At 39.7% G+C, this 144179-nt stretch overlaps 1 protein-coding gene and 1 long non-coding RNA gene across 8 annotated transcripts; one reads left to right on the top strand and one right to left on the bottom strand.

Moving 5' to 3' along the window:
• Window positions 1-5782: 5782 nt before the first annotated feature.
• Window positions 5783-11544, bottom strand: LOC117025743 (uncharacterized). Of its 2 annotated transcripts, none has more exons than XR_004423651.1 (3): window positions 11520-11544; window positions 10371-10926; window positions 5783-6141 (listed from the first exon to the last, which is right to left on the bottom strand). It is a non-coding gene; the product is annotated as an uncharacterized LOC117025743 (long non-coding RNA). The 2 variants fall into 2 exon arrangements; XR_004423650.1 differs by lacking the exon at window positions 11520-11544 and adding an exon at window positions 11172-11223.
• On the top strand, window positions 10864-70899 carry INO80D (INO80 complex subunit D). Of its 6 annotated transcripts, none has more exons than XM_033111872.1 (11): window positions 10864-10984; window positions 25485-25577; window positions 25693-25939; window positions 30612-31360; window positions 38005-38113; window positions 44785-45009; window positions 49887-49996; window positions 51738-51871; window positions 57783-58000; window positions 58707-58864; window positions 60018-70899. In XM_033111872.1, exons 3-11 carry the CDS (start codon window positions 25722-25724, stop codon window positions 61475-61477), a joined length of 3381 nt encoding a protein of 1126 aa, XP_032967763.1. In that variant the 5' UTR covers window positions 10864-10984; window positions 25485-25577; window positions 25693-25721; the 3' UTR covers window positions 61478-70899. The 6 variants fall into 6 exon arrangements, with proteins under 6 accessions (XP_032967763.1, XP_032967762.1, XP_032967766.1 ...); XM_033111871.1 differs by lacking the exon at window positions 10864-10984 and adding an exon at window positions 11025-11132; XM_033111875.1 differs by lacking the exon at window positions 10864-10984 and adding an exon at window positions 11025-11132 and having other exon boundaries at window positions 25784-25939.
• The last annotated feature ends 73280 nt before the right edge of the window (window positions 70900-144179 follow it).

Below are 144179 nucleotides of genomic sequence, written 5' to 3' on the forward strand. Positions count from 1 at the left end.
ATAAAAATAAATACTATTAATGGATGCAATCCAAAAACAAAAATTTGGACAACTTAGTACATTGGGGAGGCTTTTTGTGGTTGTTGCTTTGATGTTTGCTCTTTACTTTTATTTCGAATTAAGAAGTTAGCATGTAAAACCATAAATACACAAAATCTTTCAACAGCTTGAAAGAATGAACATTTCAGAAGTTTTCTGAACTGAAGTCAAGATAAAGAGAGGGAAGCGAAAAAGAACTCAGTATACACTATTTGAACAGTTTGATACAGACAAGATAGAAACTCCCCTCTTCTAGTAGAAAAAAAAAAGATAAATGGCATACATGGAGTATTTAGAACAGCTTTCTAAGAATGGTATCATGAGTCTCCTTCCCTATAATTTTTTTTCTTAGCTTCATTCCAGAGAGATGGATATATACCATAGGGACTAAAGAATAATTTATCACATCATCAGCAATTAGTGTATGGAGTACTCTGACTCTGCTGCTTATACATTTTAGGGAAGATCATTCTTCCCTCCTTCCTCCATGGAGAGAAACATAGTACTTACCATCCAGCCCAAGGATGGCTTAACGGCCACCTCTGAGGTTAATGTTAACATCGTTCTGGACAGAGCAACAGGAAGCATCTGTGTGTTTTACCACAAGCTAAAATGATCCATTCGTTCCCCATTTGAAGTATAAATTTTGTTGGGATTAAACACTTAAACATTTAGATAATATGAAATATCATGGTGGTAACCTCTGAGAAAACTGAAATGATTTATGACTATATAAATATTTATTTAGTTCTTTCCAATAAGTCAATATTCTTTTCCCCCCCTCTATAATTTAGAGGAAACATTTTATTATGAAAGCTATTCTTACAAATCTTTTGTTCTTATGTTCTAGAACCATCTATAGTGACAACAAAACTCGGAACCATGTTAGTCAATTACCAGCTGCCAAATTACCCAGGGAGCAGATGGTATAATCGATCATGTCTTACAAAATGGGGGGAGGGAACCCTCAAAGATATTTGCTCAAATTTTCTAGAGTTTCCACACAAAAGGCTATAATGAAAACCATATTTTTTCCTTTTGTTGTTTGCTTTTTACTTCAGGTGATTCTCTTATGTCTTTTTTTTAATTTTTTAACCTACAGAGTTTTCAATATTAAGTGACAGTCATTTTAAAATAGAGTATGCATACACTTAAGTGTTTTTAGCAATAAAGAATGTATAACAGAAACATGGTAATAGAAAAAAGCAGGATACTTAGCACTACTTCAAGACTTTTTTTAAGCTAGACTATAATATGGTTAATTGGAATAGAATGCTCCAGAGTTATTGACATAATTAGAATGGTGCAGATATTTTACTAACCATCTTAGACTATTAGTGAAATTGACAGAAAGTCCATACTTGCTTCCTCAGAACCCTTCTCATTTAACCTATTTAAAAGCCATATCTTAATTATCTAGTAGTCTCAAAGAGATTGCATTCTTCGGAATTCAAAATCTCAAATATTAATCCAACCAATATTTATGGTGCATATTTTGTGCCAGGCACACTGTTCTAGATGCTAAGTGAACAAAACAGATTAAGAAAAAAAAAGGGAAAAAACCCTACCTAGCCTTTATGGGGCTTATATTTGTAAAGGTAGGATTTGTATAAAAATAAAACATCCCCCAAACAATAATTCTTTTCTCTCTTGCCAGACGTAAGCCACTTGAGGGCAGGGTCTACTATTTCCTTGACATCCTAACCATAGTACGTACCTAGCACACTGTAAACGATTCATAGGTACTCCTTGAATCATTAAATAGCAGATCCTTTTTGCTTAAGCACAAATAATGGTTCTTTATTGCCTGTTATAGCTGTTTGAACTTTTCGGCTTAGCTTTCAAAATCCTCTTAATTGGGCCCTACCCTGTTTCCTCATTTTCCACCATTTCTCAGCACGTAACTCCTGTTGTATTGTAGAGAAGGCAGTCACTCCTGCTTTACCTTATGTTATTTTCTCTGCCCCAGAGAAATAAAAATTCTCTCCATTTAGATTCGACAAACAGTGACAAAGTATCTTTTATGTGCCAGAACTGTGCTAGAGATTTTCATGCCTTTTGGTTTTTAGGAGTGAAAGAGGCTCCAAGTTCAGAGAGCGGCCCAGGGTCACTCAGCTACTGAGTTGGGTTCCTGCATTTCCTCCTGCGACAACCCTGAACAGCCTTCTCTCCTCACTCTGCCCGGAGCTGAGCCCCTGCTTGTTCTCCAAGGACTTCCGGGATGTTATCTTTGCAACTAGATGGTAAGCTCTCTGTGTCACTGGGTATTATATTTTATTTCACTTCCTTACCCCACAGCCTAACTCAGTACTGTGCGCAGCGAGCACTCACTGAGAGAAGGCTAACCACATTGGGCTGAATTTCCTCCTATTTTCAACTGTTACAAAGTTAACTTTTGCAACATGTTCTGTCTTTTGAATTAAGTTCTATATGGTCAGAACTTGCTATGTGAAAAAATGATTCCTATTAGTCTTAAATATGTCATTTGAGATTCAAGTTATCTTTGATTTACAGGTAAACAATGTAATGTTCAGCCAGTCTACTATCTTCACTGACTATAATCACAACTCTGTTAATTTTATTTTTCCAAGCACAGAAGTCCTAGCATTGCTGGGTTTTCTTTTCTTTTTTTTGATCACACAATGAATGGCTCCTTCCTGTCTTTGAGGTGAATTGCATGGACAAGTTGCATTTTGATGAGATAACCTATCTAATTTGCCACAGACAGGTTTAGCTTGGCCAGCAGTTGGAAAAAAACGAAACAAAACATTTTTAAGCCCAGTGGCTCAAGTTCCTCTCAGTCCCCACCTCTGAGCAGGCCAGGTTAGACCTTTATCCTATGCCTGGACTGTAAAGCCAGTGAGCACAAGGATTGTCTTGTTCACTACGTACCCACTGCAGGACGCTACAGATTTCAGCCTTCTAATGTATAGCAGTAGCTCTTCAACTTTTTGTCCCAACCCACCATAAAAAATATACTACATACATGCGTAACTGAAGAGAACAATTTATGAAATAATACTTTGACCAAAATGACTGGATATTTTCTACTTTCTATCATTCTATTCTTTTTAGTAGGTCAGAATCTGCTAAATGGATTTAAGTTCTGTTTCAAATACACTATGCCAGAGTTGTGGTGAGGTTTCTTGCCACGGTATCAGTATCACGAGTGCTAATAAGAAGACCCCTGTAATCATTTCCTGTTAAGAGCCAAGTGCTAGGGAAATGCCTAGCAGTCTGGCACATGGATGAGGGAATAAATGCTTGTGGTTTTGTGTTGGCTGATCCTGTTTTTACTGTCAAAATACATAGTTCAATCATGCTTTTTAAAATTAAATTTAACGGTACTCAAGAATACTAACAACTTTAATCAAAAAAAGGAATCTCACATAAATTATGCAAGAAAACATAGTAAATATGTAAATAGGGTTCTAATTAATTTGATATTCTTTAATACTTTAGAAATTGATTCTAGAGCAAGACCTCTTTTCAGTTTTCTAATTAAAGTCTAACTTTCTATGAATTCACTGAAGAGGAAAGAAATAGAAATTAATAGTTATGGAGTAGCTGTTATGTGTCAGATATTGTACTACATATGGTCCTATAAATCATCTTATTCAAGCAATTGTGTTAAGAATGAGGACACTGAAGTTTGACAAGCTAGAGAACTTGCCCCAGTTTGTACAGATAGTAAATAAATATTAGCTCTGGGAGATACATGTGGTTTCCTGATCTAAACCCCACACTTTGCCTACTACCTAACACTGTATGTGCATTTTAAAACAAAAAACTAGTACCTGTGTTACAATGTTTTATATAACGCTAGTTGGAAATATTACATGTGTCAAACATCTACTACTCCCTTTGTGTGATGACTCTTTTTGGAGATACTTAATAATCTTTTTTATGTCTCATTGTCAGAAAAGTCTTTTTCATCAATACCTCATATTGAATTTAAATGCATTTCTCTTTCTTTAGAATGGCTAATGAAAGAGGCATGAACTGGTCACAATATTTTCCTGTTGTGTATTCTATATGTACTCTTCCTGTGCCTCCATTTAAAAATTTTTAAGACCTTGATTCAGTGTGAAGTACACCAAAAGCTCAATTCAACTTACAATTCTTTGTTGCAGACTATCAGCTATCTGGATATTGAAAAATATATGGGGGGAAAAAATCAATGGACTGTTTCTGTTTTAATGTAGATATTTGGTGTGCTGTAATCATAGTCTTCTTTCATCTTTTTTCTGTGTTGAATTCAACTTGTGACTAGTGCTAAATCCACTGACTTGGTAGTGTTTAAAAACAAAACAAAATACTCCCTGACCTTGAGCCGTACTGCCTGTAAGGTGTTTATTGGCAAGGAACCAAAAGAGCAGCTGACCTTTATGTAGCACATACTATGTGCTGGAGACCCTGCCTTGTGCCTTACATGCACTATGCCATTTAAATGTCACAACAACACAGTGATGTAGATACCATTATTATCCCTATTTTCACAAATGAGGAAACTGAGAGGGTAAGTAGCTTTCCCAGAGTCGCGTTACCAAGGAAAATGGTGGAGCCAAGTTTCTAAGCCAGATGACCTTGACTGGAGATTGAGTTCTTAACCACGATGGCCCCTCATGCACAAGAGGTACACATGTGGAAAAACGAAACCAGACCAAACCAAACCTAGAAAACAACTCAAGGCATTCAAATAAGGTCACTGTAGAATCAGGTTGGCACCAGAAGGCTTCAGAGACAAGACTTTGAATAAGGCATCAAAGCATTGAGATTTATCTGGTAGATCTGAGAAAAATGGAGGCATCAAGACAAGAATGGCCATGGCTTGCTGTGGGGGGAAAAAACAGAATCAGCCTAAAAGAAGGATGAGGTTGGGTAACTTTTAGTAGAATCTTATCTACTCCAATCCCCTCAGTTCTTTTTTTCTGGTTTTCCTTAAGAATAAAACAAAATGCAAATACCTACTGTAAGAGCATATAGCACCCAGATATGCATAAAACAGAAATACCAATGTATACAGTTAAGGTAAATAGTACAACATTTAGTTACTGAGGTCTTTTTTCCCTTCCTCGTGTACAACTGGCCTCATCATATTATATCTGATAACCTTCTCTACCTGAATTTAAATCAAGCTGTTTGAATTGTGTTAATAGTTACTCCTTATTTTAATGACAGGATTTTCTTCCTATTTCCCAATCTTACTACTGAATCCTGAAAATCTAGAACAGATATATGGCAAAGATGGTATAGTACAGAAGTCCAAACTTATCAATGGGCTGTGTTCCAGAACTGCAAATAAGTTGTTTGGAACCTGGAATTTGTTTTCCCGTGGAAATAGTGGTGAAGTTACCTGCGGGTCCACAGAAGCTTGCTTAACCAGGAATGTGTACAGAAATGAATCGTAGCCACCTTTGTGCGGATCTCTTCCTATTACTCTGAGGACTCTATGGATTTCTCTTACTACAATGTTTTAGCTAACCACCACTTTTGGTACATAGTTTTTTTTCATTATAAATTATAGAAAAGGCTATCACTTATAATTCTACCCAAGTCCAATCTTTTCTTTTTTTTTTTCCCAACAGTGTGTACTTCCAGGACTGTTTTCCAAGTCAAGTTGTTGTCCTTTCAGTCTTAGTTGTGGAGGGCGCAGCTCAGCTCCAGGTCCAGTCGCCCTTGCCAGTTGCAGGGGGTGCAGCCCACCCTCCCTTGTGGGACTCGAGGAATTGAACTGGCAACCTTGTGGTTGAGAGCCCACTGGCCCATGTGGGAATCGAACCGGCAGCCTTCGGAGTTAGGAGCATGGAGCTCTAACTGCCTGAGCCACCGGGCCGGCCCCCAAGTCCAGTTTTTAATACTGTTCTAGGCTGTTTCTTTCTACTAATCATTACTTACACTATGACTTCAGTTGCAGAGTTGTTTTCCTTAGCCTAAGGTAAGGGAGTCTGTGGAATGGCCCAAGAATGCTTCTAGCCTAGGCTGTGACATCACAATTCTCTGCCCGCAGCATGATGAGAAGGCAGTGAAATGGCACCAGGGACACGTCTTGCTCCTGCTGCTGCCAGTGACCATCTGGTTCCCAGAGGATAGCTTTTGGCCCTTGTGGGGATTAAACAAAAAACAAAAAACAAACAAACAAAAAAAAAGACTTTCTTGGTTTCTGGCTTGACATCAGGGAGAAGTTCCCAGATCTCAATGCCCCTCTGTTAGGTGTTAGAAATTGGGAGATTTACCTGATCATGTGTTTTGACTACCGTTGAATCTATATTACAGAAATTTCATACTTAAATAATCTAAAGCTATGATGTGGATGTCTGCCAAAGACAACACTTGTCTCAGTAACATTTCCTTGCAGGGCCCAGTAACCACAATAAAACCAAAATCTTTGCTTTAGATAGAAACATTACCAATAAATGTTTCCAAAACAGAAATGCTTAAAGTGAAAAAAATTTGTGTCTAGGGCCATCATAATAGCATGGTTTTAAAAACTTTTAGGCTGTGTACACACCTCACTTTTTTTTAAATAAACTTTATTGGGGAATATTGGGGAACAGTGTGTTTCTCCAGGGCCCATCAGCTCCAAGTCGTTGTCTTTCAATCTAGTTGTGGAGGGCACAACTCGCTGGCCCATGTGGGAATCGAACTGGCAATCCTGCTGCCCAGAGCTCACGTTCTAACCAACTGAGCCATCCGGCCGCCCCTACACACCTCACTTCTACCTTTTCACCTCCTCGGGAGTTTTTACACCAGCTAAGGATTCTTGGTATGACTTTAGAAATGTTAGAAAAAAACATCTGTAAGATTAGAGAAGGTTTATATTCACACTCCTATCCCTCCAAACAAACAAACAAACAAAAAAACACACAAAAAAACAACCCACTAAATTTGTATAACCATGTCTGCTGTCAGTGTCTTTTTAAACACTTGGTGATTCTGTCAGCACACATTTGCTAATAAAGGCATGGCTTTATTGCTTAAAGACATGCATAATCTTTCACTTTAAAACCACACAATCTAGAATGAGGCCTTTTAAGGATATAGGTTGTATTTTCTTAATAACTTCACTATAGTACTCACAATAAAGTAGTTAATTTTTACAAAATTAAAAGCATTAATACCAAAAGGCAGATCAATTAAATATTCTAATAGTAAAAATATTGAGGCAAGAGTTTCCTATTTCAACTAAAGGCCAAACAAGCTACTTGTGAAAGTAAGGCATAGTAACAATAGAGAAAAGACACTGCTGCTTCAAGTATCACCTAGGTAAAACTTTGGCATTCATGGCTGTTGGTCACTGTCATCTACTGACTAGATATTTTAAAACACAGCGTAAGTTTATAATTGTAGGTAACATTTCTAATTATTCTAGTGCTTACCAACATACACTGTTCCTTTTCAGGATCAGGAAGTCTCTCTTAATCTCAGTGCATTTCAGTTGACAAATAACTTATATTTTTGTATTCCTCAAAACAATGGATAGACTTAGGCACTAGACTTTACAAAGGTGAAATAAGCCACTACTGAATGAAGAGGGCTCCAAACTGCTGGCTACTCAGTTTGTTTTTGGCAAAGAGCATATGGCAGGAACTTAGCATTTCCAGATACAGAGAATCGAGCTGTGGTAGGTACCTCAGAAAATCTACAGCAGGAAAATTTGGAATCTTATTGGGAAGCTGTAGGGCCAAGTAGATCTACACTCCTGGAAAGTGAAGACAGTTATCCCAACTGTTTAAAAGAAGGAGAAAGAAAAAGAAAGGAGGAGTAGGAGAAAAGAAAGGAATAAACAATAATACTTTTTAGAGCTCTTGGGGGAATTAAATGAAAGCACATACTTAAGTGTCCAGTTTGGTTACCAAGATGCGTTAGGTACTCAATAATGTTAAACAGATTTGAGTGCTGGCAATTTTAATGGGAACATGTAGGATTATTTGAGGTTATGCCAGTAGTTTTGTTAGCACCTGCAGCTTCAAGGAATTACAGAGACATAGCAGCTGAAATAAATTCAACTATCAACTGAAATAAACACTGACCAATCAAATTCACCAACATTGCAAATACAGTGGAATTTCCTTCTTGGTTAGGCTATAACTCACTGAGTTTGGGCTATTTAGCTCAACTGGTGGATAAACATCATAGGTTATAGCCATGTACAAGTCAAGCTTTATAAAGAGAAAGACATTCAAATGCTACGATTATGCACTATATCCTCACGCCCAGATACACATCATGCAAACAAGTTTGTTGGTTACAAAAGAGGGACTGCATAAAAGAGTTCCATCAGGAAGCACATCTTAATTTCTTGAAAAATTTAAAGCATATCTATAAAGTAATGTCATATATAAAGAGCAAGTTGTTCAAAGACACGTTTTTCAAGTCCACTACTTTGAGGGAAGTAATTTCCTTGGTATGACTAATGTGTTTGACCTCCAAATGTTTTTTAAAAAATTGTAAATATAACACAAATTCACAAGTAAAATTTCCAAGATGGTAAGAATCAATTAATTTTACTTTAGTTGCTTTAGATTTTTCTACCAAAGAGAAAAAAAAAGAGAGAACCTAGATTATTCAGGTACTGTAGTCAAATTTAGATGATAAAAAAATGGGGTCAGACTATACTATACATTTAAAACTAATATAAAATAATATTGAATGTCAACTCTAATTGAAAAATTTAAAAAGGAGGGAAAAATAATATTGTGATAGCATGTGTCAGTATTGTATCAGATGGTAGTGTCAGATGATTGCTGGACTTAAGGTGATCACTTCTTTAGCATAAGGGAATAAAATCAATAATGTGGTAAAAACATTGTATAGTGCTAGGTAGGTACTGATGAATAAATATGATGTACACCTGAAACTAATATAATATTGTATGTGAGCTGTATTTTAATTAAAAATCTTAAAAAAAACACAACTTCAAATAAAAACATAAGTCTTGGGGATATAATGTACAACATTTGGAATATACTCAATAATATTGTGATAGCATGGTATAGTGTCAGATGGTTGCTGGACTTAGGGTAATTACTTCTCTAGATATATAGATTTTGAACAGCCATGTTGTACCCTGAAACTGATATGTTGTCTGTAAGCTCTATTTTTTAATAAAAATCTAAAAGAAAAAAAATGGGGGTCAGCATGAAAATAATATCTGAACTCACTTTAAATTAATGGTAATTTCTAAATTTGGAAGTTCAAAAATAAACATTTTGAAGTAGAGTCATCAGCTATTTTCAAAATGCTTTGTAATAAATTTTAAATGAAAGAAATGAAATATTCTATTGATTCAAGGCACCAATATTACAAATTAATTCCCACTTGGTTAGCCAACATGTGTTAGAAAAATAATTTTGTAAGATTCAACTCATCATTCCCTGGAGAACACACAAAAAGATCCCCTGGTCATGTTCTAGTGTTCTCTTTATCACAAAAATAGGAAAATATCTCTGCAATTTATTCCCCTTCAGTAAGAGTTCCATGGGAATTGTTGCAAATGGGCAGCACCTTCCTCGCTCTCAGCTCTGTCCTACCTCTCAGCACTGTGTAACTTTGATTCCATTTATCTAAGCTTTCCTCATTAAAAAAAAGACTGATGACATCCACTGCAATATATTAAAAGTTATTTATACAGGCTGGCAGCACACTGGAAGTTTGGAACCAACAACATTTCAACTCTAACAAAAAGCCACATTTCTCAATTCTGTGACACAGCAGAAAGTGGGCAGCAACAAGGGTAATGCACCAAAGATCTAAACCTTAAAAAATCTAAAAAAAAAAAAAAAATTAAATTCCTGGGTGTAATGAATTCTTAATAAGCCATTCTACTTAAAATCTAATTCCAGTTCTACAGTAACCTTTCTTCATGGGCCGACCATAACAGAATTTAGGATTATTTCCAGAAACATGGTTAGTTATACTTAAATTGTATTTAACCCCCACTGATCTCTGTCTTTATTTGCACTGTGAAAAATACTCAGCTCTATCATGCCTTTCTGGACAGTCAATAGGTTTTATTTACATTGTATTGAGAAAAGGAGACAAAAGACATCCCTTTACAATTGTCTTTCAGCAATCTCAGCTCTGAGGAGAACATGTAACAAAATTTTATATATAAGGAAACATAAATATCTATATATACAAAAACAGACATAAATACACAAAGATAAAGTGGTTATAAAGTCTCTTGAAGTACAAATTTATGAACTGACCACTAGACACAGAACTTAGATCTATAATGGAAAAAAATCACTATGAGCTTGAAAAAAAATTAAAATACCACTGTCACTAACATGGAAAAAATTAAATAGAAAATAGAAAACAATAATCACCGGAAAACCTGGGTCTTGTAAAGATTTCTTTCCATCAGAAGATGCAGAAACATTTTTCTCCCTGGTGCAAATGAAAACGTTTCTCAAGCATCCCCAGTTTCTTCCCTGCTTTTTCCCCCAGACGCCGGTGTAGACGGCCGGTGTGGACTTTTTTCCAAAGATGAGAAGTAGAAATTTGTACTTTATCGAGAGCGGGTGCACTTTTCCCCCTAGCCCCCCTTTCCTCTGCCTCCAAGATGGTAGGAAAGTTGTCGTTTCGGAGGGCAGAGGAGCGGCTCTCTGGTGTTATGTCCTCGCAGTGCCTGTAGTGGTGCTGTAGGAGGCTGCTGCCTCTTCTTGTGCAGCCCCGGCAGCCCTGCCTTCTTGGCTGGAGAGTATATTCAGGGATTTCCCCTTAATAATCACAGACCCTGGGAGCACTTTTTAGTTTCCAAAATAAAAATATGATCCTCACCCCTCTTGCTTGACAGGGAAAGGCTCTCTCCGGAGCCCAGGGGGGAGCAGTAGCAGCGGCAGCCGAGCTTCCTAGTCCATTGCCAGCGCCTCTCACTCTGATCTGTCAGCCCAGCCGAGGGAAAAGGGGGGAAGGAAAAAAAAAAAAAAGCAGCTGAAAGGTAAGCAGAGGCGGCCCCAGGCCCGGCCCACATCCCCGGGCTCCCGTAGGGCGGCGGGCTGGGCCGCGTAGGCAGGGCGGGCGGCGAGCCCGCTTACGTGAGGCCGGGGATTCGCCGGCCCGCGCCAGGCCCCGGACAGAATGAAAGGGTGAGAGGGGCCGGCGCTGGGGTGGCGGGGCCTTGGGACCTGGGGGCCTCGGGGGCGCCCGCGGGCGGCGACGGCGGGCGGGCGGACGCGGGTCCAGCCGGGGCCGGAGCAGGGCGAGCGGCGCGGCCTGCGGGCCGGGGTGGGGGTGTGGGGCGGGGTGGGGGTGCCGGCTAGGCCTTGGGCCGGCGGGCCCCGCGGCGACCGCGCCCTGCCCCCGTACTCGGGCCTCCCCGCGCCCCTTCGGGTCCCCCGGGGCCTCCGGGTCAGACGGCGTCGTTGCGGGGTTGAATGCTGCGCGGGCCGGGAGGCTCCCCGGTGGGGCGGCAGGCCCGGGTTGCCCGGACAGGGGCGTGAGGGCCTAGGAGTGGGGAACGGGCGCCCACCCACCCCTTCTCCCTGGTCTCTCGCAAACGCCCCCCTCCCCCATTCCGGTAATAAATTTATTTATCCCCCCTCCTCTGCGCTCCGGGCGGCCTGGCTGGGGCGGGGCAGGCGGCCTGGCGGGCGTGGGGTGGGGTGGTGGGGCGGTGAGGAGTCAGGTGCAGCCGCGGCCCGGAAAGTTTCCTTTTAGGCCCGAATGGGGGGCTGCCCTCCTTTTGGGGAGCCCCGGTGCTAGCGCTCGCGACCCCCGAGGGCGTTGGGGAGAGCACTCGGCTATTTTGAAACTCTTTGGCAGTTCCTGTCCATTGAAGGTACTCCGCTCCTGCACCCCTCGCCCGCGCCCCACCCCACTCCCCGGCGAGCCCTTCCTGGGCTGCAAACTCCAGCCCATTCCCCAGGAGCCCCCAGGCTGGGGAGAGGGCCTTCTCTGCCCGTTTGGAAAACTTTCCCAGGGATTTTTCTTAGCTTATTAGTTAGTGACTGGGCTTTTTGCGGTGGGAAGGGAGGAGGTACATTCAGGTGGTATTTCTACTGGGCAAGCTTTCCTAATCGCCTTTTTTAGTCCTTACCCCAGAAACCGGGAGTGTTATTTTCAAATCTAGCATCTCCCCCCGCCCCCACCCACCCCACCCCACCCCACCCCCACCCGTCCTTCCGTCCGGGACTGCTTTGGGTCTCCAGCCCCCTTTTCTGGACTGCCCCCGCAGGGAGAGAGCTGTGGGCAGCGGTGAGGACACTGTCAGTGAGAGGGGGCTGGGCTTCTGGAGCAGCCCCCAGATGGAGGAGTTTCCTGTCCTGTTTGGTCACTGTCCGATGACACAAACGCATGAACCGAACCCAAGAGGGAGACTGGTTGTCAGAACGCTCGGAAGCATTAAAAATTGGGAGAGAGGAGGTGGGCAGGGCAAGCTCCTGAAACGAGGTCTACGCTTTAAGGATTAGTAGTTGATTTATTCCGATAATAGCTATTTGGATTGATGTGATAGCTTGTATTCCACCCTAGAAATAGAAAAATGGGGATTTTAAGGAAATTGGTTATTGCTGCCAACTCCGAAGGGTCTGTGGAAGAGCCCTCGGGGAACTGAACATAGCTGACACAGGGTGGTTTGGGTTTTTTTTTTTTTTTTTCTTTTTCCTTTTTTCTAGGTTTAAACGGATTCAATTTTAGCTATATTTTGGTGCCATGAGCTTTGGAAGTTTTTTTTAAAAGTTGAAAAGTTAAATTTCCAAATCTAGACATCCCGGTTTTCAGGGATGGGATGTTTCCTGTGGCTCCACTTAATCTCCTTCTGGTCGTTCTTTAGTATGGAAGTGGAATGTTAATGTACTCTGACCCCACTACCAGCCTCTGGTGTGGGCACGCTTGGAGAGGTTCTTTTTCCTCGTTCATTTGCCCTCCCCGCCTTCTCTTTTTAGTGGACCTAGGGCTGTATGTTGTGTGTATATGTATGTGTGTCCTGCCTGGTGGCAGGCTGGAGTTCTCTGGCAGAGGTGTTCCACATTCTGAACAGTGAACCCCCAGAGCACTGTCATAACCCAGTGAAACGCTGGCACTTTGCAGAGCAATTGATAACCCATGTGCAGACTTCTGTCAGGCCTGGAAGTGAGACTTCTTCTGTGATTCTTACTTAGTGTGTCTTTTTGTCTGCCTAAAATAAAACTTCTGTTTCTCCACCGTGATAGCCAGCCAGTTAGCATTATACTTAAGAAAAGCTTGATATTTGAGGTTGTATAGATTTCATAGAAAAATGCAAATTACATTTAATGGTTGTTTAACTTTATTGATTAATTGAAATTGCTTATTGACTTGGGAGTTCATTTGCTTATATACTTGTGTACTCAAAATTGTTACTTCTATTATAGCTTGTCCTTATTTTTTAGAGCATATTGGTTGGAAGAAATTCCATGAGTCTCTCTCTCTCTTTTTAAGAACATTTTAAGTTTTTTTTTTTTTTTAAATCTCTTTGCCTCATAATTTGATATTTTTAAGGTATAGTGTCGACTTCACATTCCTAAGTTTTCAAACACTGTATATGTACAAATACCAAAACTTTTGTACTTTTTCCACCCTGTCCCAAACATGTATTAAATTTCCTAATCCAGTCGCCTCAAGGGCTACTTTATTTCTGAAGGAATGGCGGGTTTGATATTTTTAAAAGTTACATTTTATTTGAAACTAATAAAAGACAAATATGAAGGGTAACTATTGAATTAATTTAAAATTGCTACGGTAGTATACTTTTTCACTCTTAAATATTTAATTTCAAAAATAGATGTTTATTTTCATTTATAAGTCTGAAATAATGAAGTTTTTTTCTTTCCTCTGAAAGATTGTACAATGAAATTTGTACCCCACCCTAGCTATTTTTCTCAGCATATCACGTCACTACTATTTTTAGAGAAATGAAATTTTAGTTTAGATGGATTTTAAAATTTCTAAGTCAGAGCATCCAAAATTAAACAAGTCATTTCAAAAAAAAAAAAAAGAATGCTGATCCATTCATTCTTAATCTAAGCTGTTCCCCCAGGGTTAGCAGCTCACACTATCCAGGTTTGGAAAATTGTATGTATAATGAAAGGCCATTTATATCTGAATGCAATTAGTATTCTCAGACATGAAACACCCTGTCTCCACACACACTTGGTAACTTGTAAGCAATAGGTAGGTAGGTGAGACTGGGTTGGAGGCAGCAAATTGTCCCCAAAGTAGATACTCCACTGCATATACAATGGAGTCACATCCAAATCCATTTAATTTATGCTAATGTAACTCTGTTTGTCCTACAGCCCTGACTGTAATGCTGATTTTAGACAGTACTTCTGGCTATTTTGAGACACTTGCAAAGAGACTCTCACTAAAGTTTAAGTTAAAACCTTAGGCCTCTTTTTTTTCTCTCCTTGCACTTAAGATGTTAGGCTACTTGGTTCTGATTCTTTCCCAGAATGTGATTTAAAACAGCTTTTCAGTTAAATTTTATTTGTAGCATGATACCCTACACACATTTGGACTGGACTTGGGTTCTCATCCCAGCTCTTCTGCTGGATGGGTTATTCCACCTTTGGTTTCTGTATCTGTATCTGTAAAATGGAAATAACATTTTTTTGATGTAAGCATTAGATGAGATGGCCCATGTGCTTGGCTCTTAGTAGGTGTTCCTCAAATATTAATTCCCCTAGCACACCTTACCTTTCTGTTAGAGCCACCTAAATACCATGTCTCCTATTTGCTTGTTTGCGTTTTGTTTTTGTTTTCCCTAAAAGTAATACATGCTCATATTCATCCCATTCAGAACTACTTATCCCACTTAGGAGGCAACCATGGTTAATCTTTTTCTTTCTCTGTTCTTATGTTCTACAACGTAAACATAATCTTAGGATTTTCCATTTAACAATGTTGTGTAGTTTTTTGTTGGTTAAAAGCTTGGGCTCAGAAGTCAAACTGGCCTTTGAATCCTACCTATGTGACTTGGACAAATTACTTAATCTCATTCTCAGTTTCTTCATCTGTGAAAGAGGGTGATAATAATACCTTCTTCATAGAGTTGCTGTGATGATTAAATGAGGAATTGCACATAAAGCCTTTAGAATGGTTCCTGTATATGACCTTTAGGTAATACTTTCCTCTAAAGATTTTCAATACTTCTCGATGTGAATTTTTTCAATGTGAATGAGTTCTTGACTCAGTATAAACTAATAACACTAGTATTTGAGTATAGATAGAATGTTATAATTACCTTCATGGGGCAAATAAATATTTTTGTGCTGGTAAAAAAATGAGAAGATATTCATAGAAACTTTCAGCAGCTTGATGTTAGCCTAGTATTTGCTGTTGAATTCTGAGTTGGCAAATGTAAAGGAGTGCTAAGTATACCAGTGGGCAAAGAAGGTGGGTACTTTCCTTCTAGCTCCTTTTAAATTCCTGAAGTTCTCTCTCTGTCTCTGTCTCTCTGTCTCTCTCTGTCTCTCTCTGTCCCTCTCTCTCTCTCTCTCTCTCTCTCTCTCTATCTCGGACTTGAAGGCACTGAATACTTCACCTTGGAAGGGCGGGGGATGTTTACCTGTGATGGTAGGAGTTGCTGAAGCCGGTGCTGTTTCTCATTCATTTAACAGTAGCTGTGGGCTTTGTAATACAAAGACACATTCTCTCCCCTTTGAGAAGTTTTTGGTATAGTGAGGAAGAAAAGAAACCTGACATTTACAATTCTGAATGATAAGGGATATATTTGCCTGGAGGAAGGAAACCTATTTATTCTGGCCTAGGAGCAAGCCTTTAAAGTGAGCATTTTCCAGGGATGTTTCTGCCCTGGGCAGATGGGAGGAGTTAGGCATTCCAGGAGGTAAGACCTGCAAGCATGAATAAATGCCTAAGGACACAGGAGTATTCTGTGTTGCAAATTGTCGGAATTGTAGCAATAGGAATAGCGGGGAAAGGGGCAAGTCAGCCTGTCCTGGCCCAAAGACTTTATGGGTTAGGCAAAGGAGTTTGGATTCCTGTTACATTTGTAGGCAGACCCTGAAGGCCTTGGCCAAATAAAGTATTTGCGTTGTAGAGGACTGAGGATTTGAGTTGTACGAAGAATGGAAGAAAGGAGGGCAACACTGGGATTAGGCCAGTGACATGGCTGCTGAGAAGAGATTGAAGGTTTGAACTAAGGTGGTGGCAAATGGCAGTGGAGATTCAATTGGAAGAAGTGGAGAGGCTGCTAACTGAGGTAAGGGGGTGTGAGTGAGTGAGTGTGTGTGTGTGTGTGTGTGTGTGTGTGTGTGTGTAGGTTGACCAGATGTAGATTTTGGAATCAACCTCTTGTCGATGACAGCGGAAGTTGTAGAACAATTTGGCTTAGTCAGTAGTTCTTAGTCTTTTTTGAGAATATGATGAACTTTATGGACCCTTCTCCAGAAAAATGCATTTATTCACATTCAACAATTTTGTACATTTGGTTTGAAACCTGGGATAATAACCAAGTGTTGGGGTAGATGTAGAGTAGAAATTAATATGAGAGCCTGTGGAAATGTTTTGTTTGACTCACATTTGTGTGTGTGTGACTTTATCACTGCCATTTCGTAGATGACGAATCATATTTATAAAATAATCTTGTATTTTAACAATTTAAGTGAGCTGCTGACAGGAAAAAATCGTATATTTTGTGGGAAGATTTGGATTTTTACCTTCTTTTGAAAACATTGGAAGATCTGGAGACCCTGGTCTGCATTTTTTTTCCATTTAAATCGCACCAGTTTACTGGAACTGATTTGAGTCAGCCGCCTTTAGAGGACCAGTTTGCCAAACTGTGCCCCTGGCCCACCCCGCTGGCCCCTGTCAGCATTTCATCTTGCATCTCTATAAAACAAAATTAAGAGAATCTTGGGGAACATGGACGTTTAAGTGTCGGGGCAAGAGAAAGTAAGCCATTGAGTAGTCAGAAAGGAGAGATTTTCAAGAAGGAGAAAGTGGTCAACAGAGTTAAATGGCTACAGAGAGGTCACGTAAGATAAGGATGGAACAATGTATGTGGAATTTAGCAACAAAAGAGTCATTAGTTTCAGATTCTTATAACAAAAGAATGGTCTTTGAGGACTAGAGCTACAATTTTTCCCCTTATTCTACAACATAGGGTTTCTGTAATAATTGAGAGGGACTGTGGCATGGATAGAAGCTCAGAAAGCATTTGTTGTAAAGGATGATTAACTGGAGCTAATAAATGCTGTAACCAAATAAAGCACTGCTAGTATTTTCCATTACAAGAACATCAGTATATAGAAGCTAAATAGAATGTAGAAAATATTTTTAACGTTAGGTTTTTAATATGGACTATAAGGAACAATCCTCAGTGGATTGTTACCATAGCCCCAAGAAGGTAGGAGGGCCTGACTTAATGGAGAATTACACTGTACATTCAGAAAATCACTAGCAGCTGGAGAGTACATTTTAGCTCTGCAGATTCTAGATTAAAATGGTAATACCAATAAACTACCACTTACAGCTTCTAATAGTAGTTAACGTTAAGTGATTACTATGTGCTGGGTGCCATGCTAAGCACGGTTCATGAAATACCTAATTCTAAACCACTCACTGAGATACATACTATTATAATTCTCTCTTTACATATGAGAAAACTAAAACCTAAATAACTTTCCCAAGGTCACAGACCTAGTAATTAGCGGAACCACATTTGAGCACATCTCTGATACCCACTAGAACCAATGAGAGCGCTTAACGGCTGCCTGAGCGCTCCTTTATTTTTCGGATAAATCAGGTAAGGAATTCAAATAGCTTAAAGGCTATTTTAGTTTAAATTCATATTGCAAACTTATTTGCACATTGCTGTTTGAGCACAGTATTGGGCACATAATAGATATTCAATAAGGATTTATTTGATTTAAAATATTCTTGTTTGAACTTTATATTGAATATTGTTTATATTTTGGGGTGATAGGCAATATTTCTCACTGATCTTTCTCTGAATCACATCAGTTGATAGACTTGCATCATTTCTAATTTTACGACTTTTCACATTGGTATGTGGGCTGTTAGTTTTTTTGTTTTTCAAATCAGTATACTCATCTGTGTAGTATTTTATTACATTTTTTTGTGCTCCATGAAGTTGAATTAAAACTCATTTCAAAAAAAGTTTAAAATTGGGGGGGAACTTTTTTTTAAGACTTTAAAGTATGTGACTTCGTAATAAGTAAATATTCTTTTCATTTGTATTTGATATACTATAAAACTAACATTCTGAGAATTTAGGTTCATGCTGGATTTAAAAAAATGTGAGGTATGTTGTAGGTCTAGGCTCTTGAAAGGGAGTCGAATATAAAATTACAGATGGCAATTAGGGAAAAATGCTGGGGCCGTGAAATGAACATGCTTTTGAAACATGAGACTCAAAAGAACAGTAATGACATACAGAGATTCCACATGGAGGTGATACAGCAGCAGTCCCAAAGAGAATAATGTTCATATTTTTCTCAAATTGGTTTATGGTTGCTGTTGGAAGACTGAAAGGGCTGTAGATTGCTTTAGTTAAAAGCTGATCTTCCTTACTTTTTTACTGTAAGGTCTTACTCCTCTATTTTTGCCCACTATTCCTATAGAAAGGAATTGTTTTATTTTCCAATTGAATTTAGCATATAATATCAAGGGGGATTTTTTTTTTTAAGAGATTTTATACCTAACCATATTTCCTACTCTTGAATTCCAGTATGTGGATGTGTTTACTGTGGAAATATTCTTTCTGTGAGACTATTCTCAGTAATTGTTATTTTTGCTTTTTGGTAATAATTAAATAAGCGTATATTCTGCTGCTACTCTAAAGTGCTAATTACTTGCATTCTCTTCTTTAAGGGAGCGTGGATCCGTTTATATTCTCAGCAAGTGATTTCCATAGCTGAAGATAATATCTGCTATAGCAGTTAACAAATGTAATCTGGTTAGAATTTTTTTTGTTGTTTTCTTTTTTAGTCGTCATGTGTTAACAGGTAGAGCTGAGGTATAGCTTTTCTTCATGAATTAGACATGCAGTAGTGTTTAAATATTAGGGTCTGTAAGACGTTGATTAAGATCCTGTGGACTTTGTATATTCTGTGTTTCCTCTCTTCTTTGTATATGACAATGAATGTCAAAGAGTGAACCTCACCTTTGGTGGAGTAGAGGAAAAGAACTTCAGTTGTGGGAGGCTACGTGTAAAGAATGAAAAAAATGGACATTTTCCCCCTGAGATCTGCCCTAGTGCTTTTGACTTGATTTCTTCCCATTAAAATAGAGAAGACCAGATGAATAGTTGTTTCTAGTTTATAGACAGAGTGATGTTGATATGAAATACCTAGTATTCTTAGAAGGAGGTGAGATTTCAAAGCAGAGGGCCATTCCTCCCAACATTCTTAACTTTTATGGTATATAAAGTGAGTCAGATCAGGGAATTGAAAATGTAAGTATAAAGATAAGTTGAACTTTTTTTTTTTTTTTGAAGTGTGTTTTTCTAAGAGGGAAGACAACAGAAGGATAGGCAATTAAAGTAGAATGTAATGAGTGCCCAACGAGGGAAATGCACATACCTTCATGGAGCCTGTAACTAACTCAATCTTAGGGAATCTGTCTGTGGTGCCGGCTAAGCTGTGTTCTGAAGAAGTAGACTAGGGCTGGCCAGAAGAGGGGTTACAGAGAGAGGAGATGTCCATTACTCTGGACAGAGAGAGCAGCCTCTTCTTAGGTGTGGTGACACTAGAGGAACCCGGGGTGCTCAGAGCTGTGGGTGAGGTCCTCCAATTACTCACTTCCTTGTTTTTCAGTGCATCTCATCTCAGAGATTATAAGGGCAAAAATTGCGTCCCTTACTATTATATCCTCTACAGCTTCTGGGAAAATGATAGCCTTTCATAAGTGTTTAAACTAAGTAAATACTTGCCATTAAAGCTAGAATCGTGAATTTGACATAGTGAAAATGAACTGAATCAAGTTTAGTAACTTCTTTAATTGCATGTCGATTCTTTAAAAAAAAAATAGAAAGTTACTGCAAAAGAAATGTAAAAAATATATAATAAATTTGTTTTATGATTTTGATTTTATTTTGATATATTTTAATATACAGAATTTTAAAAGGTATTTCTGGTTAATGATGGCAGAATACTGGCATCGCTGTTCTCTCTTCTCTAAACCAACTAAAAATAATGAAAGTGAGAAACAGAAAAGACAATCTTGGATAACTATCAAAACCTTGTAATGAGAATATGTGAATTACTGATATTAAGTGCAGTGAAAATTGAACAAGGGCAAGAGAAGATGCCAGGAGAGGATGATTTCCTTTATAGAACTCAGGCAAAGTGAGGGCAGCAGCTTTCTTCCAAGTAGGTGATTTACCATGGGGACAAAACGAATAACTCCATATGGGAATGGTAACGTTGCTATGTACATTGGGCTCCCTGCGTGGCAAGAGAGGTGGGGTTGAATTACAGACTGTACAGTTATACTATTTTTGCAAGAAGTTTAGAGTGGAGGAGAAACTGGCAGCAGGCAGCCGTACAGCTGCTGGTCTTGGTCTCCTGAAGATAAGTAAAGTCTAAATCACCAGCCCCTAAAAATCTGTCATGGGCCCCTGTGAGTTGGAGAGACTAGTCCAGCATTGAGTCACGCCTCAAGGGAGGAATGGATAAATGATAAGACACAGAAAGAGATAAGAGTGAATTGATGGAACCAGGGTACAAAATGAAAGAGAAAAATACAGTCATTATAGAAATGAAGGTCACTTTCAAAGCAGCAAATATACACGGCTAGTTGGTGATACTGGAGGTAAGCTTGAGAAATTTGAGCAATCCAAAATGTAAAAAGTAAAAATTTATGAGGGTGGGAGGTAGGGAGGGAGGGAGAGAGAGAGAGAGAGAGAGAGAGAGAGAGAGACAGACATGAATACAGTAAATCTAGCTTACCAGTAATTGATATCCCTGAAGAAAACAATAGAATAAATGAAGCAGAAAAAAATTTTCAGGACATTAAGGAAGAGTTTCCCACAATAAAAGAAGACTTGAAATTCTAGCATGGTTTTTAGTCTTTAAATATAAAAACTTTTATTGCTACATCAAAATAGAAAAAAATAATCAAGCCTCTTATAAAATAAAGAGGCTGGCCTCAGGCGTTTCCATTCTAGAAGACATGGAAAAAATATATACAAGGTCGGTTGACCTCCTTATAAATAAGTAAATAACAAGACCCAAGGACTTTATGATCAGGCAAGCTGTAGTTTAAGCATAATACCAGTTTTCATATATTTCCCAACAGAAAAACCATGGCTTAGTTCCCATGAGTCAGCCTTGGGGGATAGGGGGTGGGTGGGTGGTGGGGTGGGGTGGGAGTTAGAGAAGGGAGGTGACTATATTATAAACTGTTGAATCAAGAGATGAGTTGAAAACGAAATTAAAAGGATTAGTGATTAGCATTGAATAAATTTAAGTGTAGAACTAACATTAAAATGTTACAAACTATGTCAGTGTGGAAATAATAACATGAGGAAAAAATACTGAGTTGAGGTTGGGTAGGTACAAAAAGGAAATTTTCTCATTGATCCTAACATGAGATCAATCGTGATAATGCTAAGTATAGTAATTTTCTTAGTATGCAGTAAAGCAATGTTATCTAAAGGACACAGACTATACATCTTCCACGAAAACAGGCTATATGATGAAATATTTAATGAAAAGATAGACTTGAAAGCTAAATAAGTAATGCAAAAAAATAAGATGATAAAGTTAAGATGAAATATTTGCCATATAAATAAATATAAAATTATAAATTAGATAAACTCATTTATTGAAAGAAAATGATACTCAGATTTGAGCAAAATGTCAAACCCATTAAGAGATGCTATCTAAAAAGGGATCAACAAATATTTGAGGCTTTGCAGTCATAAAATCTCTGTTGCAACTACTCAGCTCTACTATTAAAGCATGAAATCAGCCATAGCCATGTCCTGTAAGCCAGAGTTTTCTGACCCATGATTTGAAACAGTGACTCAAAACTTGAGTAAAAGGATGGGCAAAGACTTAATAAGCAACTTCAAACCAAAAAAATGTCAATCCAGATATTTATGTCAGACGCGGTTGACTTCCAGACAAAAACCGTCAATTTAGTTTCATTTTCTAATCATAAAGGGTAATAGTCTAGTGGTTATTGAATCTCATATGTCAAATAATACAACTTTAAAATTTATAAAACAAAAAATGTAAGGAGAAACAGACAAATCAGATTATACTAGGGGATTTTGATTCATTTCTTTCAGTTCTTGATAGAGCAACCAGACAAAATAAGTAATAACATAGAGGAAGTTAATAGCTTGATATATGATATAGCGAACAACATACCCTGGATACAATGAATACTCTTTTTCAAGAACAACGATTAGGCTCCAAGAACTCAGTCAAATCCAAAAAGCAGAGATACATGCAGATTATGCTCCTTATTAACTAGAACTAAAAGGAAAGCATAAAACTCCACAATCTGAAAAAATTAAATAACCCTTGGGTCAAAGGAGAAATTTAAAAATCAATTCCAATTCAACTAGAAAGTACTGATAATCAAATGTCTGTGTATTAGTACCTCTGGGATGTTGCTAAAGCATCACTCAGAGGAAAATTCATAGATGTAACTAAATCACTAAGCAAAAAGAAAGTGAAAAATAAAAGAATTCAGCTGAAGAAGTTACAAAAATAAAATCAATGGGAAGAAGGCAGAAAGAATTATCAAGGGTAAAAGCACAAATTGATGAATTAGAAAACGTACATGGTGGCCCTAATAAATCCAAGAGATTTTGGTTTTTTTTTTTTAGAGGATTTTGGTAAAAATATGAAACAGATAAACCTCTATTGAACCTATCATGAACAAAGGGAAAAAGCACAAATATCACATATGTGTGTGAATACACACAATATGAGAGTGAATCATATATATTTAGGAAATTAAATATAAGAAGTCACATTGCTAAATTTTAAGTACATAAATTGGAAAACTTGATCCACTGCACAAAAGGCACTAAGCCTGCAGTCTTCTGAGGAATGTTATGACTGCAGTGCTTTTTGTCTTGTTCAAGAACATAGAAAAAGAGAAAGATTTTCTAAATTATTTTTTGAAGTATATTGGTACCAAATTCTGACAAAGCACACACACAAAATAATAGACCATCCTCAAAATACAAACATCTTAAATATTACCAAGTATAACTCAGCAACACATTAAAAGAATGTGTTAAAAGAATAATGACCAAGTTGCTTTCATCCCAGTACTGTAAGAAGAGTTCAATTAAAAGGATTAGTGATTAAGGCTGAATAAATTTAAATGTAGAACTAACATTAAGATGATACAAACTACTCGTATGTCAATACTAAACACCGTATTTTAAAAAGTACAAAAGAGAAAAATGATCATCTTCCCAGAAGCTGAAAAAGAATTTTATACAATTAACCATCAATTCTGAGTTGTTTCTTTTTAAAAGAAACAACTCTTAATGAATTAGGAATTACTTGATACTTCCTTAACATAACAGAAAGTGTATCATGATAAAAATCGGCATTATTCCTCCCATTAACTTAAAGCAGTCTCAGTCATTTAAAGTTAGGAATAATAGTGGTCATCATTATTATTAACATTGTTCCAACAGTTTTGGCCAATTCGAATAGGAAAAAAAGTTGTGTAAGGTTGGAAAAAAGGGGAAATCAATCTTGACAGATATGATTACATACCTAGAATATGTCAGAGTAGAAAGTAAACATTGCCCTTCATATCCTTCCATCCCTGCCCTCAGACTTCTTTTTATGATTTATAAAATGTTATAGGTATTTACATAGGCTGATTTTTTTTTCATAATGACAATCAAATTGATTCTGTAAATTACTTTTTTCACTTATAGAAATCCAGTATATTTTTTCCCCCTATTTCTAAGTTCATTAGATTTACTTGAACTAATTCATACAAGATTTATGTTTGCCAGATGGATGAGCAGGCCAAAGAAAATGTAAAAATGAAACAGCACAGGTTTGCTTTGAAGTATTTCCTGTCCTGAATGTTCAGACCTTCAGGGCAGCTACATTTAGATCTTTAGTTCAATTTTTCTTCCTTGTACCTTAATAAAGTGAAAAGGAAACTGTCTTATTTTTGTTTTACATTTGTGTATGATTAGGTTTACTCAGTAATGACTGATTTTATTAACTAAGCTAATATTTAAGGTTTTTGTTTTTTTTCCTACCTGAAATGATTCTCAAGGTTACTACAAATTCTTTATCATCGGTAGGTAGAATGTAGTAATAATAAGAATTAACATTTATAATAATAACTCCCATTTGTTCAGTGCTTAACATATACAAGGCAGGGTACTTAATATGTTGTATACTTTGTATCATATGATCCTTACAGCAACCTGTTGATAATATAGCTACTGTTATTATCCCTATTTTACAGATGAGAAAACTGAGGTTAAATGATTTGTTCAAGGTAACACACACTGTAAGTGGCAGATTTTGGACTTGAGCAAACATGTCTTCTGACTCCTCAAGCATTTATGTATCTTGTCATTCACTGGCATAAAGAATTTCATAATGAGTTTTGTAAAGGAGAGAGTATTTCTTGAGTTTTTCTGTAGCTGGTATCTCAGCTGTTCCATTAGCTCTGTGGGTGACTTTCGGAGTGTGGAGAAAAAAGTGGGTTAGACCATATCAGCCCACTACGATGCTGACTTGACAAATTAGTCAATTTAGTTTCATTGTAGACTATGTGATTTTATGATATATAAATGCTATTGCGGGGCCTTTTGTGTTTGTAGAGGTAGTGAGTATTGTGTGATTTCTTCCTCCCATTTGCTTATTATACCTTCAAAGATTCATAAGTCATGATTAGTATTCTCTTCAGTGTAATTGAAAGTGCCATGACTGAATGGTGGAAGTATGGTCAGGTGACTAGTCTTTGGGCTCAAAATGTTTATAGTTTGGATGGGATAAGTGTGGGGAAAGATTAGAAGGGAAAATGACTTTTTTTAAAAAAACAGGAATTTGTTCTTTTTTGTATTTCATAGAAATATTTGTTACAAATTGCCAAATATTTGCCAACATGTCAAAAAATGTTGACTTTCTGAGGGAAGTTTTAGGTCTTTAGAATTCATTCCATTGGCATTGTAAAGAGGTTTGGGTTCTGAAAATAGGCATAGCCTGCAACCACCAGTAATGAAATAAAAAGGCCTGCTTACCCTATGACATTTGTTTGGTTGGAAGACCCCTAACGGCTTTGAGGTATTTCCAGAACTTAACCAGAGTAAAAGTTATGTAGTTCAATTTGGAGGGTTAAGATAACTTAGTATTTTATGATGCCTCTTATTATTTGAATTCAGTATTAGGATGTTGGATTACAAGAAGGGTGATATCCCAATATTTGACTTCCCAAGTGAGCAATCTTTGCTTATTTCTGTTTGTTAACTAGGCCTTTTGATATTTTTGTAGATAATCTGCTTCGTCTTGATTCTGCAGCATTCCACACTCTGGTATCCTTGGGGGTCTCTTAACAGTGCTATGGTGCAGAAGATTTAAAATCAGGTATGGCTGTGGGGCCAGAAGTCCCTCAGTGAAATTCTCAACTTCAATCTGCCTTACCACTCTCTGATTTATCATTTGGGTTTCTTTTTTTATGTGTGTGTGGTGGTCTTTTTAGCTGATGTTCACAAGGAATAGAGTCACGTGATGTATGAAGGGAAACATATACACTTCTCTGAGGTTGACAATAAGCCCTTGTGCTCATATAGCCCCAAACTGTGCAAGCAGCGGCGACTCAACGGCTACGCTTTCTGTATCAGACACGTTCTGGAGGACAAGACTGCCCCCTTCAAGCAATGTGAATATGTGGCCAAGTATAACAGCCAACGCTGCACCAACCCCATCCCCAAGTCAGAGGATCGTAGGTAAGAGCTAAGAATGGAACTCCATCTTTGATTTAAGTAGTAGGCCTGGATTTTTTCTTCTTTTCATACGGTGAATTTAAATGTCGCATTCTGGGAGCAATCCTAAGTAAACTCTGGAATGCTTCTAAAGATGAAAGATGGCAATTTTATTAAAACGGAGTAGTAAATTTGGGGAAGTATTTGAAAAGTATGTTAGAGTGTTTCCTTTTTTTTATTGATTTAATGGACTTTCTAGGATTATGAAAAAATTTCTTTTTCCCTTGAAATTGTTGCTAGAAGTCTTGGTACTGACATGTTCGGTTTGCAGCCTTATAAGGTGTTTCTGACTTCTCTACTTAGTTTTGTCATTTGCCTAAATGAGAAAAATTGTAGGAACTACTTAGGTGTTATAATTAATGATAATAAGTTTGGAATTTTTAAATCTGTGCTTGAAAAGTAGCAAAGGGTATGTACTTATTGAAAAAGAATTATTCAAAATTACTTGAATCATTCAGAAGATTTACTTCCTATCAGACTTGTAAGCAGTGTTTGGCATTGTTTTTAAAACCTTGCCTCTTTTGGTTAAAAAGAGTCCATGTAGAGTATGTTTACTATAAATTAAAAACTGTAATTTCATAGTAAGGGTAGGCTTTATCACTAGAATTGTGAATTTTTGCTGAATTAAATAAAACAGGGAGGTGTTTTTAAAGAAGTCTTATGCATGTTATTCATCTTTCATATTCTTAGGAAAAGTCACATTATGTTTCACATATAATCTCTTTCCCATGTCTCTTTTTCTTCAGTTCTCCAGAACCCATGTTGAACATTATAGGATATTACAGAGAGACACATGCTTATTTTACAAAAAATTTCAAATATTTTTTATCTTTAGGTAGAAAATTTGAATTTTTTTTACTTCTACCTTTAAAAAATATATGCCGCCTTCAATTCATCCTTGTTCCTATGCATAAGCAAATGTCACCTCCATAAATTGGTTGAGAAGGAATCATGTATTTTATCTGTCATGGTGAGCAATTTTTACACTTTTAGGGTGAAATAAATAATTTGCGTTGATAGAGGTCTCACCAAAATGACTGTAGTATAATGTGGTGATTTGGGAATACTCTTAGAATTTCTAATAAGCCCTTAAGGCTTCAAATTACAATACCTGAAGGTTAGAAACAGCTGCTTAGTGAGGCAAGGAATAAAATTTTAATCTCAGGTGAGAAAGGGACCACTGTATTAGGCTAAGCTTATCTGTCCAGTTGGCTTTAGCAGACTGAAAATGATAATTTCTTATCCCTACCCTTTTTAAACTTGAAGAATGGATGAACTTGGATTAATTTTTTTTACATTAAGCTCCACTGTAAACACATCTCTAATATTGTTTTAAATTCATTTTATCACAGTTGCAATTGTCAACCTTGGATATTTTTCATTTCAGATAAAGCAAGTATTATATTGTGAACAGCAAGAAGTAAAGTGAGAATCATTCTGAATTTGTCTGAAATATTAATTCTGTGAAGCATGTCTTCACTTTTATATTCTAAGCAATTTTCTTTTTAAAACAAGAAAAAAAGGAAAGGACGTTTGTATTGCTGTGTCAAGAGAAGCTATATATAATAAGTACTAGGTTACATATATTTTTCAAAATTGGTCCGAGACTGAATGCAAATGATATTAATACTTTTATTGTTGTAGAGTTGTTTGAAAATAGATTAAAATAGGCATTAGCAGAAGGTAATATATTACCTGAAGAAATCCAGATTGAATTCATGTAATAATATGTCTAAACCTATGTATAAATATTGAGTTTTAACTATAGTACATGACATACTGTAGAAAAGATTAACATTCTTTTGAAAATATGCTTTCATTGTTATTAATGCAGCTACTCTTTGGACACTTAAGGCTTTGAGATGGCTTATGTGTTGTTTTAGGAAAAAAAATTTCCAAGGACCTTTAATTGGCAAAATTATCTGGTTGGTGGTCAGCTAGAGGAAGCTTCTTAATATCTGGTGTCTAGCTTGTCTGGTTTGTATTATAAATGCTAACTTATGGTCTACCGTTCTGAAATAGCATGGTGCTGTGTTCAGTAGAAGTACTGGTAAACTTAAAAAGTGAAGTTCATTTGCTGATACATAGTGGGAAGCTAAGGCTCATTACTGTGGCCTTGGTTCTCAGAGATAAGTGGTTATATCAAGTTGCTTATTTTATGTAATATTTTAAATTTAAGTTTGCTGTAATTTTATGTATATTTTTAGTAGTACATATGTCTTTAACAAGAAATTTTCTTGTTATCTGTATGTTTATTTTTTAAAGTCGTTTAAGATGTAATTCACATTCCATACAATTCACCCATTTGAAGTGTACAAGTCGGTTTTTTTTTTTAGTATATTCACAGGCTTGTGCAATTATCACAGCCTAATTTTACAACATTTTCATCCCCACCAAAAGAGCCCTATAGCAGTTACTGCCCTGGATAGTCCTTCTTTTAGACTGGAAATTCCTGTTTGCATACTTATTTTAAATGCTATTCATAACTAAGGAAGCTTTTTAAACTCCAGCTGTGAAGAACTGTCCCTTTTAGCAGAGGCAAGGTTTTTAAGAGTTCAGACTCTGTGTTGTGACAGCGCTGCCGGAGTGGCTGGCGAGAGTTGAGGGTGAGGCTGCAGGAGGACTGTACGTGCGTTCAGTCAGCCTCTGCCCTCTTACGTCAGGGGGCACACAGTAGCCTCACTTACCGCTTCAGGCTGCCCACCTGTACACCAGCAGAAAAGTCTGCTTTCTAATTTAAAGAAAATACCCCATCTCATTTCCCCCCACTAAAAAAACTAATCCTTTTATTAATTTGAGAATGAGTTGAAAACAACAAAAACCATTTACTCGTTTTTTGGGAAGCTTCTTGGTCAGTAGTAGTTATCCCTGAAGCCCTTTCTCTTGTTCGCCACAGCTTTATGACTCTACTCTGTTTAAGGTATATGTGGGACTTGGCTCAAACCTGTTAGGTGTGTACACACACACAACACACACAAACGTGTGCGCGCATGCATGGAATAGGTTCTCTTTACTGTCCAGAAAGCTTTTTTCTTAATAGTCATATTGAAAATTAAAGAGTGCCTCTGATAGATTTACCGTCTTCCTGAAAATAAGACCCAGCTGGACAATCAGCTCTAATACATCTTTTGGAGCAAAAATTAATATAAGACCAAGTCTTATGTTATATTATATTGTATTATTATATTCTATAAGACCCAGTCTTACTGTAAAATAAGACCGGGTCTTATATTAATTTTTGCTCCAAAAGACGCATTAGAGCTGATTGTCTGGCTAGGTCTTATTTTCGGGGAAACATGGTATTTCTACGACAAACCAATAAAACAATGTCTCCCGATTATTTGGTGTATCTGTATTTTAACAATTAGTGAAAAAAAATTTTTCTGCAGCTCAGTTAGGTTGATGATTAGCATTAATTATTTAGTTTATTGCCTTTTTCCTAAACTGTGTTCTGTGGCGCTATCACAGTTGTGCTGCAAGAAAAATAGGTGCCATTTTCAAATAAGTTTGGGAAATACCGCCGCATGGGTACATTTCCACCTGGAAGCATAATGCACTTTATCATACAAAAATGCTCTGAGTAGTTGTTCAGCAGAAACAAACAACGAAATCATTATTCTGTTTAAACCATCATTTCCCAAATTTAATTAAGCATGGAACACTGTTTTCAGGGCATACTGGTTAACATACAGTGGGACTGCATGAGGAATACCAGTTTGAAAAACCACTACTTTTCTACTGGTAAAAACTTCCATAGGTTTTAAGTGTGGTTATATAACATGCATTCTACTTTCCTATTATGTAGAAGGGTTCTATCCTTTCATAGCAGTTTTGAAATAGCATTTACATTACAAAAGTAACCTGCTCATTATTGAAAGCTTTGTGAGCTTTGATTTTTAGAACAGGTCTTAGCTCTGTCATTTTCCAGATGGATGATTTTAGGCAAGTTATTTAACTTGTATAAAGTTTAGTTTCCTTATCTGTATAAAGGGCATCATTTTAGTGCCTACTGTAGGTAGAAACTAGAGGAGATGGTCCATGACGTCCTTATATCTGGCTATTGAGGAACCCATTTCATCTATAATCCTACTAACTAGTTTTATTACTTTCTCCTTCCTTTCTATTCTTATTCCCTTCTTCCTTTCCTCCCTGCATTCCTCCCTCCCTGTAGAACATACAGTGGGCACTTGATATTCTTAAGGGTTATGTCATAAGATCTTTGTGAATCTCCAAATACTTGAATGGCATTGGAACATATATTTTTTTTCAATAAGAGAATTTTAAGTGACTCTTGATGAGTTAGTTACCTTGTTTGCTATGAATAGAAAATAACAAAGCAGTATGAGAAGCAATAGCTGGGCAGTTATCCAGGGCCACTCACTATTTCAATGACTTGGTTCTGTCTGACAACCTCTGCACGTGTGTAGTTCACATATTCGCTTTAGCAAAGTTGCATGGACTTCGAGGATTGCTTGAGAGTAGTGCAGGTTGCATATATTAAATCCATGCATACCAAGACTTACGATAGTCATGCCTTTCTAACACAGGAGGATTCCTGTTTTATAATATGTCGTTTTATATCCTGCTTTTCTTAATCTGTATCATGAACATTTCCCATGTATATGTGTTTTTAAAGGTACTGCAACAGCCACTTGCAGGTACTTGGCTTTATCCCGAAAAAAGAGAGGAAGAAAAAGAATGATCCTATAGATGAGGTGAAGGTCAGGCACCAGATGGATGCCATGGCCTTCGGCCTGACGGTGCCCACTTTGGCCTTGAAGATGCCCAACGGACTGGATGGAATGTCCCTCTCTCCACCGGGGGCCAGAGTCCCTCTCCACTACCTGGAAACTGAGTTGGAAGACCCCTTTGCTTTCAACGAGGAAGATGATGACCTGAAGAAAGGGGCCACTGTGAGAAAGAAGTTGCAGAGCAAGTTGGCCCAGAATCGGCAGCGCCAGAGAGAGACCGAGATTTTAAAAGTTCGGCAAGAGCACTTTAGTCCCCCTCCTGCACCTTCACAGCAGCCGCCCCCGCAGCAGCACTCCCACCTGTCACCTTTGTCCACTTCTTTAAAACCTTCCGCGCCACCACCGCAGGGTTTAGTCTGCAAGTCACCTCCACCTCAGAACACCAGCCTACCAATGCAGGGAGTGGCCCCCACCACACACACTATAGCACAAGCCAGGCAGCTGTCTCACAAGAGGCCTCTGCCCCTCCTGCCATCCAGTAGGGCTCCTGTCGTGGACCCGCCCAGGACTGACCGGGTCCTTATGAAAGCCACAGCCTTCTCTCCACACTTCTCTTGTATAAGTCGGCTGCAGAGACTGGTGAAACTGTGCACCCAGAAACATCAGTTGGACACTGATCTGTTTCCCCATTTAGGTGAGTTAATATCTATTTTGCCTTATCATGTGTGCAGAATACAACAAAATGTGCCCTTTTGCACGAGGCTTTCTTTTAATAGCTTCCACATAGGAGGTGGGGAAGAAGAGCACTGCACAGTGTTCCAGTGAAAGAGCCTGTGTGTAGGTAGAGCACCTTAGAGTAAATTGCTGCTGGAGAGGATAATAATCGGTGAACACAATGCAGAATTTAGAATTCAAATCATAGCCTCGAGTAGTAGTAGGAGGGGAGGAGGAGGAAGAGTTGTAATAGCAGCAGCCGCAGTATTAAAAGGTAGTTGTGTTTGGTTGTACGCCTCTGAGCTCAGTTGCCTGTCGGTCTTAAGTTCTCTACATGTCTTATCGTAGGACTTTGGAATAATGATAGCATTGTTAACATCTGCCAACAGTTGTGTTTTTTTTTTTTTTTTAAAAACAGCTTTTTGAAAAAAAATTCCCAAAGCAATACCTGTTCATGACTTAAAAGTGAAACAATACAGATAAGACCTGAATATATAGTTCATGTCTTTCCTTTGTTGCTTCTGAGTTTTCTTTCTTGCTCAAGAAAATCTCTCGGATCCCAAGTGTATACAGATACTCTACATTTTATATTAAGAATTTGATTGTTTTGTTTTTGATCATTTAAAGTTTTCACTCATTTGGAATTTATTCTTGAATATGGTATGAGCTGTGATTCTGACTTTAGGAACAATTATTTATATGACATGACAGCAATAGAAAAATGAGAAAGGGATGGGAATAGAGGAAGGAGAAGACTAGTCAATAAACAAATGAAACCCTCAATCCTCAGGCAGGGAAATGCAAATTAAAATAACAATGAATTATCATCAGGTTAGCAAAAATTACATCCAGTGTTGATGCAGCTATGGGATACATTGCTGGCAAGTAATATGATAGTATCTGTTAATTAAAAGTGTATGTATAGCTAGCATACTCACCTTTGGGACTCTCCTGTGGATAAAAATAATCAGAGTGTAAGGATATGTGTTCAAGGATGTTTATTACAGCATTGCTTGTAATATTACAAATCTGTAAACAATTTTTACAACCAATAGGAAACCACGAGTAAATTATTGTACATATATGTTTTATGAAGTATTATGCAGCTACTAAAAAGAATGAATGAAATCTGTCTTTTACCTGGTTGTACCCATGATATGTTAACTAGTAGAAAATGATCAAGAGGTATTATATGATCTTATTTTTGTAAAAATAAACTCAATAAACAAGGGATATCGGTATATCTATTGATCAAGTATATGATAGATGTTGGCCCGTTAGGTCTGAGCGTAGGTAAAGCGCGAGTGGATATGCATGACTAGGCCGTTAACGTTGGCTGTCACACAGGGATGGACTTGGACAGGATGTATTTTTAAGGAGATGGGAGTGGTAACTCTTCTTATATAGCTTTATATTGTTTCACCTTTTATTAAACCATATATGACTTTGGTAATTTAAAAAATTAATAAAACTTTAAAAATATAGATAAATAAAAATAATAGATTAAAACACCTCAAACCTTATCAATACATATTTGTTAATACCTTGGTATATTCTTACAGATATATAAAAGTGGGTTCTTTCCATACATACAGTTGTGTAGCCTGTTTTAAAATTTTTCCTAATGTATTATCAATTAGTAATTTTTCATACACAGCACAATTTGTTGTGTATGAAAACATAACACCTGAATACTTTCTCTAATTTAAGTCTTTTCCAGTTTATATCATCGTAAAGTGTTGTAGCTGTATAGCCTTGTAGTAAAATAATTACTGTCATATCTTTAATTTTTCCTTCAAATAGGTTCCTAGGAGCAGAATTTCTGATTCCAAGCTTACCATTTTTTAAAATGGTTTTTGATATGTGTTGCGAAATTTTCCTTCAGAATTATTTTGTGAGTTTACCCTTTTTTCAGCAGTGTTTGAGAATGACAGGTTTTCTACATCTTTAGATATTTGCATACCTTAGATCTGAGTGTTTCTTATATTTATATTTTTGGCCTTAGAATCCCTTTACAGTCTTAAAAAGTATTGAGGACACCATAGTGTGTATGTAAATTATATCTATTGACTACTGAATTAGGAATTAAAACTGAGAAATTTTTAAAATGCTAACTCATTTAAAAATGAAAACAAACTCACTACATGTTAACACGTTCTTTTTATGAAAAATAACTTTTCCAGAATAAAAATAAATATAATGTAATATTACGAATGCATTCTTTTACTTTGTTTTATAAATCTTAATGTCTGATTTACTAGAAGACTGCTAGATTCTCCTATTTGCTTCTGTAGTCAATCTGTTGTGATACATGGTTTGTGTTAGTAGATGAAAATATGGTCTTACACATTTGTAGCTGGAGAAGGGAGGAATATTTTAATATTTTTTTTTCAAATAATTGTCGACATTCTTATTTGATTCTACACCAAACCTTGACAAGTGGTAGTTTCTTGAAGATTAGTTACAATGTGGATTCTGAAACCGAATCAGGGAATCTTGCATACTGGTACATTAAAATCCGTTGATCCACCTTGTACTTTGAATGGATCTTTTACCCATGCAAGGTTTTGTAACACCATGTGTTGATCATTTGGAGAAAATACTGATTTACAGTTATACAGATGTTCCAAATGTTGACATATTTCATTATATAAATTTCATTATATAAAATATGTCAACATTTAGAACATCTGTACATATTTCATTATATAAAATTTTTAAATTACATTCGTTAGTATTACCACCAATCTCATCAGAAATGTCTGTTAGGAAGTTGTCATACTTTTAGTGATGAATTCAAGTTTTCAAAAAAATTGAGCTTTCAAGTAAAACTTTGAATTTTATTATTGGTAACAAGCACTATCCATTGTTTACCTTGAAGAGATGGTTTTACTGTGGTCATTTTAGAAAAAAATGACTGCCAAATATCTGAGTCTTAATAACCATAGATTGTCAGTAATTCTTTCAGATAAAAATGGTATTGAATGAAAAAAAAAAAGCAGCTAGGTTAGGTCACAATTAAAAGTCACGCAAGTACTTTTCCCCAAAACAACCATCATACTTTATATGCAGCAGAGGTGCTTTTATCTATATACTTCACATTTAGTCACACAAAATACTATAAAGACATACTCAAGAACAATCTTTAATAAACAAGTGCTTTATCAAGGACCTTCTGGACACTGTTTTGTTTTTATTTCACTGCAAGTCATGGTGTGGAACATAGAATGACTACTAGTACAGTTGGGTGTCACTGCCTTGCTTCATGCTGAGGTGCCAGCAGTTTTACCCATCATGGTTTTTTTTTTAACCATCAGTACAAATCTCAGCACAGTGAAAAAGGCAAATAATGCCTTCTTAGTGTTGTTTTGAAGGTAGTGTTGACCTAAGGAACTCCCTGAGAGGGTTTCTGGGACCTCTGGGGATCTGTGGCCCATACTTTGAATAAGAACTGCTATTTTGGATTAATAATGTAGTTTTGAATATTTGTTCATAGGCTATTTTGGACATTTGTATTTTCTATTTATTTTGCCTTTTCAATTTTTCACCCATTTTTAATGAAGTGTTTCTCTTTTATAGAGATTGGTAAGAGCTTTTTATACATATTTCGTGTTTGTGGCAAAGCTTCTCCTTCCTCCCATTAGTTATTTGTTTTTAAATATCTGTTCTAATGATTTTGGAATTTAGAAGTTAAAATTTTTTATGTATTCTCTTTTTTAAGGATTTCTTCCTTTTGAATCAGGTGGGGTTTTTTTTGTTTTGTTTTGTTTTTTTAGATTTTATTGGGGAAGAGGAACAGGACTTTGTTGGGGAACAGTATGTACTTCCAGACCTTTTTTCTAAGTCAAGTTGTTGTCCTTCCAATCTTAGTTGTGGAGGGTGCCGTTCAGCTTCAAGTTGTTTTCCTTTCAGTCTTAGTTGTGGAGGGCGCAGCTCAGCTCCAGGTCCAGTTGCCGTTTTCTAGTTGCAGGGTGCTCAGCCCACCATTCCCTTGCGGGAGTTGAACCTGCAATGTTGTGGTTGAGAGGATGCGCTCCAACCAACTGAGCCATCCGGAAGGCAGCTCAGCTCAAGGTGCGGTGTTCAATCTTAGTTGCAGAGGGCGGAGCCCACCATCCCTTGCGGGACTTGAGGAATTGAACTGGCAACCTTGTGGTTGAGAGCCCACTGGTCCATGTGGGAATCGAACCGGCAGCCTTCGGAGTTAGGAGCATGGAGCGCTAACCACCTGAGCCACCGGGCTGGCCCTGTTTTTGTTTTTTTAACCCATGTTTGGACTCTCTTCATTCCAAGAGTATATAATTATATTCATTTTCCTTTAGTCCTTTTATTATTTACATTTTAGTCATCTATTTGGAACTCATTAGGTGTTAGTTTTGAGACAGAGATCTTTTTACTCCCAAATATTTGCCTCGTATTCTACCATTTACCTCTATCATCTATGAGATTTTTATTTTTACTTCTGGAGGCTGATTTTTTTTTTTTTTTTTAGCTTTTGAATGTTGTGTTGAGGGCTGATTTTCCATCATTTGGAACAGAATGAAAACTTAGAGAAAAACTATTGTCTTTTTGTTTATTTTTTAACTCAAGCATATTAGGGGCCCAAGTTTTCAAAACAAATGTTCTTTGGAGAAATCAGAAATTGTAATGCACCATTATGACCAAGCATAGTCTGCATTCATATTTGCAGAGAGTACTTCAAGACAAAAGCAGTTCTCGTAATTAGCTTTTGTACTCCTGTTTGGGCTGGTTATCTCAGTTCGTTACATTAAAACTAGTGATAATGAAGCCAAGATCAAAGGTTTACTTTATTGGACAGATAATTTCACAACAGGAGAAACACTTCCATTTTAGTTCTTATGACTTAGATCTTGACTTTTTCAGCGAAAGCTTAGTTGTCTTAGAAATTATTGTAACTTCTACAGATAACTCATGTTCTAATTTTTAAAAGTGCCTTAAGTGTCACTTTGTGTTTGAAAGACCTCACCTTTCAACATTTTGAAGCTGATGCTGTTGTGATCACTTAATTGTTTTTTACTTAAAACAAAAAAAAACAACAAATTACTATTTCAGTTGAGAGAAAGTAACTTACTTTTTAAGGTGACCTCACATTTTCGATAGTCATCTTGTAACTAGATTTGAGGTTTCTTTATGCCAGTTGCAATGTGTTATTTAATTTTAAGTATTTATAATTTACATTTCAGTTAACTTTTTCTTAATTTCCCTATTTGGCACATGTAAACTCATTTAAAATATGGAAAAAATCTCTGAGGTCCTTTTTTTCTTTTTTAATTGGGGAATATTGGGGAACAGTGTGTTTCTCCAGGGCCCATCAGCTCCAAGTCATTGTCCTTCAGTCTGGTTGTGGAGGGCGCAGCTCAGTTCCAAGTCCAGTCGCCGTTTTCAATCTTTAGTTGCAGGGGGTGCAGCCCACCATCCCATGTGGTAATTGAACCAGCAACCTTGTTGTTAAGAGCTTGTGCTCTAACCAACTGAGCTATTTGGCCGCTCCTCCGGCAGCTCAGCAGCACCTCGTTGTCTTCAATCTAGTTGTGGAGAGCGCAGCTCACTGGCCCATGTGGGAATCGAACCGGCAACCCTGTTGTTCAGAGCTCACGCTCTAACCAACTGAGCCATCCAGCCACCCTGTGAGGTCCTTCCTAATATAACTGCATCTAAGTTATGTGTCAAGAAGGAAGACGTAGAATACTAGTTATCAAAGTCTCTAAGTTTCATAGTGGTATGAGTATATGAAAGTTATGTAGTCCCCACACACTGTCATATTTTAGGCTATGCAACGTCAGTGTTTATCAAGACTGCTTCAAGATGTAAAACTTTTGAAAAGGTAAAACCCTTCTGTTGGAAGCTAGCAATTATCCGATTAAAACTAATAGCATTTAACAAAATCAAGTATTGTTCATACTATATTTCTCTACTTCTCCGTTGAAACTTGTTTTTCAAAATTGAACACAAAATGTGGCAGCTATTATTTAAAAGAATTAAATGAAACTCCAAGCCGCATTAGAAATAGAATTGCCATCCTACTCTTCTCTCTTCTTGTGGAGGGAATGGCCCTGTCTAGTGGATGGAGTCCTTTCCTGTAGAGGTGTTGGGAAAGGGGAATGGAGTGTTTGCCTTTGGCAGTTAACTCTAGGACCCTTCTTTGTTGAAGTATATGATTCCACGGACCCCTTTTGATTTTTTTCTTGCCCGAACTGCTTTTCTCACTGTCTTGAATATATTTTATGTTTTTCTGATATTGTAGTGATGTTTTGATACTTAAGGAATTCTACCTTTTTTGGACTTGAATTTGCTTGTGTTGTTTCTATTCCGTTAGTGAAGTGTCTGACAAAAGAAGTTCATCCTTGGAATATAGATAGCCCTTTCTGTTATAATGTCATCGTTTCGGACCTGACTGTATGTTATTAATACCTTTGTTAGACATTCATTATTCATTATTACTATTAATGACTTTGTTAGGGATGAAACTCATCAGGAGGCATTTGTTCACACTATGATTGTACTTGCTGTAGGTGTTGGGTTACGTATTTTAGGTGGCTTTTTATTTAAATTTTAAATAGAAGTAAAATTTTCTAACTTGCAATATCCTCTTATCTGTCCCAGGGTTGGACTGGTCTGAAGAAAGCGGAGAGGAACTGGAGGACTCAGAGCAGGCCTCGCCATACCAGGTTGCATGGTCCATCCGAGAAACCCTCAGATATGAAAGACACACGTAAGTCTTCCTTTTCGTTTTTATTCTAAATTACTGTAGTAGATTGATTCTTTCCTATATATGCAAAAGTTTTTTTTTTCCATTATTGGATCTAGTTTTATTATAAGGAGGTAAAATAGATTTCACTTGGGAAGAAATGTGCTATATTTTTTGAGGAAAGTTATTCTTAAGTTGTCTTGGTAAATTTATTTCTGTGTCTTTCCCCTTTATCACTGTAGGAAACAATTGAAATAGAATTTAGATTTGAAATGGATCTTAGAGATGATTTGATCTCATTTCCTCACTTTACTGAAGAGGAAATCAAGGCCCAGAGAGGTTGAGGAACCTGCCCGTGGTCCCAGGGCTACATGGAGTCTCTCTGCCTGACTTCTCCGTATCTTCTTTGGCCTAGCCCCACAGTAGCTGGAAATAGTGCTTTTTACTTCACCTCTGACTTCGGCAAGATTGATTTATTCTGTAATACGTTAATGTGCTGCATAGTTCACATACGCTAAAATGTTTTTCAAGATCATCTCATTAAAGGTTCTTAGTATCTACCTTATCAGAAAGCTGTAGATTAATGAACAGCCCCTGCAGTGAGAGTGAGAAAGCTAGTTTTCTTTCAGGAGACTGACTGCCTTGGCCTCACAGGAATTCACCTGGTACAAGTTTGACAGTACTGAGGGGGATCTTTATCTGTGGGGGCAGAAGATAACTCACAGACTCAGCTAATTAGTTTTTTATTTTTTGAATGGATGCTCAGTGAGGTAGAGGGGAGACCAGATAGCTGCCCCAGGCCGATACGGTACCATTGTATGGACATACATTATAGGGTCTGGTTTTTAATTTATAGGCTTAAAAATGTGATTTGTGAGCACACCCAGAGGTGATTAGGCTGAGGGAACTGATTCATAAGAGACTACTTAGGTATTTCATATAAGTAGAATTATACAATGATTGTCCTTTTATGCCTGGCTTATTTCACTTAGTATAACATTTTCAAGAGTCATTCATAGCACGTGTCTTATGATGTGGTTTTTTTGGTCTTTGTGGGGTCTATTACATTGATTTTCATATGTTGAATCCAGCTTGCATTCCTCGGATCAATCCTGTTGGTCATGGTATATAGTCCTTTTTTACATGCTTCTGGATTTGGTTTGTGTGTATTTTGTTGAAAAGTTTGAATCTACATTCATAAGGGATATCAGTCTGTAGTTTTCTTTCTTTGTGATGTCTTTGTTTAATGTTGGTATTGGGGTTATACTGGCCTGATAGAATGAATTGTTCCCTCTTCATTTTTTCGACGAATTTGTGATTGATTGGTGGTAATTCTTCTTTAAACATTTGTTGGGAAGTGTTCCCTCTTCATTTTTTCGACGAATTTGTGATTGATTGGTGGTAATTCTTCTTTAAACATTTGGTGTAATTCACCAGTGAAGCCATCAGGTCAGGGGGCTTTTCTTTGTGGTAAGTTTTTGATTACTAATTCAATCTCTTTACTAGTTATAGGTTGATTGAGATTTTTCTATTTTTTTCTTGAGTGAGATTCAGAAGCTTGTGTCTCTAAGGAACTTGTTCATTTCATCTTTATTATTTAATTTATTGGCATACAATTTTTATAATAGTTCCTTATAATCTTTTTTCCCCTATAAGGTAGGTTAGTAATGTCCCCTCTTTCATTTCTAATTTTGGTAATACGAGTCGTCTCTTTCTTTTTGGTTAGTTGAGCTTTAAGGGTTGTCAATTTTGTTGATCATTTCAAAGAACCAGTTTTTGGTTTCATTGATTTTTCTCTATTATACTTTTTCTATTCTTTTTTCATTTATTTTTTCCCTAGACTATTTCATTCCTTCTGCTTGTTTTGGGTTTAGTTTTCTCTTCCTTTAGTTTCTTAAGGTTGAATGTAGGTTATTGATTTGGTATCTTTATTTAAAAAAAAAGAAAGGGGATTTAGCTATACATCTCTCTCTAGTCTTCACTGTGAGATAATAGAAAAAATATATTGGTCTCTGACCTGAGTTCCTGACACAGAGCTCCAGGAACTCTGTTCTGTCCCATTAATTAATTTTTAGGCTACTTCTGACTCTCTGACTAGTTTTATAGTAAGTCTAGAAATTCAGTTGTTTGTATCCTACAACTTAGTTCTTTTTCATGATTATTTTGACTATTCTAGGTACTTCTCATTTCCACAAAAATCTTATAATCAAATTGTCGTTTTCTGCAAACTAGCCTATTGTAATTTGTTTTTTATTATAAATTAATTCGTGGAGAATTTATATTTTAGCAATAGTAAGTCATTCAATCCATGATTATGGGATACTGCTCTAGTTAAGGTCTTCAAAATTTTTTCTCAGTAAGGTTAGTTTTTGGTACGTATGTCATGTACATATTTTATTAAATTTGTCCTGAAGTATTTTGTTTTTGATACTGTTGTAAACTGAATTGTTTTTGTAATTTTATCTTTCATTTGTTTGCTGCTTATGTAAAAATAAAATTTGTTAGACTGATCTGCACTCATTAATATATACTTCAATTTTGATAAATTTACTTATTAGTTCTAGACTTTTTTTGTAAATTATGATTTTTTTTTTTTGCAAATAATTATATCATCCATGAATATAGACTGTTTTACTTCTTCCCATCTTATGACTTTTATTGCTTTTTCTGGCCTTACTGCATTGGCTAAGACCTTCAGTAAAATATTAAATAGAAATAGTGGAGATTGGCATAATTGCCTTGTTTCCTTTCTTTTGGGTAAAATGTCCACGGAATTTGGATTAAAATAATTTTTGTATGTAGCTATTGCATTTATTTCCTTTTCAGATCTACTGATCATTTCTGTTTGTCTTTTCTTGCTTTCTTACCTTTGTAAATCCATCCTTTAACATTTCATACATAACTATTTTATATTCAGTATCTCGTAATTGCAACCTTTGTAGTCCTTGTAAGTCCTTATTTTCTTCTTGTCATGTAAAGTGGTTTGCCTTCTCGTGTGCATGGCAATTTTGATTTTTTTTGGGTCCTAGACTTATCCTAGAACTTCCGGTTGGGCTACTTCATCTTGTTGGAATGAGGTTTTATATCCGCTGTTAGTGCTTCTATCATCATGTGCCCTGAGTGCAGTCCATTCCGCCCCCCACTTTGTTCCCTGCTTCCGACTTTAGCTTCAATTCTGATTTTTAAAAAAAGTTTGTTTGTTTGTTTGTTTGTTGACCAAGTGGTTTGGGGAAGAGATTTCCTCTACTTTTTTTGAGACCAAAAATGTGTCCATAAGTATGTCTTATCCTGTATGTAGTTGCTTTAGGTCCGGTGGAATAAGTCTTTTATCCTGTTTTGTTTGTTTGTTTCAACTGTTATCTCTGTGAATAACTCCCAAATCTTTTTCTCATGTCCCACCTTTCTTTTGAGTTTGAACTACGTATCAGATAATTTCTCATGGAATATTCTGCCAATACCACAAATTTAGCATTTGTAAAATTAAACTAATTATTTTCCTCAATATGTGTATTTCTTCCTGACTCCCCTATTTTATCGGAGATGTTGCCTCTTTGCCCTTTCATTGTTTTTTAAATAAATTAAAATGAATTTCATTTGGGGAATTTCACGTCATGCCTTGAGATGACAGACAAATCTGAAGTCTTAGGAAATCAGGTTTGGAATTTACTGCTCATATTTGGAGTTATTAGTAGCATTTTAATAATAATACCTGTACTTATATTGCGATTTCACATATATCATTTCTTTTCATTCTCTTAACCTCGGGATAAGCAAGCCCACTGGTTATAGCTCTCATTTCACAGGTGAGGAAAGTTAAAGAAGGAGGGAAACTAACACATAATTGAGGATGCAGGAGGTGCCAGGCCTTCTCCCTGCTGGTAAATGATGGGAACTGGCCTTCGTCTTCCCAGTTGCTACTCTTCCTCAGCAACCTGGTTTGAAACAGTATTGTCATAGCATCTTAGAGGCATCTTAGGAAGCATCTTGGAGATCTTAGTTTCGGACCATGCCAGGGATGGTCTATGGACCTGTGCCAGCCTACAAACCGTTTATTACTTACTGCTCCACATCAAGATAAGTATGGAAACCATGAATAAGCTTTGAAAACTTTTGTAATGATGTAGCATCCAGGTGCACCTTTCTGTAGTTCACTCGAGAACCATTGCTCTAGGCCATTCTTCCCTGCAGTAATAGTCTTTCCAAATAACAATTTTGGCAAGTGATTACCGTCTTCTCCCACCCCCCAGGAGCTTTACTTTCCATTAAAGACTTGCTGTTTGTCCTTTCTCTTTCCTTTTTTTTAATAGAATGACACTTCCATTCTCCTAGTTATGCAGATTAAAAATCATTGAGTCATTATTGACTTTCTTATCCTTCATATCCAGTCACCAAATTGAGTTAATTCTTTTGTAATAGCTCTTCTGTCTTGTTCTTCCTAGTATCTCTGTGGCCTTTTATTTTTAGTCACTCCCCTGTCTTTCATTTGTTAGTTGTTGACTCTGAAATCTGTATCTCTTCCCAAAATGCGCTCCAGTTTATCATTTCCAGTGGTTTTTCCACAGCTCCCTTTGAGATCTCATCTGTACTTTATATTCCGTAGGTCTGAAATTTACTTTCTGCCCCAGATCTGGACTTGCTCCTGTTCCCTGGTCTTTGCTGATGGAAACTGAGTGATAATTGTCCCTTCCATTTTCCTTGCCCAGTTGACAGAGTCTGTTTTTTATAAGTGCAGATTACCGCTCATCTTCTCCAGGCCTGCTGCTGTCACCCTGATGTGGCTCCTTGTTATCTATTATCTGGAGTTTTATAATAATTTCCCCACTGTTCTCTGCTTCTGTCTTTCCCTCCACTTATATTCTCTGGCAGTGTAATCTTTCTCATGCACAGCTCTATTACTGTTACCTATTTTCTTAAAAATCTCCAAGGTTCTTCATTGCCTGTGGAATAAAGGTTAAACTCTTTAATTTGGCATTCAGGTTTAGAAAGTTTACCTTACCACGGTCATTCCCCTCCCTACTCCACACCTTAGCAAAGCCAAGCTACTTAGCACATGCTGTTCCCCATCCTGTTCATCTCTGTATCTTGGCTTACATTGTTTTATCTTTGTGATGTACCCTTTGCTTCTCATCTTCAAATTCTACCCCTTCTTCAAGATTCAGTTGTATTGTCATCTTCTCTACAAAGCTTCCATCCAATAATCTTTCTAGTGAACTTTAATAGCTCTTTAGCTGTACTTCTCTGATGTTAATCGTTGTTGTCTACATCATGTTAAAGATGTTTATAGCATGGACGGCTCTACTAGAACTCAGAACTCCCAAAATGAAGATCTGCTGAGGGACTTGGTGGGAACAATTCAAAAATAAAGATTCATGGGCCCCATCCCATGGAAACACTGGTTCAGTAGATCTTGGAAACCTGAAATTTTAAAAAGCTCCCAGATATTTCTAATTCTAGGTCAGATATTTGAATCATTTGTCTGTCTGCCCCACAGTTTTAGTTATTGATTTTATCCTCTTTGCTTAACATTGGGATGCATTTATCTTGTCTAAATTGCATTGCAGACTTCATGAAATGTTTTGTTTCTCCTCTGTAGTATTATACTTAGCATAATAGACATGCAGTAAGTGTTGAATGTTGAATAAATGAAAAGATTGAAGTAAGATCCTTCAATTGGTATATCTGTGGTAGAATGTACTCGTATACTGAAGAGAACATATTTCTTAGGACATATACTTAACGGAAGTTTACAGAGTAGCCTGTTAAGGAGCTATTCTGAAGGAAAAAGGAGGGATACCACTTAAGAGAAAGAAACCAAGCAATGATTTACGGAAGATCAGTAGGGTAACATGTAGTTTGTAGTGTCACTGGAGTGCTATTTATTTATGTTACAGTAGAAGGGAAAGAAGGTAAAGTAACATGGGTCAGTTTTCAAGTCTAGGGTGCATTATTCCTAACCCTAAAAAGTGAGATCACATTGTTCCACAGAAAGGGACCTTTCTAACCTCACTGATGGGACATTGCTAACTAACTCTAACTACAGCACTCTTTCTTGTTGAACCTAAATGTGCCTTCAGCATCCTTTTCCATGGAGCACTTCCACCAATCAGTGACATGAGCATAATGACAGAAAAAACCCTGGTATATGAAATGTTGTTTAGGATATCTCCTATAGTTAGAAAAAAACAAAAAACAAAACTGTAGAATGTTTGTGATCCCTACAATCAAAATTCTTCAAGAAAAAGGTAGTTGAAAACCAGTACATCTAAAAGGGCAGTTCTTTGATAATGCACTGCTGGAATTTGCTGCTCTATTTCTGGTATGACCTATCGTTTATGAAATTTTGCTGTATTTCCTCATAACTGCCATGCCATTCACTCAGACCTTTTTGTAAGTAAAGGTAAAGAAAATATATTTTTCCCAAGAATTCCTAGTCATTTAAAATTTGGAAGACATTGATTGTGACATGCTAAGAAGGTTAAGCGTCTTAAAGCATTGGGTTGTCTCTATCCCCCTATTTATTGTTGAAACATAGTACTTTTATTTTCAGCTGTCCTGGAATTCTCTTCCTCTAACTTTGTTAAAGTATGTGCTCAAATGCCTGCCGCCAAGCTTTAACCTGTGCATCTGGCTGCCCTTCTTCCCCCGTTTTTCTCCACGTATAATCAGTTTTTCATTTCTCTCCCTGCTCCTTTCAGGTCTGATGACGATGATATGGAGAGTAGGAGCTCCAGGGTGACCCAACTTTGCACTTACTTTCAGCAGAAATATAAGCACCTCTGCCGCCTGGAGCGGGCAGAGTCTCGTCAAAAGAAATGCCGGCATACGTTAAGGAAAGCCTTGCTGCAGGCGGCTAGTAGAGAACCAGAGTGTACTGGTCAGTTAATGCAAGAACTGCAGAGAGCTGCAAGCAGTCGAACCAGGTGAGAGCCCGATGCAGTCACTTGTTTCTAAGGAATTGTCTCTGTCTGTTTCTGTGTGTTTTGAGAGGATAGTTAAGGCACAATAGGTGGTAGGCTTTTAAGCCTGAAATATTTATGCATTGTGTTTTGGTTTTGTTGCTCAGACAAAGTTCTATTCTACAACAGGTGGAAAAATAATACTGCCATGAGCTGACAGTAAAATTAAAGCATTACTGTAATTTTGCTAGAGTTTGATTAGAATTTATTCAATAAAGGATTTGAGAATGTTACCTGTCTTTAAAAAAATACAATGCTTAGAAATTTCTTACGTTATTTAAAAGTAATATTTAGAGTTTTTTTTATTACAAAAGTACCGTATTATGTTTTCTATTTACGTTATTTAAAAATACTTTCAAATGTATTTTCTGTTAATATTTACATTATCCCCCATATTACTTGTTTAAAATATTTCATTACATTGGATTTCTTTTGAGGAAAATCCCTCTGTTTATAGTGTAGATACTTGCTTATTTAAAAAAATTTGAAAAATATCAATAAAAAGGGAAAAACCTTTGTAATATCACCATTCACAAAGCAGAAAGAGCACAATTTGGTTCTGTTTCATTCTAGTCTTTTTCTGTGTTTGTGTGTGTGTGTGTGTGTGTGTGTGTGTGTGTGTGTATATGTGTGTGTGTGAGAGAGAGAGAGAGAGAGAGAGAGAGAGATCTCCCAGGAGCTGTGTGTTCGTATTAAAAAGAAAAATTGAGATCATGCTGTATGTATTTTTTTTAAAACTTTTATTTATTTAAGTATGTTTTTCCAGGACTCATCAGCTCCAAGTCAAGTAGTTATTTCAATCTAGTTGTGGAGGGCGCAGCTCACAGTGGCCCATGTGGGGATCAAACCGGCAACCTTGTTGTTAAGAGTACCGCACGTGCTCTAACCCACTGAGCTAACCAGCCTTCCCATACTATGTGTGTTTTTTATTTCTTGCTTTTTTCCCATCCATTTAACACTGAATTACGATAATTTTTTTTGATGATATTAATTCTTTAAAACATGACTTTCAAGGGTTTCATAATACAGATGTCAGTCCTTAGACCTTTTCTATTTTAGATATGTAATTAAGCATAATTCGATATAGACTATTTGAGCTATGTGTCCAGTTTTTTTTCCATAAAAATATGTCATAGCCATTCCCCTGTTTTCTTAAAGATTGTTTTGAAAACAGGATTTATAATGTTTACATAATATTTTATTGAATGAAAATCCATATATTGGAAATGTAGAGTTAGCTGGTATTTCAGTGAAGAAATTGTGATATATTACCATTTTGGAAGTTTGTTCATTTAGGTGGTAAAAACTTAAGTCAAATCATAATTGCTTATATTAGATTATATACCTTTTGAAAATACTAGTTTAATTGAATTTCCAAAATATCTCCGTATTTAACTAAGGAAATAATTTTCAAATTTAAAAGGCTTAGTTCTATATTGAGTTTATTATTTCACACTTTTTACTTATATTTTAAAACAACCTTGAATATGTACTGTATATAACATTTTATGAGTTTATGTATCTAAATATCAGCAGTGGTTATCTCTAGATGATGGGATTATTGATGAAGTTAAAAACATTTGTAGTCTTATATTCTGCTTTTTCTATATTGATCATGAGTTGCTTGAGGGAAAAAAGGGTTTAAAACAAACAGAAAACTAAAGAAACTCCTCTGCTTTGTAGCTATATTTTGTTATATACCTGTATTTTGAAATTTCATTTTAGTTTTGTATATTTTGGTTTTCACTATATTTGTTGTAAAAAAAAGTAACCTGTTTTTGAATTGTGTATCTCAAAAAGATACTGTGCCCTGAGGAGTTTTGTGCCTCTTGGCATATTTAGAATTGTTTGAAACTATGTATGTGTATCTGACTGCAGCCTATAGTATTTTCCCTCACTCTTAGAACTCCCAGTCCTCTGTAGGGGATGTAGTGTCCGTTCTAAAACATCCTTTAGGTCTTAGCTTACTTATTCAGGGACTTACCTTTCTCAGAGAAGCACTTCTGTATTCCTTTGACTATGTTAAGTCCCCCTATTATATGTGCTTATTGTGCTCTGTACTCTGCTTCACTGTAGAATTTTATACTCGCATCAATGTCTGTCTGTCAGGCTTGACAGTAATTTCTATGAGGGCAGGAACAATGTACACTTTGTTCGTAAATCACCAGTGTTGATGAACAAATGAATAGAATTGAACCAGTGAAGAGATGTCTGTTCGCTACTTGTTGAAAGAATTCACTCAGTTTGACACAAGTTTTAAAATAATATCTAAAATTTATATTGTATACTGCATTCAAGTGTATCATTTCAGTAGAAACCTTAAACTGTCCATCATGAAGCAAAGTATGTGTAGAACATTGAGTCTTAAGTGCATTGTTATGACCTTGTCAGGATGTAAGGGACTATTGTATGAGTTTGGGACAGTTTAGTATTTATGTAGAACGCGTGTTTATCTATGATTTTTAACTGCAGAAGCAACTCCTTCCTTTTCAGAGCATCTCCCAAATCTTCAGTGATTTTTTAAAAAAATTTTATGATAACTCAGTTTTGCAAAACAAATACCAAGGTGAACTCTATTATAATTCTCACATGTATTTGATGTCATTTAGTTATGTCACCTGTGATTAGTAAAAGATTTATTGCCCAGTGCATTACTGATAATCATCTATGAGATGATCGTCACTCCTTGGTGGTTGGCAGCTTACTACTTCACATTATATTTTAGGCTCACCAGAATCAGCTGTCAGTTGGATAATGCCCTGTATTTGATATTTTTGCTATTGAAGACTAGTTCCACAAAAGTTGCTGTTAAATATTTTAGAAATTCGAACTTTAATGGCTACCTCCTAATAGGTATTTTTAAAAATATAACTCAGGTATTAACTGAATAACATTCGAGTATTCTTACTAATAACTTCATCATATTTATTGGTGAATATGTGGAATAAACCATTGCAATAGCTTAAAGTATGTAAATCCAAATCTAAGTATCTTGTAGCCCACAAGCCTGAAGAGACTTGTGTTGTTTGTGTGTCATGTATTTGTGTGTTGTTTGTGTGGAAACTTCAATAGAGCATACAAAAGGGAAGCCTGTTATATTTTCATAGTAAAAACATCAAAATGTTTTGGTAATTCTCCCTTTGTTTTGATAATAAAACATACCCAATTTATCAGACATTTTTATTGTAATTATCCATGGGGATATCAAAATTCTGACTTTTGGTTTATTTGTAGAGATAGATTGGTGATTTGGAACATATTTGTGGTTTAAAAAAATGGAAAACATGGTTTCCTTTGAAGTCTAGGATAAAGAAAACGAGGGCATGCGTTGTGTGCTGGGCTTGGTAGGTGGCTGAGCGTAATTATTCAAGTGTTCAATGAAAATTATCCATTCAATATAGAGAGCTACCTTCTTTTGAAATCTAGACCAAGAGAATGTGGGCTTAGCTGCCACAATACTGAGGAAAACTTCATTTATTTGAAATTGTGTATCCTTTTTAGAGGGCTGAAATTAATGACCCACTTCCCCACACTCCCGTTCCTGACAAATCTTGCAGAACTCTTAATTAAAGCAACTTCTGTGGCAGCCCGGCACCTGGTTTTCTATTTTCATTTACTGTTTATATGTTATAATAGAAATATACTTTATTTAGATTTTATGTAAAGTCATATGTAATTTAGATTCTGTATGACTGTCTCTAGTTAGTGTAAATCATTCCTTTGAAATCCTTAGACAGATACTAGAAACAAAGGATTCAAAAGATTTCTTGTTTCTGATGCCTGACTTGTAACTCAGTGCATTAAGGTCATTTTTTACACATGTGTATACTCAGACATGTGCAAAGGCTTACTAGTTTGTGATGCTTTATAGAGTCACATAGGATAGTTTTTGTACTAGTAAGAATTTAAGTATTGTTTATTTTATTTTTTTATGTGTGTATAAAACTGGAAGGATCTACAAATTACTAAAATGAGTACTTACTATAGAGGAATTGGAAACTGGCAAATCAGGGCAAGAATAGAACAGAGATTCTTCACTGGCTCCTTTCCTACTCTTTGATTTTTGGAACCATGTGAATGTATTGCCTATTCATAAACATTTTAAATACTATTAAAATATTTAAATATTAAATGTGTAAAGTGGAGATAGCAGTTAATGAAAGATGGAGTTGCACATATAATACAAGGTTAAAAAATATGTCCAAAGTGAGTGCATTTTGGAAGATGGGAGCAAATCAGCCATTTCTGCATATCAGTATCCCCTTCCTTATGTTTCAGATCAAGGTTTTGCAGAATTAACTGTTTAGCAGCTTGACATGACCAAAATCTAATTAGGATCATAATAACAGCAGTTAACCATTGACTGCTTACTATGTACTGCGCTATATATTATATATGTTAAGTGTTTTCGATACGTTATCTTATCTCTTATCTCCACTTTACAGGTAAGGAAGTTGAGGCTCAAGCAAGGCTAAGTAACTTGCTCAAGGTCACACAGCTAGTAGGACGTAGAGCTGATTTTCAGAATTAAGTCTGACAGATCTAGTCTCATGTTCTTCATCACTTCACTATCCCTTTGTGAAGCAAAAGGAAACAAAATATCACCTAAAAACAAACAAACAAAAAAACAGCTAGGCATAGTTGAAACTGATTATAATGTAATTATTTGTTTTTCAGATTGGGGAAATATAGGAACTGGTCACTGTAACCCATACTTATATTTTATTTAATGAATGTAGAGAGGTAAAATGTTGGTGTTGCATTGTGGTAACACAATGTAGAAAAATTGCCCTGGATTCTTAAAGCATTTTTTAAAAATTAATTTTTCTTTCCTTTTTTAGCATAAGGCGGACCAAGTTGAGGGAGGTGGAACCAGCAGCATGCAGTGGAACAGTGAAGGGTGAACAGTGCACGAACAAAGCCCTTCCATTCACCAGACATTGTTTCCAACGTATCCTCGTCACTAAATGAATGTGCATTGAAAAGTACTGACCCAGTCAAGGCTAGTTATTTCATTCTTTTTTTTTTTTTTTCCATTCTTAAGCCAAGTGAATGCTTGAAATCATAACCATTTAATGTTTAAAATAATTTTTATATAACTTTCAATTTTCATGCTGTCCGCTAATTTTTTCTGTTTGTGTCCTTGTGTTTCTTTCTTTAAGAATCACATCAAAATAAACAAAATTGACAGCACATAGCAGGTTCTTCCAGTGGCTGTCACTTAATTAAATTTTGTCAACAGAATTGCAATCCTTCTGGGGTTCTAGGTGATTTGTAAGAAGCAGCTGTAGCACTCATTGATGGAAAAATCAAGTCGTATTATTGAAAAACTGTTCTTAGTCTTCCAAGAAGGCTATACAATTTTACAGTGTGCTTTTTTGCTGTGGGAATAATTAGCTATTTGTATCAAGTACAGCACTGATTTGAGATGAATGAAAGATAGACATCACTGACTAGGAAAGAAAATACCTTAAGAAAGAAAATACTTGGTTATGAAATCTTACTATTCTTACTTTTATTAAACATTTAAAATAGAATAGCACTTAAAACATTTGTATAGTAACAATTACTCTTCTTTACTACCTGTTTGACTTTTGCCCCCCCTTCTGTTCTTGGAGTTACAGTTTCACAACTTTGTTAGCAGCAGTAAAGGCTTTTAGAGTCTTCACTATAAAAGCATAAAAAAAAGCAGAAAGATACTTCCTTAACAGATATAAAGTAAACCTGGGGGAAATGTAGTTAGTGGCTAAAAGTACGGATGCTTAAAAATGTTGATGCTGTAAAGCTGCTATTCCAATTTTAATAGTACTGTTTTGATTTAAAAGTAATTTTTCATAAGTTGTAAGTTTGAGTGTGGTGTTGGAAATGTGAAATGAAAAATCCAAATTTGGGTAGGTGAGGTTGTTGTTTTTTTTTAGAATTCTATCTTTAAATTTTTATTCTTAATGAGGATGATATGCAGAAGTTTTCCTTAAAAGAAAGTTTTGTTTTTTGTTTTTTTTAAACCATTATGGTGGAACTTTTAGGAGTTAGTATGTGAAGAAGGAAATGGCCCTGCTTCTCCAAATAATGGAAGTCAGAATGACCATAAAGGAGACTCATGTTTAGGACCCCATTAGCAAAATAGACTCCTTCAGACATACTGTGTTTCCCTGAAAATAAGACCTAGCCGGACAATCAGCTCTAATGCGTCTTTTGGAGCAAAAATTAATATAAGACCCATTGTTATTTTAATATAAGACCCCGTCTTATATAAAATAATATAAGACGGGGTCTTATATTTTTTTTTTTTAGAGAAGTTTAATTAGTTTATTTGAGCCAAACTGACAACAGTTGCCAGGAAGCAAAATCTCATTGGATTAAGAAATAGCTCAGGAGAATGGCAGTTTTGCAGCTTATTTTATACATTAGAATAAAAAAAAAAAGTTACACTAATTTTTGCTGCAAAAGACACATTAGAGCTGATGTCCATCTAGGTCTTATTTTTGGGGAAACACAGTATCATCTGATAAATAATGATGAAACCGTTATCATTTTCCGGTATCAGTAATTGGGTTGGTTCTTTAACTTTTATAGATAGTAAAATTTATACTTACTAACACAAGGAAGGGAAGAGGAAAATTTTTTATAAAAATTGAGCAATTAAATAGAGTTCCAGTGTATTTTATTCCTAACTTAAAAAAAAAAACCAGATATCCTCTTGAACCGCTCTCAGCAGCTCTTCTCAAGCTGCACGGCCAAGTTTGCAGATGGACAGCAGTGCTCTGTGCCCGTATTTGACATCACACACCAGACACCTCTGTGCGAAGAACATGCCAAAAAAATGGTAAGTTCAGATTTTATTTCTGCAACAGAGGCTTTCAAGCTTTTGATAGCTATCCATAGTAGGAAGCATTTTGTGACTTAGTACAAACCATGTGTATACAAAGTCAATGAAACAGGTTTTGCGAAACAATACTTTTGGTACCTGATATTTTCTAGTCTATTCTGTTTTACCCAAAAAAATGCTGGTTATGACCCACTGAGTTAATTTCCTATCCTCATTTAAAAAACAACAACATTGTTTTAGTAGTTACTTAAATATGGTTATTTTGTTTATTATCTATACTGTATCTCTCCTTTTCTTAAAATACGTTTTCTTATACATAGATTTCCTAAGCTCTTTTTTGCCCCATTTCCCTAGGTTTTTTTGTTTGTTTGTTTTTAATATACCGTGTTTCCCCAAAAATAAGACCTAGCCAGACCATCAGCTCTACTGCATCTTTTGGAGCAAAAATTAATGTAAGACCCGGTCTTATTTTAATATAACATAAGACTGGGTCTTTAATATAATATTATAATATGATATATTATAATATAATATAATATTGGGTCTTATATTAATTTTTGCTCCAAAAGACACATTAGAGCTGATGGTCCAACTAGGTCTTATTTTCAGGGAAACAAGAAACATAATATACAATTCTATGGATGTCTTGGATATTTTGTAAAATTTCTGTAATTCTGCTGAACTTAATTATTGCTTTTCTTAATGCTATTATCATAAGCCCTAATTAATTCAAAATAATTTGGAGGAGAGACAAGTCTGAATTTAATGAGCTATCTGAATTATATAGTCATTAAATGCATTTGTATTATTTTCACCCATCAGACACTTACTGAGTTCTACTATTTGCAAGGTATTGTACAAGGTATATGTACTAAAAATTTGAGTGAGACAAAATTTTTTTGGGGGAAACAGGGTATATGGGCCATATATTTTGAATATTTGTATACTAAACTGCATATACAAATGAATAATTATTTTACCATTTTAACTTTAAAACATTTCAAATATAAAAAATTTTGTAAGCTTATTCAGGCTCTATCATGATTAAGAAATGATTTCTATGTTTTTGAACCACTTTTGTGGACCTACACTGATGATTTCACAGACCCTTGGTAATATAGGCACTGCAGTAAACCACTGAAGTAAGTCATCTTGGTTGTATATTTTGATTTTAAAGTTTCACTGTTCAGCATAGTTCTAATCAGACTAGGAAAATATTATTAAATAGGGAGGCTATACTTCAGGATCTGCTTTATTTATTTATTTATTTATTTATTTTTTAAAGATTTTATTGGGGAAGGGGAACAGGACTTTATTGGGGAACAGTGTGTACTTCCAGGCCTTGTTTTTCCAAGTCAAGTTGTTGTCCTTTCAATCTTAGTTGTGGAGGGTGCCGTTTAGCTTCAAGTTGTCCTTTCAGTCTTAGTTGTGGAGGACGCAGCTCAGCTCCAGGTCCAGTTGCCGTTTTTAGTTGCAGGGGACACAGCCCACCATCCCTTGCAGGAGTCGAACCGGCAACCTTGTGGTTGAGAGGACGAGCTCCAACCAACTGAGCCATCCGAGAACTCAGCGGCAGCTCAGCTCAAGGTGCCGTGTTCAATCTTAGTTGCAGGGGGTGCTGCCCACCATCCCTTGCGGGACTCAAGGAATTGAACTGGCAAACTTGTGGTTGAGAGCCCACTGGCCCATGTGGGAATCGAACCGGCAGCCTTCGGAGTTAGGAGCATGGAGCGCTAACCGCCTGAGCCACTGGGCTGGCCCCTAGGATCTGCTTTGTTGATTTCATAAGCTTTTGATTAGTATAACAATTATTACATGAATGCTTTTAAAGAAATTAAAAGCAGTTTATTCTTTTCATCTGATTAAATATACCTGCTTAGGCAAATTCAGCTAGGGAAACAAGTTTAAACTAGTGTAATAAAAATAGTCTTAAAGTAATAAACATTTTATTTTTAATTTTTAAATTTATTTTTAATTTATAAATAATATTAATCAGGGTTTTAGAAGGTATTTACAATACAAAGTTTTGAAAATGGTTTTTCCTCTGAATATAGTTAGAGAATCAGACACCAGTTTGACCTATTTTTAAGTTAAAAATTACATAAGTATATAGCAAACACGTGTACCCCACCAGCCCCCCACTGGGAGAGACTTACACTGGGAGACAAACACTGTGCGAATCTCTTAGCTCTGCTTTCAGACCATATCTTGAATGCAAACACATTTTACCACCTTTGCTGCTACCACCCTAGCCTTAGCTACCATCTTCTTTGCCTGGATTATTGTCATAGTCTCGTAATTGGTGTCTCTTCTTCTTGCTGTGCCCCACCAGCCACACTCAGATGTGTTTTTCACATAGCAGCCAGTAGATTCTGTGTGTGTCTCACTTTCTTTGCATTTACTCACAGTAAAGTTCACTCTTTTTGGTGGACCGTCCTGAGTTTTGACAATGCATACAGTCATGTAATCACCACCATAATTAAGGTGTAGGCCAGTTCCATCACCCACCAAAATTCTCTTGTTCTGCCCCTTTGTAGTCAACCCTTTCCTTTGTCTCTGCTGATGTGTTTCTGTTCCTATAATTTTACATTTTCCAGAATGTCTTATAAATGGAATCATACAGTATGTACCTTGAGAGCAGACGTTTTAGAATATACATCTGATCGTTTTAGTCCTCTGATCAAAACCTTCCAAGGCTTTCCATTACATTGAGAACCGAATCCAAAATTCTTACTGTGGCTATGAGCCACTTCCTCATCTGGCCCTTACAACCTTTGTAGCTTTATCTTATACCCTCTCCTCATTTCCGGAGTTCCAGCAACGTTGGCTTTCTGGCTATTTCTTGAACACTCTAAGTATATTTCCACCTCAGGGGCTTTGTACTTGTTTTTCTCCTTTCCTTAAATGTTTTCTACATGCATCACTTCATTTATTCAAGTTTCTGATCAAATGTCACTTCATCAAAGAAGCCTTCCACTTCCCCTCTGTCCTGTCAGTTTTTTATTCTCATATTCCACCTTATTTTTCTTCCTTATATTTTCATATACCTACCATTATATTATTTATTAATTAGTTTATGTGTTTATTGTCTGTATCCCTTTACTAGAATGTAAACACTTCAAAGGCAGGAGCAGTTTTTGTTCATTGCTGTATCAGATGCTCAATAAGTAATTGTTGAATAAAGTAAAAGTTAGCACATAGCTGACAGGGGTTGAGATTCAGAACTAGAGGCTCGCACTGCAGAAAATCCAGGCTGGCAGACAGAACATGGTATTCAATAGGTATGAGACCATACAACAGATGGTAAGTTAGTATATGCGTTATTGTCCCAGCATATAAGTAGAATGAGACAGTCGGGAGTGTATAGTGTTTGTAGTAATAGTGTAGGTAAACGAACAGTCAGCATTAGGAAAGCCTCTAGGCTAGAGGGGCTCTAGCTCTCTGGAAAAACAGAGTGAGGGACTGCCAACGGCAAGGCAGGGCCTCGGTCATGGACAATTCTGTGTGGGGTACTTGGCACATTACCAAAAATGTTGCTGGGCTGTGAGGCATAAGCTTAAGAGAATAAGACACAAGCTTAGAACCAGAAGCAGGTGATGTTGGCGGTCTTACAAGTAGGATCTGTGTGTCTTGGCCTAGAGCTGACTAACTTTCTCTTGCCTACAATCCACTCCGGTCCCAGAGAGAAAGCCTGGAGTGGATGCTTACCACCTGGTGGGTTCTGCTAGTTGCTCAGTCACTATTTGTTGAATTGAATAATGGACATACATGTAGACCTCAGGTATTGGGCCAAAAGAAGTAGCCTCTTTTTTTTGTAGTTTTAAAAATTTGTGCATTTTGACTTGAGCCTGTAATTGTGTTTGGATTCAAGTATTTGGCTGGGACTAAACTTCTTTTAGATTTCCTAAATTTATGTTTTAATTTTATTCTTTCTTGTTTTGAATTTGTTTGATGCTAGTGTTAGTTATTAGTCTTTAAATACTATTTCCTATACTCTTTATTTAGTTATGAGTTATTACTGAATTCATCAAATCAAGTGACATCAATTGTAGAAAAACACTATTGTTTTATATACCAGGCAAGAAAGAAAAAATGCTGCACAGTGCATTTCTTGTCACGTGCAATTTTTTGTTTTATACTTGCTAAAATAGCTTCTTTAGACTTAGTTAGATGTAGATTTTATCTTCTGTATTGCTCCTGGTTGTAGCTGAATTACTTGACCTGTGAAAAGGCAGTATTTTCTTACATCAACTATAACACAGCTTCGTCTTCTTTGTGGTTATTTTCTTTTCTCATTTGGTTTTTGCTTTAAAAAACATAGAAAGAAATTGTGGTCAGTTCTTCAATAATGAATGTTTGTTTCACTAATAATAATTTTATACCCTGATGTTCTTTGTGCCTTTCTGCATACACAACAGTTTTTCCTCTACATGTAAAACCAACACTGCACATATCTTAATTCAAACGATATCAGTACAAAGAGCTGTGACCAGCTTTGAGCATGTGTGGGCTCAATGCCAACGACTGTCATCTGGCCTACATTACAAGGTGCCATTATTGTAAAAGATCCCCAGTTGCAGAAATATTAACATGTGCATGTTGGCATTGGTGAAGTACAGCATTCAGCTATAAGGGTGCTAGCTGGAAAAAGCTAGCTCTGTGGTCAGTTTCTTCTTCCTTTGCCTACTCACTTCATTGCAGCAGTGTTATAAAGCTGTGCTCCTTGTCTTCTCCCTGTACCTTTTCTGCCTGAACCATGTCAGTTACCTGAAGGACTTCTACTCTGTCATGATTTCCAAGTCTACACTTCCGTCCCTTTCTTGAGTCCTGTGCACCAGATACAGTTTTCTCTTACCTCTTGGACATCTACATACCTCAAACTGTATGTGAGCCGAACTGAATTCTTTAACTTTTCGTAGGAATCTGTTTATTCTGCTGTGTTCTCCATCCCAACTAATGGTGTCATCATTTAACAATTACCCAAACTTGAAACCCTAGAGACATTTTAGAGTTTTATATTCCCTTTGACCTTACCACATCCTAGGAGCTGTCAGATCATGAGATTCGACCTCGACAGTGCCTTGCTTTCCCATTCCCCCTCACTCTGCCCTTCACCGTGTATTTCGTATCCACTGTGGAAAGAGCTCTCATATTGGAATTGTTGCCTCCATTCATTTCGAGCTGTCTCTTTACATTGCTACCAGGGCAGTTAATCCTTTTAACACATTTGTCAAGTCATGCTGCTCCTCTCATCAAAAATCATTCCCCATTGCCTACAAAAGAAGTTTAAAATCCTTAAACTTAAGGTATTCAAAGTCATACATGATCAGGTCCCAAACTTCTTTAAAGCGTACATTTATATTTCATCCCCTATTATGCTCCAAGCACCAGTCAAACCCTGTTGTTTGCTGTTCTTTTTCTCTGGTTTGTGCCATTTTTTTGTAGCAGAGAATAGTCTTCCACTTGCCCCCAACGACTTAAAATCCTACTTTTTCTCTAATCCCACAAAATTAAAAATACTCAATTATCCTTTTGTGTACCTGTGGAAGGTATGTATATCACTATTGCCCAATTTTCTCTGTACTGTGGTTATGTATACTTGTATTCACATTTTTCTCATGGGAGAGTAAGTTATTTGAGAGTGCAAATTTTCTTTTTTTTTTATACTATAGCACCTATCTCAATGTCTTTAAATGTAGGATGAACTATATGTATACGTTGCATTAATTTGAGTTAAATAAAAATGAGTGTTTTATTCATTTACTTATTGTTATACCTAGTTTTAGGTAGACAGTGTATTTTAGGCATGATATAGAATATTAAGAGATAACAAGTATTTTTTTAGGTAGCTGTTAGGTTTTTTCCCACATAATCTCAGTTTGAAAATATCCATTTATTCATTCCAAAGGATAATTTCTTAAGAGGAGATAGCTCCCGTAAAGTTCAGCACCAGCAGCAGAGGAAACCCAGGAAAAAAACCAAGCCTCCTGCACTTACCAAAAAACACAAGAAGAAGAGAAGGCGTGGACCTCGTCGACCCCAAAAACCCATTCCCCCTGCAGTCCCCCAAGGGAACCTCAGCATGCCCACCAGCGTCTCACTGCCAGTGGGGGCCTCTCAGATCCGGTCAGTGACGGCGCCAGAGTCTGCATTTCCTTTCCACGTTCTGATTGCTCTCTCATTGCCTTTTCTGGTGTTGGAACTAGGCTACAGAACCCGTTCGGTCTTATCAACCTAAACTGTTTAGTTTTCAGCACAATTTTTATAAAATATCTGAGTGGGTCAGATCTGAAGTAAAGCTTTTGATTAAAACAGAGAGAGCAGATGTTGAAATTGAGCATTTAATGGCCTGCCCTCAGATTTTCCTATTTTAACAGAAATTCCATATATATTCCAACAGAAACGTTCCATCAGAAATCTGATGCCTTATTAATTTTGGCAGGGGTAAGCATTTTGACCATATGAATGAGGCCTCTGTTTCAGTTAAACATTTTAGTTTTATCTGTTTATTTCATTGTTTTAAATTATTATGTTGACCAGGTTTGAAATGCTCTAAAAAGTATTAAGACATACCACTTGATACACCGAACCGTATTCGTCCTACTAATTTGAAGTAAAAATCCCATCTTGAAATGATTGTCTTAATGCATAGGCAGAGGTTGTAGAAATATGTGACTGCATATGGTGGGGTCTGTTTGCTTTCAAATTTCCTTAAAGTAAGAAACGTTGAGTTAGGATTTCCCGTTTTCATGTTTGACGCACTTGTCTCGGTGCCGTTGGTTTCGTGAAACTAAAAGGGGCGTGGTGGGGCCAACCATGTCGTCTTCCCCAGGAGCCCGTCCACGCCTGAGCTGAGTGCTGACGAGTTACCGGACGACATTGCCAATGAGATCACTGACATTCCACATGACTTGGAATTGAACCAGGAGGACTTTTCCGATGTCCTGCCACGGCTCCCTGACGACTTACAGGATTTTGATTTCTTTGAAGGTATGGTCAATACTGGGATTCAAGAAAACTGGGTTTTAAAATGAGTTCTTAACAAGGGAAACAGTTTTTGGAGGTGTGTTTGAGGTATTCCTCCTCACATATAATATCTTTCACTGTAGCTAGAAAATATAACGCTGCTAAAGCTAATTTACCCTTTTCAGAAGGTAAGGCATGTGCAATTTGTTTAACCATATTATAGACTTGGTTGATGGATAGTTTGATAACTAGGTTTATAACTTCGTTCCTTTAAAATGAGTAATTTTATTCGAATGTATTTTTGAGCGAAGACATTTCAAACCTGAGTTTATTGAAGCCTTTTAGAACTTGTCCTGATTTTAATACCCCACCTTGTACTTCCATTGAAGTGCACTTTTCCAAAACAAACTTTATCCCACCAATTCTCTGGTGATTTCAGAAAACATCTTTTATATTCTTAGAGTGTTCCTTTCACTGTTAAAAACTGGATATTTTTGTGTTGATTAATCAAGTTCCTAACAATAGATTTTTTTATATTGGAAATGAAGTCAATGTAGACCCAAAGGTTTCCATATTATGAAAAGTAGTTAGAAATGGGAGAAGAATGAGAGGGAAGGATTAGAAAGTAAAGCAACAGCATTTTAAAAGATAATCTATGAAATGAGCTGAGTGGGTGCTTAGTGTTGTGTTAAGATCCATGTATGAATTCTAGTCTTCCACAGCTGCCCCTCCGGCTGGAAGAGTCTAAGAGAAGAACAACTTGGTGGACTCCTCCTGCACAGCCTTTTATCTCAAATCTGAACTGATAGGATATATTTTCTATTTTAATGACTTTAATATAACTTCAAGTAAAAACATCTGTGTATTCAGACAGTCACAATGAGTTTTGAATTGGTAGTGTTTAGAATCCCTAAGAACTTAATACTTTGGTGAGATAATTTTTGAGAGTACTATACATAAGCTGAAGATGTGATACAAGTTCTAGGACAGTTTGACATTTCAGACCTGTCCTACACATGAATATTTCACTTTTTCCTTCCGGTCCAGTCCTTGGAAACTTCTCTTTCAATAGGGCCTCTTTAAATAGAATATTGTTAGAAATAACTCACATGCACAGCTTTTGTGGTCTGGGACAGGTGAAAGCTCTGCTGATTCTCGATGGCTTTTCCTTACTCAGGAAAGAATGGAGACCTCCTCCCAACCACCGAAGAGGCTGAGGAACTTGAACGGGCTTTGCAGGCTGTAACTTCTCTCGAGTGCCTGAGTACCATTGGCGTACTTACCCAGTCAGATGGTGTGCCAGTCCAGGAATTGTCAGACAGAGGAATAGGGGTGTTCTCCACAAGTACTGGAGCTTCAGGAATTCAGTCCTTGAGCCGAGAAGTAAACACGGACCTCGGGGAGCTGTTGAACGGGCGCATAGTACACGATAATTTTTCTAGTCTAGAGCTGGATGAGAACCTGCTCCGTTCTGCTACCTTGTCTAACCCACCTACACCCCTGGCAGGGCAGATCCAAGGGCAGTTCTCTGCCCCAGCCAACGTTGGCCTTACTTCTGCCACTCTGATCAGCCAGAGTGCACTTGGGGAGAGAGCCTTCCCAGGACAGTTTCATGGACTTCATGATGGCAGCCATGCCTCCCAGAGGCCACACCCTGCCCAGCTGCTGAGCAAGGCAGATGACCTAATCACCTCACGACAGCAATACAGCAGTGATCAGTCACACTCCTCGCCCCATGGAAGCCATTATGATAGCGAGCACGTGCCGTCTCCCTACAGTGACCATATCACCTCTCCCCACACATCTTACTCTGGTGATACTATGGCAGCTACCTTTTCAGCAGAGATGCCCATCATGACGCAGCACTTGCTCCCAACCCAACTCGAGGTGCCACTTGGAGGAGTCGTAAACCCCAGGACTCACTGGGGCAATCTCCCTGTCAACCTTGGAGATCCCTCTCCATTTAGCAACCTTCTCGACGCAGATGGACATCTTCTTTCCACGTCCCTATCCACGCCACCCACCACTTCGAACTCAGAGACCACACAGCCTGCCTTCGCCACCGTAACCCCCAGCAGCTCCAGTGTGCTCCCGGGGTTACCGCAGACCAGCTTCAGTGGCATGGGGCCTTCTGCTGAACTAATGGCCTCCACCTCTCCCAAGCAGCAGCTCCCTCAGTTCAGCGCAGCCTTCGGCCACCAGCTGAGTTCTCACAGTGGCATTCCTAAGGACCTGCAGCCCAGCCACAGCTCTATAGCGCCTCCTACAGGCTTCACAGTAACAGGTGCCACAGCTACAAGTACCAATAATGCATCCTCTCCCTTTACCTCCCTAACTGAGTGGTGTCTGTGTGTTTGCAGGCAGGTGGGGAACCTGGTGTTTTCTATCTTTGTTTCCTCTTTATCACTCCTTTCCCCTTTTCCTAAAGAAGATTTTAAAAATAACAGATGGGGACTAGAGGGGAACTCCCTTTTCCAGTTAAACAAGTTACCCTGCAGTGGACCTTGCTTCAGTGTTCACATGTGCTCCTTTGCACTGGTGCTCATTCCCTTCTGGCAGGGTCACTCTACCCCAGTGGTTTCCTTAGTGGCTCAGCACAGTGACTGGACAGAAGCGACTTTTAGCAGCGAGTCCTAGAAGTGGAAGATACCTCAGATTACCAGTGCCCTGTTTCCTAGGATTCAGATCAATGCTTTCCATTCGATTACCAGGTATTTACATAGGTGGTTCTTGCTAGAATGATGCTCTTCATTGCGTCTCTGTGTGTAAGACGTAGCAAATGGTGTGCAGCGGCAGATCAAGACAAGGCTCTGACTTAGCACCAACTGCTCACTACCACATGAGGCCAGGAGTCCATTCCTAATTGTGATCATGTTTAATTAAAAAGAAAAACACGAGTCTTTTGACTGCCTGTGTGTATGTGTGCTCCCTCCTGTGTGTGTTTTGTGTAGGGCAGGAAGCAGCTGTCCCATTGTTGTTTTTTTTCCTAATGAGTATAAGGCTCTTCTCCTTTCCCAAATCTCACAACCCTAATAAGGTTGGTCATTCTTTCCCACTGAGTTAACTAAGTTTCTTTACTAAAGAGGGTGGTGGTCTGGTCGCGTGAATAGCACAACCCTTTTCTGCTAAGTTATGCCGGAACACAAAAAGCTGGATTCACATTAGTGCCGTGGGGATGTCCTGAAAAGCTCGCCTGGAGTGACTGCAGGGTGGCTGAAATTCTGAGGTCTGGTGGTTATATTGCCTTTTAGACACGCATTTGTTCCTAAATCCCTCTGTCATGGAATACATTCGCAAGATGTAATTAAAGAAAATACTTCGATGTGAAACACAGGATAGGTCAGATAGATTTGGAAAGATGGGATCTGTGAACTTCTTGATCCATCTTTTGCTTTTAAATTTTTCATGTTTACAGTAGTGATTCTTTGGTGAGATTTGTAAAATGTTGAAGACGCTTGTGGAATCAATGTGCCAGTTGTGAAGTGATATGTAATATCTGAAGGATACACATTTTAAAGTTTCTTTCAAAGCAGAATATGGAAATGAGACATAAATTTTACCTACCCTTTGGTACTTTTAAAATAACTTAAGTACTTAGGTTTAATTTTGGGGAAATTGTTTTAAAGTACCAGGATTTTAGGCTTAAAAATCATGGTGGGTAGTTTAGTAAGTTGGTGACTATGAAATGAACATGTGAGTTTTCTTTTTACCTGCCTTCTCCTTGCCCTCCCATGTCCTCCCAGAAGAAGGTGGGACTAGATTTAAAGGCATCTGTGCTCTGCTTTTGCCGAGATGGTTCACTGCCCCTTGAGATACCATTGGCTATTTATACCTGAGTCTAGTCTAACTTACATATATATATTTTAAAAGATGATTAGAGAGAGCATATCTATTAATGATGTGATATAATGATTCATTTGTCAGGGAATATTTGATCTTAATTCCTTTTCAATAGGTAAAGATTTGGATGTATTTTCCTACTTCCTATAAGTATTCTCTTTATGCCATGCTAATTCTAACCAATCCCTTCTTTTGAAAGCTTTTCTTTCTCTGCTTTTTAAAGGAATGATGGTGATCAGCAGGCATTATGCAGATACCACGTGCCTGAGATTATGGAGGGGAAATGTCACATGACTGTATGAAACCATTATATGCCCTATTTTGTATTTATTGAAGTTTCTTTTTGTGGGCCAAAAATAAGTTTGTAATATATTTAGTTTTTTTTAATCATGATAATTGGAAGATTTATTTTTTAATAGCTTCGTCTTTTTTGCAGATTGAGAAATTTCTAAATTATAAATTATGTCACAAAGCAAAATTATATTTGGTATCACCATAAATTTCTATTGTGAACGGTGAGAACAGATAATTTGACTATTTCTCACCTGTGAACCTGTTAGTAAGCTTTTTTATTTTAATGTACTATGAGGAAATGACTATGAGTAGTTATCTCTGCTCAAAGTGTCATTTAGTCCGCTAAACTCTTCACACCCCATTGTAATCACCACTAGATAGCTGTCCATCCCCAGCTATTTGGTTTGTCCTCCATCGTGTACTAATGAAACGTTGTAGCGGAGCAGGGCATTGACTTTCTTCTGATCAGCCCTTCTTTGACAGCAAAGGGAAAGTCACGGGTAGTCAATCTGAACTTTCATGGCTATTTGTCCCCTCATGGTAGCTGCTTAAAATTCTTCAGTTATCAAAACTGAGTTTGCAGTAAGTTGCACATTTTATTGTTTGCAATTTTCTGTTTTATGTGCATTTAAAAGCCCTTTTCTGCTTTCTAGTAAGGAAGCAAGAAATGATCAGGAATGTTGCCAGTTACAGCTTCACACCAAAAACTTTGAGTAAATTCATTTTGTTTAGATGCCCACAATGATAGCTTGAAGAAAGGGCACCCAGTAGAAAGTCCCAGTGTAGACTTGAGGAATTAGTAAGAAAGGAAATTTTCCTCTCATTTCATCTACTTCAAAGCAAACATCTGAGCTTACAATTTGCTTTGCTCTTGCTGTTTCTTGTTTGAGTCCCTATTTGGAAGAGAGAAGAACATCTGTGAACCCAGAGATATCTGTTGTTTTTCTTTTAGCTAACGGAGCAATTCTCATCTATTAGTAGTAGGTTTGCTATTAATGTGTAAAGGAAGGCATGAAGTGTCTTTTACTCCAGAAATAGGAAAATTAGTGTCTTTTAATGCTATAATAAGGCAATACTGGAATCAAAAACAATTTTATATAAGGTCCTAATTAGGTGGAAACTAGCTTTTATTCTAATGTTCAACTCATGAGAAGTAGTAGCAAAGAAGGTTCACTCTGTTTCTGCAGTTTTTGGGGACCATTTATAAAGGCCAGTTAGACTGTGTTAATGTGATTTAATTTACAGAGTTGCTGCAGTTAGTGGATACGTTCTGTGTTCTGAGAATCTGAATTCCATTCTAATGTATGATGTTCATTGGCTGTGATCTGTAGCATCCGAAGAAAAGACATGTTTTCTCTCCTTCACTCTCTCTACATAATTGTTAATATTATTTTAATTAAAGTACTTATGACATTGTTTTTTCCTCTGTTAAAAATGGCTTAGCAATTTGCACATCTGGGTAGATTATGTAGCTAGTAAACAATTCACAATAGTTAATAGCAATTACACTTAACCCACCAAGTGACAGACTATGCAATGAAAAAATTTTCTAAGTATCGTCGCGTAGCTTATACGGCGAAGGATTATTTTCTCTAGTAACCTACCATGTGAGATATGACTGCTTTATAAATGACTTCCTGAGCAATTTCACGTTGGCAGGCAGCATGTTGTGTCTAGTGTCCCTCCATGAAAAGATTATAATTTAATGAGAAGCAAATAGTAGGTATGAAAATAAAGTTGGAAAAATATTTGTTTTTCTTTTCCTTTCCTTAAAATTGTAGTTACATGTTGAGTGGCTCAAGGCTAAAGAAAGCTAACCCTTTATCTTTGCCAAATAATTATTTATAAGAATTATTTCTTAAATAAGCCCAATCTCTCCACACCAAGTTAGGAATCACCATTTTCTGTGACTAACACTAAAACTTTTCCTCATCAGAGCTTGTTCTCAATCCATGATCACAATCCAGAGAAGCAAAGACAGTTCTTTGATTTGGAAAGGACGGTGTCTGGAAGACACACAGGTGCCCTCTCGGTACAGTTTTCTTATGTGTAAGAATTTCTGTGTCTGTGGACCTGTACCATTCAGTTCTTATCAGTTGGCACTAGAATTCGAGCCTGTAGGGAACTCCCGTACTGTCGGTTAATTGACACTTGCTCCCTCCTTCCTGCGCCCTTGTACCTGTGGCGGTGGGGGTTGGTGATGATGGGTCACAGCCTTCATCAGCAGTGTCGTGGGAGACAATTACCTTTTCTCCAAGTTAGTTCAGTAGGTTGTCGTGGATTGGTATTGTAAAAAGGTGGAGATATTAATAACACTAAATGAATTAATAGGTTTGAAATTCAAATGTTTTTAGATATCGTTTCCATTTTCTTCATCCTCTTTTTAGCCTTTTAAAATTCTTTTACATTCTGTTTTTAATCTAGTATACATAGAATAATATAATGGTCTTCTAAATGGTCAACAGAATTCTACAGTTTATTGAGGCAATTTGAAGGATTCCTAGAAAAAGAAAATGTAGTCCTACTGAATAGTCTTCATTTGTATCTCTTTCATCACTAACACCTACATCGCTCAAAGGATTTTTTTTTCCTGACAAGAAATATATTTCTTGGGGGTAGAGGAAGGGGATGGGAATATATATAAAAAATAGAACATAGGTTTCCCCCCACCTCAATACTTTGAAAATAATTGAATCGTCACTGGCATTCTACAGAAAGGTAAAACATTTAATGACTTCTTAATATCTTGGACTTTATAAGCTTTCCAATATTCTGGAGGGAACCAAAATCCATGATTAGTAGATTAAAGTAATATTGTAAATGCTATCTTTCAAGAGATTTGTTATAAAATACCAGTGAAGATCATATTCGTTTTCCCCTGACCAGTGAGTTAGGAAGGAAAACATAAAACATAAATTAATAATTATGTCTCTCCTAAGAACCAGTGTCATCAATGTGGCAATTGTGGGTCAAATTTAGAGAGCCTTATTTCTAAATAGCAAGAATTTTCTTTGCACTCCAGCTTCTTTTCACTTTATTTTTTTTTGTTAGTTTTCCTCTCTCTGCACTGTGATACAGAGCTAACGAAAGGAAATGGGGCATTTCAGAGAGAGAGCAAATTTGGTTTGACTTTCCTTACCCTAGATTCCCAGATCTTGGGAATGTTAGGCTACTTTCAATGGCAGAGTTTTTGGTGATCCAAAGTTTAGTGTGAAAAACAGTCTCAAAAGAGAAAACCTGTCAAACTCTTAGGAAGCCAGGTAGGCAGCACAGCTTCCTTTCGTCTTCCCTTCTGCCGGCTTGCTCAGCCCACGTCCAGTCCTGAAGTATGCACACGTACACACGTCTGGCCTGATCCTGGCCTAAGAGTAGTAGAACCCTCTTCTTTCGCTTTTTGTTTGTTTATTTGTTTGTTTGTTGTTTGTTTTTAAGCTGGGGACCACTGAAGTAAGCTCTATATGCACCCAAAGTTCCCCTTGGAAAAATTTTCAACATGCAACGCAGCGGGCTCCCATGCAGCTGAATGCCACACCATTGCTTTCACTTGGGGAATAGACTGATTTGCCCTGACATGACTCCACCCTGCGTGGTTAGGGTACAGTGGGTTCCAGCAGATCAGTGTGGAAGTGATGGGAAGTCTAGTCGGGACGTTGTCTTCATCTGCTTGAAAGGGTTGAATCAGTTCCTCTCAACAGTGATCGTTCTTTTCACTGTATAGTGTTGAGTATGTCTCAGGGATTCCTGTGGAAATGAGGGCAGTTTTTAAAAATAAAATAGTTTTCAAGAACTAAGGTGACTCATCATTGAAGAGAGCGCAAGAAAGAGAAAACATTTGGTTCGTAGCCCACAGTGTCTTGCATAGGACTTTCTTCCTTCTTCTTCAGCCTCTCATCTCAGCTTCAGCATACAGAATCCTTTCCCATCACGCACAGCTTTAAAACTTTTATTTAAAAATCTCCTTCCCCAATGAGCTTTCAGAATACTTATTGTAGATTTTAAGAGAAAAGGTATATTAATTTATGCTATTAACATCACCTCATAAATTATAAGTTTTATACTAAAGCTGTATTGAGTGTAATGAATTATGTTGCCTATGTGTTTAATAGCTAAAAAATTATATATGAGCTTTTTTTTTTTTTTTTTTTTTAAACAAAACAAACTAGTGAAGCACCTTTTTACACTGGATCTCTGCCGTGTCAAGGTGTATAGCTATCCTTTGCTACCTTGCAGATATATAAAATAAAAGGATATTCTGGGGCCTCAAAATGTAGAACACCATTAGACCATTTATTACTACTCATAGAACTGTTGAGAATCATGTTTCTTTAGTAAATGATCTGTGGTTTACACTTAAGATGGCTTAGAAGCTTAGTTACAGGGTAAATAGAATACATAGATCAAGTAAAATTCCCAACTACTGTAGCTGGAATTTGTAAACTAATTTAAGACCTCTTTTATTTCCTATGGATTTATTCTTTAATTTACAGTTTATTCTGTAAGTTGGGAAGTAAAATAGAGAAAAAATAATAAATCTAGATGTTCTCAGTGTCTTATTCAGGAACCTTTTTCTCCCTCCTCACTAAGGAATTCCCACTGTGACTGAAAAATAGAATTAAATTACTTGTGTGTATGTACATGTCTGTGTTTTTACACACATGCAAAAATATACATTGGGGGCACAAGTGTGAGAGAGATGAATGTGTGCTTCGGTAAAAATAGAGAAAGGTAACAGAATGTATTGTAGAAATATGATTTATTTAGTTGAGGGTATTTTATTTAGTTGAGGGAGTTCCTTTCTCATTGTCTCTTGTATAAATACACCAAATTCTTCATCATGTTATCTTATGTTAAAAGGCTGGCTCTGATATCATGTGCATTTTAACATTTTGATTAACTTACATTATGCTATGTTTTTAAAATGACATGAGAAACAGTAGGTTTTAAGACCAGCCTCTTGCTTTTGAGCATAAAAATGAGAGAGAGAGAGAGAGAGAAAGACCAAGACATGAGCTGTGTTTATCTATTGGGGTGATGGGACCAGAGATCATCAGTTGAACTTTTTTTTTACATTAATAGATTTTGTTATATTCTGAGTTAGAAAATACTATTGACCATCTTTTCTTGGTGAAGTTAACAATATTATAGGCCTTTTATAAAGAATGCCACTTTTTGAAGCAACTGCTTTGTTTAAAGTGATGGTGGGATCATTTCACCATGCATATTTCAAAGCTGGGATGATTGCCGGTATTTCCAAAAATTGAAAAAACAATTACTCAGTTGCGCTATTATTTATGAAGTTAGCATGTCCCCCCACCCCATATTTTGGCTCTAGGAAGAATTATGCTACCTTTGACTTGATTCATATGTAATTAAAAAAATACATTCCTATATTTTGAGATTTATCATTTTGCTATACATTCATTTCTGAAGTATCTGGTGGTCTAAAATAGTCAAAACTAGAGTTGTTATTAAATGCTCCAATCACATTTATTTTTAATATTAAAAAATCATGTACTTTGAAATATGTCAAAACAACTTTGGATGATACACCTGAATTTGTAGGTATCTTTGAAGCCTCATTCATCTTATATATAGTCAAGACCTTGGAAAGCTTTATATGTTGTTCTTTTTACAATTGTATTTTTGTAGCATCTCCCAGTTCCATTCACTCTTGCTTTATGGATTTAAGAAAATCTGCATATTTCTTGTACATATGCATGCAAATGAAGGAGGGAGATTGTATTGGTGCCATTTCTCCCTTCAGTTACTAATTCATGGGATTTGCTAGAATAAAACTCCCCCTGATTGAAGGGTGAAAATAGACCCTTGTGTATATCTGTACAGAGATGTGTATATGGGATGTGGTGGCACTTTGCTGAATGTGAACTTGCCTTGTCAATGGAAAGATTGAGAAGTATTATGTTTATTTATACATTTGTATAATCTATATATACACGTATGTATATGTGTGTGTATAGATAAAGCTATATACATATATTTCCCTAAAAAAATGTGTGTGTATAATAGATAAACAGCCTTTGTTAAGCAAGATTATACATCTCTGGAAAATTCTGGATTACTCTGTAAGCAGGAGGAAGTGACAGTCTAGAGTACATCATCAGAGCGTACTAAAATGGAAATCCTTTCTGTTGTAGGCTTGTTTATGGTCATTATAAATTAATTTCTCTTAGAACTATTCTCACTTGCCAATTCCATTCATCTTCACTAACTCCTAAGTCAATCTTTCAACATTTAAAAAAAAAATCACACTTCATTGTGTTTTTTTTCTCCTTTATGATGTCCTTTCTAGCCAGAAGCATTTGTCTTAAGTGTATTTCATTAACTTCTCAATTGTTTCTTTTAAAGATCTTTATCTCTGAAATTTCCCAGAACATACAAGTTTTGGTAATATTTTCTATAGTAATTTTGAGAATCAGGCATTCGTCTTTGTCTCAAAAAACAAACAAAAATCAACGTTCGGTCAAAACTGATTTAAAAATTTTACCTAGACAATTTTGGGATATTTTACTTAAAAAAGAACATTATTATGATTTTATTATTGATATTAGTGTTAGGTTTATTTCCTCATTTATTCTCATTAATTTGTCATTTAAAATTTAGTTTACTTTGTAATTTTATCATAAGTTTACCATTTTCATTTTAATGGAAAGCATACAAAGTTACATGTAAACCTCTTGAATTTTATAACTAATTTTACTCATGACGAAACTGCTTTAATGAATTCTTGTGTAATGAATTCTGCTCTATTTCCTTTTGACTCTTCTCATATTTTGTGACATTCTGTTTAACTCTGCTGCAGCTCTTTAGCAAACTTGCATCTCTCTATATATTGTGCCTTTAAAGCTCTTATGCACACACAGACAAAAGTGTATATATACATGTCAGAGCATGTGTACATATACTTTCGTATATACTCACACAGTATGTCTCTAGTATATATTGTGGGAGTGGATATATAGATACTCAAAGCAATGAAATGTTGCTCTCTAGGTATATATGTATATAAATAATGTTGATATACTGTATATACACATGTACATGTATGAGTTTTAAATGGCAATCTTTTACATTTAGCAAAATGCTGCCCTACTGGAATATTGTCGCTGCAATGGCAGTTGTATGTAATGATTTAAAATACATTATCAAAAATTATTTAAAGAACATTTAGAAGTCTCATCTAAAGACATCCACACATTATTTATTTATCTTCCTTTCCCTTGTTATGTGTTTTTTTTTTTAACCGAAAGGGAGACTGTCATTTTTTAAATGCCATGTGTCTCATGGGAGAAGGCGAGAGCTGGAGACTCACTTGAGGCACCTTGTGCGTTTTTCCTGTCTCTGAAATGGAGACGTCCCGCAAACCAGCCTGTTTATTTCAGTTATAAAGCAATCCTAGTGTTTCCATTAGTATATGTCATCTACCATCTCCCAGATCCACTTAATTCACCAATCTGCCTCTTCCTTTCATTAGTAAACAATGGTCGTCCAGATCATTTCGCCTGGGGGAAGTTAACTACTCTCTCGCTGCAGGGAAATATGTTATTCTGCCTTCTTCAAAAGTCAACTCTGAGAGAAGGCAGCACTCTCATGAAGCTGTCTTAAGCATGTTTTGCTATTTATTAAAGGTCTTCCCAGACATTTTTTTAAAAAGAACTCCAAGTCTGCATGCACTTGACATAGATTTAATTCTTATTCCCCACAGCTTCAAGTATTTTTCATTAGTATATCAAATTGATAATTGATATTTGACACCAAATGCGAGAATATTAAGAAAATACTGTTAAATATTTTATCTTGTGATGAGTTGGCAGCAGATTACGTTTCACGACCTTACAGAGAGAGGATTGTAGATGGATAATCCTAAATTATAAGATGTTACCAAAAAAACGGTGGATTAAGAGTATCCCCAAAGACTAAAATAGAGAGGTTGGGGTTTGAGTGATTTCAGAGTAGCTTAGCTGGAACTTGATATCAGAAGCAGCCTTTAACAAAAAGCCTCTTGGCGACTGTGTGGTACTAACTAGAGTCCTGAAGTGGACGTTAAAACCAAGTTGCAGTGGGAAATCAAAGGTGAGGTAGCTTATTTGAAACCAGTAAAGGACAGACAGGTTGCACAGTTTTAAAATCTCTTTTAACAAAGTAACTGCACGGTAGCAAGGACTAGCAGTTCTCAAAACCCTTCTTTTTCAGTGTTCTCATTCACCTTGGCACACAAGTATGTTTACAGCGGCATACATTAAAAATATTTACAAAAAGTTGCTTAAAGGGAATTTACAAACTGAGAAGCTTCTATGTATTTGTGTTAATAGTGGCTGGAAGCTTAGTTATATGCACAAAAGCAAGGAGCCACTCGTTTCTGCACAGACCATAGGAGCAAGGTGAGTGGCAGGTTTTGGTAAGAGCCCCCCCATTTTGAAGGAAAGGCATATCTATGGCATTGGGTATGATATTGTGGGGGGAGACCACATTTTGGGAGGTACTGGGCTTTTGGTTTGTAATTTCCCTTTAAACAAGAAGAGATGGCTCACATTTTCCATATATATCTCAATGAATGTACTGTATTACTGTTTTAAAAATTTGATGAAATAATAATGATTGGTCTCCTTTTGTTATCTGGTCCTTGTTTAATTTGTTTAAGGGTTTTTGTATACAAAAGTTTACATTTTTATGTATATTTTTCTTGTGTAAAAACTGATGTAATATGTGTATAAAACACTGTATGTATTATCTGTATATAGTGTGACAAAATGATTTTTCTTTCTTTCTTTTGGATGTATTAATAAATCTTGCTGTGAAGTAGCCTTGTTTTGGGTATAATTTCCTTTACTTGGATATTGATGGAGGCTACTAATCCAAGGGAGGTATTTTTTCCCCTCACTTTGTTATTTAAACAGAGTAAATTTTTTTTTTATATATCCTATATGTTATCAAGAACTCTAGAGAAATGCATTCATGGTTCTTTATGGCTAGACTGCCAATGACTAATATTTGTAACAGCATCAATTAAATGCTAGCCAAGGTGACTTTAATGTGGTAGCCAACCTTGAAATCCAACCAGAAGTTGGATTTGAAATTGTCACTATATATGCTGTAATGGAGGTCTTACAAGCCAATTTCTTTTTCATTTAATCAGACGCCCCTTCTCTCTTCATTTTCATAGCTTCACAAGTATAAGAGCAATTTCATGCTGTATAACCAAAGTTTAAAAAAAAAAATCTTGAAGCAACTCTCTTTTCCTTTAAGGTATTGCCAAGTGCCTGCCTGTATCCTTGAAATTGAATTGTTCCTTTTTTTTTTTAATATGTCAGTTGGAACTTTGCATTTTCTGTGCTGTCTTGTTGCTGGGGGATTTTGTGGAACATAGATGCTAGGACAGAATTTGCAAAGAAAATTTTGTAATCTTCTAAAATTACACATTCCATTGTAGAGATTCACTATTTTTTATTTTTGTGGGTCATTTGGACTTGTTTTCTTTGGTCTTTAATCCAGGCATGTTTAAGATATATTCTACAACTGTATTTTGCTTCTCTAAAAGAAATGAACATTTTGACGCTAGAGGCAGATGTCATCAGTACTGTGTAGTAAGCTGACCAGCACGGACAGAATGTCATCCATCAATTCCTCTGCTTTTGAAACTGACCAGGTATGAAGAAGAATGCTTGAAATTATAATGTCCTTTTCTTTAGTTACGTGGTAACTAGTTGCTTTAAAACTCTTTTACTTTTTTCTAATTAAGGATGCTTCTTTTATAAATCTCTGCACAAATGCACAAACTTAATATTATGCTAAGTTCTTTATTTGATTTTTAAAAAATAGTAGCCTTAAGGGGACAAGCTTATTTATTAGTGAAATATTTGAGTTGAGGCAATATCTTTAAAGGGGTGGTGCTGAGAGCCTGTGGGTGGCCATGTGACAACAAAGATTAGAGTTTAGAAGAGCATATATTTTAATTCCTTCATTAGCATATCTCCACCTCCTTGCTCTTTCCTCGGCTTCATTAACAATAATTCTTTTTAAAAACGGTATTGTTTATAAACCTGCTTATTTGAATTAATTTATTTCTTTCAGCAATATGTGGATCTGAACATTAAGATGGTATTATTTTTCTCCTTTCACATAACTAGCTCCTGGAAAATTCTTCAACTAACATGTGACTGTAGTCAGTTATTTTTCCTGCTTCAAATCCCTGTAATGGAGATACGCCTATTCCTTAGCACTCTGAAATTTGTTGTTTCTATTCTTCCATCTTTGCAATCTTCTGTCTTTCCATCTTCCATTCATTTTTTAAAAGTCATTTATATTTTTGAGCACTTTGTGTTAGTGATAGCGGATGAATCGCAACTGGATTCTATACTCAAAGACTTTGCCGTGTAGTAGGAGAGAGAAGATGGATAGCTATACAAACAACGTAAAAACCATCAAGTGCTTAGAAGAGTGATAAAATGCTATGTATGTTCATGTTGGAAAGAGATCACTTCCAACCAAAGGACATGAAGTTTTGTAGAGGAAAGTGCATCTGAACAGAGCACTTTCAAGGATGGGCAGTATTTGGACATTCAAAAGTGGAGAAAATTCCAGATGAAGGGAGCAGCATAAGCAAGATAACTCATGGTTGGTGTGAGAACGGAGCATTTCAACTTCAGTATAAAATGTATGGAGACTGGTGACGAATAGAGTGGAGAAGCTAATAGGGGTGTGAGCAGAATGAACATGGATGGCTAGGCAGTGGACGAGAGAGTGATGGGTAGCTGTGATTCAGGAAAGCTAATCTGGCGTCACAATTTAAGAGACAGGTTTGTAGCAGAGAGGTAAGTGAGGAGGAGAGTATGCAACAGACTACTTAAGGAAGTCGGAACTAGTGGCAATAAAAATGTAAAGGAGGGAGGAATTCAACAAGACAGGGAAACAGACGAAGTAGCTGTCAGGCAAGGGAGGAGGAGGAATCAAAACAGTCTTCACCCTTGAATTTCTGGAAGAATAGGGGTGCCAGTGGCAGAAGTGGGCTGCACTCCTCCACACTCAGTGATTTGGAGAGAGCCAAGGAGTTTTAAATATGTAAAGTATGAGTTGGAAACGGGCTCTACGTGGAGATTACCAGTCAGTAGTTGTAGTTAGGGCTCAGCAAGGAGGCTCAGGCTTAAGTTCATTTAGGAAGTTACAGATATAGACTTGTGTGTTGAAGCCTTCTATAAGTGATAAAGGAAGAAAGATAAGGATAGATTTTGGAGAACCGCTGTATGTAACCTGTTATGTTTTATTTACAAGCCCAGAAAGAGCTTACATAATTTCCCCTGGTGTCTCCCACCTAGTAAATAGGGATCTGGAATTCGAAGGCTGGCAGGCTAACTCACCTCCTTCACACTCCACTGGGTTTGATGCTATTGAGGAAAGTCAGCCCCTCCCCCGACCCTGACCTAGTGAGGGCCGGTGGCTGTGCCCTCAGCCCTCACACACCCTGCTAATGATCTGTTTACCTCACGTGGACAGTATGTTCCAGTGCCCGTCTATATCGGTAGGCCCCGAGACCCCAGCCCCTAGCACAGCGTGCTTGCCTGTAATCACACAATAAACAGTGCTGAATGAAGTTAGTACTCTGAAGTTCCTGAGTAGAAAGAATGCAAATTTGAAGAGACTTAGAGGATCTGGTGAAAGGCAGTGTGGTAATTGGTTAAGGCTGTGGTCTTTGGGGCAAGACTTCCTTGGTTGGAATCTTGACTCCATTATTTGCGAACTGTGTGAGCTCGCCTCAGTCCTTTAACCTCATGTATAAAATGCACTAGGAAGAATATGTGACACAATCCACAGAACACTTAGACTAGGCTCCAGCACATATTAAGCGCTTGGTCAATTTTAGTTACGCTCATTTTATGACTAGAGGGAAAGATTGAAGCAGGATGGGAATAGACAAGAGCTTGGGCAAGAAGTTTCTGATGATAAAGGGAGTCTGATAAGGGAATGCTGATCTTTGTGATATGAGGATGTAGGTAACCAACAGAGAGGGTTTCTTTCACCCAATCAAGTTCCAAAATATTCTAGGATGTGTTCAGTTCCCGGAGCCCTATTAACTGAAATATGTTTGCCTTTTGCTTTATAATACTTTAAAATTCTCCTACATTTCATCTTATGTAGTTAGTACAAAGCACCATTTAATGGAACAAATGATATCATTGTATCCCGGAGAATATACTTTGGGTTAAAAACTATTTAAGAAAATACAAGTGTAAAGAATTAGAGGGTCCTTTATCAAAAGATGTGCTTGTCACCTTCTAAACGAGAGAAGTAGAAATGAAATTAAAAGAGCCATTACTTCCACAGTCCACAACAGCCAAACAGGGTGCCCTGCCATACTTACCCTCTGTACTGTGGATGGTTAAGACTAAAATCTTCCCTCTACTTTATTTTCCCTCCAATCGCCGTCGTTTCTTTTTATTGCTAAACACTATACTTGCTCTTTCCACTATTACGCTTTAACCTGTTGCCATTTTACTCTCCTGACGCTACTCATCCCAAGGCCATCAGTGACCCTGCTGTCCTTTAAACTCTCGGAATCAGTCAGCATCGAGGACATTCCGTTGTCCTGTTTGTCCACTTACATCTCAGATTATGTCTTTTCTCGGTTCTTTGTTAGCTCCAACTCCTTTTTTTTCTCTCTAAATTTGAGCATGCCTCAAACTAATTCTTCCGCCTTCTCTGTTCTTATTCTGTGTAGGAGCTCCCAGTGGGGGACTGCTGTCAGACTTGGGTCTCACCTCTCCGTCTGCTTCCCGAGGACCTCCACCTCCCTATTCGATCAGGACTAAAAATTTAGTTTATCTAAATCCACACTTCACCTCTTTCCCTTTTAAACCCTTCTCGCTCTGAATTTTTGCCCTTGTTCATTTGTTTACTTCTTCATTCAGCAATGATAAAGACTCCCAGTCACACCAGAATCTCCAGTCATCTTGACTTCTCCCAGTCTCCCTGCTTTTCATGACTTTGTGACAGAAGAGTGCCGTAGTTTCCTAACTGATGTCCCTGCTTCTAATCTCTCCTCCCTCAGATCAATCCTTTACATACTCTCCTGCCAGACAGAGCTCCCCAAGACATTCCAAAATTGGCCAAGAGTAATTTATGATTTTTGATCTGAGCCTCCTTCATTTCATCTCCTTCCATTCCCCCATTGGAAGGTCCTAACATAGTTTGGTTTCCAAGGCACCTCATAATGTCTCTTATAACCTTTTTGAACCAGATTTTATTGTGTGATCACGATTAACAACACATGTTCTTCCCTTCACAGCCCATGTCTTCCCGCCAAATTTACCTGCACTACACACACCTCTGTGCATGCGCCCCTAGTCCCGTCTGGACCTACGACAGTGCATACTGGAGGACCCTCCCTTTGCTTATCTAAGAATGACCTTCTTTCAAGCTTACTTTCAAGCCATCCTACCCTGGAGAAGACTTCCCTCTCCCGAGAAATCCTTAGTCACCTTTCCTTGGCAGCACTCTGCATGTAGCACTACGTAATTTGATGCAGCTTATGCTTCCCCAACTTTTATTTATCTTTCTATGTCTTGTGCTTCCTCAAGAAGACCAAGCCACGTTAGGATAAGGACCTGTCTTTTTAAGATTCTTATTGATTAAGATGGTGGCCCAATGCATGTAGCAGAACCTCAATAGATTGTTGCTCCTTATGATGCTCGGAGAAGCCAAAGAATACATCTGGTTTCTTTGGGTAGGGGGAAGACAAAGAACCTTCAAATATATCTTGATATTCAGAATTAGCGATCTTCCCTATAACACTCATTGGTCACAGCATATGGTAGGTTATCAGCATTTCATTTCTCTGTACTGTCTCCCCCAAAACATGTACAGAACATTAATCATTAAGAACGTGTATCCAGTGTCTTTTTGTTTTACTTAATTTTTATGTATCGATGGAATAGCAGTGCCCAAATTGTGTTTGAATTTTGGTATTGAAAGTATAGCATGTTTTTCTGTTCATAGCTACAACATTTCTCTCTGAAAATAATAAGAAACTTGGGGATCTAATTTACTTGTATTATTATTTGTTTCCCATCATGCTCCTGTTTAATTAACAGGCTACTTGACAAAATAAATTTATTCCTGAAAAGTTGGCAGTAAATCTGATTTATATTAATTAGTCATATTTTCTTGTTGACATAAATTACCAAATTGGAGATGCTCTCCTATGGGAAGTGTTTTGGGTCTAAGACTAAAAAGCCTTGCTGGAAAATGCAGTTAAATATTAAAATCACATATTCTTAAGTTTCTGATAAAATAATGCTTACATTAACTAAGAATGGAAGCTATCCTTGATGCCATGAAATTAATCCAGTAGAAAAAAATAAGTGATTTTTTTAAAAGCATAATTTCAGTCTCAGAACAAGTAGAATTCTAAAAGTTTCATTTTTGCATTGGAATAATTTCTTACTGGTGTGAATTTGTATTGGCAAACCAAAACACGGGCAGCCATTTATTATAGAAATGAGTAGTTCACTAGAAATAGCACTGGACTAGGAAGAAATGCTCAAGAAAAAAAAGCAAGCTGTTTCTTTAAACTAGATGTTTAACCTTGGGAGAAGAACCTCCTTCTTCTGGACCTTCGTTTCCTCATCTGCACACTAAGTGAATTAGGCTAGATTAGAGGTTTGCTCCGTGAGAGTCCTCAAAGGCCCCTCACAGTATGGGCCGGATGGACTCTCTGACTCCGCGTCCCCCCTTCCCTTTTCACGGGTTTTTGTTTGAACAGTGAGTTCCCGAGCTTAAAATTAAAAATGTTTGAAAAAAAAAAAATCTTTGAATTATATAATCTCCAAGTTTCCTTCCACATCTAAAGCAACAACTTTTATTTTTGTTTTGAAAATAGTATCTTTGCTATGAAATACAGATCGCTAAGCAAACAGCGGTTTTGGACCCCCTTTTTTAAAAAAAAGAAAAATCACGTTTTCCCCTCCTTGTCTCACCATGTTCTAGCTTTGTAGGGTCGGGAGGATCAGGAAGGTCCATGAACAAAATCTGCTGGGCACAGTCAGGAAGCACCGAACTATGACGCTCTTCAAATGTATAGTCACGTAGCAACAATAGTTTTCTCAACGTATTTTGTTCTTTTCTTGGTTAGCCTTTAAACGTTCTTTGTTCCGAAAAGCTGAAATCTTTCTGCTTTTGGTTTTGCGGATCTAACTGTTGTGTTTCCAGATCTGTGCCTGGGGGATACCTGGGACTGCTTTCCGCTGGTAACTAATCCGTGACTCCACTTCCTAATCAGAGCCCTTCGGGCTATTTTTACTGACATCTGCGTGTCCTTCCTCCATCTCTTTCATAACCTTTCCCAAGAGACTCCGTCCACCCTGGTGTGGGGGAGGGGCTCCACCCTGGCCCCCTGGCCATCGGCATGTCTCCACATTGGTCCTGTAGCTGCCTCAGAACGTGAGGGGCTCGTGGGGAGATGCTGTGGGGCCATTTCCCACTCACTCCTGTACCCCAGCACCTAGAACTGTGCCTGGCATATAGTAGGTGTTCATTCATTGAAGGAAGAAAGCAATGAATGAAGGACACATGATTTGTCATGGGTCCTTATGTGCTATGAAGGCTGCTTATAATTTGTTTATATAAACCATTATTTAACTGTATTATACAAGTACAACATGTTCTTATAAAAGAATTAGAAAATGCAATTAAGCAAAAAGACTAAAATATCGAATGCTTTCACCCATAAATAACCTCTGTAACATATTAGTGAGTATTCTAGACTTTTCTCACTATATATCTACTTGTATACTTACATTTTTTAAAAAATGGGATTCTACTATACATATGGTTTTCTAGCCTGCCTTTTAATGATTTAACAGATGGTGAAAATTTTTCAATGTCAATAAATCTACATCTCTATCATCATTTTTCAAATGGCTGGATAATAATCCATTGTATGGATGTACTACAATTTGTTTAACTAATAGTCTTTCTGGGCAATTATAATATATATATATATATATATATATATATATATATATATATATATATATATATATAGTCTCAAATTGATGTAAAGGTGTTGGCAGATTTAAATGGGAAGAGATCTAGGGCAAGCATGCCAGAACAGCTGTCTTCAATTATTTAAAGAATAGGAGTGACATGTATTTCACATAGTTCCAGAAATCAGACTTGGATTAGTGGGTGAACATTAAATGGAGGGCAATTTCAACTGGACAGAAATAGCTTTGTAATATTTCTTAACAATGGAAAAGGCTGTCTTACTGAAGTAGTGGACTAACTCTGAAAGATCTCAAGGAAAGCTTGGCTGTCCTTGTTTCTGAAAGAATTCCTGCCTTGAAGGAAGTTTGAAGTTACAGTCCTACAGTTCTGTGACTTCTGTAAGCAAATTCCGTAAAAGAGTCAGGAGTGAGCCCCTCATGCTGGTTTTATGTGGTTAAATGCTATGGTTTCAAGCTCTTCCTGTTTCTAGGCTAAGGCAGGAAAACTAAGTCTCCAAAATTTATTTTCTTGTGTATAGCCTGGGAACCAAGAATGAGGAAGTAAGAAAGAAAATAGAGGTTAAGTGTTTAGAAGAGTTTTTCTTTTTCTTGGGACTCTTTTATCTCCCACTTGTCTCACTTTCCTTTTTTCTCTTTATTTTATCCTTTCTTTAATTTCTTTCTTTCCCTCTTTGAGTTCATTTTTGACTTGAAATTCAAGCCCCAGGATTGGTGGATTTGGCTGTGACATGAGGGTGTGGGGCATGGAGCCTGGCAGCTCTGGCTCAGGGATGGCTGGTGAGGGATGGGTGCGCAGCTCTGGGGCCTGTTTCTTGCCCTGCCTCTCACCCACTGGACTTGGCCATTGCCCCAAGCTTCTAGTGTGCTTGCCAGATTCCCTGTTAGAAGGCTCCCAATTGCAAATGCCCTTCGTCTCTTGGAATCATGCCCTTCCTTCTTTCTGATACGCAGGCCTCAAAGGACGTTTCTCGTCTCCATTTCTGAGTCTCCATGACCTCTTAGCAGACCTCTCACTAGGAAAGAACAGAGTAGAATGAGGAGAATAACTCTCCTTAGTGTTGGGTGCTTGTGGTGTGCCTGGGTAGGCATTACAGAGCACTTGAGACCCCTAAGCTCTACTGTCCTGGACAGCAGCCACTGGTCTCACGGGGCAACTGAGCCCTTGAGACATGGCTAGTTGGAATTGAGCTGTACGGTCAGTGTAACACGCATAGCAGATTTCAAATACTTCATATGAAAAAAAGGAATGTAAAACACCTCGTAAATAAGTTATTATATTAGTTACATATTGAAATGATGATACTTTGAATTCCTGGGTTAAATGAAAGTGTATTATTAACATTAATTTTATCTGTTTTTTTAATTTATTTTTTATGTAGCTACTAGAAAATTATGTATGGATCTCGCTTTTTTGCCTTGCCTTTCATGTTGAACAGCACTGTTCTAGAACCTTCCAACGTCACGCGCTCCCTGCACTGGCAGCATCAGCATTTCCTGAGAGCTTGTTAGAAATGCAGACTCTCAGAGCCCACCCCAGACCAAACGAATCAGAATCTGCATTTTCATCAGATCTGCATGGATTCGGGTGAGAGTTTGAGTAGTGTCTCTTAGACGGCGTCCTGTAGATTTAGTGGTCCATCTGCTACCAGGAATGCATTCAGCATGGCCATTGCCCTGTGGCATGGTGGACAACACGTGAAAGGCTTTCAGAATGTTGCTGCCAATACTGTTTGTTTTCTGTCTGCCCCCACGGGCTGTTTGGGTTGAGCTGGATTTCCACAGGGACGCTGTTGTCTGATCACACTTAACATAGTGGACTGAGAGGTCGGGTGGCAGATACAGCTGTGTCATAGTAAAAGGGGGGAAGCATCAGAGAAAAAGACAAAGTCCTTGTTTGGCCTCATGTTAATGGTTAACTTACCTGGAGAAGGAAGCAGTTGAGACCGTGGACTTTAGCTTCTGGCTTTTTTTTTTTTTTTTTGACAAACTTCTGTGGCCTTGGTTTAATTATCCTCCCATCTTGGAGAACTGCAAACACTGGGAATGGATTGGGCTCTTTTCTATCAAGTTTTGTGAGCTAGGGGATTGAGCAAGAAGAGCAAGTCTGGGCTTTTCACTGTGGCCTGCTTTTTGCCCCTTGTCCGTGTAAGTCAGATACGTCATTTAGCTTTGTGGATCCCCAGTAAGATCTCCCACCTATAAATTATGGATTAGTGTTTTGAAAATAGTCATGAGTAAATGACTCAAGTAGAATTTATAACAGCTGTATTGAATGTCTTCGTCCATTTGTGTTGCAATAGCAAAGCACCATAGACTGGATAGCTTATAAACAACAGAATTTCTGGAGGCTGCAAGCCCAAGGTCATGGTGCTAGCATGGTGGAGTTCTGGTGAAGGCCCTCTCGCAGATGACCACCTCTTTGTGTCTTCACATGGCAGACAGCAGAGAGGGAAGCAAGCTCTTTCTTCACTCTCATCAGGGCACTAATCTCGTTCGTGAGGACTCCATCCTCATGACTTCATCTAATCCTCATTACCAACCAAAGGGGTAGTAAATTTTGGGAGGACACAAACATTGAGACACAATTTACATACCATAAAATTCACCCATTTTAAGTGTAAAATTCGAGTAGACGAGTAGACTTTTTATTAATAGCTAAGTAGGAAAGAAATGACACTTTCCTCAATCCTCTTGTACTAGATTCAATCGCATGAAATTGTGGATGTTTAACTGCTTTGAACCTATGATGTTATTTAACCTTACCTCTGAAATGCTGTTTGTCAAAATTTTTTTCAGAAGAGGAAAATATTTTCCGTGAGCATGATGTCATTCCATATTTTATCTCTCTCTTCAAAGTGCACTGCAGTAGGAGATATGTTACACAGATCTAGATGTGATAATTCTATTTTTTCCAAATAACTCTTCATACTATACTTCATTTTATACTTGGAAAATAGATTTCTTTCTTTTTTTAAATTTTATTTTATTAGTTTCAGGTGTACAAAACAACATAATGATTAGACATTTACATCCCTCACAAAGTGATAACCCCACCGTCTGTTGCCCATCTGACATTGTACACAGCTAATACAAAACCATTGACTATATTCCCTATGCTGTACTGTACATCCCGTGAATATATATGCGTGTATATATATATATATATATATGATACATACAGATAAATAGATATATAGATATAGATATTTATATTATGTAAATATAGATAAATATATAGATATTTATAACTGATATTCAATATTATTTTATATTAGTTTCAGGTGTAGCACAGTGGTTAGGCATTTATGCAATCTATGAAGTGATCCCCCGATAAGTCCAGTACCCATCTGATACCCTACATGTCTTTGCAACATTATCGATTATATTCCCAATACTGTATTTCACATCCCCATGACTATTTTGTGACTACTAATTTGTACTTTCTAATCCCTTCATCTTATCCCCATCCCCCAACCCCCTCCCACTTAGCAGCCATCAGTTTTTTCTCTGTATCTATGAGTCTATTTCTGTTTTGTTTGCTTGTTTATTCTGTTCTTTAGGTTCCACATATAGGTGAGATCATATGGTATTTGTCTTTCTCGGTCTGACTTATTTCACTTAGCATAATATCCTCTAGGTCCATCCATGTTGTCGCAAATGGGAAGATTTCATTCTTTTTAATGGCAGAGTAATACTCCATTGTATATACATGTACCACAAGAAAATAGATTCTTTCATTCAATAAACAAATCTAATAACTTCCGATAAAAATATTTTTCAATATTTAGGAAAAAGAATTAAAAGAGTTTTGAGAGAGAACTAAGCATGGATAGTTGGCTGTTTATAGAAATTATGATTTTCGTGAAAAAATACATCTAATAAAAAGCAGAGATGTACTGGAGGAATGAGTAGCAAGTACAAAGCAAGTAGCAGAGCCAGGCTTGCTCAGGCCCAGTGAGCTCCTCTGGCTGAACATGAAGTGGGAATATTAACACTCTATCTCTTCCCCTCAGTTTCTTCATAACATGATGGAGAAACACATGTTTGAAGGATACAAATATCCATTTCATTTGTATATATCTGCGTGTGTTCTCTTCTTGGTTACAAAGAAATGACTTGTTCTGCCCTTCAGCTGTTTCTTGGCATGACTTTATGGGGTCTCTGTCTCTCTCTCTCTCTCTCACACACACACACACACACACACACACACAAGCCATTAGGCAGAAAGAAAAGAAAACTGCAAGGTGAGTAGTATCGAGCCTCCCGGACTCCAGGTGGATCAAGTCTGTCCACACACCCAGGCTCCCTCATGGGTTGTTGATGCTACAAGTGTTGTAAGGAGCCCGTTCTCTGCCCTTGGATGCCCTGTCTCTCTCTACCGGAAGTCAGTGATTTTCCCTCTCCTGCCCCATCCATCGCTCAGGACTTTCTTACTCCTTAGTAAATTTGGGCAGGTCCACAGCCCCGTGCCTGGCACCTGTGACAGGTGCTCAAACAGGTGCACATGTATTTTGAAAGTAGACTGAGTGAACTTTTTGACCTGAGCATGCACTGGATAGGGGGCAAAAAAGCTTCAAAAGTCGATGTCAGGGAGAAAAAAAATCCACACAAAAGGGGGCGGGAAGAACACTCCCTTGAAATCTTGTGGGGAACTTGACACGGTGACCCTGGCCTCGGGGAGGACAGCTCAGGAGCAGTGGCAGCCAACTGTCTTTGCTTTTGTTTCTCATCTGGGTCAAATGCTCCATTGCTTCACACCCCGCCTACCTCTTCCCTCTGGAGAATGGCTTTGAATGAAGGGTTGTTGTTTTTGATTTCATACAGCTCTGCCTTTGGCACTGATCGTTTGTAGAAAGGAGGAAACCTGTAAAGGGACGTTAGATTGTTGCCTGTGGAGACGTCAGATTTTTAGGCCTCGCCTTTCAGAAATACTGAAGATTCATTTATTTTCCCTTTTATTGCCACGAATCAAGCCGAGGAAGCCCCTTACTACTTGGTGTTTACCAGTCTGAATCAAAGACATTTGCTTTGTGGCTTTTGTGATCTTCCTCCAAGAACCCCTCAGAGCTTCATTTCCATTGAAATCACTAGGGGTGCACAGTGTGTAATTGTCGTAAAGGTTTGACAAGGACAAGCTTTCATTGGCACATCCATACCCAGTAAGGCATCTGTCACTGTGCCTTCAGCCTTAGTGGCTTCATGCCATGCATCTAAATAGGTGGCCTCTCCCTCATTCTTAAAAAGCATACACATTATCAATCAAACACTTCTCCTAAGGTATAACCTAGGAAGAGCTGCGTCATTCAGTCGTTGAATGGGAATGGCTTTAGCAAAAAGAAAAGTAACTGAAAGATAACATTTAGATCGAAGCATCTCTCTTTTTTACTTTCTCTCAATACCTTTCTTTCTCACCTCCCCACGTTTCCCCTACTTTGCTTCACTGCCAGCACCATAAACCCAACAGATCACAGAAACCTACACGCACACACACGCATACACACACACACACTGAAAGTGTGCATGTGTTTGCCACCTTCTGCCAGAGACTTGCAAGGCCCTGGTGTTCTCTCTGGAGAATGGGGGAAGCTGGTGGAATGTTCTTTACTCTGACATATGCAAATGCTCACCTGTGGTACCCTGCAGAGCAGAGCCAGACTTCTAGGTTTTTTTAATATGCCTGGAGGATGTTGTTTCAATTATTGATGGAAAGAAATTGTGGCTTAAAGGAAGGGCTGGGGTGGAGAGTCCAGGATTCCATTTCTCTTTTTAGGTTTATTTTGGGCAGGTTGGTGTTTTTCTTTAATTGGTAATAAATTTTCATTTTAGTACTTGAAGCTACTATTGAGAACTGACCCTGTAGAATTTAATATCTGCAGTTGTGGTCATTCCAAATATTTTCTTTCTTTTTCTGGTTCTTGGTCTCTTTCAGTCCCAAAAATGCAGTATTTTCAACTTTGCCAATTCCTCTGTCCTCTCTTCACATGGGAGTACACGTGTGCGTTTTGACTTACTCAATCATCTAAAAAATATTCTTCTGCTAGAACATCTTATCCCAAGATGGCCACCTCTTTTCCTTGTCGTGCCTTTACAGCTTCTTTTCTTTTCCCTCCACAACTTCCCTTTTCATAATTGGAGTCATTTCCCTTTCTCCACCCAGCCCTTCCACTAGCTCAACTTTGGGGTCCAACAGCCCAGGATTTGAACCCCAGCCTCCACACTTACGAGTTGTGGCCTATGTAACTTACTTATCCTCTTGGAACCTCAGTTTCCTCTTGACTTATAATGAGGTGGACTGTGGGTCTGAATTTGGCCCACAGACACAGATGTGTTTTACTTGCTCTGCAGATGTGTTAAGGATATTTAACATTAAGGAAAAAAATGTATATATGTATATTTATACACACACACACACAGAGTGCAAAAAAATGTATACACATCTTAAGAAAAGAAAAAACTGTATTAAAATTGTAATACTCAATATATACCGATAACAAAAGATGAATACAAGTCACGTTTGACTTCTGCAATGACAAGAGGTGCTCAAAGTGGTTACCATCAGCATCCAGACACTTCTGATTACGGTGAACTACTGCTTGAGCAACGCTGACCAAAGTGTCCACTTGTATACATTTTTTCAGTACCCTCGGGTGTGTGTGTGTGTGTGTGTGTGTGTGCATAGCATTTTAAAATATATTTTTATAAAAGTTTTACTTCTTCCCTTCTAGTTTCTTTGGCTGGCCTAATAATTAAATTGATATAAGAAAGATTAACAGAAGAAAAACAAATTTGATTTTGTACATACAGGAACCCCAGAAATATGATACTCAAGGGCAACTGGGCAATTAGGTTTCTCTGCCGTCCTGAGCTAAGGACTGAGATAGGAGTCTAGGGCTTCAGAGTGGGAAGAGTAATTCACAGGACGATAAGAAGAGCAGATGTTTGGTAATCAGATGTTTGCCCTGTCATGCAGGCAAGTTTTTCAGATAAAAAGTTATCTCTGGAAATAGCTCTGTTTCTGGGTCATCCCCAACCCCCTTCTAAATTCTTTCAGGCAGTTAAGGGAGTGGTAAAAGTTTTCTTGAGTCTGTTGGATCTTGCTTTCCTTCAGCTCGAAATAATCCACGTGCAAAAGTGGCACATTTTGGGGTGACCTATTCAGCTCCCCTTCAATATGTGTGTGTGTGTGTGTATTTATATGTGTGTGAATATATATATGTATATATACATATATATATGTATATGTATATATGTAGCTTTGAAAAAAAATCCCCAAATCTGGCTGCTGTAACTTTCCTGTGTGGCAACAATTGGGGCGAGCTGAGCAGTGGCTGTCCTCTTTAGATGACATGCTCTTTGTCACCAGCCCTGCCCCATGTCAATATTTTAATTTCCAGTTACTGATTTATCTGAGTTGCTCTGGTGGCTCTTGGAGCCCTCTTGACTCCCTTCTGAACATTCCTGAGGACAGGATGAAAGAGCCAGGAGATAGGAGTCATTAGTGAGGAGCACCGCGTTTGTCGTGGGCCTTTCTCACCAGCTTGGTGTAGGACTGTCCATCCTCGGTGCTTTACCAGAGAAGGCACCAGAGTAAAGGGTGTACAGCATTTCCTTGGGGGCTTTTCCTGCTGTCTGTCAGCATTCAGAATAAGTCCTTCCTTTCCTTGGTGTCCCTGCCTCTGCTGAGAACTGGTCTTGGTCATTTACAAGTGTGTTTTCCACGCTCTACCCCAAGGCAGGGGTGCCATCTCGCTCACCGTAGACCCCCTCTCCCTTTCTTGCTCTCTAGACTTCTGGCCCTGAACACACTGTCCCACCCCAAGCTAAGGGCTGGGTAGATGTTTATTGAATTGTATTAAATTCCTTAGGAAAATTCAATTTTCTATTTTCATATTACCAATAGAGAAACTAATGCATGAAGAAAGGTACTTGTTCAGGTCGTGGAGCTCCATGAGAGGAGGAACTGGTTAAATCTGACTCTCACTCATTGCTTTCACAATGCCTGGCACATCGTAAGAGTCCAATACACAATGAATAAAAGAAAGAATGAATGAGGTATTGACAGCAAAGGCCAGAACCCAAGTCTCTTTTTCTTCTCCTCTCTAAACAAGGATGATATGCATTAAACCAATTTAAATTCTGCACTGGATATGAATTGGCATTCTCAAGAATGTCCTCGCTTTTGTCTCTCCAATTAATTAAGAGACTGCATTCTGTACCCAAAGAAATGTTGTTCTTACCATCTCTAGTCATAGGGACTTCTCGTAGAATTCAGATATTGCATTTTTCTACAGTTGGCCTATGCCCCACTGAGTGGTGGAAGAAAGTGAGAAAATCTTTAATAATGAAACTGGTAGATTACTATGTCTTTGTCAGTTTGATACAGAACATCAATTCTTTCTGTTTAACTTCTTAGACCTTTGTTCAGAGAAATCTTCACATCCACCTTCTCTAATTCAAACTTGCTCTCCAAAAATGAGTACAGCTATTATTCGAATGCTGTTCAAAGATGAGAGGTTCACACACTGGCTAGTGGCAGGTACCAAAAGACTATTTTCACCTGACTTGCTGCATTTCTATTTTATAACTGGATGGCAGATACATCTGAAAAAGCAACATTAAAGTTGAAGTTAACTGTTAGGAAAAAAGAATTCTCAGTATAAAATTCCCTTAACATACTCCTACGTTTTCCTAGTTGATTCTACATCATACGTGACAATTTCTAAAATCCTGAATGAAAGTGGAACTTCTTTTTTAGTGTATACAGTATGGCAGTGTGGCCCTGCCCAGGACATGTTTTTGACATCTTTAAGATCTAGGCATTTGGAGTTAGTTCCAAGATTTTTGCTTCCTGTTATAGGCTGGATTGGGTGTCCCCTCAATTTCAAATGTTGAAGTCCTAAGCCTTAGTACGTTGCCATGTGGCCTTACTTGGAGTAAGGTTCATTGCCAATGTAATTTTCCTGCTGTCCCTCAGACAGCAGGCCCTCAATCCAATATGACTGGAGTAAGGTGGGTCCCTAGCATAAGGTGGGCCCCTAATTCAATATGGCTCTATCCTTGTAAGGGGGAAAATTTGGAGACAGACAGGCACACCATGTGAACATGAAGGCAGAGATCGGTGTGATGTGTCTATCCACCAAATGAATGCCAAAGATTGTCATTAAACCACCAGAAAGTAGGCAAGAGGCTTGTAGCAGATTCTCTCTCACAGCTAACAGAAGCAACAAACCCTGTCAACACCTTGATCTTGGACTTCCAGCCTCCAGAACTGGGAAGCCATACATCTCTGTTGCTTAAGCCATCCACTTTGTGGGTCTCTGTTTTGGCAGCTTTAGCAAACTGATATACAGGCAACCCCCGTATAACACGGCACTTCTATAACACGGTTTCGCTCTAACAGGGTTCGAGGAGTAAATCCCTGAACAACACGGAACGTAATAAAAGTTGTTAAGAGTAAAAGTTACCTCATTTGAAATTTTTCATTCGAGCGTGAATGTCATATCAGATTTGACTGCAGAATTTTAAAATTTATTAGAATTTTAAATCCATTTTGTTAGTGGAGTATTAAGTTCAGAGGATGAAGATATCTTGTCAAAAAGAAAACACTCTCGGTTAATGGTGCTTGGTAGTGATGATGAAGAAAACATTATTTAATACATATTAATATGTTATACTTTTGGTGAAAGTTGCTTTAATAAAGATATTTCTTTTAATTATAAAAATATAATAGCATGTTTTTTTAATTTTTGGAACCTAACCCCCTTTTTTGTAGTAGTTTTTTGTTTCGTTTAACATGGATTCTCATAACACGGATTCTCATAACATGGCATTGTTTAGGAACCTAACAACTGTGTCATATGGGGGTTAAACCTGTACTTTCCTTTTCATGTACTTCTCTCCCCAAAAGACTAACTTGCAAAGGTGAGGTGCTTACCTGAAGGCCTGGAGGGGGACTCACGAGGATAAGAAAATTCTAGCTTTTCTATTCCTGGTGTCGCTTTGGCTTCCTTTGCCAGCAACAGTACACAATGGTTAAAGGTGTGAGCACTTGAGCTGAACTTGAATTTTGACACCACCTAGATACTTATCCTCCTTATCTATATAAGTAGGGAATAAGAATAGCGCCACCTCCACAGGGTTGTTGTGTGGTATAAATGAGATAAATCATGAAGTGCTTAGAGTGTGCTCAGCACGCCCTAAGTGCCCAACAGATCAACGTTTGCTGCTATTATTATTCTACTACTTGGCATTTTCCAATGGGCTCTCTCCCCACGTTCCTCCCCATCCAGGCTGTTTGATCCTGGGCCCTTCCTTTTAGCCCTGTATGTATCTTCATGTCACCCATCTGCTCAGGGGAGCTGGGAAAAGAGGTGAGATGGTTTACCTAGGGCGGTGGCTCTTAAAACCTGGCTGTGAAATTGACATCATCTGCATCAGTATCCCTGGGGACTTGTAAATGGTGGGTGATACGTAGGCTACCGCAGACTTCCTTAGGGAGAATTGCTGGGGAGAGGCCCCAGCAATCTGTTCTAGGTGATTCCGTGCTCGCTGAAGGTTGACAGCCACAGACGTCTACAAACAGCAGCTTCTCCAGATGTGCCTTCCTTCTTCCCCCCTGCACGCTGTTTCTCCAGGCCTGTTGGATAACATCTGCTCACAAAATAAGAGGTGGTGACACTGTTTATGCCCTAGTCCCCAACCTGGTTCTCTGAATTAATGATGCTTCACGGAGTCTAAGAGGAGAATGTCTTTCTCTGGCAGACAACACAGGGGGAGCTTCTTCTGCTTTCTTTCCAACTATGGATGTAACTATCTCCCCTACTCTGTTCAGGGGCCACGTCTCAATCTCGCCATGTGCTCAGTGCCTGCAGCAAGCAGGCCCTGAAGAGGACCAGAATTTGCCATGCAGAATTTGGCATAAGGATGATTTTAGGCTGATTATTTTAAAGAAATAGCAGACATAGTAAAAGCTCTGAAAACCGAGTGGAAGTTACCCTTGTGTAAGAGCAATTTACATTTGTAAGGGAAATCTCCATTAGCAGGGAAGGGTATCTCACCCTCTCTACCTGGAAGAGGAGGATGACCAAATTTGTAGAAACTCTTATCAATGGAGAATGCTCTGACCTAAATCTGCATAACAACCATACCCCTGTTCACCATGCTTTTCCTGCTAACCTCCCATAACTGGCTTCCCCCACCCCCACTCCAACGTCTTCTTTTGTCTTTAGCTGAAGATGGTAGCTAAGGCGGTGGCTTGTGCCCTCTGGGGATTTACTCAGTTTTCCTGAGTCTCTCCCACGTATACAGGAGGTCTACATGTGATTAAACTTCTGTTTGTTTTTATCCTGTTAATATGTCTTTTATGACAGGGGGTGTCAGCCAAGAACCTATAAGGGCGGAGGGAGAATTATTTTTCCTCCCTACAACCCCCAGTAACGTTTACTGACATGGGGACAGAACGGTAATCCATTGATCACCTACATATTCCTTAGTGCAAGTCCTTCTATTGAGACAGGCGAGGACTAGCTGCAGAACTTCCGTCATTTGTGTTCCATTTGTGCAGAACCAAACCACAGCCAGCTACCTAAGGGGGGGAGACACGAGTTCACCATTCTCGCCTTGCTGTTCACGGCCCATCCCTGGATCTCAGCGTCTTCTTCTTCCTGGTGTGAGGCTGCTTGGGCCCTGGCATACTTCTTAGCCTATGATGCTGTGCCTGCCAGTGACTTTCACATCCTGTCCTGATCTGTTGTTAATCTATTTGAGGTCTTTCCTGATCTGTACCGTAGGCCTATTCTGATGTGGGTGTTCCCACTGTCACCTCAGGGCGTGCAGTGTGGTGAAAAGAAGCTTGGGATCTCAGCGTGGGGTGTGTAGGCTTGTCTTTGCCACTCTACCTTCACCTCCAGTACCTCCCTGAAAAGCCCCAGATGTTCCCATACTCCATGTCCTCTCTGTCTGTTCCAGATTGGGACACCCTCCATCCTTCACGTGATCTCACCTGTGGTCAGACTCTTTGGAGTCAGGCACATCCCCCTCCCTCCCTCTCTTCCTCTTACCACCTGCACGTGTCCACCTGCACGTGCACACATATACGCATGAGTCCAGCTGAGTCTCACAGGGGTTTTTGCAATAACACATTTGAAACAGATGGCCAGCAGCTTCTTCTGCAAGTTTTTCTTTCACCTTCGGGAAAGATTGCTATTTTATTTTATTTTTTAAAGTTTTTTATTAAAATACAGCTAACATACAATATTATATTAGTTCCAGGTGTACATAAGAGTTATTCAACAGTACTCACCTGGCACTATACAGTTATTACCATTTTATTGATTATATTTCCTATGCTAAAGAGGTGATCACTATGAGAAGCCCAGCAACCATCTGACACTGTACCATGCTATCACTATATTATTGACTATATTTGCTATGGTGTGTGTTACAGCCCCAAGACTTATTTGTTTTATATCTGGAACTTTGAACCTCTCATTCCCCTTCACCTTTTCCCCACTTTTTAAAAATTTCAATTACAGTTGACATTCAATATTATTTTATATTAATTTAAGATGTATAGCATAGTGGTTAGATATAATTTATGAAGGGATCCCCCTGACTAGTACCCACCTGGCACTATACATAGTTATTACCATATTATTGATTAAATTCCCTGTGCTTTGCTTTATATCCCCATGACTATTTTATAACTACAAATTTGTATTTCTTAATCCCTTCATCTTTTTCACCCTGTCCCCAACCTTCTATCACCCCAACAAATCTAGAACCCATCTGACACCACACATAGTTATTACAATACTATTGACTATATTCCTTATGCTGTATCCTACATCCCCATGACTGCTGCGTAACAACCAATTTGTACTTTTTAATTCCTTCCCCTTTTTCACTCACCCTGGAACCCATCTGGCAACCATCAAAATGTCCTCTGTATCTATGAATTTGTTTGTTTATTTTGTTCTTTAGATTCCACTTATAAGTGAAATCATATGACATTTGTCTTTTGTTGTCTGACTTACTACACTCAGTACAGTACCCTGTAGTTCCACCCATGTTGTCCCAGACGGCAAGATTTCATTCTTTTTTACGGCCGAGTAATATTCCATTGTATATATGTATCACCTCTTCTTTATCCATTCATCTATTCAGGGATACCCAGGTTGCCTCCACATCTCAGCTATTGTAAATAATGCTGCAATGAACATGTGGATAAACACATCCCCTTGAAGTAGTGTTTTGGGTTTCTTGGGATAAATACCCAGAAGTGGGATTACTGTGTCCTTCTTTGTCTCTTGTGATAGTCTTTTTTTAAAAGTCAATTTTGTCTGATATTAGTATTGCTACTCCAGCCTTTTTGTTGTTTCCATTTTCATGAAATACCTTTTTCCACCCCTTTACTTTCAGTCTGTGTTTGTCTTTCAATCTGAAGTGAGTCTCTTGTAGGCAGCTTATGTAAGGGTCTTGCTTTCTTATCCATTCAGCACCCCTATCTTTTGATTAGAGCATTTAATTCATTTACAGTGAAAGTAATTATTGATAGGTATGTAGTTATTGCCATTTTATTATATTTTTAAATTTTTTTTATGTTAAAGAAGTGCCACTAAGATTCTTTGTTAATACTGGTTTGGTGGTGATCAAGTCCTTTAGCTTTTTCTTGTCTGGGAAGTTCTTTATCTGTTCTTAGATTCTAAACGATAGCTTTGCTGGGTAGAGTCATCTTGGTTGTAGGTCCTTGCTTTTCGTCACTTTGAATATTTTCTGCCAATCTTTTCTGGCCTGCAAAACTTTTGTTGAAAAATCAGCTGATGGTCTGATGGGAGCTCCTTTGTAGGTAACTAATTGCTTTTCTCTTGCTGCTTTTAAGATTCTCTCTTTGTCTTCAACCTTTGGCATTTTAATTATGATGTGTCTTGGTTTTGGCCTGTTTGGGTTTATCTTGTTTGGGACTCTCTGTGCTTTCTGGGCTTGTATGTCTATTTCCTTTGCCAGGTTAGGGAAGTTTTCTGTCATTATTTCTTCAAAGAGGTTTTCAATTCCTTGCTCTCTCTCTTCTCCTTCTGGTACCCCTATAATGGGAATGTTGGTACACTTGATGTTGTCCCAGAGGCCCCTTACAGTCTCCTCATTTTTTTGGATTATTTTTTTATTTTGCTGTTCTGAGTAGGTGTTTTCTGCTACCTTATCTTCTAAATCTCTAATTCGATCCTCTGCTTCATCTACTCTACTGTTCATTCCCTTTAATGTATTCTTCATTTCCAATATTGTATTCTTTATTTCTGACTGGTTCTTTTTTCACGTTTTTAATTTCCATTTTTATGTTTTCTATCTCTTTGTTGAAGTTCTCCCTGAGATCATTGAACATCCTTATAACCAGTGTTTGGAACTCTGAATCTGGTAGATTGCTTGTCTCCATTTTGCTTAGTTCTCTTTCTGGAGCTTTGTTCTTCTTTTATTTGGGAAATGTTTCTTTGTCTCCCCATTTTGGCTGTCACCTGTTTCTTTTTTTTATGTGTTAGGTAGGGCTGCTATGTCTCTTGATCTTATGTAGTAGGTATCCTATATAGTAGGTATCCTATGGGGCCCTGTGGCACAGTCTCCCTTGTGTGTCCCTTGTGTGGGTTGTGTATGCCCTTCTCTTGTAGTTGAGCCTTGGTTACTGTTTGCACATCAATGGGAGAGATTGACCCTTGGGCTCACTGGTTGTAAGTACTGGCTGTGACTACAGTGGAAGAGTTGTGGTGCAGGGGCTGACCCTACAGAGCAGGATCTGCCTCAGTAGGGCTCTAGTGCCTGCCCAATCCACCCCTTGAGTGTGTCGTCCTTGGATGTGGCTGGGTGATGCTCCAGCTCATTTACAAGCTGGCCACTGGCTGTGCCAGCTCCAGGGCTACCTGGAAGTGGACCCACTGCTGGCCAAGTTCAGCTGAAGCCCCTACCCCACCCGCTGCCACCTGGTAGAAGCCACAAAGCAATCCATAGCTGGCCGCCACCTGTACTGTGCTTGGAGCTGCCTTGAGAGGCCAAGTCATGAACCAAAGTCAGCTGCCATTATTGCCTGGCTTAGGGCTGCTCAGATGGAGGTATGGGACACACTTAAGCCAGATGCTGCTTGTCTGGGTTCTGAGAACCTTTGAGAGACCCTAGGAAAATTTGTAGCATGAGCCAAGGCAGGTGGTTTGTATGAAGAAACCACTGGAAGTGGCTTGGGTGTGCCTGAAAGTTGGGTGGGACAGGGTCTCGAATTACCAGGGCGTGGCTAACAAACAGCATTAGCCAGCTTGCTGGAGACTCAGATATGAAGACCACCTGTGTCTGCAAGCTGGGAAGGGGGAGGGCTCAAAAAAGAAACAATGGCTTTTGCCAGCTCTTCCACCTGAGAGAAAGCTGGCCGTCTAGCCCTCATCATGAAGGTAGACAACTCAGTTCCCCCCAATATGTCCCTGTCAGCTCTTCAGCTACTGCCCCAGCATTGAGCTCAGAAATAGGGATTCCGTCGGTAAGAAAGTCCGCATGTGGGCCCTTTTTAAGAGGAGCGCCTGGGAGTGCAGTTGTCTACCATCTCACACAGTCATAATCTCCACTGGTTTTCACAACCAGAAATTATGGGGACTTCTCTCCCTTGCACTGGAAACCCAGGCTGGGGTGGATCTGGGACTTCTCGTTCCTGGGGAGACATCGCAACTGAGATATCCCACCCAATTTTTAATGGTCACACAAAGGGACCAGCCCTTTCCATGTCTCTGCCCGTCCTACCAGTCTTGAGGTGGCTTCTTCTGTATGTCCCTAGTTGGAGGGCTTCGGTTCCTCAAGATTTCACGTGATTCTCAATGATGGCTGTTTTGTAGTTTAGTTGAAATTTTGATGTGGTTGTGAGAGAAGTTAAGCACAGTGTTTACCTATTCTGCCATCTTGACTAGAACTCTGAGATTGCTATTTTATCATTCTCCCAGGAGTATTTGCACAGTAATAGGAGGCTCTTGACTATCAAAGCCTTTGAGTCTCAAAGTAACAAATACTATAGGGTGGAATACAATTATCTGAGTCAGACAGTGGGGCAGCTCTACTGGGAGGCTAAACCTTACCTTCCTACGAGGCCCTTCCTCTGGGCTGACCGCCAGCCCTGAGCCTTCTTGCCCAGTTACTCTGTAAATTCATCAGTCTGTGTCTTAGGAGGCTCTTGCATAGCCTAGTGTTTTTGTTCTTGTTTGTTTTTTATAACAACTTTATTGAGATATAATTCAAGTACCATAAAGTTCACCCTTTTAGAGAGTACAATTCAATTTTTAAAAGTACATTCAGAGACTTGTACAACCACCACCATGATCTAGTTTTAGAATGTTTTCATCATCCCCCCAAAAGAACTTTGTATCCATTTGCAGTCACTCCCAGTTTCCCGTCCCCTCCGCCCTTGGCAACTACTGATTTACTTTCTGTCTCTATAGATTTACCTATTCTGGACATTTCTTATATATGGAATCATACAAATATGTGATCCTTTGTGTCTGGCTTCATTCATACAATAGGATGTTTTCAAGGTTCATCTGTGATGTAGCATGGGTCAGGCCTTCATTCCTTTGTGTTGATGAATTATATTCTATTGTATGTATATGCCACATTTTGTTTATCCATTCATCCACTGATAGGCATTTGGGTGTATGTTTGGTTTTGTTCACTCATCATATGACCCAACCATTTGAATTAAACCTAATTTGCGGAGGGGAAAAAAGACCCCACTCTGTCTGGTTTTGTTCAGTTTCCTTGGATGTGTATCTCCTTTGCATGGACCCCTGCACACTCAGCAAGAATGAGTTTACTATTTAGCATACTGTGTTAGTCATTCTGACACTCATTTTGTGTACTAACCATGTCTTTTATTTTCTGGGTTTTGATGCTTTGTGATCTGGGCCTTTGCTGACTCTAGAGGAACTGTTTCTCCTAGGGGTAACCAATTCCTAGAAATAGTAAACAGCTTACTTTCAAATGCAAACCAACCACCCCCACCTCCTGTATTGGGCTCTCCCACTCTGGGCCACTATCCACCTGCCCCAATCACCCTGGGGCCAGGTACCAGACTACTAGGGATAGCTCCTATTCCCAGAGCCTGTCCAAACTAGTCACACTGGCCAACCCCAATCCTGGTTAGCCTGCTTACCCTGCCTTGCCCATTCTTTCCCATGAAAACTGCAATAATGACCCTTGGCCATGCCCCTCTTCTATCTCCTCACTGACCTTAGTGTTCCCCGTACGCACCCCCACCCCAGAACTGTGAGGGACAAACTAGCTTTTCTTTCTTCCTTTTATTCTTTCTCTTATTATTTAAAACATTTTTTTCAGTTATGACTTACAATATTATATTAGTTTCAGGTGTACAACATAGTGATTAGACATTTATGTAACTTATGACGTGATCACCCCAATAAGTCTAGTACCCATCTGACACCATACGTAATTATTATAATATAAAATGATAATATAATATAATCATTAATAATATAATATAATCATATGATAATATTATCATATAATGATAATATATGATATATATGATAATATATGATATAACTGGCAATTTTTACTTCTTAATCCCTTCACCTTTTTCGCCCATCCCCCAACCCCTCTCCCATATAGCAACCATCAAAATGTTCTCTGTATCTATGAGTTTGTTTCCGTTTTATTTTGTTTTTGAGATTCCACATATAAGTGAAATCGTATGGTATTTATCTTTCTCTGACTTATTTCACTTAGCATAATACACTCTAGGCCCATCCATTGCAAATGGCAAGATTTTATTCTTTTTATGGCTTAGTAATATTCCATTGTGTATATGCACCTCTTCTTTATCCATTCATCTATCGATGGGCACTTGGGTTACTTCAATATCTTGGCTATTGTAAATAATGCTGCAGTGAAGATAGGGGTGCATATGTCTTTTCAAATTTGAGTTTTAGATTTTTCAGATATAGGCCCCAAAGTGGCATTTCTGGGTCATATTTTTAATTTTTTGAGGAACTTCCATACTGTTTTCCATAGTGGCTGCACCAATTTGCAGTCCCATGAACAACGTACACATGGGTTCCCTTTTCTCTACATCTTCATCAACACTTGTTTTTTTGTTGATTTATTGATAGTAGCCAATCTGACAGGTGTGAGGTGATATCTCATTGCGGTTTTAATTTGCATTTCCATGATGATTAGTGATGTTGAGCATTTTTTCATATGTATTGGCCATCTGATGTCCTCTTTGGAGAAATGTCTATTCATATCCTCTGCCCATTTTTTAATCAGATGGTTTGTCTTTTTGGTGCTAAGGTTTATGAGTTCCTTAACATATTTTGGATATTAACACCTTATCAGATGTATCATTAGTGAATATCTTCTCCCTTTCAGTAGATTGTCTTTTCATTTTGTTCATGTTTTCGCTTGTTATGCAAAAACTTTTTAGTTTGATGTAGTTCCATTTGTTTACTTTTTCTTTTGTTTCCCTTGCCTGAGGAGGCATATCCAAAAAAATATTACTAAAAGCAATGTCAAAGAGTTTACTCTTCATAAGTAAACTATCTTTCAATGGCAATTGTCTTCTAACCTTTGGCTTTACCATATCTACACAGTGATCCAACCTAACAAAACACGTTACCTAGGACAGCACCAGATCTTTTATTAGTGTTGGACATCACTCATCAAATTGTTTTTCTCACTAGCTTTGTATACAGATTTCATTTTATTTTTTATCATCTCCAGCTTACACTGTGAAATAAGACTTCAGAAAAAAGCATATCATGCAAAGCATCTGTTATGAGATTACATCTGTAATCTGCTAAAGAGAGGTGGCAATGGTGTGTATTTTGATCTTATTTGGGAAGGGTTGACAGGTATTCTTGCAAATGCACCTGTTTATGAATGGTCCCCACTTCTGCACAAGGCCTGGGACACATTCAAGCAAGCTGAGTGTGTATAGATAGTAGCACTTTATTGTGGTAAAAGAAGAGGACAGATAATCTTTTAATCTCATTTGTACAGTTGTATTACATGTTCTAGCACATAGATTTTTGGGTCAGGTAATACATTATTGGAGTTGGTGGGTGGGGGGGACAGTACTGTGCATTGTCAGATTTTTAGCAGCATTTCTGACTTCTACCTACTAGATCCCAGTGGTATCCCACCCCCTAGTCCCAGTTATAACAAACAAAGATGTCTCTAAACAGTAAATGTCCTTGGGGTGCAGGGGTGAGGGTGGGTGTGGGGGAGGACAGAATTGCTCTAGGCAACCACCTCTCTAGGGTTATGAGGGACCTTGAAATCCAGCCACCTTCTGGCTGTGGGAAGCCCTCTTTGTAATCACCTGGGGTGAAGGGAGTGAGTGATGCTTGGACACTTCCAACAGAGCTGGGTCTCCTGCTCCTGAGGGAATTTACCTCATTTGGTTAACTTTTCTTCAGTTAAACTTACTGGCTGCTGCCCTCAACCAAATCATTCTTTCCAGGAAAGCTCCAGCGTCTCTCTCGTCTCTATGATCACAGCGTGGCTCCAGACTTTGAGTGGAAGGAAGAACAGCACGCAGCCTGGTCTGAGAGGTACAGGGATTGGGCTGGCAGAGCACTACCCCATGTAATGGAGTCCTGAGCAGTGGTTCCCATATCACCTGAGGAGTGTATTGCAAATGCAAATCTCTGTACCCCAGCTCTGACTAGGGCTGAATAAGCCATCAGGCAAGCCTGGCGCCTGCTGAGAACACTGGCAACGCAAAGTCATGTGCAGGAAACAGACACAGGTTAGAAAATAGTTCAATGTAGAAAGGCACTATTTAAACTTCACAGCCATTATATATGTAGTATGTATTGGATGACTTAGAGAATCAAACACAATGTCATGGTTTGGTATTGTTTGAATTGTATGACGGGTGGAGCTCTGTGGCACTTCCGGGATATTTAGGGCATCTAGAAAGGTCGGGACTCTGAGGGTGAGGCCTGTGCTTCTGTACTTTAAGTAACTCCCCCAGGTAGTTTTTATCCATTTCAACATTTTGGGACCCTCACTTTAGCATAAATATCGGTAAGTGTGTTTTTCAAAAATGTTTATTGGAGCTTTTCCACTACAAACATATTACTTTCTTATTCTGTAAAATTTGGACAATGTTAAAAAGAAGGACGTTAAAACAATGCCCAAGATCTCACTATCCAAGATTGCCACAACACCTTCTCATGCATCTCTTTCATTCTAGTTTATTTCTTTTTCTTTTAAAATTTGTTATTATTTTTTAAAATCGAAGATATATATGTATATAGCCAAAAAAAAAAATCAGAATCAAACATCTTATGGAAGAAAACATTACTTTTCTGCTCCATTTCTCTCTGCTCTCCGTTTTATTCTCCAGAGGCCCCGTTTAGATCTCTGTGATTGTTGTCTTCTGTGTGGACTCCATATTTCTAAATAATGTGCTTAGCTTATTATGTATTACTTATCCATTTTGGACACAATCCTTGACTCCCTGGAAGTGGAGCATTTAGCTGTCTTACACACCCCTCCCTCCTCTCTGCCCTTTTCTTCCCCATCGTCCCAACATGGTGATATCCCAATTGGGACTTAGTAGTCATGTCTCTTTACTGCTAGGTTAAATTATACAATGTCTTGCTTTTCCTGGAACTTATAATTATCTCAACTTACTTTTGTATTTTCTACGGATCTACCACTATAGAAAAAAGATTTTTTTTTCTAAACACAACAGACCTTTCCAATAGAAATTTCCAAAAAAACGTTCTAATGGTTTTTCCAAATGCTCAAACAAATCATGCAGTCCTTCAGTCCTAGGTATCCTTGGCGTCCCCTCGCCCTCTGTGATGTGCTCCAGTTGGTGGGGTGCTCTCTGGCTGGATGTACATGTGACTTCCTGTGATTTCCCTTTACTGCTCAGACAGTTCTATTTTCTCTGTTCCTATTTTCTGGAACTTGTGTTAGATGTGAGTCTTTCTCAATTTTTCCAATTCCCTCTACCTCCATTTTTCATCTCATTGTCTTTTGGTTTAGCTTTTTGGAAGATTTTTGTTAGCTTTTTCTAATTAAGCCTTCTATTGAATTTTTTACTTCAACTACCATGTTTTTACTTTGTGAAAGCTCTTTCTTCTTGCTTGTTTATTCTTGTCTGCCCCTCTCCCCCAATAGCTTCTAATTCTTTTTATGTGGGTGCTGTACACTTCTCTGAGGGTTTTAATTAATACCTCATTGAAGTTTTATTTTGTTTATTGCTTTTTCCACATTTTATTATTTTTTAATGATTGTTCTATTCATTTACTTATTCATTAAATACTTATTGAGTGCCTTTTATGTGCCATGTATTGTTCTATGTGTTGGGGATATAGTGGTTAATAAGATAAAGTCCCCGACATTATGAAGATTGTGTTCTAGCAAGGGAGAATAATAAACAAATGAATCACATTATGGCGATGAATAAAATAAAGCAGGATGAAGCTGTTGTTTTAGATAGACTAGGCATGGAAGCCTTCTCTGTCTAAGGCTTCTTTACTCCCCTATCTGCCACCTAGGCTAGCAGGATTCAAAAGCTGGCCTCACCTGGGCCTGTGGACCAGAGTGCCTGCATATAACCATAGCTTGTACCTTGGGCTTCCTCACAGCATGGCGTCTGGGATCCAAGCCGGAATGTTCTGAGAGTGAGCTTTCTGAGAGACCAAGGCAGAGCTGCAAGACTTGTATTAGTCATAGGAAAATCATTAAGGCCAGCCCAGATTAAAGGAGAGGGGAATTAGACTACACTTCTTGATGGGAGAGTGGTAAGAAGAACACATGGGATGGGAGGAAGTGTTGTGGCCATCTTTGGAAAATACAGTCTACTGTATGTTTTGACTTTGTCCATTCTGTTAAGCCAGTTGCTATTTTTCTGTCCACTTTGCATGTTTTGAAACTGTGTATATTTAGCTGTTCCCTCTTCTATTCTTTTTATCCTTATATATTAATACCCTTTTATTAATCCTTCACAGCCTAGTTGAGTGTGGGGAGAGGTAGGGAACAAGTGTGTGTTGTCAGTTGGCTATTTCGAGAGGGTAGTCACAGATGCATGGCTTTAGATAATCTGCAATGTAAATTGTTGAAAGTTGATTGTGTATGGCAGAGTTAAGAGATGGCCAAAGTAAAATATTTTTTTCTCTCTTTTTTTACTTTTGGATTACATCTGAAGAAAAGAAGGCACACAATGCTTAGGTGACCTTCCAAAATATCATTCAGTTAACACAGAGCTGAGACTATATTTAGATTCATGTTTCTCAAATTCTCTGGGTTATACTGAAAAATAACAATAATAATATGAAGGACAAAAATATAACCAAAAAAAGAAAGAAAGAAAAAAGAAAATACAAAAAACCTTATTTCGAGGTCCAAGAACCTTAGGAGATTCTGAGTTAAGCAAAGTTAAACAACTTTTCTGCGGGAGTTCTCAAGGTTGTCATATGCTAAAGTACCTTATGAGTCTCCAAGGAGGGAGAAAAGAAAGATGTGCTAGAGAAAGGGTGGGGAGAGTGCTGTCAATTTTTCAAACTCTGTGAACCGTTTTGTCCGTTGTCTCTGGGACTGGCGTTTTATAGACCAGACTCCGGGAAGTGCTCATGCAGACGCAAACGATTTAACTACATTCACAGAGGCTCCCTGAGTGTCCCAGGTGCCTTTTCTCATCTTGTAAAGGTACCACCAAAACGAGCTACTTGTTTCTCTGTTTGACCACCAACACAGATGCGCATGACACAGATAGATGGCCAGTGAATACATATGGCCAAAGGGGTTTGCCGACTTAATAACCGCTATTTTGCTGTACATGTGTTTCGTAACCAGACAGGCTCATCTAAGCAAGCAATTTAAGAGCATTTTATTCATACCTGTGAGGTTTAAAGAAGGAGATTCTTTAAAATTGTCTTTTTTCAGGATCTCAACTTTCACTGCGTATTGGTAGCTTGGACTTGAGAAAATCGTTTCGTTCATGATTACTGTAATTTGTATGACTCACCTACAGTATTTTCAGTCTTGGCCGAGCATTTAGGGTCATTTCACCTTTGGCCACAAGATGGCAGAGCACTGCCGGGTTATGATCATGATTTTTCTCTGCGGAAGGTTTATGCCGCTGACTGGGAGACGTCCGCCTTTGAGGAACAGTTGTATTTTTGGAACACTTTGGACATTAGATTCTAGCTTGTTTTAATGATACTTGGATTTATTTTTGATTATGTCGGTACTTAGGACAAGATAATTGAGCCATAAACAGGACCTTTAATAAAAAGTGCTTCATTTTTTCTTAATGATTTGTCAGCTGTCCTATTTACTTGTTGGCATTGTTGTGTCAAGGTCAGTTTTCTGACAACACAACAACTACATTTTTTTTTATTGGAAAACATAAATTAAGACATTTGTTATATTAAAAAATTCCCTCAATTCAGCTTGCTCATTTTGAATATTGTAAGGAAGACCTGAAGGACCTGAAAACACTTTTCCCTTTTTTTATTTGGATCTTAAGAACAAGGATATTGTTATAGATTTTATGGATGCAGCATAGTTCCTGCTTTTCCAGTCAAAGACAAGATTATCTTTTTCAAAGGAGGTGAGAACTAAGATACACGGAAGATTCTGGAGAGATGGGGCCCCTGAAGGAAGGGAGAGATCCCAGAAAATAGGAGACCCTTGGGTAGTTCAGCTGGACTTATGATTTTGGAACCCATGAAGAAGGAAGGAGTTCTCAAGGGGACTTGAACCCTGTGGAATGAGGAAAAATTAAATATTGGCATTTTTACAACTAATTTGCTGGACATTCATTCACCTCAAACTGGTTCTTCAGGATGGGAAATGAGGAGACGAGGATAACCAAAAGCAAAACTTCATTTCCTCTCCTCACTTCCTCTATCCTTTTTGTCCAGCACCAAGATTTAGTAAGTGTCGTCCTCTGTCACTCTGCCCCCTCATCTGGAAATACGAGCCATTCCTTAAGGGCTGGTCATGGCGGCTGGGAGGTGACAGGTGAGGTGAGTGGCTATTCACCCTCTCATGCCACGTCCCTTCTCAGCATCTGATTAACAGCCTGTAAGAGGAATGGACCTGTAAGGAGCCCTGGCTTGGGCTCCAAGAGGAGCGTCATTTAGAATGTTTACTCTAGGAAAGAACGGGGCAGCCAGGGCTATCCACCACGTGATGGGTCTGTGTCAACATGCTTTTGGTCATGTGCTGCCCCTCTGGGTGGCCAGATTGGCCATTTCCTGCCAACGTGGCGCTCTGAGGGCCACTGCTGTCTTCTGCACCACCCAGCCAGCCCTTGGTCACCAGCTTCTCCATCTCGTTGGGAGGGCTCTGGAGCTCATTGTGTTTTCTGTCCTTGAGTCTGGGAGAATCGATTCCCTGAGGCAACTAGGAAACTTGTCGCATAACTCACGGGCTGCACTTGTGTTCTCACAGCAACACAGCTGTCCCCATTGCAGTCAGAGGCCTAGCGCTGATCAGAGCAGTCAGTTAGGATGAGCTCTGGGCGAGAAGTTGAAAGGATGAACTGGTTGCCCTTTTTCAAGGTCTCTTCCTTCCCCATAATTCTAAGTTTCTGCTGTGTTTTGAGACCCTGGGAGTATTGAGGTCAAGGGAGTGAAAAGCATTACGATTATTTATTGTCACAATTGCCATCTGTCTGCTACTCTGCTGACACCCAGGGCCCCTTATCAACCTCTGTGACCAACAGATCACCGCCATTTATGAAACAAACAAACAAACAAACAAACAAACAAACAAACAAGTGCTTTCATGAAAGATTCATAAAAGATGCAATTTGTGGGGACCACCTCCTTGGTACGTAAAACCATCAAGAGAACAGACATAAAGCATGTTGTCTCAAAGCACGTGGGGATGAGGAGGGTTGATCTTGAACCTGGCTCCTGTGACAGGCAGGGGTTTGTTTTTGGCTAGGATTGTTTTTGTGTAGATAGACACACCAGCTTTGGTTTCTGACACCTTGTCTCCTCCTGCAAGATACATTGATTATACTTCTCCCAACATCAGAGAATTTTTTAAAGCCTGGCTGAAAAGAATCATAATAAAAATCTATAAGCGCCAGCTTTTATGTATTCCACTTTTATTGAATTCCTTTTAGTATAAAAGTAGCCTATTTTGTAGCATTCAGTACAACGTCCATCTGCAGATAGAATGCACTGAAAACTGAGAGGCAGAAGGCAGATACGGCGGGCAAGAAAAAGGCAAAGCTAGAGGAGGTGGAGTCATTTTACATCCTAAGCTAGGGCCACTCCTGTAGCTCATTTCCTGTTTTGTTTCCTGTGGTTTTTTTTTTTTTTTTTTTTTAATAGGTTAGGATAATTTTTTGATATGGCTGAAGGGTGTCCTTTAAGTTTCATCTTTAAAAAAAATCTCCTCTGTTTATTAATAGATGACAAAAAATGGCACAGAATGAACATAGCATCAAATAGCTTTCTTGGGTTCTTCTTGGATTCATTTCCTCATAGTTTTTGCTCAGAAATCCAGGTGTGGAATCAGCCCGTGAACACATGTCAGCGGCTAACTTAAGTTTACCTTTCTGTCCTAGTTCAACAGAGAAAGATTTTACAGCAGTTGCTTTATCTCCGAGCCCCAGACTTTCTCGAGTCTCTCATTATCCTCTTTTCAAGCACTTTACACTGTTGGCATAGCCATGGTTACGAGTGCTGGGAGGTGCTTCACCAGATCACTTAGTGTTAGTGACAATGTGACAGCTTCTGCTCATGGGCACCGCTGAGTCACGACGTAGGCTGAGTGTGGAGGTCCACGTCCACGCACACCAGTGCCAGGCCGTGTGCTCGTCCTGACAGAACATGTGGTAGGCCCAGTGGGAGTGGTCCCATCTTCCCTTGGGGACCCAGGATCCAGCAGGACACCAGATTCTTTCCAAATAGCCCAATACTTTGCCCACTGATCACGTTCAATCCTCATTTCCTTTTTTTCCCTTTTGGCTGGGCTTCTGCCCTGTGAGTGCTGCCAGGCTGGGTGTCTGAGTCTGAGGAGCCAGTGCTCATAGAATGTGATGTTCACTACAGCTCATAGCATGTGAGTTGGTGGCTAGCATGGCACCTGATACCTGGGGATTGCAGGGTAGACATGTCCAGGCAGGGACTGTTGGCCCAGACAGCCTGCCCTCAGCCAACCTGACTTGAATGGCTCTGTTCTATAGATGAAGAAATGACAGCAGGATTTCCCTTGAGGTCATGGGGTCTGCTGAGGCCTGCCTCAGTGGAGTCACATCTCAGGGGACTCAGGGAGGAGTATTGGGGTACATCTTCCCTAGCGACAAAACTCCACATGTTTAACTGATCTTGGACAAAGGTTTGCATGCTTTATGCCACCACAGTCCCTTCTGGGCTGACTCCCAGCACCTCTGCAGAAAGGGCAGGCTGGTTATGACAACTGGGAAGTGCTGTAGGCTCCCACCTCCCTGGGGAGAGACCCCAGAAGTAGGAAGGCATTAATGTGCTCAGATCTGCAGGGCCAGGCGCCGTTCTCACTCTCAGAACACAGCGGCAAACTGTCTCTCTGGGATCTCTCAATTTGATATTTTGGTACAACCTGTTTCCAGCGCTGAAAAAATACATTTCTTCTACATTAGTTCATTATCGCTTAGGAAATTGCCTGTTCTTAATTATCCTTACATCTCACAAGCTTATAGCACTAGATTTTCTGTTTAAATCTCCAACTAGTTTTTTTTTTTTTTTTTTTTTTAATTCATCAGGTGACTGTACAATAGTTCTTTTGTCTTTTTCTTTCCCTGGACCATGTAACTTTTCAGGATGTGGTGTTGTCTTTCTCATACAAACTGGAGTTTTCTGGAAACAGGCCCTACTGGATACTTCACTTTGCCTAAGCCAACCCACAGTTCTCTTTAGAGAAAAAGACTCTACCAGGGGTGGCAGAGGAGAGAGACAAACCCAGGCAGTAGTGCTTTCTGGCTAACTTTTTTTAAAAAAAGTTAACTTTAGTTAAGATTTAATTGAACGATCTAGACCTAAAATCATCCATTGCGATATGTCAAAATATTGCTTAAAATACTATTTAACTATTTCATCTTCAGTAGGATGAAATTACACATAAAATATTATGTCAAGACAATCATCACAGAATAATAAAGCTGGAAAGGATCATGCATATATTTTCTGATGCCCCACAGTAGAGGAAATGGTATCTCCTGCAGAGAAGTAAGAGAATCTGAGCAACTACTGAGTGGTTGTGGCGGATTAGAGGGTCTTCAGGCCCTCTGCACCCCACTGAGGGGTGTAACGTTATAGTGCCCTCCAAGGTGGCCCTTGGCTCAGACATGTCAGCTGGCTTTGGCCAATGGGATGGTAACTAATGTGATACAACCAGGTGATGGAAAAGGCTTGTTCTCTCTCTTGCTTCTCTGCCACCACCATGAGCACATGGCCAGGCCAGCCTCCTGGAGGAGAGAGACATGGGCCCCTGGTACACAGGCCCCAGGTGATCCAGTCTAGGTCAGCCAACACACAGTTGGACCCCAAATATACAAGTGAGTCCAGATGAAATCAGTGAACCTCATAGATGTGTGAGAAATAAACGTTTGTTGTTGCATGGTGCTGAAGCTCTGTGGTTGGTTGTTTTATGATGTATAGTTGGGTGACTGACTGAATGTTTGTGCCCTGCCCCTCCCCTGGCCCCCCAGTCCACATGTTAAAGCCCTAATTCCCAATGTGATGGTATTTGGAGATGGAGCATTTGGGAGGTAATTAAGGTAATACTGTCATCAGGGTGGGGCCCTGGTCTGATGGGATCCGTGCCCTTATAAGAAAATCACCAGAAAGCCCTTTGCTCGCTCTCTTTCCCCCTCCTTCTTTGCTTTTTCCTCCTTCCCTCGCACACGCTGAGGAAAGGCCACAGGACGAGGCAGCCATCTACAAGCCGGGAAGAGAGTTCTCACCAGCAACTGGAGGTTCTCACCAGGCACCTCCAGAACTGAGAGAAATAAATGTGTGTTGTTTGAGCCACCCCTGCGGCATTCTGTTACAGCAGCCCAAGCAGACCAGGACAGGCAGCAATAGAGCGCGTGTGCAGTGGCAGAATGAAGACTGAGAGGGTCTTAGGCACCTCAGTTGAGTCTGGAGCTCTGCCCACATTTCATGCCCCTGCCTAGTCCTTTTTTTTGAATGCACATGTGCAAGTTTGAAAGTTCTTTCTTCCCCTCTCCTTTCAAGCTCTTTGTTTGGTGCCCTCTCCTTGTTCATGGGCACTGGGCTCAGGTCAGGGCTCGTTCACACCAGCCTGCCATGTGTGTACGGGCAGCACTCCCTGCTCCGACGCGGGTGGCCCCCCCCCCCCAGCCTTCCGGTGGCCTTCCTCCTTGCCAGGTAGAATGATCCCTCCTAAGCTTGCTGCACTCCTCATTTTCAACTCAGAACCGTCTTTTTCCTTCCTTTGGCCCACTTCAAATGACAACTTGATAGAAAAAGGGACAGTGAGATGTAGTCTTAGTATATACTTGTTTGGGGGCCAGGGGGAAGTTTCTACTTGGACATAACTAAAACTGACGTTGGAGCTGGAAATAATGTGTTAGAAAGTAGTAAAAATTATCAGAGCAAAGGGCTCCCTGAGGAGCTAACTTTAAACTTTAGGCATCACATTATTTTTACTGTTCCCTAGGCATAGGATTTGTAAAAAGGAAAGAGCATATCGTCCCTGTCTGAGTTTAGATTAAGAGGTCCACTATAGAGCTAAAAAAATATTAATTCTATTTGTAATCCAGATGAAAAAAAAGGAAATTCCACGTTGTACTATTTAGATTACATATGTGAACAAGTGTACTATTATGGAACTGTATGATGATTACATTTGTTTCATTATTCAGTATACTTTAAATGATAATTTCTAAGCAAGAATATATGTACATTCTTGTTTAGAAACATGTATTTTATAATACAATATAAATTACATAATACATTATGCATAAGAATTATATATTAAATGGTAATATATAACATAAGCATATTATTATTATATACAGTGTAAATTATATATATGTACGTATAATTTAAACTGTATTAAAATGTAGTACGTGAAATTAAGTGTAAAGAACTATGCATTATGCCCCCAGCCTTGAGGCTAGTTTAGATTTTGGTACCGAGGTTGCAGTCGGAAGACGAGGATGATTAATATGAAAATATCAGAAAAGAAAAAGGGGAAGGTCAAAAGTTTATTATTTTTTGTTGAATGTATATATGTCACCCTTTCCCTCAAAGGATTTAAGATGGTTAATTTAGTTTTCTCTCCGGTGTTTGCATAGGAAATGGGGACCAAGAAGAAGCAAATTATTGAAAACGAAAGTGAAGGTTGGGAGCCGTGAGGGGGCGGGCCTCTTTGGTACAGCTGGGTGACCTGAATCATCCTATGCTATTGAGACTCGCAGATGAAAGCGCTTGCATCTACCCCAAGGCTTTACTGGCCTTCGCCTCCCATCATGAAAAGACGAAAAGGCTAGGCAAAGTCTTCCCTAGGACAGGGTGGGGAGGGGGCTCCTGGAAGTATCAGAATAATGTCAACAGAAAAACCTTTCATGCACTCAGCTTACTAGAGTAAGAACTGCTGGGCTCCACCATCGATGAACCTGACCTCAGCCTCAAGGGAAAGCAGCAGCTGTGAAAGCAGGAGCGTGGAAGCTGGGAGTGGGCCTGTCCGTGAAATTTGTGTATCTCCTCAAACATGAGAAATAATACAATAGTTTAGTCACACAGGGAATCCATTAGACTTGGCAATTTAATGTCTCCTTCCTTCAGATCTTTTCTTGAGGGCTTGGGGGCAGGAGTGTCTTCATAGTTAGCATAATAGATCTGATTAGATTCCCCAGGGATTCCTGACTTGTTCTTTGGGCAATACGAAGAATGTGATATTAAAAAAAAAAAATGTCAGTCTTGTCTGAAAAGAAAATAAGTTATAAGCCTTGATCACTCATCGTTTCAGATAAACATTGAAATGCTAGAGGTTGAATCTGTCAAATGGGGCAGCAGAAAATATGGTTATCTCCAAACAGGGGAAGGGCAGATTAACAAATTTCATATCCAATAATACTTATCGAGCGTTTGCTTTGCGAAACTCAAAGTTCACCATTCTGAGTCAGTGAGTGTTCAAACCTTCACAGAATAAATCTGTATTAAATGAAAAATAAATCAATTCTCATGGTCATAGAGCCCAGAAAATTTACAGCTGAAGTAAGACAGAGAAAAGCGACCCCGCCTTCCTCTTCCCTCTGGCTCCCCCATCACTTCACCCCTATTGTTAAGTCTCCTGGACACACAAGTCAGTCTTTCAGCTCAGGATAACATAGGCTCATGCGCAGAAGGGTGGTAGGGGCTCATGCGTAGCTGTTTTGTTTCTTCAGGAGCTGATTGTTAGAATGAGAAGCTCTGTTGCTTCATCCTGAGCTTGTTCTCCTAGCTATGCTGCCTTTCCTTTGAAAACTTCAGCAATGTGTTTTAGAAACAAAGAAAATCAACAATAGTATTTTATGTGCTTTAATGAATTCCATGTAAAGCTATAGAGAAGAGGTCTTATGCCATCATTGGCAGTGCTGTGCTCACCCACATTTCAAAAGGAAAAACAGATTATTTCCCATCCTAGAGTTTGAGGTGGGTGGCATTTTACTTTAATAATTAAAAAAATTGCCTTACGCAGTAAGTAGCCTGTCTGAAGAAGTGAGGATTTTGCTATCTAGGGTCCCAAGGTGTGGGGGTAAGAATATGATCACTGCCCTGCACCAAGTGTGCTCCCATGAGCAAATCCACTTTTCTCCAATCTTCCCGGCTGAGGCTTTAAGAGTTTGGCTCTCCGAGGTCCCTTCTACCTATGCAATTATATAAGTAGTACATTTCTGTAATCAGTAGCTGACTTAGCCACTCATTCTAGGAGGAAACCCAAGTCTCTGATGGGAGCTGTCCTGTGGAAGCCTGAATGCTTTTCCACCACGGGTGCATGTGCCCTCTTAGGGTGAATCTGGAAGAATGTTCCAAACTTTCGGGGTTGGAGGGCTTTCCCTGTGCAACTTAGCTCCTCTCTTTTTGTATCTTGTGTGTCCTGCAAGATTTCACTTTGTTGAGGTCATGGTATAATCTTTGGAATAGAAGAATTTGGCCTAAGACTCTTAATGCTCATTCTGCCACCATGGCTGAGCCTGTTCAAGCCAAACCAGTAGGGGAATAAGAATTGTTCAAGCCTCTTGGAAGGAGTTTTTGGGGAAAAAGCGAAATTTTTTTTTTCCTAATTGCCAAAGGTAGTGCCAGTGAGACAGTCCAACTGCTAGTATCTGAAAAGAGGCATTTAAGCTCTAAACCTCACCTCTGAAGAAACTGATTTTGTCAAATTACTGTTTGGCATGTGCAGCAGAAGCACTCTTATTATTTAATAGGTAACAATGATTTTCAGTTAGTTAATCAGAAAACTGGTTGAAGTAGGAGATCATAAAAATTGTTATATACATACCATAAACATTTGTTGTAACTTAAAACATGCCATATTTCATGGATCCTAAGGTGCACATTTTTTTTACATTAACACTTCTAAAATTGGGATTGTTTTGTAATCACTGTCTGCCAGGCAAAATTCAAGATGTAGTTGTCATTGCCAGTATGAGCATATTAGTTTGCTGTTCCTGGTGGCATGACTGGACAACTACAGATCTGTAAAGTTTTAAGCCACAAACCATTTAAAGACTCTCTGAAGAAGAAATGTAAGTCCTGGTTGCTGTTGACAAATATTCTGTTGACATCTTCTAGTAAGATCAAGAAAATGACAGCATCAAAACTTGCTGAATGGTATCAGAGGCTGGGGAGAATTTTTGGAAACAATTGGGGAGTACTCATTTAAGAAATGCTGCATTGCCATCACACTGATGGCACAGCAGAAAATATCAAGTTGAAAGATACAGACTTCCGTGATTGTAGAAGGAAAATGACGTGTGAGTTGGATTCTACACGTCAAGAAGTTTTAGGTACATCAACCAATTTGTTTTGAAAACAGATGTATATTTAATGTAGGCACAAGGCTAATACACACCTATTAACACCTTCTGTATCTAAAATAATTTTTTCAAGAATTATAAAACAAAAATTATAAGTGATAAAAAAACTTTGATTATAGTTTTGGCTGTATTTTTTCTTAGTGGTATGCATAAAATAACGTATATCTTAAAATCAATGGTATCGTAGATTTGATGAAGTATAGTAAGTATAAATTTATTATCCACTCTTGGATGCATTCTTGGAGCAATTTTATTTGAACATCAGTTGGTGTGTCTTTTTTACATCTTCTATAATTTGTGGTTGCAATTTCTTTAAACTAGAGTAGGAACTGAAAGATGGTGAAGAAGACCAGATTTCAGCAATATTTAGGAGGTAAGATTGGCAGACTCATCTAGTCATTGGATTTATGGAGCAAAAGAGAGAAAGAACTGTAGTGATTTCCAGGTTTCTGGTCAAAAGGGTTGATAAATTATGACCCTAGGGACAAATCTGAGCAACCACCTGTTTTTGTAAATAAAGTTTTATTGGAATACTGTCACACCTATTTGTTTATGTATTGTCTATGGCTGCTTTTACATTAGAACAGAAGAATTGAGTACTTGTGACAAAGACTTTATGACCCAAAGGCCTAAAATATTTATTATCTGGCTCTTTACAGAAAGAGTTTGCCAACCCTTGAACTAGGAGAATAGTGGTGTCCTCAAATTAGTAAAGAACCGATTTATAGGGAAAGATGATGGATTTGTTATATTGGGCTTCTCTTATGAATAGATTTAGAGACGAGTGAGCAGTGTATTTGTTTAATGAGAAATCTTGAATTCAATAAAACAAAGAAATGAACTGAAGGCAAAAATATTTTTAGTGGTCTGGAAGGAGAGTGTTAACACAGAGACAGATCCTTTTGCCACTGGCTCTGAACTAGAAGCATGGGAGAGAGAAAACCTGATGTTCAAAGGATTTTATTCTCAGCCTCCTGTGAGGCAAATTTGGGGTGGGTCTGTGCCAGTGGAATGCTTCACAGAGCTCTCCAATTAAATGTTATCTTAATAAGTATGATCCAATCAACACCCAGAAAATTAAATCTGAAGGTTAGTTTCATATAGCCTTTATTCTTTGAAGGTAAAACCAGAAGCTATATTTTAGTGGGTTTTACTTGGAGCCTGAGAAAAAGTAAAGCTAAAAAAAAAGCAACGTGAGAAAGCAATTTGTAAGAAGCATGATGATAAGTTTAAAGGACTCATTTGCTTTGGGTCCCTCAGAGTTAGGGTGTGGGGGTGTATTTTTTTTTTTTTTAATTAAAGTTTATTGGGGTGATAATTGTTAGTAAAGTTACATAGATTTCAGGTGTACCATTCTGTAATACATTATCTGTATCTCGCATTGTGTGTTCACCACCCAGAATCAGTTCTCTTTCCATCACCATATATTAGACCCCTTTTCTAGAGCCCCCTCCCCACTTACCCTCTGGTAACCCCTAAACTCTTGTCTATGTCTATGAGTTTTTATTCCTTCATTTGTCTTGTTCTTTTGTTGTTTTCAGTTTTATATACCACATATCAGTGAAATCATATGGTTCTCGACTTTTTCTGTCTGATTTATTTCGTGAGGAGTGGATTTTATGCATAACAAAAGGTCAGTCATGTCTGGGCTCCAGAAGGATTAGAGAGTTGTCTGATGACATCAGCCTCTCTGCTTCCTGCTGACCACTGCCTTCTTACAGAAAAAATGGGAAGGTCTGGAGGAAAAGCAGGAAGTTTGGGGTGGGGGTGGGGGAGAGGGAGGGAGTAGAGTGTGGTGAAGAGGTAGGGTGGGAGTTAGAAACACTGAGTTTTAATCTCACTTTGGAAATCACTTGGAATGTCCGGGGAGGAGAGGCCAGCTGGAAAACTAAATAAACTGGCGATTGAAATTCATTAGACAACTCGAGTGAGTTCTGATCAAACACAGAATTACCTGCATTGTAAAAAATCAAAGAATGCCAGGAAATAAAGAAAACACAGCTAAGCTAAAGAGACGAACATTGGCCCTCTTCTAGGGAAACTTGCTAGGATATTAATTACCTGCCTGAGCTTCTGATTTTGGTGAGTGCCTCCTAAAGGACCAATCTGTTCACGGTGGGTGAAGGATTGAGCTCACCAATTCACCCCAGATAAGAGGCTCTGCCTGCCTCAAGGCTCTCTGCTGCCTGGGCCCTGCCCAGGGAGGGTCTGGACATTTCAGTTGCTTGAGCTCTTTGCAGTTTTTGGATAAGGAGGGAGGGCTGAGTTGTCATGACTGCTGGGCCTCTGGGAAGTGCAATGAGGCTTCTACATAGCTATGGACTCTGTCAACATGGCATTTATTTCCTCAGAGCTGGCCCTCAAAAACAGTTCTAAATATTTGAAATGGGAAGGAGATAGAAAGGAAATGAAGCACTTACACCAGCCATTTTGCTGGATTAACGGGCGGCTGTGATTGCCTCTTCAAGGTGACCTTTAGACACAGCTCTGTGAAAGTGTGGAGAAATTCCGGGGCGCCTGGCAGCCCCGGTTCCTGTATATGCGTAGTGTGTTGGTGGGCAATTACTGAGCATGGGAAAAGGGATTGCATTATTAATATATGAATTATTAATTATTATAATTGCATTTGTCATTTATGGAGCACCAGCCATGCACTAGAAGCTGAGCAGACCTTAAGCGTCCCTGCCCAGTGGGGAGTGACTGAGGTAATTACATTTGAAATAGCTGCAATCACAGGCTAACAATATCACTTGTGGCAAATACTCAGTGCATGGTGTAACTCCTGTTCTTTTACTTCCTCTAGCGCCGCGTATCCTCATATGGTTTTTCTAATTTTTTTTTTTTATGTAAAGATGGGGGAGGAACTATTTGTCAGGAGGAAAGATGCTGCATCATGTTATTTTAAGTAGTATTTATTACATCTTCCTACTGGCAATAAGAAACCAGGGGAGAAAATGCTCCTTGACAAATCACAGGCAATCCTTTTTGTCTGGCCAGCCATCTCTTGATTGAGGACTGATGGTCATAAGAGGAGTCCATACAAGGATGGGGGAGATCAATCTTGCCCTGTTGGGAAACCCCTAAGTAACGAGCATCGTATTTGCATTGTATAGGCAGCACCTCGTCCTAGATAATATTTAACACTTAATATGTAGACTACTAGAATGGTAAGGCTGTAAATGATGTTGGAAATCATCTTGTTCAAACTTCTCACTTCGCAGATTTGGAAACTGAGGCCCAAGATGTCACACAATCTGCCTGAGGTTATATGTTTAAGGCAGAGCTGAGACTACAATGGGGGTGTGTTAATCCTTGAGTCAGGGATCCCACGGCTAGTCCTTGTTTGACTTGCTTTGGAGAAGGAGCTAGTATAGAATTAGACTCATGAATTTGCAAGGGGAAAAGCCAAGTTCAAGTCGTGAGGGTCATTGTAAGAGTTTTCCACGCAAACCCTTAATCAGTAATTCTTTTTTCTGTTCTCACTCTGTTCATTGAGCAAAAGGCTCCACTGCCAATATCATTCATTACATGCAATGACTCTCCACCACTGGGAGAATATCACTGTATCCTTCCTCCAGCTGCCATACCTCCCTCCATACTCTGGAGCGGATCAGAGGAAGGGCTTGTGAAGGTTTGAAAGCCTCCGTACCACCCCAGTGGAATCTATCCATTTAGAAGAGCAGGCTTCCCCCACATTGTGTCAGGAATATGGTCAGAAGTATTGGTTGTCAGGGCTCAATAGTGTGACTCCCTGCAGACTGCAACCTTGGCAGTGTTCCCAAAAGGCTCTGCGAAGCTCATGGAATCCAGGCACATTTTGGTCTGAGTCTCAGCAAATCACTCTGAGGCCCCCAACTGCATAACGTTGTAAGTTTGATGCCTCACAAGATGCATTTGCCTTTTTGTCCAGATGCGGACAGAGGTCTGTGCACTTCACCCCTTTCCTAGGCTGTCCTTAGGCTGGCATGGAAGGAGGACTGCAAAATGGTAATCTTTGCCTGAGGGATGTTCTTTTTCTGAAATTTTGAGCAATGTAGATACTGTGTGTTCCTATGAGTCTTAAATAAGCACTCTGTTGGGAATGGTGGACAGCCTCCTGGGCAAACATTTACTTATTTCCTCATCCTAAAGGACTGTGTTGGGTGTTTTAATAGAACATACACAGCCTTCAGTAAATGAGCTATTTATTTACAATGAAAATTATAACATGGGAATATTACCTATAGCAGGGCTTCGCCATTCATTTCTGGGAATATTCTCCATGTTTCCAGACTTCATATTCTAGGTAGAGTCATGCAATTTCTGCATCAAACTACTCTATAACCAGGAAATGTTTATGTTGCAGTTTCAGATCCAATTCAAGCCTCCAATTTCTTTGTACTTGAGGACTATTTTTTTTTTCCCCAACTAGACTTTAAAACCTTCGCTTGCCCAAACACCAGGCTCATGCCTGCCATTTTGAATGTCTGCTTCTTTACATGCATTGTGACTCATCACCAACACCAGCTAAGACCCTCCTTCCACAGTTCTATAAATGACCACATTCCCCTCTATTTTTGTAAATGCTTTGGCATTTGGACGGCATATACATTTTATTGAATTTCCTTGTATTATGGCTTTTCCACAGGGAATTAAGAGGCTCATTCAGAGCCATGTGATTACAGGAAGATGTGTGAGGAAAGCAACAGGGATACCATTCTATAAGGTCTGCTGGGCCCAAACAAGGAATCCATATGTTTCCATTTCCCTAATAGGCAGGGAAAATAAAGAGGCCTAGAGACACACACCTGCATAAGCAGCCGAGCAGAAGTAACCTATAAACACATGAAAAGCAGCTCTCTAACAATTCCATCTGCATTTTATTGAAAGAAACCTTTGAAAAGGAGAGAGAGAAGGTACAATTTACAAGAACCATGGTATAAATCCTGCCACAGTGCCAATTGCTAAAAGCACTGGGGCCTGGGAAGGAGGGAGCAATCCATTCCTTCATAGCCCCCAGAAAATAGGCATCCAGGCCAGCCGCATACCTCATGGGCCCTGAGGGATTTACACCTCTGACTGACTGATTGCATGAATCACCTTGGATTGATTGCTTCTATAGAGAAGTTTCCTTTATAGCATATATGCTTTCTCATTGCAAAACTCGGCTCAATTCCATTCTGTGGAGCCTCTTCGGGACACTTTTACATGAGAGATGCGGGAGAAGGGAATGTTTTGTTTGTTGGTGTCTCTGGTACATTTCAAGACTGATTTAAGCTGGGTGCAGAGGGAAATGCCATGCTTCCCACATCAAGTGGATCCCGAATCAAGTGGCCTCCCTTCTGCAAAGGCGCCTGCATTTTTCTTTCCCTTATTGTTATTACCCTTAAAAAAAATCTCTCATGGCACATTATGTATCTTTCCTCTCTCTTTTTTTATTTTCCATGGGAAAATAATTTTCTTCATCGGATTTATCATTCAGTGTGGCTGGAATTAATGGTGTGCTCAGGGCAGCCGAGTTCCTAGGTGTATGTTTTTCTCCCTGTATCTCCTTTGTCTAGCTCCTTCCGAAACATGGGGTTTCCCTCCGACAGGCTGTCCACCTGTCTCAGCCTTTTCAGGGTTTTGATAACTCTTGCAGTCGTTTTGCTCATTGTCATCCTCACTCACGGTGGACGTTGTCCGCCCACCGAAGACGTCTTTAGAAAGCCTTTCCGATCATCTGAAGTGGCCACGTTGGCCTGAAGATTTGAGAGAAACAGCGTTTGAGAATGCCCCAGGGTATCTCTAGCAGAAACACCATCCACCAAAGGCGAGCCCCCCTCGCCGCCCGCTGCGCTCGCTGGAAGGTGTTTATGCCGGTGCCGTGCACGAGGTGGCACTGCAGGCTTGCGCACGGATGGGGGGACGCCAGCTGGCAAGCCCCGTCCCGCAGCTTCGTGAAACCGCAGTAGTGCCTGGGGTCCGGGAAAGCGCCCAGCCCCGACCCTTTCACCAACACAGCAAGCTCCGCATTCCGTGTCTGGGCGTCTCAGAAGCTACCTGGTTTCCAGTGCTTTATCTCACGTTCTCATCTGTGTGGACCTGTCCGGGACCTTCCCGGATTGTGGAGGGCAGGGGCTGGAGCTGGTCTGAAGCATTTTAACAAATATTGGTCTTCTCTCCACTCCTGAAGAACCCCTTTTTGGTTCATTTATCGAAATATTAGTGTGGAACACTTCCCCCACCTCCAATGACTTCATTTGACCATAAGAAGTAGTTACAGTATTTATGAATGAGTGAATGAATGAATGAATGAATGAATGAACGAATGAACCTAAGAGCCTGCTCTGTGGGAGGCAGCAGTCGGGAAATGAGGCGTGAGCTGGACTGACACTTGAAGACTTGGATTTGAGTCTGTTGTCTAAACTAAGATCTTTGGATAGGTTGCTTAACCTCTCTGACTCAGTTTTCTTCTCTGTAAATTGGGAATGATAGTGCTGTTGTGAAAAGCAAATCAGACTCTAGTCCTTGAGGACCCCCTCTCTCCTTCCTTTGTTTTCATGGCATCACCCACTCCTGATGTTTCTTTCTTTTTTATTTTCTTAAAAAAATTTTTTAAAGTTGAAATATGCTTGACATATAACTCTCCTGATTTCACTTCTCTTTCTTGGGCTTTAAAAAGTCTTCTTTGTGAATTTTTTTCCTTTCCATAGTTTCTTAAATATTGAATGGTGTGTCCTGGGTTCTCTCCATACCCATTTATTCTTTTGTTGTGGTTGTTTTAAATAATCTTGGGTGCTTTCCTTGGGCAACATCTCCTACCAGGATTCAGCTTGCCCTGTTGTTACCCAGATCCCCTGCTCCCCTCCGAGCCCCTATCCAGGGCTCTGGAACCAGAGGTCAGCTGAAGGATTCCCCACAGATCTCCTGAGGGTACCATGCATGGCCCAGCCTGACTTGATGACCGCTTCCTTCTCTGACCCCCTGCCCCTACCCCTGAGTTTCCTACCTCACAGCACCATTTTCTACCAGGCTTCTCAGGCAGACCCTGGGAATCATCCTTGCTGCCTTCTCCTTCACTCCCTATGGCCATGGGCCTCGGATGGCTGTTGATTTTCCTGTCTCTCCATCTGTATCTCTTCTCCACTTCCCTACAGCCACCAGGATATAGCTCCCTCCTCTCCTACCTGCTTTCCCTGTCTCTGGCCTCCTCACTCCCCACAACACTTCCACCCATGCCCGAGTGCAGTCAGAAAGACCTTTCTCAAGGGTGGGCACGATGGCATCATTTCTCTGCTGCAAATCTTGCTGGGATTTTTGTGAGCTCCGCTCTCTATCGAGAAACAAAACTGACCCTCATGCCTGGGCCCCTGAGTCACCCACCGCCACTAAGAAGCTTCCTCAACTGACCTCTCTCCCTGTCTGGGCGTGGAGAGGGGGCACTTTCGTCACTGTGTCTGTCAGGCTGTATTCTAATTTTTCTTCCTGCCATCATGGGAGCTCCGTAGAGTAGGGGCTCCAATGTTTTCTTTCCTGTGGCCCAGTGCAGTGCCTGGCACATACCAGGGGTGTCAGCTGAAGGGACGATGGATGAGTGCGGGGGAAAGAGCCCTGTCAACTATAAAACGCAGTGCAAACGGACGCATATAGGTGTTAGGTGGAATACCTGAAGTGGGGGACAGAAAGGTGAATTAGATGTGGCACTGCCCTCCGTGGAAGCACACCTTGAAAACCATCACAGAATGCAGTGAACCGTTGATATGGCTCTTACTCCAGGTTTTCAGATCCCAGTGAAGAACCACGTTATGTTCCCTGCTTCCCTGTTTATCTCCGCTCAAGTCTGTTTCATGCCTGGAAACCACTGAAGGGCCCTTTTGTTTCTCATGAATCAGCCTCAGGTCCCAAAGGACACGAGTGCTTTCACTTTCTATAAATGGCCCAGATTGCCTGGCTCAACACCTTACATGACTAGCAGGTGACTTCAACAGCAGAAGAGAGCCCAGAAAGAGGAAGGGAGGATCATGAACTCCTTGGGACTTGGAACTGGGGACAGGTGGGACATGTGGTGAGACCTGGATCGGCAGGTGCCTTGCTGTTCGTGCGTGGACTCAGGCGGTACGGGGTGCTGGGGAGTCCGTGTGATAGGAGCTCCGTCGTGGCCACAGGCCCCTCCCACTCTTGGATGTGTGGCTATCTAGGCGCTGATTTGTTCTCGCTAAAGGGATGTGATGTAAGGTCATTGTGCAAAAGGGTGGGTGGGCTGTCTGATCGCCACACAGAGCACAAGGACTCAACATCTGTAGAGCAACTGACGCGGACCTCCTGGCTGTGGACGGCATCTTCTCTCTGTGGAGAACTCCCTCTTGCTCCACTCTTTAGTTGCTTAAGGCCTCCATCACATTCCTTTAGAACTGTTTGGGGTTGATTTTCTGGCAATGTCTCCCAAGGGCCATGGCATCATCTATAGTGCAAGACTTTTCTTTATGCTCAGGTTCTTTTAATCACAGCCAAGCGTCCCCTAGTTCACCAGGATCAATATCCTGGTGATGGGATGTAATCCATCAGCTTGGGCAGCCTGCCGAGGGGAGGGCCCTGGGCATCATGGGGGCCAAGGTGGGCTGGGCTGTGCCAGGCAAAAGCCTGTGCTGCCTCATCAGGCCTCAGTCAGCAGGGCCACCCAGGCTGGTGAGAAGCCAGGGGTGCTTACAATATGCCCGGTCTCCAGGGCCCATTAGTGCTCAGGGTCCTTCTCTGTGTACCTGCTGGGTGTGGCGTGCTTCTCCGTGCTGCGAGGCACTCAGTTAGAGACGTGAGGCCTGAAGAGCTCAGCGCTTTTACTTACGTCGTCCGGTCTCACCTCCCACCAGGCAGAGTCTTGCCCAGAGTATTTTTCCTCCTCTCTGTCCAGCACACTTATATGAGTCTCATGCAACAAAGTTTTGGCCACTTTCCTTGAGGGAATAATTCCACACACTTGCCCAGTTGATGGTTTCAGAAAATCTGCACCATCATCTGCTGGATGTGGTGAAGGGCGAAAGCATTCCCTGGCTGAGTGTTTTGCTTTTCAAAAAAAAAAAAAAGAAAGACCCTAACTTTCTCTTTCTCTCTTTTTATTTTTTTCTTCCTTTTTAAATTAAATAAATTGAATTGCTCTGAACAACTGCTGGCTCGTTCCTAAATACCATAGCCCTTTTGAGTCTCTTGCCTGGATTTTCCTCTAAACTCGGGATCTTCTGCAATATTAGGTCCCTTCCTAAAAGTGCTTTCCTTAGTATTTTACATGCGATGTTACTGTGAATCTAGCAAGAACAAACCTATGGGGGAGTGTGTGTGTTCCTTTTGTCTTTACCCCAGTTGATGTAAATGTAGAGTTAATTGTAATCAGCCTGACCTGGGTTAGAATCTTAGAACTTTTCCTTTTTAATGGCTGTGTGACCTTGAGACCTTGCTTAACTTGTGAGTCAGCTTCTTCATCTGCAATGTGGGCTTGATGTTATTTCATTGGGGGGGGTTTGTATTAAATGTGATATTGCATGGAGGGTGCTTCGCAGAGTTTGGCACATTGCAGGGACAATTCTATTTTAAGTTTACTTGATATAAAAGAGGTAACAAAGGCAGACCCATACAGGTAGGTGTCTACTTACTGTCCTGGGATTGGGAGTACATTATTCAAGGGGAGAGAGACTCAGAAGTAGGAGTCAGGAGTCCCAGCTCTGCCCCTTACTTCCCTCGCCATCTTGGCAAACTACATGACTTCCCTCAGTCTCATTCCCTCACCCAGAAAATGGTGATTGTAAGGATTAAATGAGGGAACGTCCGTAGGAACAGGCAATTCTGTGCTTGGTACATAGCGGGCACTCCATTTCAAAGACTGAGGAAAAGCTGTGACACTAACTGCTTGTTCCTGTTTTAAACTCCATTGACTTCCTCCTTGTCTTCTAGACAGAGGCTGAATAACAGCACCACTTTTCAAACGCTATCTCATTTAGTCCTCGCCAGCATCCTGGGAGGTGGTTCCTATGTCCAGCTTACTGATGAGGAAAACACCCTTGGCCTCTATGTGATAACGTCCCTGCCGACATCTCCACCCTGTATCATGTTCCCGAGATGCCCTGATGGCTGGATTTTGGCAAAAGAGCCTTGAGAGTTTTAAGCACTTTGAAGACATGTAGGGGAAGGTACCACTCTTTTCTATGGCAGGTGCTTGCCTTAGAAAAACTGGTACCTGTGGCAGACCAGAGTCCTGGTGAAATGTGGGCTGTTTGACTTGGACTCAGTTAGGTAGAAATCAGATAGGAGAGTCTCTATTCCTATACTCATGTTCTTTGTCTCTGCAACCTCTCAAACTTGGCTGAGGAAAGATCAGGACTCATTTACATGGAGATGCCAACAATCTATGATGTTTAGTGCATAGACCCTTCCACTGGAATTTTCATTGTAACATCTGAACGAAGCCTCAAGTTATAGGAATGTCTCCCTAATAAGTGAACTTTAGACACTATCCAGTGAAATAGGTATTATTTTGGCCAATTAAACAACCCTAAAAATCACATCAGCAATTCCAAAGTCTGGCCCTGTAGATGTACAATGCAGTTGATTAGTAGAGCTCCAAACAAAATGCTTGGCAACGATAAGTGTTACTATTTCATGAATCCAGAACAGGCTTTTTGGAGAAAGTCAATTGAAAAGGGATAAATTAGAAAAAGAAGTGACTTAGTACTGGGAGTGCAAAGATTCACTCTGCGGATGGGTAGAATCAGTGATAGGTCTCAAGCCACCATTTCACACAGGTGTGCCCTTGTCACTGAGCTGAGGAACACAGCACCAGGGCGAGGGGGTTACTTCTCTGATGGTCCTTTCTAAGCACACAGTTCAGTTTAGAGCTCCAGGGATTCCATGAAAAGAAGTCATAGAGTTAGGAGTTGCAAAGGGACTAAGAAAGAGTTGAGCTGATAAAATTGCTGGAAATGGATGGGGAAATGAAAAGGCAAACACATGTGATCAATAGAATTTTGGTTAAAGACGAAGAGGAAACGACCGAGGAGAAGTCAGGAGCATTGTGATACTATGGGCAAGTAAGGTAAGTGAGCTATTGGCCTCTGCAAGTGAGGATAACCAGTATCCTTGGGCACAGGAGGAAATACTACTGAGGAGGAAACAGAGTGAAGAAAGGGGCCATTGCAGTCACACTGTGGTTGGCAGAATAATGGTATTCAAGGGGAGAGATGTCCATGCCCTAATCCCCAGAATCTGTGAAGATATTAGGTTACATGGCAACCGGGAATTCAGGTTGCTAATCAGCTGACCTTACAATAGGGAGATAATCCTTGACTATCCAGATGGGCCCAAGGTAATCATAAAGGTCCTTTAAGTGTGGAAGAGGGAGGCTGAAGGTCAGGGTAAGGGAGACCGGAAGATGCTATGCTGTTGGCTTTGAAGAAGGAGGAAGCGGCCAAAAGCCAAGGACTGTAGGCAGCCTCTAGAAGCTGGAAACGCGAGGACAGGGGTCCTCCCCTAGAGCCTCCAGAAAGGAATGCAGCCCTGCTAAATCTTAATTTCAGCCCAATGAGACTTATTTCAGTCTTCTGAACTCCAGAACCACATGGTAATAGATTCTCATTGTTCTGAAGTGCTACGTTTGTGGGGATTTGTTACAGTGGTAAAAGGAAGTTCCTGAGCTCACCATTTTGCTCAGGGCCATGCCAAGAATGTTGACATCAGTTATATACATTCGCACTCGCTGTGAGGTCTGAGCTGCTTTCATTGAAAAATGGGGTGGGTGCACTCAGATGTTTTAAGCTTTAACGAAATGCATAACACTAAAATGACCCCATAGGTAATATTTCTTTGCCAATTTAGAAGGCATTGGCAGATCCTAGATGGCCCTGGGTCCCCAGGAAGAACACTGATGGATAGCCAGTGGGCAAGCCTGCCAGCTCACAGAAGTTTCTGTTCGAAGGGATGCCAGGTGAACCGACATGCATGCCACTGTGCAGCCTTCCACGCAGGGGATATAAACACAGAAAGAACGTGGACATTGGGTCCCTTTCCTCTGAGAAGGCAAGACCAACATCTTCTGCGTCTCTTAGACTGTGCTACCAAGTGGCACATATGCTTATCGAACTATTCATCACACTGTCAAGAAGGAGATCACTGTTTCCAAATCCAGGACTCTGAGAGGTCTTCACTTTAATATAAGTCCTGGAGTGCCGAAAAAATGTATACACATGACTTGTATTCATCTTCTGTTATCGATATATATTGAGTATTACAATTTTAATACAGTTTTTTCCTTTCTTAAAATGTGTACACATTTTTTTGGGGGCACCTTCTGTATATCCCTTGATTCATGAAGGAGAAAAAGAGGCATTAATTGGAGCTGGGACTGAGCTCACCCCCATCCCCCCACCCTGTGCTGATGCTCTTCCGTGGGGCCATAAAAGCAGCTGTAAAGACAGCAGCAGCCTGCAGTACAGATTCAGCCGTGTTTTTAAAATACACATTTCCTCCTGCGTGTGTGCATTATCTGGATGACCTGTTAATTAGTCCTCTGGTCCCGGTAAGTCTTTTTACTTACAGGCTGGAATCTCTCTTAGCACTCCCACAATAGTAGTCACTCGTGTTTGCCTATTATGTTTTGCTGTGGAAGAAAAAGCCTCGACTTCTGCCATTTCTTTCTAAAGGAAAGGAAAAGAAAAAGCACAAATATAAAAAGTGTAGCTCTGGGTGTCAGCTATGGGCCACGTCTTGGAAAACCTGATTAGGTCCAGCGGATGAGTGACTTTCTCTCACGAAGTGACTATAAAAACTTCTTTTCTTCTGCTAGAACTTCCCTCCAGGGACTTGTTGGCAGAGAGAATGGAGTTTCTCAGCAATAATATATTTCGAAGTTATTATGCGAGTGGAGGAGAAATACTGGGATTTGGGAGAATGTTTTCATGACAGGCCAAAGTGCTAAAAAAATAACTAAACTAGTGCAATCTCCAGACACAATCAACATTTCAAAGTCTGCTAAAACTCAGTTGACTGCAAAATGACTTGCTTACTTAGGGTGTACCCCAAGATAAAGGTAATAAATGATGCACTTTCCCACCTGGGGATAGAGGTGGCAGAGACAAAATCTCTCCGAGAGAATTCTGGTTCCCAAAATTTATAGAAAGTGTTGCCATGTTGATTTCTCATTGGCATCAGCTCAGTGCCTCCTTATTTTTAAAGATGTGATTAATTGTCAAAAGCACTGAATCACAGTGTTGGGAGGTTAGAGTGTGGGGTTATTGGGGGTTCCTTTCAGTAGAGAGAAGGAAGCTGAAAGAGTGAAAGGACCCTCCGTGAAGACTCAGCAGGTCAGACTCACTAGGGATAGCATGAAGCATTTGGTTTAGAAAATGGATGTGCAGGTCCATCCCCAGGGATGGAAAGCAATAAATCCAACTGATTGCAGAGCATGAAGTCTAGAAGGCGCTGTGTGGCCGAGCCATCCTGTTAAGGGACATCTGAGGGAAAGCTCTCAGGAGGGACTTTGCTACCTGGCTAAGGAAGTCGGTTATTGAATCATTTGACCTTCTGTGAGGTCAGGATGTAAGGTTGGTTAGTTTTATTGAACTGTTCATTAGGTATTGTTGAGGACTTAATTAGTGTTGACCAAGTCATGGCTGTGCTTATAAGAAAGATGAAAACACTCGAGAAGTGTTCTCGTTCTGACTTTCTTTGGCATCAGGCAGTCAAACCCTTTGTGGCCTTACGTTCTTTATTCATCGTTCCCTCATCCATTCTTTCATGCCTGTATGCATTCATTCAACACATATTTTATTTTCCACTGCAAATCTTGGGTCCCTGTGCCACTCAATTACGGAGTAGTCTAAACCCTTCAGAAAATGAGTTTGCTGGGGAATTAGGTACCGGAGCTCAGGACGGGAGCAGGAAGAAGACAATATGAAAGCCTCAGAATTATTTGGCTGGTCTCCATTATGTAGGTGCAATGCTTCAGATGGGATTTCAATTAGCGGTGTTGTCAGTGACATTATGCGCTGAACCTTATACTGAACACTTCGAGGAACAAAAAAGTTATTGTGACCTAATGAATGGGAACAAGATGTTGCCCTCACCCCTGGGGGACATGATTAAATGGTCATCAACATTAATCAGGCATGCAAGGAGCAGAGAATGAGCGCCTTCCCTGCTGGGGGGTTAAAATACATTGCTCTCTTTCAGCTCAGTCTGTTGTATTTTTCATTGCACCTGTTACACGATCACATGTGAGTTTTCTTACTTTTTTTTTTTTTTTTTTTTTACTTGGGGAGTGGAATGAGAATGTAGTTGTACATATAGTAGTGTAGTCTCAGGGAATAGATAGCATTGACACCTAACGTTTGTGGAGTTCGTGCTAGGTACCAGAGACTGTGTGAAGTGATAAGCTGGCTTTCAACCAGGATGTGTACGCCTCTGGGAGTACATGGACACTGTACAGGGGCCTGGCTAGCTCTAAGCAAACAGATTTCCTGAAACTTAACTTCCGTATGTACTCCACGCTAACGGACTGTCCAAGGTCTGTCTGTGGTTTTCCAGGTTCTTCTTGACTTTCCTTTCCTAACCATTCATTTTACACATTAAAAAAGTAAAGAATTCCTCTCACCAATCTTGGATTTTACTATGGTGTATTTCCTTGGGGGAGAGGGTACCGCCAGGACATCCTTAAAAGGAACAATTTAATAATGCATTGCTCTTAGGGGTGGGATCTCAGGAGACCAATGCAAAAAGAGCCTTTGTAAGAAATATTGAAGGAATATTTGCACACCCACGCACATGGTGGCATTATTCACAATTGCCAAGAGGTGGAAGCAACTCAAATGTCTATCAATGGATGGATGAATAAAGAAAATGTGGTGTATACATACGGTGGAATATTATTCAGCCTTAAAGAAGAAGGAAATCCTGTCACATGCTGCAAGATGGATTAAACTTGAGGACATTATACTAAGTGAAATAAGCCAGCCACAAAGAAAGAAATACTGTGTGGTGCCACTTATGTGAGGTATCTGCAGTAGCCAAACTTACAGAAGCAGAGAGTAGAATTATGGTTGCCAGAGGCTGCAGGAGAGGGAAATGAGGAATTGTTCAGTGGGTATAGAGTTTCAATTTTGCAAGATGAAAAATTTCTAGAGAGCTGTTGCATAACACTGTGAATGTAGTTAACACTACTGAACAGTACACGTAACATGGTACATTTTATGTAATGTGTGTTTTGCCACAAGTGAAAACTATTTAGGGAGATAGCACCTTATTTTATCCATGTGACAAAGTCATGACAACACTCTCATCCATCCATCCATCCATCCATCCATCCATCCATCCATCCATCCAACCATTTTAGAATTAGAATCCAGAACAAATGAAATTGTCACGAGCACTTGTATTAACAGACCTGTTTGAGTTAACAGGGTAAAATTAGACTTTTTCTGACTTCAAGTAAGTTTGACTTGGTAGTTGGTTTGACAGTAAGGTTTGGCTTTTCCAAACAGGTTATGTGGGAGACATTTTCCACAAATTGGAGCTAAATCCTCAGCTCCAAGATTATTATAAAAACATCTTTAAAACACCTATCTAATATACTGGAAAATACATCCTTTACGACTATTTAACCAATATACAAAAATTTGGGGTGTTAATGTAATGATATGCAAGAGGAAAATAAAATATGAGACCAGGACTTGGGGGGAAAATATATTGGTTATTCTAGTGATCAGCCTCTTTAATTAGTAACTTAGCTGAAAGCTGAGAGTACCTCCTTAAAACTATAAGAATTTTTCTAGTATTGCTTACTAGAACAACATTTCCAAGTATAGTAATGATGATTTAAGGTTTAATTTCCATTGTTTTGATCAACAGAAAATTTTTACTAAGTAATTCCTACTGACAATGGAATGCTTCTTGTCCCTTCTCCCAGTCTGTAGTTGTCATGTTTAGCGGGGAAACCCAGTGAGCTGCATAGTTTGTCCTCCATAGCCCAGGGGCTTATCCTTTTGGCTATGAAGTGTGAAGCCAGGTCTGAGAGAGCCTCTGGCCATGGGGGTTCCCTACCCCCATGGGGGTCAAGCTTATTTGTTCAGTAGCCTTTGGTCCTGGTTGAATGGCAGTGGCTACTCCTATCATACCCAGGGCCTTATTACCCTGACCTGACCCTGCTCGCTGACATGGTCTCCACTTGGAATGCAGGTTACTAGTTCCAAAAAATCAGAGTCAAGAAATCAGAGGCCAAATCTGAAAGGCGGAATCTGAACCTGGAGGTGGATTCCCAGCACACCCCCTCCCTGGGAGGCTGTGTGGACCACATAGTCATAAATCCTGGGTTTCTGGAGTCAGACTTCCTGGGTTCGAATGCCAGCTCCCCCACTTTTTACCTGTGTATCCCCGAAGAAATGAGTTAGACCTGTTTGATTCTGCCTTCGCTGCATGTGAAGATTTATCCATGAGGTTAGATAGACTCTCCGGGAGTTCCAGAAAGTTGAGATGTAGGCAAGAGTTTTCTCTATGTCTAGAATGGCCTAGGCACATGAGTTTGCTTATTTATTTATTTTACCCATTCAAATTTGTCCTGAGAGCGCCTTTTTTTTTTTAACCCCTTGCTCCACCCCATGAGTTATTTCTTGAATGGTAATCCATCAATGCAAATGCTGCAAACCCACCACCATCTTCTTCCTTATTTATGTCAAGGGAACAAGGAAGCAATGGGGAGATAGGGACAGGAGAAATGAGAGATCCTGGGTACAGAGAGAGAAAAGGTGTGGAGCATATTCTGAGATAGCTACACTGAGTGCACACAACAGTGTCTCAGCCATTAGTGGATAGAAGACACCTGGGTATTTGGAGCAAAAATGAAGGAATCTTTCTAGAAGCATGAATTCAACTAAAAATAAAAATGGGGAAGGTCAGCAGGCCCCAAGTTCTTTTCCTTTTTGGTCTCTTGATGGAAGTTTTTCTTCAGGGCTAAATGAGGTTGTGAAGTTGAGTTTTCATCGTCTTGCCAGAGCCCCTGCACTGGCAAGGTTGTGTTCCCCAGGAGGGGCCCGGCTGAGGAGAAAAGTGGGACCTGATCGCCACGCTGCGTACCCCACTGTAGACTGAGTCTGCCAGGAGGAAGGGATACCTCCTTCTACCCCATGAAAGTGCCTTCTGCTCTTCCACCCTAGCTCACTGCACCGTGTCCTGAGCACCTGTTCAAATTTGGGTAAAGTGTCCATAATTTGGGAGGCCAGTGGGGACTCCGCGCCTGACCTCCATTTCTCTTGCCCTTAGTCTACCTCATGCCCTTAACTCTGGATTTCTCCTTTGCTGAAGAATTTGAAAATGATATGCATGTAAATGAGCAAGGGATTTGACTTATGACCTCTCCTAGGAGGAGTGTGTATTCTAAGCGAATGCCTGGGAGAAGGCTACTCCCAATACGCAGAAGTCAATTAGTGGTGGGGGATCATCCGGCATCGTGGGGGAGGTTTTTTTGGAAAGGAAGATCTTCCTATTCTACATTCTCTTTATACCACTAGATGCTTTATAGAAAACCAGGTCTCTCTGTCTCCTGGACTTAAAAGAGTGTGTTCTTGGTGTAAATGCACAAAAACTTAGGAGGAGAAGAATTAGCTAACAAAAGCCAATTATTTATTTAGTCAGTGGCTTCCTTGTGACTTCTTATCTTTTCTTCTGATTCCTTCTGTTGCTCTTCCCTATCTCTCCTTTCCTGTGAGTCCCTGCAGGAGTTTTGTGCACAAGGTAGGAACCTCCATCTTTCACTCTTGGCAAAATGGAAGACTCGTTTATTTCCAAGATGACTAGATATGACCAAGAAGGAACTAAACAGTTTCATGATCTCCAAGAGGTGAATGAAACTCCTATTTCCTCCAGTGAGGAAACCCCTATTTTCCATTAGTGAGTGAAGAACTCAATGTTAATCAATAGAATTCTGAATTTCAGATCATATTTTTAAATTGCTTAGGATATCACCTTTGTTCTCATGATCTGTTCAGCTGGTGAAGATTTGTTCTATGAATCAAAAGCTAAAAATTTGGCATCTCTGAGCTTACCAGATTCAATAGATTGCTTGCTCTCTTGCTCATAATAAAACTGAATTTTGTTATTGTATTAACTCCGGCTCCTTATATACTATTATTCTAAATCACATGTTGAAGAAGGAGAGAACTGCCAAAATGCTGAATGGTATAAAATATAGCTCTATTCTAACCCAAACCTTTTAGGGATGCGTAGATAAAGGATTTGAGGGAAATACCCTGGGCTGTTTCAGGCTTGTCAGGCAAATCCATGTTCTGTGTAACAGTTGGATGACAGTGTCCCAGGAGAGGTTTCATGGCTGCTGAGCCTCCCTCAAGAGTGACATTGGAAGAGAAGCCGGGGTTGGCTCCTGATCAAAATGGCCATCCAGCTGGCAGCCACTGCAGTCTGCTTGTGGAGGGGCTTCCTGTCTAACAGAGAGGGTCGTGAGGGAGCCTGCCCTGTGGGCTTGGGGTGCCTTCTCTGGCTGCATTTACTTTTCTTCCTGGACTGTGAGTAATAAACGTGGTTAACAACCTGGCTGGCAAGTTAATGCCAACCCAGCAGAAATAAAACAGAGTAGGCTGAACTATTACCAAGAAAAGAAAGCTTTCTAATTCTATCATTTTTATGGAGGTATTGGAAACAGGCAATGAATCAGAAAGAATTCCCTTCCCCCGCACCCCCCTCCTTGGCTGTGTCTCAGTGCAGAGAGAGCTTGTGAGGCTCCTAAGGGACCAAGCCTGTCACTGCAGGCCGGTGAGCTCACGTTCGTGGTTGTGACCGAATTCTTAACGTTCAACAGAGGTGGAAAAATCATGATGTTTCCTCTCCATGATGGAGCAATCAGACTACAGAGTGTGTGTATGTGTGTGTTTACGTGTCTGAGCATTTTGGAAGGAATGAATGCATGCATGACTTACATAAAGGCAGGGATACAGGCCCGGGAGGGGAGAGCTTAATCACTGTTTAACCATTTTTAAACAAATCATAAAATCACATTGACCAAAGGCCTATTGGGCATTCTCCATGTGTCAACATCTTCTAGTGAAGTTGTTTCCCAAACGGAGGGTTTGTTAACAAAGATTCAAGCATTGAAGTTGTCACAGTCCTGTGGCCTCCACCTAAGCGTGCAGTTTCATATTCGCCCTTGTTAATATGCTTAAGTAACCCCCTCTGACAACAGCTGTCTGGGGTTTCTACCTCAGAACCTTGAAGTGTTTCATGCTCTGTGCTCTGAGATTCCCTGGGCCCCTAAGAAAGGGGTAACTGGCTGGTCAGCGAGGATGATATAGTATTCCTGCCGTTAGCACAGGCAACCTTGAGATACGTGGGAAAGAATTTTCAAGACACCAGGGTGAGGAATGAGCCACATCCACTCCTCATCTTGGCAGCAAGAGTGTTTCTGAAACCATTTGCATCGCACAAAAATTGTAGCTTATGGAGACTAGTTTGTTGATTCAGCCCTAAAAATGTGACCTACAATATGTTTGTTGAAGAGAGTGAGATCTGTTTCTTTTTTCTATTGAATAATATACGTTTCATGCTTGAACCCAGCTTCTGCTAAAGAAAGTCATCTGAAGTTCTGGTTGTTTTTATTGCTTTTTCGTCCTTTGGGGGACTGAGGAGGTGGTTTCTACAAAGGCTAATTTCACTGTTCAGGCCATGTTAATTTATAAGATCAATGGCTAATGGATACCTGTGATTTAGGAATAAGAACCAAGGTTGAGTGTTGCAATTGGCCGAACAGTGGCTCCCAAATAGCTGGTTCTAATCCCTGGAACCTGTAAATACTACCTTATTTGGAAAAAGGGTCTTTGCAGATATGATTAAGTGAAGGATCTTGAGATGGTGACGTTATTCTGGATTAGGTGGGTACACCCTAAATGCCATCACAAGTGTCCTTCTGTGAGAGAGGCAAACAGAGGAGGGGAAGGGAATGTGATCAGGGAGGCAGAGATTTGAGTGACGTGGCCACAAACCAAGGAATGCCAGCAGCCACCAGAAGCTGGAAGAGGCAAAGACTAGATTCTCGTCCAGAGCCTCTGGAGGGACTATGGCCCTGCCAGCATCTTGGTTTTGGCTCAGTGATAATGATCTCAGACTTCTGGCCTCCAGAACTGTGAGAGAATGAGTTTCTGTTGTTTTCAGCCACTGAGCTTGTGGTAATTTCTACAGCAGCCACAGGAGACTCATCTGTGTTCTACTGATTCATTTTATTCATGTGAGGTATATCTATACTTATCTATCTAGATATAAATATAAATAAAGTATTAATATAAAATAAATGTTTATAAAGGATAGACAGAGTGTGTGTGTGTGTGTGTGTGTGTGTGTGTTGTGTTGTATATGTGACTGTTACTAACAGGGAAGGCACATTGTAGGACTATAGAGAGATGTTCTTTTCTTTTTTTAAATTTTTTTTATAGGGGAATATTGGGGAACAGTGTGTTTCTCCAGGGCCCATCAGCTCTAAGTCGTTGTCCTTCAATCCAGTTGTGGAGGCACAGCTCAGCTCCAAGTCCAGTTGCCTTGTGAGGGGCGCAGCCCACCACCCCATGAAGGAATTGAACCGGCAATCTTGTTGTTAAGAGCTCACCTCTAACCAACTGAGCCATCCGGTGACCCTCCAGAAGCCCAGCGGCAGCTCATGTCTTCAATCTAGTTGCAGAGGGTACAGCTCGCTGGCCCATGTGGGAATCGAACCACCAACCCCGCTGTCCAGAGCTTGCACTCCAACCAACTGAACGATCTGGCCACCCCGAGATATTCTTCTTAAGAGCTTATTATAATCTAGTACCTTTGTTAAGGGCCAGGGTCAGACTGCCTTAGTTTCGAATCTATGACTTACTAGCTATGTCATCTCAGGCAGGTTAAATAACTTCTTTGGGACTTAGACGGCTCTTTGAGGATTAAGGGTACTAATCCATGTGAACATATAGAGCCCACCCAGATGTTCTCTAAAATGTCAGTCATTCAGTGATGGCTATCGAGGCTGCTCAGTTAGAATCAAGGCAGAATCTGACAACTTCCATATCTGTGGGATGAACTAAGCGCTTTAAGATGAAAAGGGACATAACTCACTTTGGGCTGGGGGATTTATGGAAGCATTAAGGATGGGGCATTCAGGTCTAAATTTGGAGGATGGACAGGTTTTTGGGAGGCAAAGATGGTGAGGTAGGAGCCAGGGAAACCATCCAGGTAAAGGAGGCTATGTGAAAAAAGGAGCAGCAGGAAGAAAATCCCAGGATGATTTCATTGTCTAGAAGGAGGGTTTGAGGGACCCAGGAGATAAAGCGGGTAAGACAGGTCAGGACCTGGTAGAGAAGAGACCTTGAAGACGCCTCGGAATATTTGCAGCTGTACACAGCTACGGTATGACCAATTACGTCACAGGTAATTAAACCTCCTGCTAGAGCATGAGCAAATTCTTGGCATAGGTTGCTTAGGGGAGTGGGAGGGAAAAGAGTCCTCCACTTGTGAAGTGTCGGGTGAAGGAATGGCCAGACACTCACCACCAGTCTAGATGAGGTATTGCTTTGGGCTTGGCAATGCGTGGCCAGGTTTTACAGTAATTGGAGTGGCGCCTCCTTTATCTACAAGGGAATCATTTTGCCCTGCCTTCAACCATAGCTTTGGAATCTGTGATATTTAATGCATTAAAGTATGCCCATTAAATAGGTAAGTTATACTATCAGGCCTGGAACAAACACGCAGGATAAACGGACTCTTTACAAAGCAAATAAGAAACCCAGTGTCTCTTAGACAGCTTGTTGAAAGTTGGCATTCTCACTGCAGTCAGTCTTCTGGAATTTGGGTGCCTGCACATGCAGAAGTCAAAGATGGAAGGATTTACACATTTAAGAGTTTTGGAAAGGCAGCTGGGGTATGAGAGCAAGCTCTTCTAGGCTGAAAGGATCGAGGCTGGAAAAGAAGCAGCCTATAAGTTGACATGGTGCTTGCGCCTAGGGCTGAGTTGTTCTAATGAAGTAAAGTAAACCTGTGTAGCCCTTTCATTATAGAGAGTAAGACCCCAAAGAAGCCTCCCACTTAAAAAGACATCCGTCCTTGGCTACCTGGATAGCATATTGAAATCAGCTTGCTTTGTAACCAATGGGTAATGTTCCCTAGTCGGGTGGAAGTCTCTGCAATGTGGTGGGAAAAGCAGATGGAGCCAGGCTCTGGCACCCATACATGGGAACATTTGAAAAGGAAATATTTGTCTCCAATCACAGTGGATTCAAAATTCTAAACATAGAATCAGTGGGTTTTCCAGTGAGATGTTTGAGTGGGAGGTAATTTCACTCTCTTGCTCAGCTAAAGGTAGGTGATAAAAACAAAAGGCTTTATTTATGGTGGAGGTGGGTGATTTGGAAGAAGAGGGGAGTGAAAATACTTTCAGTGAAAGATTAGGATGAACTGGTGACAGTGGATCTGGGGAAGCACCGTGGGGGACAGGGTTACAGACAAGGAAATTCAGGAGATATTTTCAGCTCCTTTTCTCTGTTCTTTTAGCTGTTATCTCCATGTATTTCTTTCCTGTTCTGAATCTTGTCTTATTGCAAGTTTCCTGCTGGTAGTAGGATTGCTAATTCTAGAACAAATCTGGACAGTCTTTGTTATAATATATCCCAAGAACCCAATCTTTACCTATTTTTAGGATGCCTCCCAACTTTCAGAATAGTGTTATAAAAACCTTAGCCTTAAATAAACTATTAATACATGCAACGGCATGGACGGAACTCAAAATAATTACGTGAGTGAAAGCTATCAGTCAACATGAGTACATACAGTATCATGCCATTTATATAAAACTCTAGGAAATGCAAACTAATCTATAATAACAGAAAGCAGATCAGTGGTTGCCTGAGAAGTCGAGACGCTGTGGGGAGAAAGGGCTGATACAGAGACACAGGGAAACTTTGGGAGGTGATGATGACGAGTGTTTATCTTGAGTATGGTGATAGTTTTACGTAGATGTATATATGTGTATTTAATAATTGTACACTTCAAATTTATGCATCATTGTATGTCAATTAGAACTCAAGGAAGCTGTTAAAAAATAACCTTAGCTTTAGGACATCAGCTGGTTACACATGGGTGAAAGCAAGGAGTAGAGAAATAACCAGGTGTCCTAATGAAGTGTGGGAAGTTGGGACAGAGCAACTGTGTGAGGAGAAGGGACCTCCAATGAAGCTTTGAGGGGATGGAGGGCCAGCTTATACATGCCAGTGTGCCTGTGATTTAGAATCGTGTCCCGCTTCTTGCTGAGCTCACTGTTTTCCATGGAAAGAAGAGGAAAAATTCACAAGCAAGAGAGCCGTGTTCATTGGCCTGGAACCAGTGACCCTTCTGTTTGGTTAATCCACATCCACACCCACAGACTCCAGAGACAGTGAACAGGCCTGACACTCTGGGCCTCTGAAATGGTCCTTACTTTCTGCTGAGTCTCTGTTGCTCATACTCTGAGAAATGGAGAAAAGGAAAGCTAATCTCTGAGGTTCTTAATCCAACTAAAGTAGACCCTGGTCGAACAAAAAGGGCATAGGCATTTTAGGTCCTAAGAATTTTTCATGTATTCCTAACATTTTTGTTGAGTGTATACTATGTGCCTAGAGCTATGCTTATAATTGGGAGTAAGATGGTGAACAAACATGGAAATGTTCTCTCCGAGCGCTTACTGTGTAAGGCTACAGGGAGGACAAATAGCCAGGTGATTACGATGTGGACTCCCCATCTATAACGGGCTGTGGAAGAACAGAAAAGCCACCTCAGACTGGAATGATTAGGGGAAGCTTCCTAGTGTAAGGCTCTGAGGAAAGACTTGAATTTTTGTTTATGAAAATACAGAGAGCAACCTTTTACAGGGAAGGCAGCCGAGTGCCCTAAAAACACTAGAATCAAGACACAAAGCTCACAGGACTCTGAGGCAGCCAGGAGGTCCTGGGAAGACAGGGGCCCAAGTGAGAGCCTATTGCAGGCTCTGGATTGAATGACATGAGGGTGACATCACTGCAGCACAGTCAGACTGGGCTGTCAAGGCGCACACTGGGGGTGGTCACAGGTAGTGCAAAAGTCCCAGTACAATGGGTCTGAGGACCCAGTGACAAGGAAATGGGCCCTGAGGTGACCGCAGGACGTATAAACCCACTCTCCCTTCTTACATGTGGAATTGCGAAGTCTCAGGAAAAACGAGAGACTTGGCCCAGATAGGAAATCAACTGATAATACAGACCATATGCTCTGAAAGGGAGGAAAAAAAATCAAAACTCAGTTGTTTTTAGATTTGTGATGGACAAAAAGTTGAGCTGGGAGATCCACTCTCCAGGGTCCGTTGTTGAAGTGTAAGTACATTTCACAGCAGTAATCGCCCAATAGACTCAGAGGGGCCGTGGTCGGGAGGTCATGGCACAGTCATCACTCTCCCTGTGTCTGGATGCTGATGTGGCTTTCTGCGAGCGTCAAGAGCGGTCAGCCTGATCAAGGTGGGCCAGGTAGGCTGCTTGGGCGGCCCCCAAGGAGGCGGTGTTTTCTAATTTTCCACAAGCTGCTGTATCTGTTATCAGGATGGTCACTCTCTGGCTAATGAAAAACATCTCTCTGGTCCAAACATGACCTTGAGGTTTATCTAAATCGTTTGTTGCTCGGCAGAACAACATATATCAGAAGTGAAATATATGCCAAAAGACACTTCTAATGTACCATTTATCTTTTCTGTAATTGATTCTCATGCAGGACAAATACCCTGTGGGGATTCGCAGAGGGCTTAACACACTCTGCCATTATGACATCATCTCACATAAAGCAGCCCCTTCTGGATGCTTGATAGATGACAGGGTCTTTTTAAAGTGCTGCTCACAGCACCACATTTAACTATGAGATTACAAGGAGCAACTGTTCCTATCATACTTTCCACCCTTTATTTTCAGCCTGCCCTGTCAAACTAGTCCCACACTTCAATCAAAATGAAATTATTTCAAATCCGTATCCAATTGATTACCCTTGCCAAAAGAAAGTATGTAACAATGCGTATCCATTGACTTTCAGTTTTGGTCGGTGTTGAGATTTATTGTCTGTAGGCAAATATTGAGCTGGGTGAAGTTTCGGTCAGTTATGTCCTTCTCAGTCAATAAATCTCAGTGTTGACTTTGGGAAGAGACCATAGTCACGATCAGGCATTCGTGTAAACTGATGTCTTTAAAGACTGCAAAGGTGATGTAGGGCCACAGAACCTAGTTTAAAAACTTCCAGGACACATGGGTTTCAAAGAAAGGACTTAAAGATGTACAATTAAAACTATCAACAATGTTGCCAAAAGGATGGTCCTGAGTGCCATGCAGGTAGAAACCCCCTTGATTGGAAGGCTAGCCTAGGATGAAAAGATCTCCATCTATGAAAACCATTACATACAGTTATACATCATGAAAATAGTAACTACATAGTCATTGAAAATGGCCCTCCAGGATGTCGTCTTCTGACCCTGTGGGCGGCACCATGCAAGGCAGTTGAGCAGTAACTGGTAGTTTCTCTAGACCTGTTCAGTGGAGGTGGTGGGCAGCTGAATCCTACTGCCCAATCTGATGTCTTACAGTGGACAGACGGCCTTGGGAGAGGTTATCAAGTCGATTACGCCAGCTGGGCTGCACAGCAAACTGCTAAGCATATTTGTTCCTTGAAACTGAAGCACACGATTTCAAGTCCTAAAATTGCATTAAACTATTCTTTTCAAGTTATGAAGAGAAGAGGGGGAAAAGGACATATTGCCAGACTGTGCAGAGATTCTCAGCAGAGCCTAAATATATCCAGTATAGTTAGGATAGTCTAGGCTCCCGGTAGTAACAAATAAACCTCCAGGTCTCAAGGGCTTTATTCAACTATTTATTGCTCATTGTGATTTGAGTGGTTTTCCTTGGTGGGCTCCTCCAGGCAGGGATTCACGGATAAAGGTTTTCCTTCTATCTGGTGTTCCTACCCTGTTCAGGGCTTAGCTAAGCTACTCCATGGTGTTCTAGCCTTGGCATCCATGTTGTCTAGCCGGTCAGCCTGGGTCAGCCTTAAACTACGCGAGCCCCCTCATGCAAGAACATGCCTTAGATCGCAGCCTACAGAACCACAAGCAAATGTGAGTTTCTGATATGACTTCTCCAACAGCCCTTATGATCAACCATCTCCCCGGCCTCCCCACACCTGTATGCCGCATACTTCCCAAACCCCCACGCTTTTAGTTTGGATCGACCAATCTGGTTCTAGCTTAGGAACCTCAAAGCACTTTACCCACAGACCCTAATAAAGGCAGGGTGCTGCCTTTATTCCCAGGTCCTGCCGGTCTCTTTCTTTCTCCGCACTCTGCCTTGACCTCCCTGTGTGGACCCTTAGGGTGTGCCGTGCATCTCCTTCAGAACCTGTGAGTAATAAACTTCTCCGTTTCAATGTCTCTTGTGGTCTGTTGTTGATCATCTGCCCACTGTCTGGCACCCTGTTCTCCACCTAACACGTTAATTTAACAACGTTATAACATGCCATTCTAAACATAAGCCTTCAAATTAGTCACTGGAGGGAAAGAGAACTGGAGGATCACATAGGGTGTTTTTAAAGGCCAGGCCTAGTGGTGACTTATATATCACTTCTGTATCCATATTCCACTGGGCAGAACTCAGTGTGGTGGTACTCCTTCCTCAATTGTGAATAAGGTGGCTTACCTACAAAGGAGCCTGTGACATGTAGTCTGCTTGTGTGCCTGAGAAGAAATGGTCTGGTGAACACATAGTATTGTCTCTGCCACAGTCTTAAAAGGGAAACTAACCTCCGGTGGGGCAGGTGGTGTAGAGGACGCTGCTGTTATCCCCTTGGCCCACCTGAGTTCACCTGCAACCGCAAAGGCAGTCCCTGTGCCTGCTGACAGCTCCCTACTGCAGATGCCCGTGGTGCTCTGTTTCTCTGTCTGAGGGCCATGTCAGCTGGGACACAGGGCAGACCCCAGGTGCCTGGAATTTAAATCCCCTACCGCGTTTCACTGCCAAAAGGGTTAGAAATTAATGGGTAAATACCCCAGCTTCTTTGGCCCTCCCGGGACAATTCCGAGATGCACTGTACACAGTTTGTTGGTTGGGGACAAGCCCCAGTGTCCCACCATGGTAACTTGCTCACCAGCTCACGTTTATTGTTTGTTTCTCTCTTCTGTGTCTCACTTTCCCACTGTTTTCCCTGGGGTCAGTCCCAATCTCCCATTTACTCTCAAGTCCGTATCCCAACATCTGCTTCCAGGAGAATCCAAACTAGGAACTGATGGGCAGAGAAGAAAAGCCAGCTGCAAGAGCACCCCACAGGGAAAAGGCCCCATGTGGATTCAGCAGGTCTCCTTCATTGTGTTTCTCTTTGCCATGGGAGGAGGGACTTGAGTGGGAAGGCTGAGGTGGCAGGGTCAGGAGAGTTTCTCAGCAGGGCCAATTGAGACTGGATGGGGACAGAAAGTATTTGTGGTGGATATCACATGATTAGAGGCCACTGATGGGGACTGGTGAGCTTTGATAAGCTGCTTATCTGAGCTATACTTCAGTGACTTTTCCAAAAGGCAAACATTTTCCTCAAAATTCTTCTCACAAGATAAAAATTAAAACTCTAGATTCCTCAACATGGCATGCAAGTTCCTTCATGATCCAACCTGTACCTGCACGCCCGTCTCTCCCAGCATCCAATCACACCACCTGGTTGGTCCCCAGGCATTCTGAGAGGACCCTCCTCTCCCGCTGGGATGTTTGTACTCCTTCCAGAAATCATTTCTTTAAGATTACGCTCAGTCTACTGTCTTCTGTGAAGCTTTCTCCAACTTCCCCAGCAAGATTTTCATAAAATGTTCATTCAACAAATATTTTTTAAATGCCTACGATGGGCCAGTCCCTGTTGGAAGTGCTGTGGGTACAGTAGGGGGAGCCATGACTAATATGCCTGCCCTGATACAGTTTGCCTGATATCCTGGGGGAATTAGAAGTCAGCACCCATCTCTTTTCTGGCCTTTCCGCACCTCACCGGCAATGGCATGTCTTTTCATCTATTTATTCCCAGTGTCTAGCAGGGTGCTGAATACATCTGCTTAATGAATATGTTCTTAGCGCTGAGACATGATTACAGAGGAGCGAAGAGGCGATAACAGTTGTATTTAGTGGGAAAAAATATTCATACTTTGTTGTCTAGATTTCCTTTAAGTCAGGCTCCATATTTCATCTTTTTTGTTTATCCATTTCTTAGAAAAAGCTGTTAACATATTGAGTGATTTTTACTTAGGAAGTTTTTTTAAAAATTAAAAAGTGGGACTCTGTGTGTACTTAATGACACCAGATTGCACACTTTAAAATAATTAAGATGATCAATTTTATGTTTTGTATGTTTTACCACAATAAAAGGAAGAAATAAGTGTTGAAATAAGTGAGACTCGACAATTCACTCCACAAAGAGACACCTGCTATGTACGAGGCGCTGTTCTGGATTCGGGGAACACAGAGACAAATAAGATGTGGTCCTATCCTCGAGGGACTTAGGGTGTAGCAGCAGGAGACAGACACTTGAGCTATAGGGATGATCAAGAGTTGTTACCGGAGCTGGGAGAGCTCTCTGTTCCGCCCACACTCCCTTAGTTACTAGTGATAGCCACTGGTGTGGAGGCCATGTGAGTGTTCTGGACACCACAGAGGAATTAATCAGTCTTGTAGGGCTAACATGTTTTCGAAAACGTCAAGTAATGGAAACATGACAGAACATTTATAAGGGCAGGATTCTGAGGAATCCGTTCAGTGGTAAACTGAGGAGCCTTGCCAGTCAAGCGTATTCCTGTATGGTAAAGCCACTTGACAGTAACGCACATCTTAAAGCAATTGAACTCTGCCCTGGCAGGCACAGGTGCATTGCCCTTGCTGGGAATATTTAGAAATGGGGCCGCTATGATTGAGAAAACTGTCAGGTTGAGCCTCAGTCAAGAGAAAGATGGGGTCTAGACAGCAGTTGAGTGACACCCTGACTCTTGACATGAGGTCAAGGAAAGGCTCTCATTGCCCCACGTCTCAGAGACGGCAGCAGCATCACGCTGCTTCTTAGCAACCGAGATAGCAATCGGAAGTACTGCAGTGGGCACAGAATTCACTCTTCTGCAAGAGAGTGGAGAGACTATGCCTGATGTGAGCAGGTCACCCGAGAGCTTATCCCCCCAGAGCAAGAAGAGAAAACCAGATGCAGATCGAGTCCCTGTGGCGAATGGGTCTTGCCTGGGGATGAGGTGGCTAAGAAAGGGGACATTTCTGAAATTACAGAGGATGCCTCTAACAGAAGACAGATGTGTCGTAATTGTCTGAGTTGTATATTGGCTTTTACCCCCCAAATCCAAGAGACTGTCATAGTGTTCTTCTGATTGGTCCAATGATGCTTCTATTTTTTGTTTGTTTATTTACAACAAAGGGAGAATATTGGTTAAGGACTGTTGCCAGATAGTTCTTCCTGTGCAAAAGAGTGGGGAGGATTCTGAGAGTATGCATGGGATATTTAGGGCAACGTTTGCTTGTGTAGCTGTGTTCCTTTTGGATACACTGTGTGTCATGTCCCTTTTGAGGATTTTTCTATAGGTATTGATTCTTATAGCGTGAAGGGAGAGGAAATCTCCTTGACCATGTGTTTAACTAAAAAGTCAGTTTAATTTATCTTCTTTGAACTTAACTTCCATTTATATAAAAGGAGCAGACTTGTTCCTTTGAAATCCTCTGCTCTTTCCCCAGATTAGCCATGTGGTGGCTTAGGGCAGGTCCCTTAACTGGCCAGGGCCTTAGTTTCCACATCTTTGAAATGGACAAATTGGACCAGTTGATTTCTTGGGCGACTCTGGCTCTGTCCTACTTTTCAGTGATTAGTTCTATATAGATAATCCCGTCCATCCAATTATACACTCAACTGGTGACTTGTGTCTATAATTACAATAATAAAGCCCCAGAGGCTAAGACAAACACCAAGAACACCAACTGTGGAATCATTTGGAACCAGGAAGATAATGATATGTTTTATGGGTGCGTTTTGTACACATCATATCAACTCTGGAAATTTGTCCCCGTCAAAAGGGGGTTTATGAAGCTCCAATTTGCTACTAATGTTGATAAACAGGAGTAATAAAATAATACTAACCATTTCTAGTTTTGAAACGTACAGTTTTTTTTTTCCCCATAGCTGTAGCCATTTCCTGTGCCATTCTGCTTAGGTAGGTCCTGTGCTGTTTTACAGTGAGACCAAGTGAATAGTTTCCTCAACCTTCCGTCAGAATGCCTGGTTACTACATAAAAGGGCGAGCCACAGGCATTCAGACAGTTGGGATGTGTGGCGACAAGTCTCCCTAAACAGAAGCCGTATGTTTAATGAGTGGAATTAAAAATGCAAATGACGGGCACCATTGCTGGATAATTACCTGACTAAAGCCTCTCCATCAGTCAGAGGTTTCAATGGCCTGCTTGTGGATCTGGGTCCTGTTTATGTCTAGGCAACTAGCTTGAGGCCTCCGCTGGCCTTGGGCTTGCCATGTGGGGGAACCCACTCACCACCTACCTCCTTCCCAAGGGCAGCTGGGCTAATGAGGGAGCCTTTGAGATTCCCTGATGAAAGGCGCTGTAAAAGTACAAAGTCTTATTACACTATTATGAAACCACATTTCGGCATCTCTTACCCACCAACACCAGAGTGAAACTCGACAGCCTTTCAGCTCGTTTGTCAAGTGCTGGCACTTCCCCTCTCGGCACAGGTGAAACAACAATAAATAGAAATTGAATGTGTATCCCAGGTATTTTAATAAAGTCGATAAAACACAGTCGTGCTGGCCCCTTTGGCTCTTGCCAACTCTTGCTCATAAACAGAAACCCCCGTGGGGATATTCACTGACTGGGGTGGGTGCGTGCAAGGTGCAGGCTCAGAGCCTGAGCTTGCGATTTCATCTGGAGGCAAGTGCTTGGTGGATGCGCTCGGGTTACCATAGCGACGGGGGGACAGTGCTTTTGGGCGTGCAGACCCTATGTTTGCAGCATTATGCTTCAGAAGGGGGATTTAGAGATGCAGAACAAAACATAATAAAGAAGCGTCAAACCTAATAAGACTAGGGACTGAAAGAAAGCCAGGGACTTCTGTTTAGACATCACGGCGTTCTTGCGTTGTGGGTCTGGGAACCGATCCAAGACTGAAGCTTGTTCATTATACCTCCCAGGCCGCAGGCATTCAGAAGGGCTCTCTGCATTGAAATTGCAACTTTTTCTCACCTGGCTGCAAAGAGAACCCACTGAGTTTAGAACAGTACGCGAAGGAAGAGATTTTCTCATTTAAACAACATCCTTTTGTACCTGGTTGATAAGATAGAAGGGAAAAAAAAGCCCAGCTTGAATATTGAATAAGTTGCCAAAATTGAGCCCGGAACACCCCATGGTGTCTTTATTGGGTAACATGAATATCATTCTTGGATATAGCCTCATTAATCAAAGCCACAAATGCTCCAAGAGTTCTGATGGAAAGGATGTAGCAAAAGGCGGCTTTCATCATTTACATAGTTAAAAAAAAAAAAAAAATCCTGGATTCTCTTCCCTTGTTTGATGCCTCTGGGTTATGGACAGCTGACACCTGCTTTCTGGGTGCATGTTGTTTCTTTCTACAACGTCTCTTTTGTTATCCAGCAGTGGGCCCCACATCGCCTTGTGGTAGGAAAGGAAAAGTTAGTGCAAGACAAGACAAAGGAATTTGAATGGAAAGTACAGTCATTAAGGAAGCACGTTGGTAGAGGAGAGAGATTGGGGGTCAGTACACCTGATTTCTAGCCCCCTGGGGGGTCAGTGGCTTGGTGTGTACAACTCCGGCCAACTCCTGGGACCTCAGAGCCTTGGGGTTACTCATCAAATGGGGCTGGAAAACCACTCCACCCAACGGCAAGCTCTCTGAGGATGAGCATTGTTCAGTAGTCTTCTTTGGGTCTCACATTGCACACAGTCAGCATGATGTAAGTATTTCTTGAATGGTTTCATTTCCAAGATTCTGTCCAGTGCTGTAAGACTCTTGCCCCGGAGTTGACCAACGGGAGTCATTTTGCACCATCCTCTCAGGGAGGCCAGTGATGGCATTGCGGGCCTGAAGCTGCTTCAGAGGCTCCTTAGGGCACATGACACCGGGACACCTTAGGTTTGGCCGTGGGACTTTAAAAATCAGTACTGAAATATTGAATTTGATCTGAGAGACCCTGCCTTCCGCCGTGGTTTATGTAACAAATTACTGATGGAGCTTGGGCAGGGGACACTCGGTGTGTTTCAGCAGGAGACTTCAAGTTATCCCCTCCTGCAGGAGCCTCCCAATCTTTTCGACTCTGAGGCCTTCCTGATTGTCGTTTCCCCTTTGGTATTTGGTGATTGAGGAAAAATCTATAAGACGGTAAGTTGCATTATTGTTCATGATGATTAGTTCCCTGTCCTAAGAGGCTTATATATCCCTGCTCTTTCGGTACCTTCTGCAGGTGACGTGAATGTCCATGGCTGGGCCGTGATAGGGCAGCAGCTTTAGATACGATTGCATGGCGTGGCTAGGTCTCCTGCAGCACGTCACAGTCAGGAGCTGCTCCTTTAGCCTGAGACTCTGTTAGAGGAGACACATGGTGCAGAGCAGGACCCAGCCTCCACTAAGCTGCAGTATGTATGTAATCTGAGTGAGAAATAAATGTCAGCTGTTGTAAGCCACTGAAATTTGGGGAGTGCTTGTTACCATAGCAACAAGGCAACAATGGAAAGCAACAATACCATGCGTTGTATCTTAATCATCATAACATCTCCAGGTATTGGAAACAGAGTGGGACACAGCAGTAGGATTGATGAATGAATGTATGATCAGGCAAGTCAGTCAGACCTTTGTCTCTTTAAGTTTGTGGACGGTGCTTGATGTCCAAGGTGAATGGGCGGATCCCTTGTCATAACTTGGCAGATTCCTTGCCATAATTTGGTTTCTAACCTGCTCATTTGGGCATCTCTGTTCCAGAACAATTATTCTCCTTCAGGTTTGTGGCAACTTGGAAAGAGAATGGAACTTTGAGGCAGTGGATGCGGGTTTGGTCCTGGCCCTCTCACGTGTGAACTTGGGCACGGCCCTCAGCTTTTCT

The sequence above is a fragment of the Rhinolophus ferrumequinum genome, chromosome 8, assembly GCF_004115265.2.
Source record: "Rhinolophus ferrumequinum isolate MPI-CBG mRhiFer1 chromosome 8, mRhiFer1_v1.p, whole genome shotgun sequence".
In the NCBI taxonomy this organism is placed as follows: domain Eukaryota; kingdom Metazoa; phylum Chordata; class Mammalia; order Chiroptera; family Rhinolophidae; genus Rhinolophus; species Rhinolophus ferrumequinum.

Excerpts from the sequence above, each read along its gene's own strand:
- INO80D (XM_033111872.1), top strand. The coding sequence starts at position 25,722 with ATGTATGAAGGGAAACATATACACTTCTCTGAGGTTGACAATAAGCCC. Across the intron at positions 45,010-49,886 it reads GCTGCAAGCAGTCGAACCAG|CATAAGGCGGACCAAGTTGA; the intron begins GTGAGAGCCCGA and ends TTCCTTTTTTAG. Across the intron at positions 58,865-60,017 it reads GGATTTTGATTTCTTTGAAG|GAAAGAATGGAGACCTCCTC; the intron begins GTATGGTCAATA and ends TTCCTTACTCAG.